This window comes from Myodes glareolus, chromosome 20 (assembly GCF_982192425.1).
Source record: "Myodes glareolus chromosome 20, mMyoGla1.1, whole genome shotgun sequence".
NCBI classification, from domain to species: domain Eukaryota; kingdom Metazoa; phylum Chordata; class Mammalia; order Rodentia; family Cricetidae; genus Myodes; species Myodes glareolus.
Window position 1 is genome coordinate 47,554,657 of NC_142045.1, and position 144,179 is coordinate 47,698,835.

Genomic DNA, 144,179 nt, shown 5'->3' on the forward strand with positions numbered 1-144,179 from the left:
ATAAAATTTTTGCGGTTCAAAACTTTGAAAGTTAGCACTGACTTGCCACTGTAGTGGCTTCTTTCCATATGTATTTGCTGGTTCCATTATTTAGTTATTATTTGCTCAAGCGTATGTGTGTGTATGTGTGTGTGTTTGCATGTGTGAGAGCACACGCGCCACAATGCATATATAGAGATAGGAAGACACATTTAAGAGTTAGTTCTTGCCAGGGGTTGGTGGCTAAGGCTTTTAATCCCAGCACTTGAGAGGCAGAGGCAGGTGAATCTCTATGAGTCTGAGGCCAACCTGGTCTACAGAGCAAGTTCCAGGACAGCCAAGGCTACACAAAGAAGCGCTGTCTCAAACAAACAACAATAACAACAGAAGAATCAATTCTCACTTTCCACTTTGTTACTGTCTCCACTAGGTTGTGCTCTCAGGTCGGAATGGCCCGAGGAAACTCTGAGTGATCTCACCTTGTCATGAGAGTTCTGGGCCTGCAGATGCTCCCTCCCACCGCATCTGCCTTTTCACACAGGGTCTGGGGATTAAACTCTACTCCCCAGACCTGTTTGATCTAAAGGAATCTGATGAGAAAATACTACAGATGTCTTTCTTAAGACATTCTGTTAGGGAACAGGAAACTAGTACCCTAGGACGCTTCTGTATTCTTTGGAAGCCTCAGTTTTGCATGGGATGTGCCATTCAAATACTGTGCTTGCTTCCAATCTGAGACTAGCCAGCGGATGACTGTGTGGGGACTCTTTCCAGTTCACAGCTTCCAGTTGTCCCACATGCTTAATAAAATTATTTCTGAAAGAAGTATGATGAGGCTCTTCCTTTCCTTACAGATTCAGAAATGCAATGGGGAATCTTTCTGAGTCTCTCTCTGTGTGTACACATGCGTGCATATGTGAATGTACATATGTGTGTGTATGTGTGTGTGTGTGTAGGACTTTCGGAAGAGTTTTTCTGACTGTCTACAAACAGCAGTCTGGCCTGAGAGACTTTAAAATCATTGCTTTAACCAGGTTTGAAATATTTACAAACAGTTCTTTAGAAGAATTTGAGGGGAATTTCTTTACGCTGAGCAGGCAGCAGTGTTGCTCAGAACATTTGTCTTCTGATCTCTCTGTTCACATATCTCCGTGTGGGGAATGTAAGTTCGCCCCAGACAGCTAGATTCAGAATGTTCAAATGAGCAATTACCTCTCAACACCAACACAAGTCATGCATACAATTTGGCAGATTGAAGATTACATATAGAAAGGACTTGAAGTTCCTTGCAAAACAAATAGAGGGGCGAGAACACTGCTGGGTAAAAGCCAATGAATTTCATCACTTTGCAAAGCTTTCTGAAAAAGCATAGAAATGAATGACTTGACGCTGAGGATATCGACAGTCCTTACAGTGTTCCCCAATGCCCTTATATCCGGAGTATTCAAGCGTTTTCTGTGACCAGAGTAGCACCTCGAACTTGCCTGTGATGTGCACGGTTGATGGGGAGGTTTGTGGCTATCTCTGAACCTTATACCTAAAGGAAGAACTGCAACAGGGAGTAGCAAGAACCCATAAGCTGCAGACTCGTCTAACAGTGATCTTCCCCAAGTCCCAAGTATGAGACGCCAGCAACGTTCTCCGAATGTACAGTGTCTTTTGTCATTGGAGTCCCTTGATTCCGAAAGGAGCAGGGGATGCTGAGGCTTTGAGCTCGTGCGCATGCTCTCTGAGTTCCTGAGCATGCTCTCTGAAGCTCCACCTGGGAATGTGGCCGATCTGGAGTGGTGGAGATCCTGGCGGGACTTGGATTTGCAGAAGTTCCTTTTATTGACAAATAAACAAGTTTGGGCTTACAGAGTCTTGATCCCCATTCACATTGGAAGTGCCTTTTAAAATCCCTTCCACTTTCTGGATCTAATTTGCTTCCCTAGAACTCAAGAGACAAGGAAGGCCACATGTTGGACAAGTTTCCACCAGCACTGAATTTGGTGCATAACGTGGCTTGGGAAATGTGTGTTCCTTCCCTGATTGACAGGCCAGGCACCTGTCTGTATCACAGCAAAAAGGAGTCCTCTTCATGGACCTTAACAGGTACAAATGAAGCTTTGCTTCTTAAACACTGCTTAATATGTAGATTATTTTAATTTTAGAAAAAATGGTCTAATGACTGAGCATTCTTTACACATGATTCTTTATTGGATATTGACTCACATCCTGCAGCATCATCCAAGGTAGGCTCCATGAATCCATCTTTGAAGATGAAGTGAGTGCTTGGGAAGATAGGCAGAAAATGAGGAAGAGTCCCACACTTGGTGGTACTATTGGAGCATCTAGATTAACTATTACTGGAAGTCTGGGCTGAGTTTTCAGCTATTCTTCTATATAATCACCATCTCTAAGGCAGATTTGGGTTCAGTTACTCAGAGTCAAAATCATTCTGATGACAAGATCTCTTATTGAGCATAATGTGAACCCATGGTTCCAATAAAGGCTTGTCACCTGTGTTGGAAGCAAAAGTTCTAGGTGATATTTTTTTCTGCTTCAAGAGTCCCATGTCAAGATTTACCAAAAAAGTGCATTATTTTCACTTGAAATAACGTATAGGAGGTTCCTTGCATGGTTTTCTTACTTAGACAACTTCTTCATTAGTTTAATATGATTCCTCTGATGTACACTCTCCAGGCACACGCCAGCTGTGTGAAGTTGGAGCACACATGTGCAGGATATCTGGGGTACCTAATACCAGGTCTGTTCTCGTTTCTGAGGGTCTGCTCGTAGGCGATGTCTCAGGTAGATGCCGGAATCCCCAAGGGTTAGCCTGAAGCTTACAGAGTCTGGGTGTCAAATAAACTAAAGGATGCGACCAGCAGCCCACACAGTTTCTGAGAGCAGTAGTGGGCTCCATGCTGACCGTTGCATGCTGGGATGGCACAGTGGCCCCCATGTGAACTCAGAACAGCCTCTGCTGGTGTGTTACTGTGTCTGTGGATAGCTCCATCAACAAGGAGCACCAACGGAAGCATTCGGATCAAACTAATTCAGAGAACACGGTAAGTAGATGGAAGTAGATGGATCAGCATTCCTAAAACAAGGACAGGCAACAGCAACAACTATAGCAGGAAAGCTTTTAGCTACCATGGTCGCCTTCTTTTGGAGACAGGGTATTAAGTAGACCAAGCTGGCCTCAAACTCACTATGTAGCTAAAGATGACCTTGAACATCTTATTTTCCTGGCTGTACCCCCTCTAATAATGGGATTGTATGTGTGTACCCGCATTCCTAATCTGTGTAGTGCTGGGGAACTGAACACAGGTCTTCTGGAATACGAGGCGAGCAGTCCCAGGTGAGCTACACAGCCCAGGCCACATTTTGAGATTAAACCAAAGACTGGTCTTCTGTTATACGATAAACACCACGACTAAGAGCGCCTTGAGGAGAAGCAGCTTTATTTTACCTTGTAGGTTATGGCTCATTATGGAGGGAAGTCAAGGCAGGAACTCAAGATAGAAGCCAGAAACAGAAACCGAGGCAGGACAGCTGCTTCTTGGCTTGCTCTAAGAGTTACTTACATTTGGCTCCATTTCTTGCCCAGCTCAGGCCCACCTGACTAGAGATGATGGCGCTCACCGTGGGCTTGGTCCTCCTGTGTTAACTGGCAATCAAGACAGTACCCCACAGACACGTCCACAGGCTGTCTGATGGTGTGTTAAACTGACAACAATGATTAGCCTTCATAGCTGGCATAAATTAAATCCCTAGAAAATACATTCCAATAGATCAATAATATAGGTTCAAATAATAATGTAGCACAGAAATTAATTTACCTCACATTTCACCTTCTTCTTTATCTTATTTTTATTTTAATCTAAAACTTTATTATTTATAAGAGTGTGCGTGTGTGTGCGTGCGCGCGCACGCACACACACATGAGGATTTGCACACACCACATGGCATACAGGTACCCGCGGCAGCCAGGTGAGGGTGTCTCATTCTGATGAAACTGGAGTTAGGGAGGTCGTAATTTATTGACTGTAGGTGATGGGACAGAACACGGTCCTCTCTGCAAGAGCAGACAGTGCTCTGAGCTACCGAGCCATCTCTCCAGCTCCCTGCTCCTCTTTCTGCACTGTCCCCTCTCTTTCTCTTGGGCCTGAGTTCAGGCTGAGTAGTTCATGCCGCAGTCCTGCCAGCTACTGAAAGGAGGGGACAGCTCTACTCCCACGACCTGTTTTCTCCTGAATGTCACAGAGGAGACTGACGCAGTTATGGGTGTGTGCAATGTGTGTGTGTGTGTGCAACTTGGTTGTTTTTGAGACAAGGTCTTTATAGTCCTGACTTTCCTGGAGCTTCCTAAGCTGGTCTTGAACTCACAGGGATAATCCTGCCTCAGCCTCCCAAGTGCAGTGCTGGGGTTAAAGGTGTGTGCCAACAGAAGCTGCAAATGTTCTAATTTGTCGTTTTCAAAAAGTATTTAAAATTTCATGGAAGAAAAGGAGAGTAAACCCACACTTTTTTTTTTTAAAGCATCACTGACTGTAAAGTTGGAAAAAGAGCTAGAAGGTTCCTGAGAACAGCCCATCCAAGGCAACTTGGATACAAGTGCAGTACTTGTATGCTTCCACAGGAGGCCGCTCTAAGTCCATCACCGAAAATGCCAGGCCGCTGTTCCAGCGACTGCTTACCCAGGGAGAGCGATGCTTCTCCACTCCTAGCAGGGATTTTGAAGTGCAATTAAAAGCACATTAGCAGGGCGCTGTGTGAACCAGGCAGAATCAGTTTAGTATCAGAGCCTACGACGCTAGCAGCCTCTTCTAAATTACTGCACGTTTACAAATATAATAGAAATGTGTTACATCTGAAAACAAATTTCACCTGGGATGTTTGCATCTCCTCTATACAAAAGACAGATTAGTTTTGGAGACAATAATCTTCATTTAAAGTTAAAATATGCTTTATCGGAAGATTATAGCAGCCTACCTCGAAATCTCACGTCTTACCTGAGTGGGTAGTATAGAAGTCAAATTACAGCGTGTGCAAACAGAGCTGTGGGCATGTCTCAATGCATTTTCAGTAATTTCCTCCATGTTTTGGGATGGAAATCCCACAATACATCCACGGTTCCTATGGCATTTCCACGTCAGCAGCAGAGTAAGCCAGGACTCTGCCTCGTGTTTGATGGGCTCAAATATATCAGTAGCCTTCAACGTTTGCTCTCCACGTAGGGACAGACGGTCTTGAAGACCCAAGCGCACAACTTGGCCAAGAGATGAGAGAGGCAGAGGGTGAAGCGCAGATAGTGAAAAGCCAGCAGAGGGCAAGGAGACCACGGAGCTCTGTGTTCCAGGCTCCAGACAATGGAAGGGGTTTATACAGTCCTCCAGCCTTCGCTTGTCCAGGGTTAAGATCGCAGGCATGAACAGCCACGCCAGCTCAAAAAGGCATATTTGTTCAATATATTTCAGTAACATACAATATAACATCTCATTTTGTCAACTTAAATGAAGAGCATATTGAAGACAGGCGTGGTATCCCACGCCTTTACCCCAGAATTTGGGAGGCAAAGGCAGGAGGATCTCTTGTGAGTTCAAGGCCAGCCTTGTCGACATATTGAGTTCAGGACAGCCAGAGCATATAGTGAGACCTTGTCTCAAAAAAAAAAAAAAACACAAAAAGAGGAGTATGTTTGAATGGGCTATTTGGCAGTTGTTAGACTACTGCACTTATTCTAGGAAGTGTAGAGTTCGTGCCCACCCACACGCCTGTGTCATGGTGTCCCTGCCTCCAACTCTTACATTGTACTTCCCACAGTCAGTCTTTGCTGTGAGAATTTTCTAATGACACTGAGTATTTTTAGAAAAAAAGCTTTCAGGGTCTGCATCAATTCATTTAACTCGTTGCCAACTATGGAACAGGAGGGTGGGCTTCTGGTTTCTGCAACGATAGCATATGGGCTTCATTGCCTGTGCAGGAATCTGGGTGCGTGCTGCTGAGGAATCTCGTCCACTGTGTTAATCATGATGTCTCTGTAACTTGGATTCGACTTAACTTGGGTTGGCATGGTGGAACATGCTTAAGACACCGTGAGGGAATGATTCCAACAAAGAGCACTGGGATTCCTGTTTTGTGAATTGCGTTTTTATGTTACTCACTATCATTGTGACAGTCGTTTCTTATGGGTTTGCAATGTGTTTTATCTAAGGATTTACCCTTCTGTTAGTGACCCTTTCTCTCCTCTCCAAAGGACAAGTATATGAGTAAGGCTGTATTTTTATGATAATCTTTACCACATTAATTGATTAGAATGGGTGTTCTAATCTGTAAATATGTTTTTTAAAACAGTTTGAAAGGTACTTTTTTTTTTATTCTCCTACTTAACAGGGTTTTCCTTGGACTTAGAGTTTGTTGCAAAATATTTGTTTACACTGTGTCTTTGTCTTCTCATTGGTTTATTAAAGAGCTGAATGGCCAATAGCTAGGCAGGACTTCTGGGGACAGAGAAGATGCTGGGAAGATGAAGGCAGAGTTTCCAGCCAGACACAGGGAGGAAAGTGGAGGTCCAAAATGGAAGAGAGGTACCACCACTGGCAGAATATGGATTAATATAAATGGGTCAATTTAAGTTATAAGAGCTAGTTGAGACAAGCCTAAGCTTAAGACCAATCAATCTTTCATAATTAAGAATAAGTTTTTGTGTCACTATTTGGGAGCTGGCTGACTGGACAGAGAAAGACTCTTAACATGGCCCCAGCAATGGAGGCTCAAATATCCAAACACAGGGCTTGAGAAAGCTAAGGAAGGTTCTGGATAAGGAGCTGGAGGTGGACTCCGCGTCCTACAGTCTCTCCAGCAGACCAGTGCTCAGCGGCATGCAGAGGGGCCGCTACCAGCTGCTGCCTTCAGACTGGAGCCCATCGCCAGCACCAAGCTCAAACACCATGTGCTAAACTGAGTCTCCTGGAGGCTGGCATGGCAGGTTAAGATTTGTTTCACCCGCTCAGAGAATACTGCAGGAGCTTAGTACATCCAGGTTCAGACACAAAACACCTCTAGAAAGGTACAGTGTGTGTAAAAATGTGCTTAGATGTTTTATAAAGAAAAGATAGTCATAGAAAAATAGCTTAAAATAATAAAATCTCTAAAGAAAGAATAAGGTAGTATAAAAAGAATAAGTCATAAAAAGAGGGAAAATACACAGGGTATCTGAATCTATATGGTACTTCATTGATTTTAAATATTTTAAATGCTAATATACAAAAAACAATATCTGCTGAGAGACACTGGTTTATGGAAATGCTAAACTAAACCAACAGATATATTTTTAAAATGTCTTAGTCAAATTGGAAGTCATAAAATATGTCCTATTGGGGAGGGGGTTTTGTCTTTGTTTCCATAGGAAACGAAAAGTTATGGTTCTCTTCACATTAACGAAGATCAGATTTGATTGGGGAGACATCCTGAAAATCTTGGCTATAGAGATGAAAAAGAAAAAAACTACAGGACTGATGACATATGTGCCGATCCCTTTACAGTGAACAGCTCTGAGACTGGAAGAGAAATGATAGATCTTGTTGGATATAGTGTCCTCATGACTTCTTATTACATGACATACTTTCACATGGCATGGATAGAGGATTGGTAATACAGTTCAAACAAACTTATAAACTTAACAGATGCCTTTTACCTGCTCAAGCGAAAAACAAAAAAAAAATCATCTATAACTGACTTGTGCACACTGCACACTCCATACTTGTATTAATGCAAGCATATATGTTGCCTGTAAAAGTTTGTGTGTTTTCAGAAAAAAGGACAAGTCACCAATAAAAACAAGTAGCCCAGGTGGGTGATCCAGCCCCTCAGAATGCCTCTGTTGCAGTTTCCTCAGAATTCTGCATCCAGAACATCTTTGAAGCTGCTGGCTGAGATGGTACAGCCTGGCAGACTGTCCACCCAAGACTTCAGATATGCTCTACACTTTCCCATCACACAGAGACTAAACAAAAAACAATACAGCTAGCTCTCCCAGGACTTGACCATTATTCAAATTTTCTCAGGGCCACCTGAAGACCCCATTGCTTCCAGACAACAGGAGGCAGTCTAGAGAACATGATGTCCACATTCCCAAAAGGTGGGGTGGGTGGTATTTGGTCATTTGGTGGGTTATGCATATTTATCACCATTTATGGGGGTTGGTTACAATTATTGGTCATGGTCAGGATAAAAGTTGAGCAAAGCAGATTCGATTAAATAATTTCTCTTTGAAGAGCAAAGGGAGGGATATAGAAATGATGGGATGGAAGGGTGGATTGTGGAGTCTATTCCTGAATAACCACTATGTTGGGGACTATGGACCCCTAGACCCTGAATTTCCTGTGACCCCTGCCTGCCATGGTAAACAACTTATTTTCCTATGTTTGCAGCTGCTTGGAACAAATAACTTGTTTTGCAGATACTCTGAGCACAAGACTCTCAGCAGCTACTGATGGCAGGGGAGTGGTTTCTGGTGGCTTGCAGCTGAGAGTCAGGGCGTGGTCATTAGTTAAGGAGACCCTATATAAGCTGCTCTGGACAACAACAAAGGGGCATTCTTTACTTTACCCATGTCTCTGTGTGTGTTTGTGTGTGTTTCAATCTCTAGCCCTTTGCCCGACTCGCGGACCATACTGTAGTGTGTAGCACATAGAACATGCACTGTGCTACACCACTACTCTCAAATATTTTACACTGGTATGGGCTTTTGTATATTAATACAAATTTAAGGTTTTTTTGTTACAACATACTGAGTATATGTTTCTAGTCTTGTTTAAGGTGTTGTACCTATGCAGCTCATTTAAAAATGTAAAGTTCTAGCCCTTAAAGCTACTTAGAATAATAAAAATACACATAGTCATCTAAAATAATCAAACTTGTAGTCATGTTAGATATGTTTTCAAGATTAAACAGGGATATATTTTAGATAAGTAGGCAGTCTTCAAATACTCCAAAGACCTACAGAATATGGCATTTGTAACATAAGGCTTTTTGTGACAGTGAGACATATCACAGCAGTTCCAATCTACTTCAAAAAAGGATGATGACCATCAAAGAACCACCATATAGAGTTTGCTTTCAGTGTGACAATGCTAGCCATTGGGATAAGAAATGGCTTTACTGCTGACTGCATTACAAAATGGACAAGCAGGATACAAAAGAAGGCAACTGCCAAACTTTGCCAAGACGGAGAAGTCCTGGCACAGAAAAGTCTGTCAGATACTCTAGGCCCGTAGGACAAAGATGGATGCCCCAACATTGCAGAGGAACCTTGGGCGACTGTCCAGGCAGCCAGATATTTCTGTCATTTCTAAGTTTGAGAAGTTACTTGCTCTGCACTTCCTGTTTATTCAGGTAATATCATATTCTTCTCAGTTCTCTGATAGAGTTGAAGATTCAATAGTTATAGTTAAGTTTTACTTGTTACCATATTCAGAAACGAAACTCAAAAAAGAGGTATAAAGTGTATAAGGCTGAGAGACATAGAAGTTTAAATTGTTTATCTAAGAAAATGTTTTGAGGGTTAAAAAGATAGTTTTGGGTTGAAAATACAGTTTAGGAAAGAAAGTAAATTGGTACAAAACTTTCAATTCACCAATATAGAATAGATCATGGCGTATTTTCTCTGAATTTGAGAAATGCAAATGGACTGGACATTGTAAACATAATTACCTGACAATTGTTCTTATTATAAACAATTTTGCTGTGTTAGAGTTAAACCTTTTCCTTTTTATGTAGACAAAAAGAGTGAAAGGTTGTAAAATATTTGGTTACACTGTGAAGATGTGTCTTTACCAAGGTGCCTTCTGAATGGTTTAGTAAAGAGCTGAATGGCCAATAGCTAGGCAGGGAGAGGTTAGGCAGGACATCTGGGGACAGAGAAGACTCTGGAAGAAGGCAGTGTCTCCAGCCAGGCACAGGGAGGAAGCAGGAGGTGTAAGACAGAAGAAAGGCAATGCCACCCACATAGCAGAAAGGAGATTAATATAAAAGGGTTAATTTAGGTCATAAGGGCTAGCTGAGACAAGCCTAAGCTAAAGGCCAAGCTTTTATACTTAAGAATAAGTTTCTGTGTCGCTATCTGGGAGCTGACTGGAGGGACAGAGAAAGACTCGGTACAGGAGTTCTTCTGGGAAAAATAAAGGGGAGAAGTGGTTCACTGTGACAAGTTCAGGTTCTCGGCAGGCCCGTGAGGAAACAGTTCATCCCTCAGCTCTCTAGTCTTGCTGCAGTTTGACATTAGGAGAGAAAGGACCTTTCTTTATTTCTAAAGGTTTTCCCTGTCTACTCCAATCCCATCGAAAACACATTGCTTGAATGATGCTTCAAGACCCTTCCTGGTCTGATTAAATGACAGTGTGGGAGCCGTGGGAGAGAACAGGGTACAATTTCGTATGTCACCTTGACTTACAGTGGGAATAAAACCACTGTAAAACCGAAAGACTGGGAATCGAGAATGCATGCACTGCATCCTGCCTGCTGAATATCATCAGTGTGCTCAGGACACAGAGCTGCTGGCTGGAAACACTGAGCCCAAGGTCTGCACACCTTAAGGTACTGAGCATCTCCTGTGATTTGTTGACCACTGAACTGAGCAATGGAAAACTGGATGATCACGTGGGTGCACTCACACACCACTGAAGCATCAAAAAATTCTTAAATCCAATCACTGCACGTCACGGATTGTCTACCACCATGTGAGATGGAATTGGGATGGATCCTCAAAGTTGCAATGACAGAATCCCAGAGACTGGGTTCCAGAATAGTCTTCACAGTTTTAGAGGTTGGAGATCCAGGATGAGGGTGCTGTTCATGGCTTCTGTGCTCGGCTTGGAAGTGGCGCCTCAGGTGCTTTGGCTCTTTGCTTACACGTGCTTGAGTTCCCTCTTCCCCTTTGTGAGGCAGTCTCCCAGGCTAGCTTTCAACTCACAATTCTCCTGCCTCAGCCTCCCCAGAAAGAATTATAGTTTCACTCCACCATGCCCAGCAAGATCTCATTTCAATCAAATCACCTATTTGAAGCACCGTCTCCAAACACTTTCATTCTCCCTACAGTAGTGGTGATTTATCTCCCTACTGTAGAAGAGCTGCTTAATGATGAGGTGACACTCTCTCACACACTTGCTACACTGGGCATTTCCTCTTCGGAACAACCCACTGCTGCACATCAGCGCACTGACTGAAAGTCTGGAGGCCTTGTGAAGTTACGTGGAAGCAGACTAGTCACTTCGGCTTGTGCGTTTTCCTCCTCTCTTCAGTAGGAATGGCTCACCCTAGACCTCTGATCGGCCCTTTCTTCTTTGCATTTCTGTTTGGTTACCTGTGAGGTGTTCATCAGAAAACAGCCTTTTTCTAGTTGGCACACCCAGTTCTTCACTTCTGTGGGACATACTAATCCATCGACCCTAACCCCGGGGATATCTGAGGGAGTTTCCTGCCACGATGTCTGCAGTCATCTGAGATGTGTGCCCAGTTTCTTGTGGATGGAGACCGCAATGAGAGAGGAAGGCGTCGCTTGGGAAGGGGAGGCAGGATTGGGGGGTGTCGGCAGCAGGCAGGAGTTGGTTTCTGCTCCTGGCTTTGACATCGTGTCTGATGTGAAGCATGAAGGAAAGAGCCTCTCGGCTCATCGGCCCACCTGACAGTGACTAAGAACACAGCCTTTGCTTTTTACCATGTGGGCAATGCCCAGTGGCAAAGCTGTGGCAGTCCTACCACATTTGTCAGAGGTGCAGAGGAAATATTAGCTCCTAGCACCTTCTTACTACAATATCTGACTTTTAATGATCATTTTAATTCTCATTTTCTTCCGTATACATAAGAACAAGGAAATAAAATTTTCTATAATCCTATCAACCAGAAATAAGCAGAGATAACCTATTCTGAATACTTTTCCCTGGAAATATTATTTCTTGAAATTTGATTTTAATTTTCCATCTAATGTTCGCATTGCATCCCACTCTAATCTTCTATAATGCGACTCTTGACTAGCAAACTGGATTCTATTGTATGGACGGACTGTACCATAGCCTATCCTGCCAGATTCCTTTTGTTTGACATTTAGGATTATGTCCAACTTTTTCTGTATTGCAGAGAGGGTTATAATAAGCATTCTTCTACAGAGATGTCTCTAATAATTTCCCTAGACTCAATTATAGAATTGGAGTTTCTGGTCCAATATCTTTGTTTGCAATATTGGTTCCTCATAGACCAGCTAGCTGCCAGAAAGATGTGAGTATTTATATTCAAATCCACGGACTGTGAGGGATCCCAGTCCATTGTTCACCCTCGGACCACAACTTGAGCCTCAGGACCAAACTTTCACCTGACAGTCCTTGGGTGCTGCTATGCTTAGGATGTTGAATGGTCTACACATGTGACCCGTCCAGCAGGCCAGGTTATTTATGGGTCTCGAGGAGGTATCACCTGAAAGTAATGGGGGGGCGAAAGGGAAAGGGAACCAAGCGCGTAAAGAAAGACAAAGTCAGTCTGAGATGCGTCAAGGCTCCGTTTATTGCAGGCACAGTTTCATTTTTATAAGGCAGTTCTTGCAGGGAGGGGGTGAGGGCAGAGGGGAATGGAAAACTACCAAGCCCCAGGTGCCCAGGTCAAAGAGGAAGTAACTGTTCTGCTTCTATAATCTATATGGCACATCTTGCGGTCACATTGCTGTGAAAACTATGCCACAGCTGTCTGCGCTTCTCTGTAGCAGAATAGTTATGTAACAAAGGTGTGAAAATATGAAGGAGGTGTGAAAAGCTGGCCAGCTCCTCTGGCTTGGGGGTCTTTTGGTCCCTCACACACATGTATGCATTAAAGGCTGGACCCTCAGGATGTCGCTGGTAAGAGATGCCGTGGGTCTGTAAAGAGTGGAGTCTGCTAAGAGGACATGTGGGGTGTGCCACGGAAGAGGACTGTGGAATCTTGGCACCTTCTTATCTATCCCCTTACTTCCTGGCTCATGAAGTGAGCACAAAACATGCCCTCACCACGATGAATGCCTCACCAGAAGTTCAAAGCTATGTTCTCCACCACTGTGGACTGAGATCTCCAAAGCTATGGACAAAAACAAACCTTTCCTCCTAATAAGATATCAGGTATCTTGTCACAGTTGCGGGAGGTTGACTAATACACCAGGACTATTCTGAGCCCAAAAAGATAGTCATGACCAAAAGAGACAAAAATCTGGTTTTGTGCAGCTAACAAAAGGTATGTTGGATGGTTATTAGAAGGTAAAGTAAGCAGGGAAGGAGGATAGGGTACTTTGGGGTGGTGCTTTCAGTCATCACTGAGGCAAGGAGGTGGATTTGTGTAAGGACCTGAGAAGGTGTGAAAGGAGACCTGAGCAACCCTGGGCATCGGTTTTCTTCCAGTGGGAAGAGACCATGCAAATGTCTTGAAATGTCACCACTCTTGGCCTGTTCCGGAAGCACCCAGAGACTGGTGAGGTTGGAATGGGATGCTGAGTAGGAATGGGAGGGGAGAAGGTCAGGCAAGGAATTTTGTACCACTGTGGACACCATGAAGGTCACTGTCCTACAGAAGGCTTTTCAGCTGAGGACATCAACTTGTCCAAGAACTGATTGAAGGGAGATGGGGGATGTGGTCAATAGGCTATGGGACAGTACTACAATACATTCATATGTTATTTAATAATTGTTTGGGTACTGGGACATCCTTCTATGTGAGTTAGCATCACAGAATATAGCCATACAAAGTTAGTTGCACCACTAGGTGACATGATTTTATGGGGCACATTATATATATGATTTGTTGTTGACCCAAAACATCATTTTTTGTGTGTGTATGTATGCCATAATTTAGAAGGTAACGGTAATAAATAGCAGTGTGTTGTAGTACAGTTAATAAAAATAGATCTTAAAGCAAGTGCAGGGAAAGTTGGGAAAGATAGAGGGACCAAGGTTCCTGACTTAAGCAGTTTGGAAGGATGGTTTTCCCACTCACTGAGGTGGTGAATGTAGCACGAGGCCAGGCTTAGAGGAAAACAAAGTGCTCAGGGTGGCCCTGCTACCCAAGATGCTTAGACATGAATGTGGAGTTGTGCACACATGTTTCTGAAATTCAGGGAGGAGGTCAGCCTGGGATTGTGTTACACATACATCTATTAATCCTAGATAGAGATCTCACAATAGGCCCAAGCACAGTTACTACCAAAGTCCTACCTGGTGAACCATGACTTTTTTTAGGGTTTACATACAGAAATATGGATAAGGGATTACTTATAAGAGCAGTAATGACTAAGACAGCTGCATCACCAAGGCCCACCCCAACATGGGTAATAACAGCTCACAAAACTGGGAACCTGGAGCACACTGCACAGCCTAGAGGTAGCTCCATGGGTTGAAGAGTGTCCTTTCCAGGTACTGCACTTGGTCTAAACCTCTTCCAGGCAGCTTTGCTGGTTTCTGATTCTTACAGGCAACTGGTCTGGTCTCAGAGTCTTCTTTGAAACTTGACTTGTTTACTCTGGGAGAGTGGGGCCTTGTGAATCTGTTCAGTTTCAGGAACTTCCTGAAGCTATTTTGTGTTGTTTACCTTCCTGGTGAGGCAGAGTTCCCTGTAGGAAGGAACATTTCTGTCTCTGAGGAAACTGTTGACAACACAGGGATAGATGACATTCAGGGAGAATTGTCCTTGTCCAGCTGCTTGTGGATGGGAGTAGCCAACAAAGAAGGAAAGCTGGAGATGCTAAGGATGCATTCCTGGAGTATTCCAGTAGGCAAGAAGAAACGGGGTCTAGAAAACAGCACTGAGTTTAGATGGAAATGTCAGTCATTCGTCCAGCATCACAGAAAGAAGAGTGGAATGGGTGTGTAGGCACACAGTCGGTGGCCATAGTGGTGCATGAGCACACAGTAGGTGACTGTAATAGTGCATGAGGACACAGCAGGTGGTTGTAGGGGCCAGCAGATCTTTGTGGAAGTTCAATTTAATTTTCTTGTTCCTTGGGGAACCAGAAAAAGGAAATATTATGCATTAAGGATGAGGAACTTAGATTAACTGAGGTGTGGCGAGCACAGAGCTCTTGTATCAATGTGAGGGGCCAAGGGGACTGAGTGACAGCTGAGTTGAGGGGAAATGCTGAGGATCAGGTCGGAGGGTGTAGACTCCAGGTTAGCTCTGCACACAGATGGGCATAAGTTGCTGGTGGATCTGTAGTAGAGGTGAGGGAGAGAGAAGGGTCAAGATCAGTCTTGTTTGGAAAAGCATCCTAAAGGAGTGTTTAACAGTATCACATAGGTACTTACCCCAAGGGGGTACTTAACAGCGTCACAGAAGTACTTACCCAAGGGGGTACTTAACAGCGTCACAAAAGTACTTACCCCAAGGGGTACCTAACAGCATCACAGAAGTATTTACCCCAAGAGGGTATTTAACAGCATCACTCTTAATAAAATGATGGTCTGAGTATTTGCATTTTGGCTTAACAATTAAAGTTTGCTATAGGATATTTCTTACCTAAAATTCCACTAGGAATATTCTGGCAATCTTAGCTTTAGCATGCTGCAGTTGAGAAGTAGCGCACATGACTCTGAGATGTTGCCGGTCTGTGTGTAAAGTACGCCCTCATTTTGCAGTGGAAAAGACAGAGACCCAGAAAGGTGGATGGGGCTAATTACAAATGTCTGGGGAGGAGAAATAAAATGAAAATTGTTTCACTCATTTGCAGCAGTTTACATTTTGAATGGCTGAAAACGAACTGCATTCGCCTTTTGCTTTATAATGTCTAGAACAGACTCTCGTGTAAGTAGGAAAGCAAAGACATTTAACAATGATTCTGCATAACACACTAATGGCTATTGATTGTCAAGACCTCTTCTAAATATGTCCAAAGCATCGTATAGTGGCGGCAGCCAGTTATGTGAGGGCTAGGGGCTTCCAGTTCCTCTAAGGAAATGGAGTAGTTCAGTGTTCTGTACGTCTGCTCTCAGTAGAAAAATAAAAAGCAAACCCTCCCTTGGAAACCCTTATTACGGGCTGGGGATGACTCAGCAAAGGGTTTGCTGCACAAGCACGAGGACCTGAGCTAGGGTCCCTGGACCCACAGGAAGGAGGCTGGTTGGTGGTGTGCACTTGTAATACCAGTGCTGGGAAGGTGGGAAAAGCACTCTCGGTCTCACTCACCAGCCAGCCTCGGTCACAGTGAGCTCCAGGCTAATGAGAGGACGCTGTCTCTCAAAATAAGGTAGGGTGTTTCTGAAAATGACACTCAAGGATGACCTCTGCCTCCACACACATGTGCATACACACAAACATGTATACACACCATACAATACACACATACATGTATATACACATACAGACACAATACATGCACATATGCATACACACATATACATGTGTACTCATACATATACATACACACGCATACAGCAAATACAAACACAGCGACATACAAAAACATATACACACACCAGTCTATGAAAGTTTCACATTGGATTCTAATGCTTCAGTCTACAACTTTGGTGTTTGATACTGGATTCATTATATTTCTAAACAGAAAATGTGCATTGTTCCAGATCACTCTTGTACCTAGAGTGTGGCAACTTTCCCTAAAAAGCCAGTAGTAGGAAAGTACTGGAGATAGCTCATATTTTCAACTCATTGCCTTCAAATTGTCTCATAACTGTTAGCTCGAAAGCTATTAGCCAGTTATTTCATGGAAGTCCAGATTGTTTGGACTTCCTAGATAAATCTAGGAAGGATTTATCATTTCCATTTGAGTATTAGGCCTTTGAGGGTGGAAAAGATCCTACACCTCTGAGATGTCTCCTACAACAGCATGTGGTGTGTACTGTTTGCTCACGGATGTTGGAGGAATGACGGCTATTGGTGTGTACCGTCTGCTCACAGATGTTGGAGGAATGAAGGATAATTCAAGTCCTTACACTTACATTTCTTTTCATTTATCAGGTGCACTTGAAGCCATGTTTTCCTCTGTGTCGAAGCCTGGGTGTGCCTGGCAGCACTGTTGTGAACTCAGTCATCCACCTCTGACAGGTCACTATCTAATTAATTAATCATTTGATAATTAAAATGACCTTCTTTTGGCTGATACCGGATCCCAAGAAAGGTTCAAAAGAAACCTGACACATTAAATTGTGTCCTATTCCACTGAGACAACCCTGCCATTCAGCACATGATGTCATATCTGATCAAGCTATGGTCAAGTTGAACAAGACGGGAACATAGTAGAAGCAGCCCAGCATACTATACTAATATAAAGTCGTTGATTATTCACTCTTCGACAATGGAAGCCCTTAGGCAAAGTTGGTGTTGTGAACCTTGAGGCGTCAGCAAATCCTCATGAGCTGCTGTCCTTCAAGTGAATTTCTGCTTCTGGAACTAGGGCTGTGACCAGTTCCCATTGTGGGATTCGGCTAGACCACAATGGAAAAAACATGCTGTGTGCTTGGGAACCTCCCCTGAACCTGGGCTTTTGTACTGAGTTCATTAGTTTAACAGTGGAGGCAAACTGGAGCACAGGCTCCTTAGCTGGATCTAGGACACAGCATTTTTTGCCCTCTATTTCCAAAAGAGCAGCCAACAGGAGTTAGCAGTGCAATAGGAATCTTCAAGAAAACCTGACCCTGGTCCGTTTCCACCGCAGCATCCGCTCATGCAGCATTATGGGATTTGTGTTTTAAAAAAGAACTACTTTGGCTGCTGAGATGGTAAACTGGCTTTCATGTTGCTACGGTACTGTGGAACATGGTGAATTGGTAGGAGCAGAATTCATGTTAAACTTTCTATGTTTAACATTTTAATACAGAATATGCATGGCCCGTGGTGCGTGATTCCATTATGAGGTGATACGGAGTTTAGGGAGAGCTCTCACCATTACCATGGCCCATGGTTGACATGCTGGATCTCAAATAAGCTACAGGTGACATGGGCGTCTCCTCAAAGGGGATATTGGCTTTCTGTATATAATTAATAACAAGAAAACTGTATCCTGACTTTAAGGTCTGCAGTAGCATCCTGGAACAAAAAGGACCATAAATTAACATCAATTATGTATTAAAACTCCAATTAACCTGGCTGACACTGATATACTTGAACAAGGCACATTTAGATAAAAGAAAAACTCTCTAATTACTTGGACCAGGACCTTCTGACCCGTTCTGCTCTCTTATCCCAAGTCCAACCTCACGAAGAATGAAATGAGGGGGAGGGAGTCTCACACAAGGTGACAATACCACACTAGAAGGTGCCCCCCCAAACACCCTTTTACCACGAGAAAATTTCCATGAGGAATGTCTTACTGCCCCTGGACTCCTAACAACAACTGCAGCCACCGAAGGTCACTTTAAAGTCAAACATGCTGGTTTTCCGTGAGACTTTCTGTTGCCACCTACTCATCAGCCCCGCTAGGAAGACACAAAGGGCATTTCTCCTCCCAACCCTCCCCTCTGCTTAGTCCCTCTTTAGGAAAATCTCCTAGGAAACCAGTTTAGGGGTCCCAGTTCTCTTTTTACTGCTTCTTGCTTCTGACGCTACCCCTACCTCCCTCCGCCTCAGGTCTTTTTACTGCTTCCTGTTTTCCATTTGATTTGGGAAGCAGACTGATCTGCACTCCCCATCTGGTCTCCAAGTGGTCCTCTGGATTTTGTTCATCTCTGAATTCTGTCCACTGCCTGGGCATCTCTCCTGGGTCTCTAGGTCCCCACATTCTGCCCATTATGGCTTGATCACCTAACTTTGGCCACAACTGCGCATGATCCGCCTGCCTCTTCTAGGCTGTACACTGCATACCCTGGAGCATTGCTCCATCTGATGATATAGAAATTCAGATGGCGATGTTCATGGTATGGAGAAAAAACCGCGGTGGGAGCCACCAGCCTGGGAAGTAAGACACGTCCTAGGAGTGAGGAGACAAAGCAGGAAAAACCAAATAAATGATGTAATTTTCCCACTGTCCTGTTGGGGGTATATCCCTACTGCAGTGATCTGTGAGTCGCTGGTTCTTTTCTTTGATCAAGATATGGAGTCTTAGATAGCCGAGGCTGGTCTTGAACTTGCCGAGCAGAATCTTGAGCTTCTGATCCTCCTAGCTCCACCCAGAGTGTCCTGGGATTGCAGGCAGATGCTACCATGCCTTGTTTATGTGGTACCGAGGCTTCATGCATGCCAGGCAAGCACTGCACAACTGAGCCACGTCCCCAGCCTCCTGGCCATTTCTTGGTATTTCTTCCAAGTCTGTTCTCTAACTCACCCTGCGTGGCCGATGGCGCCACTTATTTTATTGATGCTGCTTACCCTGTGTTCAGCCCGGTTTTTCTGCTCTTCCTTTCACACTGCGCACAAGAAGCTGTATGAGGAATAAATACTTCAGGCTCCTCTCTGTCTACATCCCAAATGAGACCGACTTTTTATAGATACAAATGAACTCAGCTTTTAGCCAAATACGAAATTTAAAAAATCAAGAAATGCTTCTAAATAAAGCAGGATTTCTACTTATACATTTGAATAAATATATCCAAGTTCTTTCGGGGCCACAGATATATGTGAATAGATGCTTCGATCTATCTAAGGACTAAGTATCTAGAACAGATGCTTATGAATAGAGATGAAAGTATATATACAGAATTTAAAATGTTGTCAACATGGGGGAGGTTAATGAAGACACCACCATGTATACACTATTATTTTGGTCAGAGGCATGAGACAGTGTGAGCACAGGGTGGGAGCTGATGCTGGGATCTAAGGGGAGTGGTTTGAGTTGAGTCTGCTAGGGGAGGCCGCAGCTCTGCAGTTGGGTGAAGCAGTTACTCTGTGGCCAGGTCCAGCAGCCCCAGGAACTTTCTTTGAAAGTTGACTTTCTGCCCTTAATCCATTTTGGACTGTGAGCTCAGGCCCAAGGCTGGTAACCGTTTTCTTGTCCCCGATTTTGTGTTTTTCTGACCTAGATTTGATAACTCGACTGTTTTCCTCTCTGTGACCTGACTTAATACGGCTCTCATCTACCTCGCTGGAAACCTCAGTTCAAGGATAAGCAGGGAAGTCCTTCAAGTTTCCAAACAGAAGAACAAGTTACATAAAGAGCAGCCTCGTGCTTTCCCTTTGAAACATGAAAGTCAGAAGACAATGGAGTACTGCGTCTACAGGAAGCTGAGATACAATTATTATAATCTGATTTATATGAGAGTGAAAAAAACCGCAACAAGCCCGTGAACCTTTGCCCCCGAACAACTGATGTAAGCCCCAGCAATCTCTCACCTGAGGGGCACCTGTAGCCTTTCACCGAAGTCTATTCTCCCACGACAGCCAGAAGACCCCTTTGAGAACAATCGTCATGTCAGGTTACTTCAGTGCTCAGAACCCCTTAGCAGTTCCCAACTCCCCTCTGACCTCTGGCCGCTTCCCCTCAGCAGGGAATGAACTTTGCCATTGCTATGCTTGGCTGTGTGGATTTGCCCGGCCTCGGGTCTTTGCTTAGCTATTATCTATTACAGAGGCCTCTCTGGCCCGCTATATTTGTATTAAATCACAGTCTTCTTGTCGGTCACTCTATCTCCCCCACCTCTTGGTTTTCCACATACGTTCGTCATTCTCTTCTTTACTGTGTACGTATTTTAAGTTTGATTTCCTGTGGTGTTTGGGGATGGAACCCTGGGCCTTGGGCATGTGGGCATTCGCTTAACTGCTTGTCCATTTTATCTTTTCTCCTGGTAGGATATTGGCACCATAAAGTCAGAGGGTTTGTTTGTTCTCCTTTCCTTCCTAGAAACCATCCTCAGGAAGCACTCACTACTCATCAAAGAAAGAGAAAGGCACCTTTGGTACAGACTCATTATATCCTCAGAGTGCCGATGCGCTCTCTTGCTATGAAGGAAAGGGGAGAGTTGGGTATATTCAAAAATTTAAGGAAAAGTAGCACCCATAAACATTAATTATGTTCTCGAGAACGACTCTTAAGTTACCTAGAATGGTTGCTAAAAATAAAGTTAAATTAGATTCTCAGATTCCTTCTCAACTCAAAGAAATCAGAATTTCCAGAAGAAAGTCTTGGAACCTAGGTATTCCAAATATTCCTCAAAGCTTCTCATATTTCCATCATAAGGAAATTCTCTGTGAATCCAGTTTCATAACAAAAGCATATGAATATACTTTAATATCAATAACCACAGAGGATTTATGTGTCTGAGTTAATATAATTTTCTATTGATTTAGCATCTATTTGTCTGTCTAGTGATCATCTAGCATCCAATTTATCACGCATCTATTTATCATGGGAATATTTATCATCTATCATCTATTTGTCACTTATCACCCAATTTATCACTAGCTATCATCTGTGCACTATCTGTCTACTATATATGTATGTATGTATCATCTACCCATACATACATCCTTATATACATTATCTATCATCTAGTTATCTATCTATCATTGGCTTATATTTATCATTTATTTTCTAATTAGAGGTTGAGAGACTTGCATACTGTGCTATATGAGAATTCTTGAACTAAGACAAGTTTTATTATCTCATCCATTTTTTAGATTACTCATTTTCATTATAATTCGATTCCAGTTGGTCCAGTCGTGCTCTCAGTATGAAGCTCATTCCATCCACAGACAGATGCAGCTGGGATGTGCAGACATAATGCTGTACTTGTTAAAATGAGCTTCTCTATTCATCCCGAAGAAGGGGGAGAGGAAGGATTAGCGTCATACTGGCAATGTTCATGTAAAACATACTAGGAGTCTGTGCCTGGCATTTAGTAGAAAGGCAAATTTCTCTTTTCACCAGTATTTTACAAGAACACCACTATGTTACAGTCTGGTACCAGAATTGATTTTTATTTTGAAAATAAATATTGGGGAAACAGTTAATGAGGCTCACAGTATTTTAAGACATCAAGGGTTGCTAAAATGGTTAAAAGTTGCTAGCATAAAATATAGTTTGATAATTAAAGCAAACAGTTATTTAAAAAATTCAATTATGATAAATTAATTCTTGAATACCAGATAAGTAAAGTCCTACTGAGTACAATAAGATCCTTAAAAACAGCATGGCTGTAATCTTGGTGGAGAGACAAAGCATGTCAAAACATGGGATCATTAAAGAGTCATGAAAGCTTGCTCTTGTACAAGCTACCTAATCGTTTTGATTCACACTGTGTCTCTCACCAGTGAAAAGGATACAATAACACAAGACTCCTGGCGAGGTTGCAGGATGAAAGGAGATGACTCCTATCTTTGATAAACGGTATAGGATGCCACTGGAGGAGCCACGGAGGCTCGGGGAAGGAGTGATGGCCGAAGCTCCGCAAAGCTGGGGAAGTCTTTGTAGAGAGAGATGGCAGCTTGTTCTTGGGCAAGTTTGGAAGCCCAGTATAATACACAAAGGTGTGGGGGTGGGGAAAGCTTGCTGACTCAAAGGAACAATAAAGGGACATCTTACTGAAGATGTGGGTCACGAAAGACAGGACTGACCAGGAGAGTGTTCATCTGGAGGGACCAGCAGAAATGAAGCATGCCAACATAGAGATAAAGACAGAACTCCAGTTACCCTACCACAGCTTCAAGATAACAGCTTCAAGCAGCATTGCTTTCGCCTGGGTGTTCTGTTCCTGACAAATATTTGCCTTTATAATTAGATAACTTCGGGTATATGGAAAGTTCGTGTGTGGTGTCACTATTCAGCATGGGTATCATGGCACATTTTTGCACACCTTTGCATATTCTATGCAAGAATGACTCTGGAGGTCACTTATGTTTAGCACCCTTGTTGTAAGTTAAATACGGTGTTATTGTAAGAACCTTGGGTTGTACCACATTTCCTCCCCTAACATATAACACCGCCACAGGAATAAATCTCCAAAAATATATATTGTTTCCTTCAGAGGAAGGGTTGCTAAAATGACTGCTGAGTCCAAAATGTGTGAATATATTTGAGATTATTATATTTGTAAATTGCTATACTGAGCTGTGCCAGTTTATATTTCCATGAGCAAAAAAAAGAAAAAAAAAAGAAAAAAACCAAAAAAACCGAGAGTATGGATTTCATCCCATTCTGGGCAGAGGAATTAGCACTGAGTGGTGTTGTGGATCCAAGGCGGCTGTGAGTGGGAGGACTTGGAGAAGAGTTAGTGAAGCAAACAAGGACAGGCCGGTGCTGTAGTGGGGCCTGAAGACCCTGATCCCACACGCAAGGGAAGGGATACAGCAGACCTTCTCCCTCTCTCTGTCCTTCCCTCTTTTTTAATAACTTGCCCCCTCCTTCTTTTTAGAAACACAAATCACCACAAAACTGCAAAATATAGAAATATAAAATCTTGGGTTTTTTTACTATTATATATAGCGCTGCTTTCTTTCTTTCCTACCCATATTGCTTTTATTTTTGATTTTCTTCTCAGAAAGGAATTTTCAGAATACATGTTATAGCTAGATGTTAGGTTTAGGGATTATTGTCAATGGAGCAGTGAATGGATTCATTACAGATGTGCATGCATGTGTGTGCACACTTACATAGAAATGGTCATTGTACTTCCCAAAGATAAAGAACTTTCTAAAGAATATTTCTAAGATGTAGGTTTTTCTTTCTGTTTTTTGAGATAGGGTCTTATTCTTACTTAGCCCAGGCTGGCCTCGAATGCGAGTAATTCTCCTGTCTCAGTCTCACAGTGCCAGGACTGCAAGTGTGAAGTACTTTACTCGGCGTCTAGTTCTAGAAGGAGGAGAGCTGGGCATAAACTAGGTAGACAGACTTGCTCCTCTGTGTGCCAGATTCCTTTATGCACAGGGGGGCAGTATTGGCTTGGTGGGAACTAACTCCTTTAATTTGTGCTTATCTTGAAACTTTTTTAATTTTCTCTCAATTTTATCTATTTTTATTTAATTTTGGTCATAGCTTTTTATTGATTCTTTGGGTGTTTCACACTATGCACCCCAATCCCATTCATTTCACAGTCCCTCCATATCTACCCTTCACCCTTAGAACATTCTCCACAAAGGAAAACTTTAAAAAAAAATAAGAATAAAAGATAAAAATATGAATAAGAATATTAAAACAATTCACAAAGGCAAACAAAGAACAAAACAACAACAAATGGGTTGGCTGTACTTCTCCGTCATTCCCCCCTCTCCATCGCCTCTTCGTTTGCCTCACTGGCACTGGGAGCTGCTGTGCATCACGCAGCAGACCCTTTGGTCCACGCAACTTTCTTTGCATTACGTCATTCCTGTGTTATTGGTCAGGTTCAAGGCCTCTGACCTCTGGTACCATCAATGCTGGACCCTTACTGACATCTCCTTTCAGATACCCTGCTGTGACAGAGTCATGGAGAGCAAGGTAGCCTTGGTTCCACAGGACCAGTCCTTTCGCATGCTCCAGCAGGTCATGGGGTAGATGCTGGGGAATGCTAACTCAAAGCCCTGGGTGTGACTTCTGAGTTGGTCAGTCCAGGCTGCTAGGACTACCCCTCACAGGTGAGGGGTGGAGTCAGCTCTCACAAGTGTGTGTGGTATGGAGAATAGCTCTTCTATGAGGGGCAGGACCAGGGAGGGGTGGGCAAGGTTGGCTCTCGGGTGAGGGGGAACTGCTTCCCCTAGCTCAGTGATGGGTGGGGCCAGCTCAGCATGGCCCTCATTCTTCAACACATGACTCGATACATTGCCCTGTGGTAATAAGGGCCATGGACATCAACACAGACCCCTGCTGCATCAGCACCACAGACCCAGATGTGGCCAACAGCAGTAGCAGCAGCTTGGGCCCATCTGTCACCATGGCCCTTGGTGGCAGCACAGACTTCTCAGATTGTGGTGTTCCCTGCAGTGGCATGACCCTCAGGCACCAATGAGGCCCATTGTGGCCCAGACCCCAGGTATCCTTAAGGTCTTCTGTGATAGCAGGAGACACAGACATCAACACAGATCATACCTGTGGCAAGGCCACAGACCCAGACATGGTCTTTAATAGAAGCCCAGGTCCAGATGTCACCATGGCCCTGGTTGGCAAGCCAGCCTTGCATATCAGCCTGCTTCTCACTACCCTCTCTTCCTCAGGTTTGCCTGTCTCCACAGGGCATACACCATTCTGCCCCTCTCTTCTGTGCCCCATCACACATGGGCTCATCATAGTGGTGCCCAACCACCCTGTGCAAGGAGACCCTGGGTGGGGCAAGTGAACCCAGGTAGGCCTGCGAGTGTCTTTTATATGCTGGGACCCTCTGTAATCTTAAATTATAGCTTTGTTGGCCACATCAATCTTGCTCAGTAGTTACTTCCTTTCAGGGAGCCTGCTTTTTGGTGCCTGATATTTTGGCTTGTCTTTGCAGGTGAGTTGCTGGTTCCCCCAACAGCTTCAATTCTGTCCTTTGTATTGTTGATATATCAACTATGCCACAGAGAGCCCTTCCTATGGTCTGTTTGAGCTTCTAACTGCATCTAGTGTTTGGATGTCTATTTCTTTAGATTGATTGTGTTTCTGCTGTAATTGTGTAGTACAGATTCTCTACACCTTTATTTTATTTTATTCTTTTAATCTTGGTTCCTATTCTGTGTGGGTTCTTGGGTTTGATCTCTTGGTTGTGCATCAGGAGCCTTGGGCAGTGTGGTCGTGATGTTTATCATTTTTATTGCTGTTTGAATGTGGTGTTTTATTTTACTCTATGGCAGCAATGTCTTTCTTATCTTGACTCCTTCACCGGGGCCACATTCTTAGGATTCCGGCACAAGTTGGGTCCTTGGCGGGTGAGGGCTGAGGATGTGAGACAAATAAGCCATGCAGACAGAGTTTGAGTTTATTGAGAGAAGGGTAAAAGGGAAGGGAGAGAGGCAGAAAGAGAGAGGAAGAAAGGTAGGGAGGGAGGGCGGAGGAGGGAAAGAGAGAGAAGCAAGAGAGATGGGGGAGGGGAGGTGGGGGCAAAGTCCTGCTTACCTCTTTAGAAGAACAGGGAGGAAGAGAGCAGAAGTGGGCGGAGCTTGTCTCTTAAAGGGACCTTTGTATCTGCATCTGCTTAGTGATGCAGCAGCCATAGGACCCTGGGCTGGCCAGGGTACTGCCTGGGTTCATCCTGCCAGTCGACGGGGACCAGGATAATGGCTGAATCCTAACACACGTGGGTGCAGCTTTTACACTATCCCGTCACTCAGAACAACACTTTTCTGTTTTATTATGTTTAACGCCGTGAGTATTTTCCTCTTTAGTGTACCCTTTGTAATTACCCCCGGATCTTCATGTGTTTATGAGTTTTGCCTTTAAAGTGACAGGATTAGCTTCCTTTTATATTTTCTAAGTATTTGAGTGTTTTGAATTTTTTTTTGCTTCAGTTTTTCTTCTCTGACCCCTAAAGAGGCTACAATTTATCTACCTTAAATATGCAAAAGAGGCCAAGGTTGCTATTTTGTCTCAAGTGTTTGCAACCAGCTTTCAACAAGACTCACCTGAGAGACTGAAAATCATTACTATCCAGGCCGCACCCTTTGGGATTCTGTTTAAAGCCTGAGCTGTGGCCTGGCCAATGGTGTATTTTAAAAGTCCCCCGGGCAATATATCATGGATATCAAGATTTTTCCATTTGTCTTCAGTGTCACCATAACTACCTCCTATACCAAGAGAAGCTGCTTCCTTATTTTTCACTGCAACAGCATTCTGGAATGGGTATTCATATCATTGCTGCCTTGTTCTCTGGGCACTGAGATATGCATTAACTGTCCCCAGACTACCTCACGCTTTTCCAAACATACCCATACTATCCACATGTTGATCACTAGGTGTTTTAGAGCTAAGCCTTGTTTAGGGATGGCCTTTTGCAGTTGAATCCTCTAATAGAGTTCAGAGTTTTAGGCTGCCCAAGTTATAGCTGTGTGTGTGTGTGGGGGGGGGGTGTGTTGCTGGAGGCTGAACCCCTGCATCTGTCATGTTGAGCATGTCCTCTGTCATTAACCTGCACCATCAAGCTTCATGTTACCTCTGTGACCCCGGTAATTTCTGTTAGTTTCCTTCTCTGTCCCACCAGAACACTGTCTAGCTTCTCGGTAGGTTTACTCTTTACTTGGCTCACGGATCTATCGCTGAAGATGCCAGTGATAACGCAATGAAACTGTCCATAGAGATTGTGGCGGTCTGGGAGGTAGAGTAATTTGTATAAGTTAAAACCACAGTCAGCAGCAATGTCCTTTTATCTGGCAGTCCTAAACTGTCATCTCTAGATCATGGCATCAGGATCAGCCAAAAGCTAGCTAGAAATGCAGATTAGAAGATGTTTTCCTAAACCAGAAATTTAAGATTAGGGCGAGGCAGGGCTCAGAAATCTATGTTTTAAATTTTTTTCCAAGTGGTTTTGATGCTCAAATATGAGAGCCACCCTCTAGTCCAAGATCTTCCCATTATTGTCACCAAGAAAATAGAACTCTCCTGTTGATGACTGGCTAAGCAATGAGGTCGAGAGTGGCACAACTACTCCATCCCCACAAAACTCAGGGGTCATCTCAGAAGATGGGGGAGAAAGAGTGGGAGAGCCAGAGTTTGGGGGGGACCTTGGCGAAACAGTCTGCATATGACAGGACCTCTGCATTCATGAACATAAAGCAAATGTGGTTGCATGCTCAAGATCTGAACAAGAGCAAGCTAGTCATGTGCGAACATGAGGTGAGGATGAGGACACATGAGCTGTCCCTAGCCGAGTAACTGCAGAATGCCCTCTGGTGGAGAGAGAGCCCTCTGGTGGAGGGTGTGATCTCTGGTGGGTAAACCATACTCCTGTAGATAACCCACACCTAGAAGTGTGTGCGTAGCACAAATAGGATTTTATTGGTTGTAAAAATAAAAGTGGCCAGGCGATAGTGGCACATGCCTTTAATTCTAGTACCTGGGAGGCAGAGACTGACAGATCTCTGTGAATTCAAGGCCATCCTGCCCCACAAAAGCTAGTTCCAAGACAGGCTTCAAAGCTATAGAGAAACTATCTCAACAAAAAAAAACCCTAAAAGCTGAAAAATAAAAACAAAGGGGTGTGGGACAGAGTTGGGAAAAGGTAAGGAAGTGAGGATGGATCTTGGCAGAGTTAGGAAAACGAATGAGAGTCTCTTGCATACATGTATGTAATTCTCAAAGAATTAATAAAAATATTGTATTAAAAATGAAGAGCCTAGTCAAATATCAAAGTGGGGATTAACTACTTAGTGTGCAGCATCAGCAGCACCTCCTTGCATATAGTGGATATTTCCAAATCCCCCAGGGATGCTTGAAGACACAGACAGTATCAAACCACAAATCATGATAGAATCTTAGCTTTTTTCCCCCCCTTTGGAAAGCACTTTGTGAATTCCCACCCACACATGCTAATGGCTGGCATCATTATTCTTGCGGTCTGAGCCATTCTTAAGGAAAATAAAAGTTACTTGAACATAAACACTGGGCTAGCAAGTACCAGATCTTTTGAGATACCCAATGAGTGTAGAATAAATGGTAAACACAGATACACTGGGCAAAGGGGAGGCTCACACCTCAGACAGACGGTGGGGCGGAGCAACATTTCCTCATGGCACTCAGAAGACCATCAATTTAAAACTTAGTGTTTACTAATGGAATTTTCCATTTAATTGTTTGGACCAAGGCTGATCCCAGGTAACTGAAGCTGGAGAGTAAAACCACAGACGGTGGGGATTATTGTGCTAAAGTCCTAGCTTGGTATGCTAATTTACTCTGATTATTACAGCTCTCCGACTAATCTTCATATTATGACGATTTTCTTAAAATTGAGATTTAGCTCATGATTCAAGCCAAATGGGAGTGTTGAAGCCAGAACTTTGAGTAGATTGCCCAAATAGCCCATGAATTTGTGCCAAATTATTCACATCCAAACCTCCTGTATATGAACCGCTACCCAACTCCTCTAAAGTGAGACTAGGAGCCAATTCTTTTGTTCCTTTCTCCACTGATTGTAATTTCTGAGGCAGAAGTAACAAACTTCTCTTAGTGGTCTTTAAATTATGCTAATCAGGTGTGTACTCCCTGAATGGTGGCACCTCAATGCTGTGGTTTACGATGTGAAGGTGTGTAGCAATCTTTCTTTCACAAATCTTCCTAAGAAAAATAAATTTCGGGCTGGAAAAAAATAATCTGACAGCTAGTTCTTTTTCTATTTGAATTGATAAAACATTCCCTTTCTGCTGCGTCCACTATTTTCCAAGCACATTTTCTCTTACTGAGTGTATGCCCTTCGGCTTTCCTGATGGGTTCCCATGCGAACCCGCTAGCAGAAGACCAAGGAGGAAGAAGACACACTTGAAGTTTCTAAACAAATGTAGTTCCATGTGTGAAATAGCTCATTATTAGATGTAATGAAAAATGAATGCTGTATTTATATGAGCATCAGTAGGGCCACTGAGGCTGTTACTCACTTGGAAGGACCTAGAACTATAGTAGGGGGTCCGGAAATGTGTGCATCCTCTTCCTATGCAGACCTCACCAAGCAGACCACAATAACAAGCGCATTGTTCTTCCCAAAAGGCTAGGCATCGTGTGGGATGGTTTGTATTATTATTAGAGAAAGCAAAAATGTCTTCAGAGACATGTTTACCATGACTTCATAAGCAAACACTAGGTTTCAGGACCAGGAGCCCCTGTGGTTGCTGCTGACCTCACTTTGGGACGTTTTTAAGGTCTACAGTTTCCTTCTGCTTCAGACTTGACAATCCTGGCCGCCTGACTTTTCTAGGCACCCAGAGTATATATCTGCATATTCTAGTTCCTTTCTCTTTCATGTGTGCGTGCGTGCGTGTGTGTGTGTGTGTGTGTGTGTGTGTGTGTGTGTGTATGTGTGTGTGTGAGTGTGTGGTCAAAACAGGCAATTGTTGCCCATACCTTACAAGTGCTCATACCCAAGTGCATATTTAGAAGAGGTACTCTTGAATCCCAGGTGATTCTACAGATAAAGTAGACACCAAGCAGGCTGCTCCTCCAGGGCCAGAGCTCACCTATTGCTACTGGATGGTGCAATTCTGTCCAAATAACCAGCTCTCTTCATCTTTCTCTGCTTGCCCGTAGCCCCAGGCCCTGTGTTTCCAAAGCTAGTCTATCCAGTAGCCTGTCAAACTCTCTCAGTCTCACGTATGTGCACTCTCTCCCACTGGTTTCCTGTTTGTTATTCCTTGCCCTCACTCAGCCGTCACTTTTGCGGATACTCCTGGTCTTCTGAAATGCTGAGCACTGTTATGATACCTGTTCGAATACACTCGCCATCATTCAGGTCTTTCAGGTTCAATGCTGTCTGCACAAACAAAGCCCATCACCTTTTTCCACTTCCTACTACTTCCCTGTCAGTATGACTGGAATTGGTGCGGATTGAGATTCTGATTTATTTGGTTCAAATTAACCCTAGGCACTCAGTCGTGATGGAATTTTTCCATCACTCCCTGCCCCTAGGATCAGGGATGTATGTGAAATAGAGTCAGAAAGATTCTAAGAACCAGAGGTCACGGATGACTCAGAGGAAGCAGTGTCTTCCAGGCACAACCAGACTGATGCACATGTGATCTCACAGGAGACCGGGAGCATGCACTGTGTTCAAACCAGACAAAGTCTTAGCACTGAGCAAGGAAGTGGACAAGCATTCCCACCCTTTATCAAGGGCCTATTTGCCGTTGATAACCTCCAGCAAAGGGAAAATCAGCTTGATGCAATGGAGTATATCAACCATTCTCCAGGGCAGGCCCTCTGCCCACAAGGAGTTAGCCAACACAAAACTCTGTAGTACTTGTTAGACTTTGCTTTTGATTTGAGGGTCTCTCTCTCTCTCTCTCTCTCTCTCTCTCTCTCTCTCTCTCTCTCTCTCTCTCTGTGTGTGTGTGTGTGTGTGTCTGTCTCTTCCCTTCTTTTTTTGTCTTTATTTTCACTTTTACGTTTTGTATTTTGTTTCTTTTTTTCTTTTTCCTGGGTGGGGGAATAGAGTTGAGTGGGTTGGGAGGTGTTAAAGGAGGAGACCTGGGAGGGGTCAAAGGAGGAGAAAGCAGGATCCAAATAAATGGAAGATAATTTTAAAAGTTGCTTAAATTGTTCTGATCGTTAAATGTGTTTCTCTGTTGACTGTGATTGATAATTCTCCCGGGTTTAGAAGTCTGGACTGGTGCGTGCGGTCTTTCAGAACTTGCACAGCATCTGTACAAGCCCTGCCTGCTTTTAGAGCCTCCTAAGAAAAGTCAGGTCTCCATCGAATGGGCCTGCCTTCGTGTGACTTGGTCCTCTTCCTTTTCAGCTTTCTGGTTCCTTGCTTTGTTATGTTCCTTTCTTGTTTTATTATGTGTTGTGGGATTTTTTTCTGGGCCTGTCTATTTAGTGTTCTATTTGTTTCTTGCACTTTGATAGGCATTTTTTCCTTTAGATTAGGAAAATTTTCTTCTATTATTTTACTAAAAATATTTTTTGTGCCCTTGACCAGGGTTTCTTCTCCTTCCCTATAACAATTATTCATAAGTTGGTCCTTTTATAGTGCCCCAGATTTTGTGGATGCTTTGTGCCTGGGTTTTCTTAGGTTTAACATTTTCTTTGACTAAGCTATCCATTTCTTACTTTGTCTTCAAGACCTGAAATTCTCTCTTTTGTGTTTCTATCTATCGGACAGGCTGCCATCTGAGGTTTAGTTTGATCTGCTTAGGTTTTCATTCCCAGTTTTATTTCAGTTTGCGTTTTCTTTTGTGATTCTATTTCCTTGTTAAATTCTACTTTCATATCTTGTATTGTTTCATTAAAACCATTTGTATTTTCATGGTCTTCATTTATTCATGAATTCTTTAAGGCCCTTGAACATGTCACTAGGGTTGCTGACTTCTGGAGGAGACGTCTTGGTTGTGGATATTGGTGTTTTGTGTTGATATCTAAGTACTTGGAGTTATTATATTTGAACGATTCTTGATGTAGATACCTGGTCTCATTTTCATTTCATGGATGTTTGGTTTTTTGGTTTCTCTTGTCCCCTCTGGGTCCTAGTCAAGTGTGGTGACTGTGAGGTGACTCCCTGGTAGTGAGTGTTTCTGTTGGGCTTCAAAGAAAGGCCGAAGGGGGTCATGTGAAAGAACTAGGGGAGCCCTGGGTCTGCATGAAGAGGCAGCATTCCTAGTAGATGAAGGTGGTGAGCTTGGAAGAGGGACTCCTGTGGACAGACTGCAGCAGGACTAACTGGAAGTCTGGAGAGATCCTGATGGAGGAAAAGAAAGATAATAAAGGTCACCTACCCATGTCCCATCATTTTGTGGCCACTGAGGTCTATGGCAGAAAGTGGTTTTGTGGGTCAGGAGGTGTCACAAAGGAATGCAAATGGGACAACAACAACAACAACAACAAAAAAACCAAAAACCAAAAAACAAACAAAAAACCAAAAAAAAAACCCACCCAAAATTAAAAGAGGCAATGGAAAAAAAACTGGAAGATTTAGGGGGACCATGGTTCTGCATCAAGAGACGGAGTGATTGAAATTATTTCTATTAATTGTTTCCATGTGTCACTAGCTGTGGTAATATAATTTTTTTGTGGCAGCCCACTGACTTACTTACTTCAACATGAGACTGTAACCTTTCTATCCTTTTCTTATGAGGCTCTTGATGTAGTAGCATCACCAAATTTCTAGGTCTATCTTGAAAAATAGAATGGACGCAAGAATCTTCAGAAGAATACTGTTGGCCCTGTGAACTATTTAATGGTCTGTATATTATCTGGAAAACCATTTTCCAGTGTACATTATCATAGAGGATGTATACTTCACATATGACAAAGATACTCAGACTACATTAGGCTGTTTAATGCAATATCCTAAAAATTACTTTCTCACCCAAAGAATCTTTAAAACATTTATACTGTTCATGGGAGTTTATTTTTATTAGGAAGGCTATTAATGGTTATTAGAGTAATAATAATTAGAGTAATTAGTATTAATAATAATAGAGCAATTAGTAATGTCTCACGGCCTGTGTCCATGTGACAGACTCTATCAATGATTATTAGAGAGTATAGTAACATCTCAGGGCTGTGTCCATGTGACAGACTCTATCAATGATTATTAGAGAGTATAGTAACATCTCAGGGATGTGTACCTGTGATAGACTCTTAGTTTTCTAACTTGTGAATCTGCAGCAATTCATAGCAGACAAAATAAATGTCATGAAAGAAGAAGTGGTTGGTGTGTGTGGCTTACCTTTGTAGCCAAATAATTTCTGGGTCCCATCCTGGGAGCCCTTTCCTCTGCCCATACTCTTGACAGAAGACAGCTCAGGGCTTTCTATTCTCATGCTAGATTTGCAACACCCCCACTCCCATTCCTGTATATATTTCAATGTCATCCCTCACCATTCTTGTCACACTGAAGACACGACATGCTACTTTCTCTGTTCCCACTACCAGTGTAGATAGGGGGCTGGCTTAAGCTGCATCTTTGCACTCATAGAGGAAAGCGAGTCAGGATTTTCAAACAGCTAGCATAAAATGAGATGGCATTCATCATCATTTCCATGGCAGACTCAAGATGGAGAACACGGGAGATGCTCCGTAATCAAGACATGCCAACGTTATAATGTTTTAATACCAAAGTGCACACCAGAGGATCCGCTGCCCACAACTCTCTGAGCTGTGTGGCTCACTTCTATGGCTGATTGTCCTGAGGAGACACACACAGAAGTCCTTGTGCATCTCCTGTACAGCTGTGGGGTGCCAGACAGCCAGGGACTGACTGGTAAGCCTCCATTTAAATGTATAGTTTTGCCTTCTGTTTCTGTTTTAGAAATGCATTTTGCTACACCAAGGCCTATTTCCGGCCAGGAAAACAGACCATATTTGAGAATGTTGAACAGTGGGCACCGAGCCCCCAATCAGAAGCAGACTAATGCATGGCCAGAGATCCTGAGGAGTTGTTCTGGAAGGCTAACTCTTTCTAGAGCTAACTAGACTCTCTTTTACCCGTCTTCTTTTTATTAGTTTGAGAATATTGTGCACTACATTCTGTTCACATATTTTCCCCCCTCAACTCCTTCCAGATCCCACCTCCCTTCTTTATCTGCTCAAATCTGTCCTCTTTGTATTTAAACTGGTCAGTGACAGACAGTGGAGCTCACACGCTCTCAGGTGTGTGGTCTCCTGCTGGGGCACTGTCAAACCACTAAGACCACGCCCTTCCCAAAAATTGACTCTCTCTGTCCCAGCAGCTATCAGTTTCCAGGAGCTCCTCAGCTGAGGGCGAGACCTCACAGCCCTGTCTCATCCCCACGGTGGGCTTTTGTCTGGCTTGGTTTGCTCATGTCCCGTGCATGCTGTCTCAACTGCTCTGAACTCACACGTAGAACTTCCCTGCTCTGCCTCGAAAATACTGCTTGCTTGTAGCCATCCATGGCCTCTAGCGCTTAAAGTCTTTCTGTCTCCTCTTCTGCTATGATCCCTGAGCCTTGGTGGAAGGGAAGCAGTCCTGTGTAGGGCTGCGATGTGCATTTCCTCAACCCTGATTAGACAAGGCTCCTCGCACAGTATGTGGTGACCGTCCTAGTTAGAGCTCCTGCTGCTATGAGGAAACACCAGGAGCAAAAGCAGCTCGAAGAGGAAAGGATTTCTTCCGCTTATGCTTCTATATCACTGTTCATCATTGAAGGAAATCAGGGCAGGAACCTGGAGGCAGAGGCTGATGCAGAGGCTATGGAGGAATGGTGCTTATTGGCTTGCTCCTTATGGCTAGCTAAGCCTGGTTTCTTATAGAACCCAGGACCACCGGTGCTGGGTCCACCCACAATGGACTGGGCCCTTCTCCATCAATTGCTAATTAAGAAAATGTCCTACAGGTATGCCCACAGCCCAATCTTTTGGGATCATTTTCTTGAGTTTCCCTTCTCTCTGATGGTGGTACCTTGTGTCGTAAAACTAGTCAGCACACTGAGTAACTCAAAGACCCAGGGATGGGTAGTCTTTCTTGGCAACGTAAGTGCACCTGGAACTAACTGAAAGCCCAAGCCTGTGATGCATCTGTGATTCACCTAATTGGATCATTTGTGGTCAGAAGACCCACCCCAAATCTGGACCACGCTTTCTCTTGACAGCCTACATCAAAGGTATGGAGGAAGGAGGCCCTTGCACTTTTGCCTGCTTGCCCGCATTCTCCCTGTCAAGTCTACTCCTTCACTGATGTTAGGTCTGACTTCTCTGGGATTCTGACTCGGTCTGAAAATCGGCTGGGACATTCAATCACATGAACTGAATAATTACAGGATTCTTGGACTTTTGGTTGGGAGACAGTCGTTGTTAAACTGTTCAGACTATAGCCTGCAAGCCATTGTAATAAATCTCATATATATTTATTCTATCAGTTCTAGGGAACTCTACTACAGACCTACAGAGAGTTAAAAGACAGCAAAATAGCTCCTTTCCTGCAGTAAGGATTTCAGCTTTACATTTCAACGCCATGGAACCTGGACATGTAGGATAGAACCTCTCCTGTATGACTGCATCCTTTACGGTCAATGATGCTTTCTACCTCCTCTGTTGTCAACACCGTTTTTTTTTTTTTATTTGAAATTTAAAGGGTGACTTTGACCCAGCTCTTGGCATCCATCAGCAACAAGCCATCACTTTGAGAGACACAGAGCTAGTTAGGCAGTGTGTGTATAGAGCCTCTTTAGAACTGCTCCGGTGCCATAGGTGTAATTTTAAGTTGGGAGCATCATCCCAGTCCATGGCCTGGGAGTTGTATTGGTCAGGACTCCAACTCCCACCTGCCAAGTGCTGGCTCTCCCTGGGGGTGGGGAAGGGTCAGGACTACTCCCACAGGGTATTTAGGCAGCTGCCCAGAGAAAGAACATGTGGTTTAGGGTTTGTGTGTGCTCTCCCTCTGTTTTCCCCCACCTCAGCCCTAGCCAGGCATCTGGCCACCCGAGAGTGCAGCATTTATTAAACATGGACATTTTTGATTTGGTCTAATTTGATTTGATTGGAGTTCTTTGAGCTGGAAGACAGACTCAGGAACTATTCCTAGCAATAGGGGTGTGGAGTAAGACTAAATCACAATTCAGGTTAAACACGGAAATTTAAAATTCATGTCTTCTATAAGAAGTAGGATCCTGGAAGAAAAAGACATGCAACTTCCTGAGCATGGAAGAGCATGCCCTTTCCCAGGAAATACTGGCAGGTTGCCTTGAAAGCGCCAGGTTGGGCTGCCAAAGGCTTATGTCTGGAAAGTCAGTTCCCTGCACCCCGTGGTCTTCAACATCTCCATCTATGAAGTGAAACTTTCTATTGTAAGAGTTTCTGAAGTTCTACCAAACTCTACTTGTTCATCAACAAACATTTAAGGACCAGATACTGGGGATGAATTGTGGAGACAGGGTCTTTGATCTCCTAGAACTGGGGCAGCAACTTTAATCTCATAGTCTTTCTGTAGAAGATTCCCAGTCACACTCAGTGAGGGCCTTAGCTTTTTTATTAGCCTTTAGATCATCCCTGTTTCATTCCCAGTTCTTCTACACATATGTTTACCTGGTTTTCCTCAATCATATCCAATTACATACAGTGTCACAGCATCCAGTCAAACATGTGCTTTGTAAAACGCGTCAAGTGCTGGTGAGCTGGCTCCAGGTGGACTGCTTGTCGCGCAGGCCTGACGAGTTAGAAGCCATGTTACAGTGGAAAGAGAGACCTGACTTCCAAAGTTGTCCTCTCACCTCCACCTGCATGGCATGTGGACACTCATGTGCACTTGTGCACTTGTGTGCACACACATACAACACACACACGAGAGAGAGAGGAGGGAGGGGAATAAAATTTAAAAACTTCAAAGTGAATGAATAAATTAAATGCAAAAAGAAATTTATTGACTATTGTGGCCACATTTACATTGGTTGCTGTGTCATTTCTATGTGACTATCTGGATGAACTTTGTTCAAAATAAAATCATTGAATATTCTTATCTTAGCCCCCCCCCACCAAAAAAAAGAAAGAGAAGAAAAAGAGAAAAAAATACTTTCCCAGGGACCCGATCTGTTAGATTTTTTCCTCCGTTTGATAGACTGTATTTAAGCAGCAGCTCTATGTTTTTGAGTGCCAGTGTGTGTTATTGTCCTACACAAACAGCCATGCTTAAAGCTTAATGAAGTAGGAAAGGCATTCAGGAAGAGCTAGAGCCAACATCTTGTGCATCTGAATCTGTCTGCTCGGTCAGTGACCCATGGAGTAAAGAGCTGTGTCAGCCGATCACCAGTGCTGACAGATAAATGCCTTGTGCTGAGCTTGAGGGAACGCCACCGACACCCAAGTCAGCGTGGTGGGACTCCATTCCTGTGGGGCCCTCTGATTTTTTTCTTTTTGCCATTACTTGGAAATGCAAAAGTGCATCTTATTGTAAAAAAAAAAAACACACCATACGTATTTTAAGACTGTAAATTATTTTGTTTTGAGATGGTGTCTTTTAAAACTACTTGGACACATATTTTCCAATGATGATAATTAGCTGATTAATAATATCACCATCATCAAAAAAGATAGCATGTTTTCAAAACCACGCGACAATAGAACACCTAATTATTGGAACACCTAATAATTATAACCCTGTAGATGCAAAGGAAGAAATGTTCTCAACCGTAAACACAAATACAGAAAACCAAGCAGAACTGTGTAGCCTTGTGTGCCTGTATGTGTGACTACGAAGCCAGAAAGCGGCTGCTCCATTTGAGGGACTGTCTGGGGGGACACAGAAGCCTTTCCTAACACTGTCATTTTCAAAAGCCCAAGATCTACCAATTTTGAGAATGCCCCCCCACCAATTGCATTTTATTGGAATTATTGCTTTTTAGCAACCAAACACAGTTATAGCTACCAGGTAACTGGTGTGACCGGATGCAAGGATGGACACTCAGCGCTAAATCGCTGTACCCTCCCCTCAAACCAAAGAAACTTCCGTAGGCATCAGAATTCATGTGGCAGGATTCTCCTCAGGATGCGTTCTCTCAGATGCTTGCTATGCTCTTGGTGTTTCCAACCTTCCAAAGTTGATGAGGAAACCTCAGCTTCATTGTGGAGCTGGTGAGATGCGAGGGTTTTAGGAAACGAATGGGGTTCATGGTCTCTTAAGAGAGGCTTGAGGGTGCGTGCTTAGCCTTTCTACCCTATGTTGTCAACGATAGAATGTGATCAGGAAAGCAGAAAGCAGCCCTCACTATGCTGGATCTCAGACCCCTCAGCCTCCTAAACTGTGAACAATGCATTCCCTTGGTATAAAAATTACTTTGTCTAAGGGTTTTATTGCAGCAGCCAGTCAGACCACGACAATACCTTTTCCTTGGACATGAAGAAAGTAATGTCTAACTTTATGATTATTGGCATGCCCTCCGCTTGTGGCTGCATCCTGGCTGCAGCTGCCTCAGCACGGAGTGCCTGATATGCCTAAACAAACCCTGGTGCTGGTATCAGAGTGGACAAAGAATGATGATTTGAACCGACATGGGATGTTTTTCTTTCTCCACATTGGTTAGTTCCAGGGCATTGTGGGATGTGGGTCGACAAGTTGGAAACTGAAGAGTAAATCTTGATTCTTGTAACTTCACTATACATCCATCTACCTCTTCGCACCCCTACTTCTGTGCTTGGTCTAGGCCTCTCACCTTTCCACATCTGATCTCGTGCAATCACTTGTTTGGTCTGCTAGGATTCATACTCTTCCTCTGTAATCTTTTGTGTGCTGCAGAGTCAAAGAGATGGTTTTTATATAACAAATCCCATCTCTCCTTCCCCTCAAAAGATTCCAGTGATTTAAACAGAAACCAAGTCCTGAATTGCCACATCCCCATTAGCTTCCATTTGTGTTGCTCTCACCCCAGGCTTCTTTGCTGCTCTAGTTATGACTTATCAAAAACAAGTCAAAATAAAACAAACACCAGTCAAAAAAAAAAAAAAAAAAACTGGACGCCAGTCACATATCAGTCACAAAATTCCCTTCTGAAGTACACAGCTCGGTTGTTTTCATTGTGCTTCCAGGGCTGTGTACACAGAACCACTGTTTAATCCAGATGCCCGTTATCCTGAAAAGGAGCCCCTAGGACTGGGACTGTAGCTGGACGGTAGAGGACTGGTCTGGCGTGTGTGAGGATCCCCAGTAAAACCAAACTGCCCAGAGAAGCCATCAGTAGCCACCTTCCATGCCTGTCTCTTACAGCCCCTGCAAGATCTAGTCTGACTTTCCTACTTCTGACATTTTGTATAAACAGAACCACTGAGCCCATGACCTTTCTGTTTGGCTTCCTGCGCTTTGCATGCTGTCTCCAAGGTTCGTCATGCTCTTGATCACATCTGCCCCATTCGTCTTTATTATTAGGTGGCATTTTACCAAGTGGACATAGCATGCTCCATAGGCTTCAGGATTTTCACCTGCTGACCGCTATACCTAGCGGGCCATGGATGTGTATGTGTAAATGCCTGTGAACATACCCTCCTGGGTATATATCTGCAAGTAGAATTGTTCTATCGAAGCTTGCTGTTTAATCTTTAATTGCTTCCCAAGCTGATGTTCAAAGGAACTGTACCAGTTCACATTCTAATCATGGTGTAAGATGGCTCTAATTTAGCCACATCTTTGCCAACAACTATTGCATCTACCTTTGGATTATAGGTGGATTTGTGGTTGTAAAGTGACATCTTGTTGTGGTTTTGATTTAAAACTTCCTAGCAACTGACTTGCTTTCCATTTCTGGAACACATCATGTCCTCTTCTCATAGGTCCCTTTCAGGTGTGGCCCTTCTTTCCCCGGTCCTGTCACCTATGGCTCGATTCTTCTGCCCTCCTAATAGAACTCTGTTGTCTTTTCCTTAAGGAAGTATCTAGTTAACTCTAGATCAAGTCCACGGATCTCATCAGTCCCTGGTTCTCACTCATAATACTCACCTCAATTATAGCTCTGATTTACATAGTTTAGAAAGGGTGCTTTTAAGTAGCACGTAAAAATTGTACAGGTCAGTGGGGAGCATTGTAATCTGTCTGTGTGTGTACTCACTGCATAGTGATGAAGCCAGGGCAGGCAACACAGCACTACCTTCAACACTGCTTCTGTTGTGATAAAACCCTAAAATCTCATTTTCTAGATTCTCTCTCTGTGTGTGATTTGTAGTTTCATTCCTTGAAGTTCAAAAGTTATATTAACTTTTTAGGTTTTAGAACAGGGAAGCAGCTGATATTTCAGTTGGTCAATGAACATTTTATGAAATAAAATAACAAATAAATTCTGTGGTGCAGAAATACCTTTAATACCTATAGACATTCAAACTATGCGTTCATGTAGGATTTCTCAAGAGACAATTAGGCTCCCAAATTCTTTTTTTTTTGTATGAATAACCCCATCATTTTATTAGAGGATAGCTTGGAGAAGACAGGGGACAAAGGTGCTGTGGAAGGCAAAGGTGGGTGCGTTACATAGGATTTTCTGGAGGACAAGTAATAGTTTGAGACATTAATAGAAATCATCCCATTTGTATCTATTTATTTTTATTATTTATTTGTTTGTTTGTTTGTTGTTTTGTGAGATGTTGTTTTGTGAGTGGCTGAGACTGATCTTGAATTCCTGACCCTCCTGCCTCTACTTCCAAAGTGCCAAGATTATAGTACTACACCCCAGGATCATTTATCCTTTATGCTCATTTTCTAACAAATTAAGTTTTCTGGAACTTAGTGTGGAAATTCAGCTTCTCTGTAGCTTCCTCCACTGGTCTTTTTGTTTGTTTGTTTGTTTATTGGCACATGGGTACTTTCTGTGAAGATTTGAGGTTCTCTAAAAGCCACATGGAGAGTTCCTACATCCCTTAACCTCTGGCACATGTCTCCCCATTGTTCATTCCTGTCTGAAACCCAAGACCCCTATCCATTCCAGCTGAAAGCATTTGCCAAGCCTCAGATGACATGTATTTATACAAACGAACGCTAGGGTTTCAGGAAAACTCAATCTGATGTCCTCCAGCATTTATCATTTGAAGTGACCCACATTGCGGGGGAGAATGCGCACCTTAACACCTTGACAGTAGGGTGTCAGCTCTCATGCGAGCCCTTTACCTAAAGGAATTGTACCCAGAGAAGGAAGGGGTGATTAGTACCCCACAAGCGTGAACACACAGTGGCATTCAGAAGCAGGATTCACCCCCTTTATCTGTAGTCAAGTGTAGCCTCGGGTAATAAAGACAAAAAATTAGCAATACTACAGATAATGTACATCTAAAGGGCTTTTGGTAAATTATTGACGGGACCAATCTCCTTTTCCTTCTCTGTGCAGAAAGTCTTCATGGTTTGAAGGCATCGAAGCCTAATGACAGGAGATGGACATGTCACAGACAGAAGTGGCCCTTGGACCCTGGGGGTCGCCATGGACAATGTGTGAAGGAATGTGCTTCCGTTTTCCATCTTTGTCCCAGGGATATGGTCCACTGGCAAGCCCTGTTGCACTAAGATCGAGGTGCAGATAACCCAGGCAGAATCCAGACATGAACATTGTCTTCCTGACATGGCATTCCGAACCCAGAGTGGACCCCTTCTCAGAAGCTCAGACTCTGGCTTCCTCCTGTGCGGGGAACTCTGTATCTGCTTCATTTTCTGTCTTTCAACTTCCAACTTTTCTAGTGAATTTTCTCTGTTTCCATGTCATTTATTTATAGGTCCATCAGCTAGATATGCTACCTATAAAAGTATATCTCCAGATCTTACAGATATTACATTATCTGTAAATATAGTTATCTATCTATCTATCTATCTATCTATCTATCTATCTATCTATCCATCCATCCATCCATCCATCCATCCATCCATCCATCCATCATCTATCTATCTATCTATCTATCTATCTATCTATCTATCTATCTATCTATCTATCTGTTATATATGTCCATCAACTAGATATGCTACCTATAAAAGTATTATATGTATATTTCCAGACCTTGATAATATATACTATCTGTAAATATAGTTATCTATCTATCTATCTATCTATCTATCTATCTATCTATCTATCTATCTATCTATCAACCATCCATCTATCTATCTATCTGTTATATATGTCCATCAACTAGATATGATGCCTATAAAAGTGTTATGTGTATATCTCTAGACCTTGATAACATACATGATCTGAAAATATAGTTAATGATAACATATATAAACATATATGTTATGTATATGTCCCAAACCCTCACAATATTCAAGGAAAAAGAAATTCAACTCCATCTGTCAATGAATGGACTCACACCAATCACTTTATCTGCCAATTGTGGGGCAGATTACAACACTAGATTAGTCAGAAATAGTGTGAAGATGACCGGGGTGTGCAGTTGCTTGCTTCCATAGACTTGGTGTTCTTAACGGGAGCAGTGACACTGTCAGAAACATGGATCCTCTGTGTCAGCCTAGAGGATTCATCTGGGTCCCACCTTGGTGGCTTTCCTGTGGCCCTGATCTTCGCTTCGCCCTGTGAGTTTTTCCTGCACTTGCACTTCTGATCTAGACCAGGCTGTTTTTAACTTCATGGTTCTCAGACCCGTCTTCCTCCAGGGTTCTCACCCCAGTGCCCTAAAGCCGTGGAGAAAAGAGGTCAGACAACTATTTACAGATACCCTAGGATTTCCTCTGGTCTCTTCCCTGCGCCCTCTTTCTCCCTGGACCGCTCAGTCCCTCAGCTGCAGAGGGTTCGGAGAAAGCTCCAGATCTTTGCTGAAGTGTTTGAGGATGGATATATTGGGCTTCATGCCCGGGTTGTCTACCAGGTTCATCTGTTCCAGGCCTCAGAACCCTCCCGTGGCCAACGAGCTCTGTGTCCCGCTGATAGGAAGGTCTTGGCTTCTTTCTTGAATGGCACTGAAGGAGAGACTGTATTTAGTGTGCGGTCTAGGACACCTGCCCCTGCTGTGTCCCCATGTCCCGTGTCCTCATGTCCTAGTAACAGAGGAGCAATTCACCTGTAATTCAAAGACTTTGGTACATTACATTCTGGAGGCACAATTATATCAGAGTTAAAGGAATGCCAGGCCTCAAATAACCTGAAATGTTTGACGATTGATGAAAATTATGGATGGAAACAAATGGAAATAGATGTTCAATTTGGCAAGACTGCTTTGGATGATTTCCTGACTCTCAGCACCCCAAGGGCCCATCTGTGTCTATGTCTCACGTAAATTGATCTCAATTCAAAACTAATGTATCCAGAAAAGGCGAAATGTATGGCTACACCATATAGATTCAGAATTGAACAATAAAGTCCTAGGGCCTAGTTTTGGAAAGATTAAAGAAAACAGTTCTGGATGGACCAGAATGAGTCTCTCTTCTTTATCACCTAATCTAGACTCCATCTGACCAGCAGACCAGCATTTCTCATCTGTCCTAACGCTGTGACCCTTTAATACAGCTCCACACATGGTGACCCCATCATAAAATCATTTTGTTGCTACTTCATAACTATAATTTTGCAACAGTTATGAATTATAATGTAAATATCTGTGTTTTTCAATGGTCTGAGGTGACCCCGGTGAAAGGGTCGTTTGACACCCCCCACCCCAAGGGTCACAGCACACAGGTTGAGAATCACTGATTTAGACGATTTTTCAAATGTGATTGTTTTTGAACAACTGTATCTATCCCTAACTTTACTAAGACATATAAGGGGAGTCGGTTTAGAGGGGGCCCAAGTTCCATTTTTCATTTTTACTCATTTTGTGTTCTCATGTCAGAGAAGGTATCAGTTGCAAACAGCTTCTTGGTTAGGGATGGGACTTTGTGCTTCCTTCCCCTTCTCAGAGGTGGGATTTTTATCTAGCATGAATTTGTAGAGGCTTTGTGCATGCTGCCCCAATCTCTGTGAGCTCATGCGTGCATCAACCCTGTTGTGTCTGGAAGACATTTTTTCCTTGGAATTATCCATCATCTCTGGCTCTTACTGACTTTCCATTTATGCATTGATCCTTGAGCCTTTAGGAGACAGGGTTGGTAAAGACATCCCATTTAGTACTGAGTGCTCCAAGGTCTTTAAGTCTGTACACTGACCATTCATGAGTCTCCATGTTAATGTCCATCTACAGCAAAAAGGTTGTCTCATGAGGGTTCAACAATGCACTGATCAAGAGATACACTGACATTTCATTAGGAGTATTTTATTGTTATGTTTCCTTAGCAGAATAGTACTTTCACCCTAGGGCCCATGATCCGTCTAGTCTCAGATTCCTGGCCTCATTACCAGTGTTAGGTATGAGCTCCATCTCGTGGAGTGGGCCTTAAATCCAATTTAAAAAGGCTTTTTAAAAAATGGTTGCTTCCATAACATCTGTGCCACTATTTTAGCAGTATATCTTACAGGTAGGTGGCTATTGTGGGTCAGAGGGTTTGTAGAGGGAAGATATTAAAGATTACTTTCCTTCTCTGGTAGCATGCAGAGTACATTCCAGTACCATGGATGCTTGTCAGTAGGGGGAAGCTTCTAGTTGGGCACTGGCTTTATTTCTCCATCTTTGAAGACAAAAGTAAGTGGATTCTTCAGCAATAGGGTCTGACTGTCAGTGTATGGATGGCAACCAATAGTCTTCTTGATAGCCTATGATATTTGAAATATTAAATGGGACTCTTTTGGCCAAAGATTCAGTAAGATTTAACCCATTTCTGGCGTTGGAAGTTTTCCTTGGTGACTTAAGATGTCTAGTTAGGGCTTTATCTCCTCATTATTTGGAGACTCCATTTCAATACCGTATATGTACGTATATATTTTAGGAGGCCTCTACAGTCATAGGTTTTCATGTGGTCTTCCAAAGGCCTTCATGTAAGCTGTGTCTTCTCATATTTTCTTCTTTACTCTGCCCTCTCAGCTGCTTACTCATCCACCTCCTATTCTTGTTTCCCCCAATGACTCCATAACAATGTATTTTGTCTTTGGATATTTAATCTTTGGAAGGTCTTCTCTCCAAAATCTCTTACTAGGTATCTAACCTCTGAAGCACACAAATGAAGAGCTTACGAGCTCACATGTCCATATAAAGCAAGCATTTAGTATCTGTCTTTTTGAGTCTGGGTTACCTCATTCAGATTAATTGTTTCTACATCCATCCGTTTACCTGACATTTTCATTTTTTTATTACCAGATGAATAATATTACATTACATAAATGTACCTCATTTTTATTTTCTCCTAATTATTAAAGGGAATCTAGGTTGTTCCCAATTTCTTGTTATTGTAGATAGAGCAGTATTGAACACTGATGTGCAAATATCTCTGGGTGTGTGGCCAAGAGTGATATAGCTGGGCTGTGAGGTAGCTGAGAAAGAGCAGAGTGGAGGAAGAGAGTGAAGGCACTTGGCAGCCTACGAGGGTCCAGTCAAGTGTGGCAGCTGTGGGTTCAAGAGCCATTCTGTAGGTTATACAAGCTGCTGGGATGTCATTTAAAAATGGAGTAGTGCTCTCAGGAGTAGCTGAAGGCAGCAGCCTGTAAGAGCTAGTGAAACCCCGAGTCCCCATCATGAGCTGAGTCACTAGTTCTGTTGGTCTTAGGAGCAATATTCCACATAAATTTTGATACAGATGTACTATAAAACCACTATCCCAATCAAATGTTGAATATCATTGTAGAAATTTTAGACCATTCCATTGATTGTGGAGCATAACTTGTAATAAATAGTCTATATTTGATTATAAAATTAATTTTAGTCAGAAATCTGATTTATTTATCCCTAGAAACTAAAGTAATATACATCATTAATACATTTACCAGCATCTTAACCAAACAACTAATTTCCTTAGATACTGGCTGGCAATTAAATATTGTCTCGTGCCCATGAGCTTATCAGTAGTACCAAAATCATTTGGGAAATTAAACTTTACTCGTGAGGTAGCAAAAGACGGCTGATTAATTTAACAGAGAACTAATTATAAATAGTTTCTTATAATTAGTCCAAGGCGAAAGGTTCTGTTTAATTTCCATCAATCATGTCCATCATTAGGTATCTTTTGGCCTCAGAAGGCAATCTCAGCTTTCCTGTTGTAAGGGACCAATGAGCCTCCACTCCCCATGAGATGTCAACTAGAGCAAGAGCTGCAAAGACTTTATCCTTTATTTATTTTTGTATTCGCTCATTCAATAGATTAAACCCTTACTATGCGCCAGGAACTGCTGAGTCCTGGCGTGACAGCAATGGTAAAACAGATGAAAAGCCATATTTTCCTCGGGAGGTGTGGCAAAACCAAACCAGAACAGAAAAAAAGAAAACTCAGCAGTCTCCCACTAAAATGGGTCCGTGAGTCAATCTCAGATAATACGAACCACATGGAACTTACAGGCAGGAAAAGAACAGTGTGGCAGGCAATGGTCAAGGCTACTGTGGGGTAGAAAAGGCCTCTGGGGAGCAATTCTAATTGAGAAGGGTACAGGAACTTATGGAGACTTTTAGGAATAGAGGATGCACAGACCTTGGTGGGCACTGTGCTAGCTGTTGCCTAGAGGTACAGTTTTGGGGAAAGGATAAGGAAGGACAAATGATGCTCAAGAGGGAAGAAGGGCACTCAACAGTCTAGGCCAGGGTGGGGACTTAGGAGGTGAGGATGTTGAGTGTTGTGTGGTCTTTTATTCAAGCTTAAGGGAATAAATGGAAGTGTAGCAGCTGCTTGGTCACATTGTAATAATAAAACTAAGAGTTCAAAAAATTATCAACAGCAATAGGGATTAAAAAATAAAAGTTACTTACAGAAATAAAAAGAAGAATTACATTTCTTAATCAGATTTTACAAAAGAAATACCATTTTAGAGTAACTTGACTGTACAGAACAGTTATAAAGATTGTTCACAATGTTTAATAGACATCCTTCACCCAGCACTTCCTACTGTGAACATTTCTTCCATTTTGTAACAGTTTCCTCACAGACCGCGACATTTTATCTCCCAGGGAAGCTCCTTAAGACAGAAAATAAACACCTCAAATTGATTTCAGGAAGTCCATGAAACTGAGCAGATTCACTAGCTCCCTTTCCTCCTAAAAGTAAACAGAAGAGAGTGTTGAGTATCACACTCCAGCAAGTCAAGCTGCAAAGAAGACTCAGAACAGACCAGCTGCCCAGGAAGAAGGAAGAGGGCCCCTGAATGGCCTGGAAAACGCTCAGACCAGCTGAGTCACTTTGAAGGGACACTTTCCTTCAGGCTGTGCACTATGCTCCAGGTTTTCAGCATCTGTGAGCTGTCACCCATGCTGGGGTGGGCTTTGGTGGTACAGCTGTCTTTGAGTCATTTCTGTGTCTCTAAGTAAACCTTTACCCACATTCATGTAAGTAACCCCAATAAAACTCATTGGTTTCACAAGTTGTGTTTTGGTGGTATCTGTACCGTGGTCTGTCATGGGATCCCTCTCTAAGATGAACAGATGTGCATGTGTGTCAGCATGTGTGTGTCCGTGTTGTCTCCCCAGGAAGAATCATGCCACACAACATTTACTACCAGTGTCTATTTGTTAATAAAAAGGCACTGGCATAGCTATTAACTAAACTGTTAGCTAAACTTCAGAACTTCATTAGATTGTGCTGGTTTCCCCATTGATGTCCTCCTATTCTGCTGCCTGATCTACGGTACCACATTGCAGGTGTTGTCATCGCCCCCCCGCCCCGTCATGCTCATCTAAGCCTTGGTCTTTGTTATTCTTCATGACCTTGACTGCTTTGAGGAATACTGGTAAGGCATTCTGTGGAGTGTTTCCAATCTGGGCACTGTGGTCGTTGATTTCAAAATTAGGCTTGGTTTTGGAGTCCTCAGAATAATTCTACAGAAGTGAGGAACACACCTTACTACATGATGACAAGGGTGTCTGAACCTCTACAACATTATTATGATGTGAATGTTTGTTCACCATTTGATTATGGTAGGCTTGCCATATATATATATATGTCATATATATATATATGACATATATATATACACACACCAAATATATATGTATATATACATATGTATACACACACACACACACACACACACACACACACACACACACACACACACACACCCCAAATAGTTTTCCCTTACACGTATTTGAAATCTAACTTACTTTGCAGAGGAGGTGGTTGGAATTACGTTTCCTTGGACTGTTTTCAAATAGATAAATAACACAATTCTATTTGTGCTTTGCAGAGTGGCTGATAGCTGAGCCTTGAACAGAGAGACTGGAAAGCTTCCAGTGAGAGGCCATAGGTTTGGCCTGGGGAGTCTGTAGACCTGGAGTCTGCTGAGGAGAGAACACCTACACGTTTTATGTTGTTTCTGCTGCTCCCTGCCCCTCCCCCAACTGGAAGGGCCCCTGGCCTTGATGGACACTGTCTCCTTTGACTAATGACCCCGTCACTACCTGGAAGGACAGTGTCAACCCATGATAATTCAATGGTTGCTGAAAGATTGTTGATTGATTTGTTTGCATTCTTAGAACAAATTTAGCTAATTCTGAGCATTGTCTCAGGCTTCAAAGGAAGAATTAGCATACAAAATTAAGATAATATAAGAGTTTTAGGACTAATGAGGCCAGTATCTTCAGCACTTTGTATGTTCTAGGCCTCATTTCAGGTACTTTAAACCTGGAATGGCATTTACTCCAAGACCCATACAAAGGAAGAATATGACTTTAATTTTTTTTCTGTGTGCACATTTGAATTCGCTTATTTTTCTTCCATAAAGTACAAAACTTAGTTAAGGATCACAAAAGGAGTGAGACAGTTTGCCTGAGCCATCCAAGAGCGAATTCACCTTACATGGAATGGGATCTACAAAGACTTCCTGGGAAGTCTCCTACCTAAATCTCAGAGCTGCCCAGAGGCTGGGGATATGGGTAATGGAGGAGGGAGTCTAACATCCCATGGGGAACCTTTTTGGAAGTAGTATTCTCCCACTTCAAAGAATGGTGAGCTGACCTTCACATGAGACAGAGACAAAGGCTGGTCCCCTACTCCTAGGTCAGCCCTCTAAGGCAATGTTTCCCAACCTGTTGGTCATCAGATATTTGCATCACATTTCATAATGGTAGCAAAATTACAGGTAGAAAGTAGCAAAGAGATAATTTTATGGCTGGGGGTCATGACAACATGGGGAGCTGTATTAAAGAGCTGCTGGTTAGGAAGGCTGAGAACCACTGATCCAAGGCAACCTGCCTGCTCTACCCATCTTCCAAACCTGTTTCTCACTGATTGCTCCTGAAGCAGCTTTGCAGGTCCACAGCCAGCTGCCCCATCCAGCCCATGGAGCTATTTCCATTGGTTCTGCCTCCTCTCTGCTCTGAACCGAGCAGCATTCATGCAGGAAAATGCCATAGGAGCAGTCAAACAGCTCAAACACACAGCAAAGGACACCATTTCTTCCTTCCCCATTCTGCAGACCCTGGGAGAAGAGAGGGGAGGATGGCTGTAGGAGGCCTTGAACAGACAGTGTTTAAACAAGAAAGGGAGCACCATGTAGGTAGCTGTTTCTGAGGGTTAGTCTTTCCACTCTGTTCTCTCCCTGTGCTAGGCTTACATCCTATACCTAAATTTCTCCCTTAGGCACTGCAGCTCCTGGACTTATTTCACTTTTCCTTAAGGTGACAGAAAATCTTCCCAATTGTCTGCATTTCTAATGGTTCCTTCCGCAGGAAAGCACAGGACACAATGCATAGCCCACGGCTGCAGGAGGGTGGCTTGGGACCAGTGGCGGATGTGGTGTGATGTGCATCCTTGGGATGAATTGCTCTGATAGAACATCTTACACCACATGCAGGCATTATGCTTCTGGGGACAATGGGGTTCCTGGGGTCTCTGGAGTATGATTCAACAGGCTACATGCTAGGCTGAGCATCACGAAGGCCAGGACCTGCTGCTGCCTCCATGGGTGTCCTGGAGCAAGTGCCTTCTGATCCCCAGCTGCCTTTGGCCAGAAGAGAAGCTTGAATGCAAGCCAGCTGCAAACACTTTGTGGCCTTCAGAATTATGGCAGTGTTTATATATGCCCTCTATTTTCTCTCTCTCTCTCTCTCTCTCTCTCTCTCTCTCTCTCTCTCTCACGCACACACACACACACACACACACACACACACACACACACACTTTCTGGAAGTTATGGTTTAAGTGGCCTCCTTAAGAAAACTGTACAGAGAAAATCAATGGGTGAAAATGTTGGTGGGGGAGGAGGGTGGGAATATTGGCCATCATGATGTACACATTTGTAGCATCTGAGAGGTGGCTTCCTTTACACACTGGATGTGACATGAGCAGATGCACACAGTTGAGAGGAGAAAGGAAGTGCAGAATCTGATGAGTGGCCTTTGTTCTCTTATTAGTCTTATTATCCTAATTTCAGGGCAAGAAAATTGAGGTGGACGTCATATAACCATCAAGAAGCTTTTAAACGGCCAAGACAAGACTTCCTGTCTAGATGAGATGACAGGAGCATCCCTAAGCCTTAGCTGTGGACCATGACCTTGAGATGTGGCTCTGACCTTCCATCCTCATGCTCTTGACTGCCACTATTCTTAGAGTCTAAGTCTTGAGTAATCTTGTCTTCTGGCTTTACAGGTTTTCTGTGACAACCGATAACTGTGAAAGTACTTGCTAAGTGACCCTGGGAAGGGTTGGGACCTCAGTCATGGAGGGAGGAATAAATGCTGATGAATTACTGAACTATTTGGTGAAGGCCTTGCTACCAAATGAAGCCTCTGGTACACACTGCCTTAAGGGATTGTCTGCTCTGCACCGCAGACTCATCCTATGGCAGGGATTAGTGTCATTAAGACAATGTGGTTCACAATTTTCTGCTTTTACCCCTCCCCTGTTTTGCGAATTTGGACACAGTACTGAACCTCTTTCTCTAGGTCCATTCTGAGATCACTGAAATGGAGAATAGACTCTATTTCCTAAGATCATGGTGCCGTTTAAGTGAACAGACTCATGCATGGCTCTTGGCATCAAAACTATAGACTGGAAACTATGATAAATATGCTGATTTGTGCTAGCTGGATTTGAGCAGCCGTGCTAATATATGAAGAAGTCATGTGCTAGGGTGAAGGGGAGCTCCATGGTATGGAATCTTGATGCAGAATCCTGGAACAACAACGTTCCCTGCAGATAGCATTCTGTGGTTTACAATTCGTTTCTATGACCACCCTATCCTATTTGCATTATGTAGGCCTAATGAGGGGCTTGGAGCATCCTGCTCTTTTGGCTTAACCTCCATCCTCCTCTTACAGTGTTGTGCTGAAGGTCCACAAACACCACACCAAATCATTTGAATTAAATAATGACAGAAATCAAATGGACCTAGCAGACATCAATAGAGCAACCACCAAACACTAAAGAGTATGCTTTCTTCTCAGCAGCTCATGGAACTTCCTCCAAAGCTGACAACATAGTAAGACACAAAGAGAGTCCCAACCAATAGAGGAAAATCAGGGTAACACCCTGTATCCTATCTGACCACCAGGGGTTAAAGCTGGATATGAAGAACAGCAGAAAACACAGAAAGTATACAAACTCATGGAAATCAAATAGTTTCCTACTGAATGAAAATTGGTCAGGACAGAAATCAAGAAGGCAGTTAAAAATTCATCGAGGCAGTAGTGTGTAGCATCCAGATGTGCTTCACTCACCTCATATCCAGGTGTGCTTCACTCCTCTCACACCCAGGTGTACTTCACTCCTCTCACACCCAGGTGTGCTTCACTCCTCTCACACCCAGGTGTGCTTCACTCCTCTCACACCCAGGTGTGCTTCACTCCTCTCACACCCAGGTGTGCTTCACTCCTCTCACACCCAGGTGTGCTTCACTCCTCTCACACCCAGGTGTGCTTCACTCCTCTCACACCCAGGTGTGCTTCACTCCTCTCACACCCAGGTGTGCTTCACTCCTCTCACATCCAGGTGCGCTTCATTCCTCTCACATCCAGGTGCGCTTCACTCCTCTCACACCCAGGTGCGCTTCACTCCTCTCACACCGAGGTGTGCTTCACTCCTCTCACACCCAGGTGTGCTTCACTCCTCTCACACCCAGGTGTGCTTCACTCCTCTCATATCCAGGTGTGCTTCACTCTTCTCACACCAGGTGTGCTTCACTCCTCTCATATCCAGGTGTGCTTCATTCCTCTCACACCAGGTGTACTTCACTCCTCTCATATCCAGGTGTACTTCACTCCTCTCACATCCAGGTGTGCTTCACTCCTCTCACATCCAGGTGTGCTTCACTCCTCTCACATCCAGGTGTGCTTCACTCCTCTCACACCCAGGTGTGCTTCACTCCTCTCATATCCAGGTGTGTTCACTCCTCTCACACCCAGGTGTGCTTCACTCCTCTCATATCCAGGTGTGCTTCACTCTCCTCACACCCAGGTGTGCTTCATTCCTCTCACACCCAGGTGTGCTTCACTCCTCTCACACCCAGGTGTGATTCACTCCTCTCACACCCAGGTGTGCTTCATTCCTCTCATATCCAGGTGTGCTTCACTCTCCTCACATCTAGATGCTTCACTCGCCTCACATTCAGGTGTGCTTCACTCCTCTCACACCCAGGTGTGCTTCACTCCTCTCATATTCAGGTGTGGTTCACTCATTTCAGCCCTTATTCTAACTATACTTTTAAATATTTTAAACTTCATTATTTAGAATGTTTGTGGTAGTAGACATCAGTTGTACAAAATAATGGAATTTTGTGGTGTTTTCATATTGTGTATAATATTGTTTTTTTCCACAATCATCCTCCATTGGCTTCTTTTATCCCATTTTTCTCCCTCTTCCTAAGTAGTCTAGTTTCTGTTTTTAATTCTTAAAGATTTATGTTTTTATTTTTATGTGTATAAATGTTTTACCTGCATGTTTATCTGTATACTACATTCATGCAAATTTTTCTCTGTCCTTTTCTTGTAGAAGTATAGCGGAGAAACAATCTTTTAAATCAGTAACTATGAGAGGACATCCCTTTGGTAATAGAGAAGGCAGAGGAATTCCAGATTGTAGAGGGCCCATAGATTGAGTTACCTTGTTGATAGATCTTAGATTTGTCACCATTCTCCACTTACCAGGTTTCTTTTTAGCAACAGATACAGGAGAGTTCCAAGGGCTGGTTGATTCTTCAATATGGTGAGTATCTAGTTGCTCCTATATCAGCTGTTCTAAAGCCTGCAGTTTGTCTTCTGTTAGCAGCCACTGTTTAACCCACACTGGTTTCTCAGTTTACCATTTTAAAGATAGGGCTATTGGTACCTCTACAGGTTTACTAGTTGTTTTATGTTCTTGTACAGCCTGAATGACTGGTGACCTTTGCGTATAGTACCTTATAATATCCTTCCCAGAAATATGAATTTCTGGGACTACAGAAATGTTAATCTGGGTATTCCATTGTTGCAACAGGTCACGACTCCATAAATACACTGCATTATTAGCCACATATGGCCTCAGCCTTCCTCTTTGTCCTCTTGGCCCTATGTATTCAATCCATCTCGTGTTTGTTTCACTTGAGATAGGATTCCAATTCCTAGGAAATGAACATCTGCCTCTTGAAGAGGCCAGTTTGGATGCCAAGATTCTGGAGTAATGATACTCATGTCCGCATCTGTGTCTATCAAACACACAATTACAGTGCCATTTATATGTACTCTTAGCTTTGGTCTTTGAATATTTATATAAGTCTGCCAGAATATATGTTTTCTATTTCTTATTGAAATTTTTGATTCATTCTCTATGTTTATTCCATCATCCAGAACAGTATTTTTTTTTTCAGAAGGCTCTGGATTTTTAAATTTTCCTGGGGAGACATGTCCTCCACGGTGACTGGGAATAACTGGACCACTTTTGACTTGGGGGCCTGTGAGACCCACCAAGGAGTTTCCCAATGGTATCAGGTTGGCTTGTCTGTCTTTTGTTAATCTGCATTCATTGACCCAATGCTGGTCTTTGCCACATCTTCTATGTAATCCAGAAGGTTTATACCTTTTTTTGCCATTCCTAGAAGAGACATTATTTCTAGGAATTTCTTGTCTACAATCCCTTCTCAGATGTCCTATTCTACCACAATTAAAACATTTGGCATTTTGATGTCTCCTCATACCTTTGGAAAATGCTTCTCCTACCCAAGATTTAGTATTATAGTCAAATGTCTCAATGTTCATTGTATGCAGGATCCATTCATACATCCATGCTGATCTTACTTTTAAAGGCCCAAGTACCTTTTGCATTCTAAGTTGGCATTTTCAAAAGTCAGAGATTCGATAAGTATTTGTCTAGCTTCTGAGTCTGTTACTATGTTTGTACAGCCTTTGTTCATCTTTGTAAAATTCACTAAAGGGTTCTCTCTGGCCCTACTTAACTCTGGTATATAATTCAATTAGTTTTCTTGGTTCTTAAATCCTGTCCCAAGTGTTTAAGGCTGCTTTGTGGCATAGGGAAAAGATTTGTTCATCGTAAAGAGCTTGAGCCTGTGGGTGAGCATAAGTGCTCTCACCAAGAATTTGATCTTGTAAAGTCTCAAGGCCTTTTGCTTTTCTCTGTTGTTCTAAAATTTTTTGCCTCTTCTTGCAAATAACATTTCCAAAGCAGCTGGGGCCTATCATCCAGGACTGCTGAAACTGATTGAGGCCAGTCATGTAAGGTAGCCTTATTGGTAGAAGCTCATGTCTTTACTATCTCAAACAAATGCTGAATGCAAGCCATAAGATACTACTGCTTGCTTAATTATTATTATTTTTTTTTAGATCATTCATTCCTTTAGGTATCCATCTACCTCCTGTGGATCATTTCGGGCATTTAGCACTTGATGCTTTGTCAGAGTAGATTACAGGGTAGGAAGCAAAAACCCTGGGTAGGTCATCTCTGACAGTTCCTGGCAATGTTAAATTCTGCCCTTGTACCTTCTTTCCCTGCTCATCAGCTCCAATAATTTCCTCAATCATTTCAAATCTTTTTACTCCTGTCTTTTGTAAAACCTGAGTCTCTTGGCCAGTATATATTTCTAGTGATTTCACTGAGGCACATAGCCTCTGGTTCTCATTCTGCACATGTGATTCCAAGGTCTAAAGTCTTTCTTTTAAAGATAACATCACATCCTTGCACATTCTTTGGAAAGCGTACTCTATCTGCTAACCTATCATAACTTTATAACAGATTTTGATTGGCAAATTCTTCAGTATGAATTCTTCAGATAATTTCTCAGTACCCTTTGACATGGATTGAATTTTGTCTGTCAAATTAATGTTAACCTTTTCAATAGTATTAAGTTTTTCAGGTAACTTTTGATTTTCAAAGGTATTAATCCTGTCAGCTAGCTGTTCATTATTAGTCTGTAAAGGATGTATCATTTCTAAAAGTGTCTCTGTTGTCAAATCATTTTCTGAAGGATATAATATGAAGAATAAAACTAAATCCCAATATCCAATAAATAGATGTATCATAATAACCATATAAGACTTGCAGAATACAATCCATAGTATTAGCAAAAAGGTTATTGAAATTTTGCCTAGTACTGTTGTCTGCAATTGTATAAGCTTCAAGTTTATTGATTTATCTATTAATCAAATAGTTACCTGTGTTATGTTTTAGGTGTAATAATCTTTATTGTCCAGCAAGTGTCATGGTTTCAGAGTCATGACCAGTGGCAGCAAAAGCCTTTGGTTTTCTGCTTTGTTGCTGGTTAAATACTGACAAATATTCAGAACAATTAAATCAATTCTATACACGGAGCAGGAGCCTGGAACTCACGAGCAAGGAGCACAAACCGGAAGCTGCGCAAGTTGCCATGCAGCAGGGAATGCAGCTGTGGTGGTGGGGGAATGTGCACAAGCTTGGGAAATTTCCAAGTTGCTGCAAAATTAGCTCTTCAGTGATGGTGGTGGTGGTGGTGTTTACAAAAACACTGTTTAGTAGGTGAAAGTAAGCCAGGTGGGCAGGGATGGGAGACCTTCTGGGCCATGAACCATTTGTGCCTTTTAGACAGGTCCACCCAGTAGGTGTGCAGTTGGGATCCATGTGGGGTGCCAGATGAAGTCAGATGTTAAAAAAAAATCCCAGACTAGCTCTGAATTGAGTACAATAAAGGGTTATTTGTTTAGGGATAGACTCACAGATCACAGTTCCTCTACTTGAATGAGAAAACAGCAACCAAATCCAGCAGCTGGAAGAGAGACCAAGTGCTTGCTTTATGTTGGCATTTATAGTATAAGAGGCCATGCCCAAGTGGGCAGGTAACTTAAAGACTACTTGCTGAAGGATTTCCTACAGCACCTCTCTATTTTGCTTTTTAAGTCTATATTTCATGTATGTGTGAAAACATAATATTTGTCTTTTTTACTCTGATTTCACTTAACGTAATGATATCTAATTCTGTCAGTTCTTTGTAAAGATTTTGTTGTTCTGTTATGGAAACAGAACAGTGTGTGTGTGTGTGTGTGTGTGTGTGTGTGTGTATCACATTTTCTCTATCTAGTCATATGTTGACAAATATCTCTGCTAGCTCTGTAACTTGGTTTTGTAATGAGTACTGCAATGAGCATGTTTATATAGATATCTGTGTTTTGTGCTGTCTTGTGCACAGGCCTGGAATAGCTGAATCATGCCTATTAGACCATAACTCTACCTTTAGTTTTCTGAGGATCCTTCTATTAGTGATTTTCATGGTGACATTACTAACTCGCATTCCCACCACCTGTGTACACAGTTCCTCTTCTGCTACACCCTGCACCTCTTGCTGGTTTTTTTTTTTCTTGATGGTAGCCATTCTAAATAGGTGGGATAGAATCTTGGAGTGCTGTTGATGTACACTACTCTGATGACTAAGGATGCTGAACATTATTTCACACACTTACTGGCTATTTGTATTTCCTTTGTTTAATTTACTTGCCCACTCAGTGATTGGATTGGGCTTGGGTGTTTAAATTTTGAATTATTTATGTATTCTAGATATGAATCCCCTTTCAGACGAATAGTTGGCAAAATTGCTCTCACTGTCTCTTGTCTGTCTCTCTACTCTGTTGATTGTTTCTCTGCTGTGACTTCGTGAAATCCTGTCAGTCAATTTTTACTTTTCCTTCTGGGGCCACTCAGAAAGTCTTCTCTCTTGCCTGTATTTCACAGTGTTTTCCCTTTGGTTACTCTCATTGTTTCAAGATTTTTGGTCTTACATTAAAGCCTTTGGTCTGTTCTGAACTGATAATATTTTACTCAAATACGTTTTGATAGTTATTAGTAAAAATAGTCAGGTAAAGATGGAGTCAAAATTACAAAGTGTTAAGAGTTAAAAATTGTCAAAATTACAACGTGTTAAGAGTTAAAAATTGGCTTTCATTTTAGCTGTACGAAATCTTGCAGACTTTAAGCAGGCTAGGGATTGTTCTGATCACCAGAAAATGGAAAACTTTATGACTTTGCAAGTTAGCCTTGCTAGGGCCATGCTGAGGTCTTGACAGGGCCATGCTGAGTCATAAGTGCTGCAGAAGTGAACACTCAATGAATTTTTCTATAGGAAAGGAGAGAGGGATCCCAGGTTTGTTCCTGTCCATGTGGCTCTCCAGCTTTCTCGGCAGCATTTATTGAAGAAGTTATCTTGTCTCTAACATATATTTTTGATATTTTGTCAAAAATCAGGTGGATTTTGTCACTGAGCATAGTGGCTCAGTGGTTCAGAGCACTGGCTGCTCTTCCAGGGGACCCAGGTTCAGTTTGTGGCTCACAGCCTGACACTCTCTTCTGGTGCCACTTTCTTGTAAGGTGCACATACATCCAGGCAGAATACCATACTTATAAAAGAAAAAACCTATTACATTTTAAAAATCTAACCATAGAAAGCACAGTTTTAGAGATCACAAATATGAGATGGCCATAGCTATAAAGTTTCATTTTTGGTTTCTTGATGCTGTGACATTGTCCATGTGCCTGCTTCTATGGTTAGATTTTTGAGCAGGTGGGCCTGAGCTATGTATGAATGATACCTGAACAAGCCATGGGGAGTGAGCAGTAAGCAGTGTTCCCTTGTGGTTTATGCTTCAAGCCTCTGCCTTGAATTTCTGCCCTGGCTTCTCTCAATGATTAAACTACAAGCTGAAATAAATCCTTTCCTTACCAAGTTTGCTGTTGGTCAAGGTGTTCATCAGGCAATAGAAAACCAAGCTAGAGCAATATTCCGGCAGCAGACGGTGTGGCAGAGAGAATGGACAGCCTTGTTTTGGTTCCTACTTTACAGGAAAACTTTTCCGGTTTTGCCTGTTTAGTATAATGATAGCTTGGAATTTGTTGTAGATGGCATCTATTGTGTTGAGATACATTCCATCTAGACAGTTTTTTGGAGCTTTTATCATGAAGAGATGTTGACCTTTGCAAAGGCCTCTGAATCTATTGAGATAAAAGCATGATTTCTCTCCCTGATTCTATTTATGTCTCATATTGCATTTATCTTTTGCATCCCTAGATTGGAACCAATGTGATCAGGGCGCATGGTGTTTTATGTATTGCTGAATCTGGTTTGTAGGAGTTTCTGAATCTCTCTATGACTATAGGGGAGTCTCTCTATGAAGATTCTCTACAACTGTTTTCTGGGGGAAATTGTGCAACTTTTTCTTTTTGTTGCAATTATCAGTTTTGACTCAGAGTAATGCTAGGTAGGATTTATTCCTTTTCTGTTTTCTGGAATAGTTTGAGAGGCATTGCTGGTAGTAGAATTCAACACTGTCTCTACCCTCTCCTGGTATTTCTTTATTTGCATCTGCAGCAGTTACTTTTCTGTGGCTGTGACCCAAGTCCCCGATATAGAACTTAGGGAAGGGAGAGTCTGTTCATCATCTATCGTAGTAGGGTAGGAATCGTGGCAGGAGGACTGGTAGTCTGTGGCAAAGGAAAGTAAAATTTCTGATTATATCTGATTTTGTCTGTGACCCACTATTCAGTCAAGAGCACGCTGTTCACTCTGCACATTCAGCTCCTCTTGGTGCCGCTTTATGGCTTTGTTCTTTTATGATTTGTAAAATTGTTGTTGTTGTTAGGACTTGCTTTGTGACCTATAATGTCATCTCTTTTATAGCAAGGTCCAAGATTCTTGTATTCCAAGAAAACTGTGTTCTACTATGGTTAGACGGGATGTTTTGTACATTTGTATGATGCCTATTTGATCTATGGGTCTACATTTGATGTTTCTTTAGTGACTGTTTTGCCTCAGTAATCTCTTTTATTTATGATTGTAGGGTATCAAAGTCATTCACTGTTACTAGACCTGGGCTTCTAGAAATCTTTATATCCAGTAGTGAAGTTTCTTTATGTTTTCTGCTTAATAAAATTTGTGCTTCAATGTTCAATATATATGATATATAGTTAATACATATTATATATAATATATAATCATTACATATATACAAAATCATCATTTCTTATTGATTAATTGTTTCACTTGCAAATGTGTGGAGACTTTTATGTCTGGCTAATCTTTGTAAGGGGCGTATTTTTGCAAACCTCTTTAGAGGTTTTCTTAGAGATATTCTTGCTTAGTTTTCAGATTAGTGTATATTTTTCAGATTAGTATATGTTTTTTATCCTTTTTATTTCGGTCTTTCTCTGTATATTCTTGATATGAAAGTATATTTCTTGCAAGAAACAAACAGAGATTGTATTTTGATCCAACCAGCTAGTTGGTATTTTTATTATAACCAAATTTTTAAAAAGATTTATTTTATTGTTTTAGATATGTATGTACATGTGTGTCTTATGTAAATGAGTGTGGGTGTCTTCTGTGGTCAGAGGTATCAGATCCTCCCGGAGTTACAGACAATTGTGAACTGACTGATCTGGCTTCTGAGAACCAAACTTGGGTTCTCTGCAAGAGCAGAAAATACTTTTAATTACTGAGCCTTCTCTCTAGCTGCTGCTCTGCATCTTTTAATTGAAGAATTAAGATAATTCATACTTAGGGTCATTATTAAAGCAGGTGGGTAAATCTTGTGATTTTGTTTGATGTTTTCTTAGTCGGATCAAATAGAGTTTGCTCTCTTCTTTCTCCCTTATTCACATTAGGAGTTTGCTGATTCTGAGTTGGCCATGATTGATTATTTTCTAATTCTTACTTGGTGTTCAAATCTATTCCTCTCATACATTTTTTTCTTTCCTGGACTCTAGTGTTTGTCACCATCTTTCTTCTGTCAGTAGAATTCCTTTAAGTATCTTCTGCAGTTCTGGTTTAGTGGTCATGAATTGCTTTAGATTGTGCTTATTCTAAAAGGTCTTCATTTCTGCACTGATTAAAAAAATACTTTTCTTTATGTTTTGATTGACAGTTATTTCCTTTCAGGGCTTGAATTTTATTATTCCATGATTTTTCTGGCAACTAGGCTTTCTGCTGAGAAGTTCATGTTATTCTGATGAATTTGCATTTATGAATGTGTTGGCAGTTTTCTCTTGAAGCTTTTAATATTCTTTCTTTGTTCTTAGTCCTAGCATTTTAAATATATAATGTGACATGGAGAGGTTCTTTCCTTGTCACGTCAGTTGGGGGCTTTAAATGTTTCCTGCATTTGAATATGGAGATGCTGAGTAGCAATTGTCAACGTTGTCGAATCTAGAATCAACAACAGGCACACCTCTGGGTACAGCTGGGAGGGGTCACCTAGATTAGTGCTGGCCTCTGAGACTGTCTGTGGGGTGTGTCTTGATTATATTAATTGAGGTGAAGTGGGATGGTCCTCCCAATGGGGATGGCACCATTTCCTAAGCAGGGAATCTGGTACTGTCCGAGGCTGGAAGAAATATCCAGAAAACAAGCGGAATATATCACTCATCTCCTTCCGCTGTTTTGACCTCACCTCAAGGATTAAGCCTTTCTTCTGTAAGTTGTTTTTGTTGGGGGCATTTTATCATATCAATTGGAAAAGGAACTAAGATATCCATGTTTCTCTAATCTTGGGAAAAGTTCAACTGCAGTTTCATGAGATAGATTGTCTGTGCCTCTAGTTCGTATCTTCTATGCATGGATGCTTAAGTTGGCTCTCTGGTCATGTCCCAGAGATCCTGAAAGTTGTGGTTAGGCTTGCTTATTTCTTTTTTCTTGATTTGTATCTTTACCTTGATCCAGTCTTCAGTTTCTGCTATTGTTTTTGTTACCTGAGCTCGTGTATTGGTGTAGCTGTCTAATGTGTTTTTATTTGCTTCATTTGAGTTTTCATTTGTTTCTACAAACTCTTAATTTCCTTACTAACTTTCTGTAGTTGTGTTGCTGGTTTTCTTGTCCAGATATTGAATGAACATCTTTACTTTTTTCACCTGTTCTCTTGAATACTCTTTGGTGTCAGCTGTGTTTTGTGTAGCTGCATCTCTTTATCTTTGGACTCAGACACTGAGGAGTTATCTTTTAGGGGAAATCTATTGCCTTGACTTTTCATGTTTCTTCCTTTTCTGTGTTGAGATTTGTGCTTCTGTTGAGGTAGGGCCTCTTCCCGTTTTATTTGGTAATCTTATCAAGTAGCCTTGGGGGCTCAATTCCAAGCACCATTCAAGGGGGAGGAAACAAAAAGTGGCAACATCAACAAAACCAGATCAAACCAGATACACAAATATAAATCAAAGCTATTAAAGCCAATCACTATACAACTAATAACCACAGGAATATGACTAAATGAATGAAATCAAGGAAGGGTGAAGGAAAAAATAAAGAATAAACGAAGTTAAATTTAAAAAGATGAAAGGGAAAAGGAGAGGAATGTGAAAAACAAGAAGAAAAGGAAAAAGCAATAGATAATCTCTTTATCTAATGAAGAAAACTGAATAGAACAGGAATAAAGAGATGAAGCAGTTTAGAATGTAAGTCAGTAAAACATCAATAAGGAGAAGAAAAAGAAAACTCCTTTATAAGATGGCCAAGAATTGGCCTGTAACTTTGGAATCTCCCAGATGGAGGGAATAGTGGGCTTCTTTTCTTGTTTTGAGACAGGGTCTCACAGCATAGCCCTGGCTGTACAGGAGCTCACTGTGTAGACCAGGTTCCCTTCATACTCAAAGGATACATGCCTGTCTTACCTCCCATGTACTATGATTAAAGGTGTATGTCGACAGGGATGACCTGATGGTGGTTTTATCTCAGGGTCTTAATGCCCTTTTGATTTAGTCTGGTGTTTACTGCTGAAGGATGTGCCAGTGTCGAGGGTCAGTGGACCATTTTAGTGCCACATTCACTTTGAAGCTTCCTCTCTCTCTCTCTCTCTCTCTCTCTCTCTCTCTCTCTCTCTCTCTCTCTCTCTCTCTGTGTGTGTGTGTGTGTGTGTGTTGAGGTTCTGGGAGCCACTGCGACCTGTATTGAGCTTCATGACTTGTAGACTTCTCAGATTCTCACCTGTTCGACAGACGCTCCCTAGCTTGTGTACCGAGATACCGCTAACATCCAAAGAAATAATTGTATTAAAAAGTAACAGAGCCTGGAAATCGGCACTGAACGGGAGAACCGAGGGAACTCAAGCCTTTGCCTGGCAGCCTTGGTGCTTTCCCAAGTCTCCTAGCAGTAAACTTCCAGCAAGGGGGAGGAGGCTGTGGGAACCAAGAGGTTCTCTGCACTTGTGCTTAGGGAGACAGGCAAGCTCAATCCCGCCTCTCAGCAGACCACATTCGGAGGAAGGCAGCTCTTGAGGTCAAGCAGGGCTAGCTTTTGGGCTCCATTAGAATCCAAACGTGATGGAGCTTGTACCTCAGCCCAGGGGATAGTGGTGACTAAGTCACTCACAGCCTGAGACCCCACTGTTAAAACTTCTCGGCTGTCTGAGTTTGACACCCCCCCCCCCCCATCTCCTCTCCACAACCTCTTCTAGATGTCTCCCACTCAAACACTGGTCTCCAACTCCTTGAGCTGTGATTGCCCCTTGTAATTCAGTTTCACACAACAGGGGCTTCCTTTCAAAATGATGGCTAGAGCATTCCGAGACATGGGAGAGGGGTGGGGAGCAACAAAGGGCATTGTTTGTCTGCTGTTGGCCTCACATACAGGCAGCCTCAGGATTATGCCAAATCCCCACCAGTCTGAGGGCTAGGGAACAGGGTGTGTCTGTCTGTTTTCACTGCTGTTACAGCTTCAGCTTGCCATCCTCCCTGGAGGGGGATGAAGCTGTGGCAGTTTGTCCATTGTCTCCGCACAGCTTCCCCAGTTCTCAATGACTTTCTGCTGTCCATCAATCTTTCATGATTGTCCATGTCCTTCCCTCCTTTCTTCTGAATGAAGACTGTTCTCAGTTACCCTGTCTGTTCTCATTCATGGTGTCACATGAGAAAAGCTTCTAAACCACTTTCTAATCTGTGAACACCATTCGTGCTCTGTAAATTCAAGCCTAATCGGTAGCATCACATACTTGAGGATAGGTGGCAAAGAGGAGCATTCAGGAGTTGAAATCATCTTCTGCCCTTAAAGAGATGTCTGCTAGGGTGTCTAGCAGGTCCATACAGGAATTCTCTGACCACCGCTCTTAATTTTCTTCTTCCTTCCAGCTCTCTTAACTGAACAGTGTTCTTTTCTTTCCAGATCCTTCTCCTTCCTTTCTGTTTCTTCCTTTCCTTTCCTTTCCTTTCCTTTCCTTTCCTTTCCTTTCCTTTCCTTTCCTTTCCTTTCCTTTCCTTTCCTTTCCTTTCCTTTCTTTTCCTCCTCCTCCTCCTCCTCTTCCTGCTCCTCCTCCTCCTCCTCCTTCTTCTTCTTCTCTCTCTCTCTCTCTCTCTCTCTCTCTCTCTCTCTTCTCCCTTTCTATCTCTATTTCTCTTTTTTTCTTTTTTCTACTTTGCCCATGGTCTTGTTCACTATAGTCTAGGTATGTCTCTGCAGCAAAGACAATACTTTCTCTCCCCATCTTCCTCGTCATAAACGTTTTTGCTAATCTTTCACTCAGTTATTCCTGACTTTTTTTTCATTGCTTTCTAAAGTAAAATCTGGAAGAGTTTTCCTTCCCTGTCTGCCCCAGAGAAGGTCTAGAACATGCTGCTGGGTAAGCTGCATTTTTTTCCAGTCTCACTCAAAAAGGAATCCAGATCTGTTTGAATGTTTGTTAATGAAAGTAGAAATCAGAGAAGCCAGAAATACACACTGGAAAAAAGACAGCACCGTCAACAAATAGTTATGGGCAAATGGATGGCTGCATGGAAAAACACAAATACATTCATACTTATCACCCTGCACAGAACTCATTTCCAAATGGATCAAAGATCCCAAGATAAAGCCAGATACACTGAACCTTATAAAAGAGACCATGGGGAATAGTCTTGAGCCTGTTAATACAGAAGAGTTTCCGAGAAGAACAACAATCAATAAATGGCCCTCAGGAAACTGAGAGGCTTCTGCACAGCTTAGGACACCTTCAATCAGACAAAGAAGCCTACAAAACTAAACATTTACCGACTACTCATCTGATAGAGGACCAACATCCAAAATTTATAAAGAACTCAAACTAGATATCAAGAAAACAACCTAAGTTTAACATGGGGTGCAGATTTAAACAGAATTCTAAATAGAGGAATCACAAATGGTTGAGAAAGACTTAAAGAAATGTTCACTATCCTTAGCCATCAGGAAAATGTGAATTAAACTACTTTAAGGTTTCATCATACACCTGTCAGAATGGCTAAGATCAAAAACACAACTGACAGCTCATGCTGAAAGAGGTGTAGAGCAAGGGGAACATTCCTTCATTGCTGGTAAGAATGCAAAATTGTACAGCCACTATGGAAATCCAAGTGGCCATTTCTCAGGAAGATAGGAATCAATCTACCTTGAGATCTAGCTACACCATTTGTACTGGGTGGTTTTGTGTGTCAACCTGACACAAGCTAGAATCATCATGGGAAGGAGCCTCAGCTGAGGAAAATCCTCCTTGAGGTCTCATTTAGTGATCAATGGAGGAGGGCCAGTCTGTGATGGGTGATACCGTCCCTGGGCTGTTGGTCCTGAGCTCTGTAAGAAAGCAGGATGAGCAAGCCATGGGAAGCAAGGCAGTGAGCTGCATCCCTCCATGGCCTCTGCATCAGCTCCTGCTTTCTGGGATCCTGCCCTGTTTGAGTTCCTGTCCTGAATTCCTTCAGTGATGGACAACAATACTTAAGTGTAAGCCTAATAATTCTTTCCTCCCCAACTTACCTTTTGGTCATGGTGTTTCCTTGCAGCAATAGAAATCCTGACTGACACACCAGTCTTAGGCATATACCCAAAGGACATTTGGTCCTACCGCTCAACCGTGTTCACTGTTGCTCTATTCGTAATATCCAGAGACTGGAAACAACCTAGATGTCCCTCAATAGATGAATGGTTAAAAAAAAGAGAGAGAGATGAAGAAATATGGTAATTTACACAATAGCCTCTTACTCAGCCATTTAAAAATTGAAATTATGAAATTCACAAGTAAACAGATGGAACTAGGAAAAAAAAATCATACAGAGTGAAGCAACTGAGACCCAAAAAGATAAATGTGGCATGTATTCACTTGCATGTGGATATTAGTTGTTAAGTCAATACAACCAGGTTACAATCCACAGAACCACAGATGTCAGATATAGATAGAGTACGGGAATAAAGGGGGCACAGGTGTAACCCCCTAGAAATGGAAAATAGAATAGATAGTTATAGATAGATGGGGAGGCTGGAATAGGAGTGGAAAGTGAAGAGGGGAAGGGAGGAGAGGGCAAGGGAGGCAATCCAAGGAGAGACAGCTAAAATCAAGGGCCTTTGAGGGGTAGCGTGGAAATATACTGTAGTGGAGCTTTCATACATACACACACATATATATATGTTCATATACATACATATGTGTATATACCATTATATATATAGTATATATCATATATATAAAGGTAATCTAAATGAAATACCCAAATAATGGAGGAGACAGAGCCCCTATCGACCATCCCTTGTCACCAAATGAAGCTTTGTGTACTGGGATTTAGGTACATCAAATTGAGTTACTGGCCAAAGAGGCCCAATGGGATCTCCCAAACAACCCAGGTTGTTGCCAAGACAATAGGTTGCTTTCCAAAAATGGCAAGCCCCTATTACTAAAGACCATACCTACCAACCATACCTACCAACTCACTGAACTTGGAGAAGTTGATACCTACATAAAGCTGTTATTCCTATATCCTAGTGTCTTTGGCACAGGCTACCAAAGGAGAAATGTAAGCACCATCCTGCCCACAAACCCTTTGATCTACAATGGTGTCCTGCCTGCATGATACACTAGCGCAATAGTGGCACACAGCTTGGGGTGTAACTAACCAATATCTGATTTGACTTAAGACCCAGTCTATGAGATGGACTCTAAGCCTGACACTGGTTGACTAAGAACCTAAGACTAGATAGTCCGGGAACCTACATTAAAACTAAATACTACTGTTCTTAAAAACAAAACAAATGAACAAAAAAAAACATAGCAATAAAATGATTTCTGATGACATTCTGCTATACTCAGAGGTCAGTGCATCATCAGAGAAGCCTCCTCCTTCAGCATATGGGAACAAATACAGAGACCTACAGCCAGACATTGTGCAGAAAGTGAGAGACCTTGGAACACTCAGTCCTAAACAGAATGTTTCCATCAAATTCTTCTCCTCAGGACTCGGGGAACCCTGTGGAAGAGGAGGCGGAAAGAGTGTAAAGTCAGAGAGGATGGTGGACACCAAGGAAACAAGACCCTCTAAATCAACATGATCAACGCACATATGAACTCACAAGGGCTGAAGTAGCATGCACAGGACTTCAACATGACTGTAACAGATGTTGTCCTAGAGCTGAAAGGAGAAGTAGACTTATGTCCCCATCCCTAACACAAAAGAAACCTCTAACTGATAACCACTTGCAAATGAAAATTTAGTTTTGTCTAAGGGAGTATCACTGGGGAAATAAACTACTCTTAAGGGTGAGATACATGCCCAGCAGTAGATGGTGAACAGAAAATGAGCCCATTGGAATTGGAGTTTGTTTGTTTGTGTCTCATAATGTCATGTCAGGGATTTCCCTTTTCCTTTTTATTTTTTTTCTTTTTTTGAAAAGAGATTTATTAATTTATAAGTTATATAATGTTTTGCCTCCAGGTATGCTTGCACGCCAGAAGAGGGCACCAGATCTCATTACAGATGGTTGTGAGTCACCATGTGGTTGCTGGGAATTGAACTCAGGACCCCTGGAAGATCAGCCAGTGCTCTCAACATCTAAGCCATCTCTCCAGCCTTTACTTTTTTCTTATTTATTATTTTTGTATGTATTTTCTTCTCTCTTTGTACCTCACGAACCCTTTGCATATATGTTGTGGCTTCCGGTTTGGTGGTTTTATAGGATTCCTGAGTGTGCAAAGGACTGGGTCTCTGCATCTTTATCTGTTTCTCCAGACTTTTCTTGGACTACTTTCCTTCTGTTCGTTTGTTGTGTACTAGTCCGATGTGTTAGTTTTTGCTTTATATTTTATTTTAGTTTTGGCTATAGCAGCATAGAGATGGTTTATTATATTATACATTTATATGTATGTATATATATATACACACACACGCACACACACACATATAGTATTATAGACCATGCAACATTATGATAGTATAGATAGAATCGCAATGATTAAGGACGCAGAGTATCAAAGAAAACACAATCCAACAAACTGTGGGCGGGTGGAATGTGTGGTTTGTGAGCAGCTCCCATCCTCCTCCTCAGTGGTACCTCCTGCTAGTGTATAGGTTCACGGCCGGTGTGATACACAGGGAGAGAATGGCTTCCTTCGAGAGCCTGCTCTGGAGAATTTGCTGGGGAAACATGAAGTTCAGCGAGATGGACAGACTTCTGGAGGATCCCGTGACGGTGGGTGGTTCAGGCTGTGTGAGCTTTCTGAAGTCCCTAGCACTAAAGACACCTCCAGCTAGTCTGTTTCCTCCTCTTCCTCCCCTCTTCTCTCTTTCCCTTTCTTCTCTCTTTATTTTACTCCCCCCATCCTTTTAAATTCATTATGTTTGAAGGGTCCATTTAAGGACCAGTTCTTCTTAACTCCTCATAGTTGGTTCACTCCTCAAAGAGTGGGTAGCCAGACGGTGGTGGCGCCTGTCTTTAATCCCAGCACTCGGGAGGCAGAGGCAGGCGGATCTCTGTGAGTTTGAGGCCAACCTGGAACAGAGCGAGTTCCAGGACAGTCTCTGAAACTACACAGAGAAACCCTGTCTCAAAAAGCAAAACAAAACCCAAAAAGCCAAAGCTGTTTACTTCACAAATGCACCCAGAGCCAACTGGAGTATGTCTTTCTCAAGCTTCAGGGAACCCACAGGTTACAGAGTCTCCTGGCATCGAGCTGGGCTGGGGTGGAACTTAAGGGTCTTTTTCTTTTTTCTTTTTCTTTTTCTTTCTTTTTTTTTTGAGGAAGAAAGGGTTTATTTTGCTTATACTTTCACATCACAGTTCATCATATAAGGAAGTCAGGAAGAAACTCAAACACGGCAGGAACCTGGAGTCAGGAACTAAAGAAGAGACTATGAAGGAAGATTGTTGACTGGGTTGTTTTCCGTGGCTTGCTCATCCTGCTCGCTGATAGTATCCAGGACCAACAGCACTTGGGTGTGGCACCGCCTACAGAATGCTGGACCCTCCCAAATTACTCATTAATCAAGACAGTGTGCCACAGAAGAGTACAAGCCACTTCGATAGGGACATTCTCTTTTTTCTTATTACTGTCACTTTCTAAGCCGATTTGTCTTCTTATGAGAGGCAGAAAGAGGATGGTTCTGAATGGCAGGGGAAGCAGGGAGGAACTGGGAAGAGAGAAGGAGAGGGATTAGTAATCAAGATAGGTTATATGAGAAAAAAAATCCTGTTTTCCATAAAAGGGAAAAAATGAAGAAGAAAATGGGAAAAAAGTAGAAACCAGAATTTTAGGTGTACAAGTCAACAAGTATTGTCTCAACTGGGATTTTTTTGATGGCTTTTCCATATATTTTGTTTGTCATTTACATATCTTATTTTGAATTCCATTGCTCATTGTCTCCACATTATTGCTTTATGAACTACAAATATATTAAGGCACGATCCTTCAGTCTCATGTATTTCAAATATTAATGTCTAGTATTTGTTAGTTTTTGTCTTCAATGCTTATTTGACCACATAAAAATTATAAATGCATATTATCTATGTTCTTCATGGCTGTGATCATATCCCCGACAAAAAGCAGTCTCCAGGAGAAAGGGTTTGTTTTTCTTCACGGTTTGAGGGTGCAGTCCATCACTGTGGGAGCCGTGGTGTGGTGGGGGTGGCTTTGGACAGTGATGACCAGGTCTGAGGTTGCCGGCTCACATCTGGAAGGATCGGGAAGCAGGGAAAGGGGGATGCTGTTGCTTCAGTGACCTTCTCTTCTACCTTAGGGAGCCTTATGGGAGGGTGACATGCACACTTGATGAGTCTTCCGTCCGCCACTTTCACAGGCGTGCCCAGTGGTGTATGTCTGGGCTGATTCTCAGTCAGTCATGTTGTCAAGGAAGATTAACCGTGACAACATTCATCCAACTCAGTCTTTCAATCTTGAGATTTATTTATTTATTTATTAGATTTTTTTTTAAAAAAAAAATACCAATCCAAGTTCCCACTCCCTCTCCTCCTCCCATTCCTTCCATACACCTTCCTACCCCACCCCCATTCACTCTTCAGAGAGGGTAAGGTACATTGCTTTGTGGAAGGTCCAAGGCCCTCCCTACTATATCTAGGCTGAGCAAGGTATACATCCAAAGAGAATGGGTTCCCAAAAAAGCCAGTGCATGCAGTAGAAATAAATCCCTGTGCCACTGCCAGTGGTCTCTCAGTCTGCCCCAGTCTTGCAACTGTCAACTACGTTTAGAGGAATTAGTTTGGTCCTATGTTTGTTCCTTCTCAGTTTGACTGGAGTTGGTGAGTTCCTATTAGCTCAAGTAGACTGATTCAGTGGGTGAACCCATCATGGTCTTGACCTCTTTACTCATATTCCTCCCACTGTTAAACTGGACCTTGGGAGCTCTGTCCAGCACTCTGATGCAGGTCTCTGCCTCTGTTTCCATCAGTTGCTAGATGAAGGTTCTATGGTGATATTTAAGATATTCATCAGTCCGATTAGAGGGCAAGTCAAGATCGGGCCTCCTCTCCTTTATTGCTTAAGGTCTTAGCTGGGGTCATCCTTGTGAATTCCTGGGAATTTCTCTAGAGCCAGGTTTTTGCTAACCCTATAATGGCTCCCTCAATCAAGTTATCTCTCTTCTTGTTCTCATTTCTGTCCTTCCTCCATCTCAACTCTCCCATTCCCTCAAGTTGTCCTCAACCCTCCCCTTCTCCCCTGCTCTTCCTCTTCCACCCTCTCTTCTCCCTTCCACCCCCATGCTCCCAGTTTTGTCAGGCAATCTTGTCTGTTTCCAATTTCCAGGTGGATCTATATATGCTTTTCTTTGGGTTCACCTTATTACTTAGCTTCTCTAGGATCATGAACTATAGGCTCAATGTCTATTGTTTATAGCTAGTATCCACTTAGGAGTGAGTACATCCATATTCATCTTTTTGGGTCTGGGTTATCTCACTCAGGATAGTGTTTTCTATTTCCATCCATTTGCATGCAAAATTCAAGATGTCAATTGTTTTTTACTGCTGAGTAGTACTCTAATGTGTAAATGTGCCAAATTTCTTTATCCATTCTTCAGTTGAGGGGAGGTCTAGAACAGCATCTGTCGTGGGGTGAAGAGATGAGTCCACTGTTACAAATGCTTTCTGCTCTTGCAGAGGACTCAGGTTCAGTTCCTAGCGCCCATGTCAGGTAGCTCCCAGTTGCCTGTAATTCTAGTTCCAGTAGAATCTGTCATCTCTGGGCTCTGGCAGCACCTGCGCTTGCATGCACGCCCATCACACACACACACACACACACACACACACACACACACACACGCACACACTTAACTAAAAACAATACAAACAAATCTTTTTCAAAAGTTAAATATGCTTCTATCAAGTTTTATTTTCTGTGTTGAACACACAGGAATGACTGGAGCAGGGGAGAGATTTATAATCCAGGATTTCCGAGTTAATCAGCTTTGGAAGGTGTTACTGAATATGGTGATCGGAAACAGTGATATTCCATTTCCTGACGTAGAAAACTCCTCTAGGTGGTCAGAGGACAGGAGGACACAGGTCGTGATCAAGTGGAGCCTAAACATCAAAGACCATCAACCACCTTACCCAATGCAGAAATGCTGCCAATAATGGTTCTACATTCCCTAGATACATGACATGAGGGCTTATTCCTCCTGCTGGGGTCTCGCCTGGAATGTCCATGCTAAGTCTGGCCTTGTCCTTGGGAGCCATGTAGGCCGGATGGGTCCATCAGGGACAGTGGCAACTGTGAGTCACACTGAGACTCATGGAGTGCTAGGAAGAGTACCTCAATGCATCTCTCTCCCTCCTTCCATGATGCTGAGACCTATTAGTCACCTGGTCTTCTGTACCTCTTCTTTCTTCTTTTTCAGGTTTCAAAAACAGGGTTCTGCATTAAAGTGAGAGGAACAGACTCTGTTAAAGTCCTTTCCTTGCCTGCACAACAGGTGCTCCTCCATCTTCTGCCATGTTTTACCTTCTTAGCCACTACCTCAGCTTCATGAAATCTCTCAGGCTAATAGCTGGAGACCCTTTCTTTCCTTCATTCTCCTTCATGCTGCGTGCGCTGGCTGGTTCTTCCTACAGGAGCTTCACCACTCTCATTCCTTGGAGTTTGGAAGGTTTTACTTCCAATGCTAACAGCTTTCAATATGGATTTTGGGGGGAGAAGTTTTGGTTTTGGACCATGACCGCGTTACCTATGATATTTGTACTTAGACCTGGCTAGTCTCGAGCCTGCCAGTGAAACTCATCAGGGTAGCTGGGGGCAATAAGATAGGATGAGAGTGAAGTGGGCTGAGTAGAACGGGGTAGGGCTGATCTGTCTGGGAAGGAGACTCTTCTCCTTCTGGTTCTGATGATGGTAGAGCCAGGACGTAGAATTAATTGGCAATGGAAAAGTTCATCTTGACCTGAGTCAAGACAATCGAAAATGGAAAACGTTGGAAAAGATCTGAGTTGGTCTTGTCTAACAGACTTCAAGGCTCTGAGTTAGCCATATGCACCCTGTAGGAAGATGGACGGGGGAGAAATGTCAAGTTTGACTAGTGTGTGTAGCCCAGAGTGTTGGTGGCATTCCGTCATTTCATTACAGCATTGGTGTCATGAAGAAGATCCTATTATTGTGTTCATTTGATAGGGGAAAAACAGCAACTTAGGTGAAATAATTTTTACCATTGTTTGAAACTGTCCTTGTAAAGGGCTAACCACAAACTCTTGACCGTTAGCATTTTAGTCCTACAGGAAGGTGGTGGAACCTTTAGGAGGCGGGGCCTAATTGAAGGCACTTGTATTACTGAGAGCGTGCCTGGAGGAGGATGCTGTACTCCCTGCCTCTTACTTTCTCCCTTTGCTTTTGACAACCATGACATGAGTAGGTCCACACCTGTGATGATGAAGGTATGGTTCATGTGATGTAGGTCCGGACCTACTAGACCAATACAAGTCTAGGCCCAAGGCAACAGAACCAATAGCTAGAGGCTGAAGCCTTCTATAGCACAAGCCATGTAAATGTTTCCTCAAAGTCATCTCAAAAGCTTTGTGAGTGACTCTGTAAGGCAGGAACCGCTCGCTGGCCACAGAATTCATAGGCCACTGAACTGGGTGGGAATTTGAATCCCAGGAGTCTGAATGCCTTTCTCCTAAGCTCAGTGTGATCTCCTGAGGCCCAGTTCCTCCCCAGTCTATAGCGTGACAGTGCTCAGCACAGTGCAACTATCTGGGGGGCCTCATGGGGCAGCAGCTTCCTGGAGACCCGTGCTATGTTCCTCAATTCGCTCCAGCACTCTGCTAGCCTGTTTAAACTGCACCTAAAATATTTCGTCTGCATGAAGAGCAAATTCCTTCCAGAAACAGGTTTCTGTCAGGTTTGGTGTTGCTATCTTCAAACTCAGGAATTTAAAATCCAGAAGCAAAGCCAGGCCTGAGCCCCTTCTTGGCGATCCCTCTCAAAAGCACCCTGATTGTGTATTCATGTTGGTCCAGGTGGTTCGCCTGGGATAATTATTCTTCTTGTAGAAATAAGAGAAATTAATCACTCTGGCTGCTTCTCTTTGATTCTCTGGTGTCCTGGCATGCCAATGCTTGAGCAAACATAACCCACACACCGAGGAACACTTGGTGGAGGAATGCTATTTCCACTGCTCAGGGTTGGGGAAACACTACTGAGACCTAAGAGCTAGCCCTCTGTAAATGAGTACGTAAATACTCAATCAATCAATGAGGCAGCCTTCCTCTTCCCCAAAATCTCGATGCTCCGCTTCAAGGGCTAATTGTCCCTCTTTCCGTGGGTACAGGTGCTGTGGTTAGATTTGTGTCTATAAGACCCCGTGATTCTCAGGCTTTTGCTGTGCTTTTCTGATAGCAGCAGATTTTTCGTTACTCTTCTCATGATCTATTGCGATGTGAGCGTGATTGACAGACAGGTGATGGATAGGTAGGCAGATGCATGATAGAAATATAGATGATAGATATGTAGGTAGATGATAGGTACATAGATGATAGATATTCAGGCATACACATACATAGATTAGGAACATCAGGACTGGGAGACGTTTTCATATTTAAAGACAGCCTGAGGTATCAGGAACTGTCACTGATCTGGTGAAGGTAGGTACTAGCCCTGTTTTGGTGTATGTAGGGGTGGGGAAATGTGGGGGTGTGTGTGGGTGTAGCGCATGAATGTGTGGTACATGTATGTGATGTGTGTGCATGTATGTGTACAGGTGTGCCTTTTTATATACATGTGCAGAGGCCAGAGTTTGACATTGGTGTCCAACTCATTGGACCTTATTCCTTTGAGACAGAATCTCTCACTGAACCTGGAGCTAGGTTGGCAGCCAGCCAGCTCCCGGAATGCTTCTGTCTCTGTCTTCCACAGTGCTGAGGTTGCAGGCACACAGCCATATGCGGCGTTTTACACTGGGTTCTGGGAACTAAACTCATACATGTGTATCAAGTGCTTTCACCCACTGATCAGACTGCCCAGGACTCAGAACCCTATTGTTAAAGACTCATGTATTCTGTGTCTTGGAGACAAAGTGTGACCTTCCAAGAAAAATAGTAGAAGTCATTGTATAAACACTAAATAGCAGACAATTGTTGCATAGAGTTCATGTCAGGTCCATTTTCCCCTCTGATACTAAAATCATATTTATACCGTGTCCATTGCTCTAATAGCTAAAATTACTTCACAGTCTGATAGAAAGTCAGAATTGTTTTTATACAGTTGTTTATCTTAAAATTGATTTTTGTCTCAAATGCACATCAAGGAACTCTCTGGAAGCATGTGTCTAAATAGAGTCAAAGACTGAAGACATTGCTTGCATGTATAGTTTGTGGAAATGTGGGTCTGCTGCATTGGCTTTTCTGCAGGACATATGTTCACTACACATCAAAACATATGATGTTCATATTCTTTGTTAAGGTTATTCCTGTTTCAGAAATTTTCAGAAGAAAACCAGAAAGACAATGTGTTTCTCAGTTTCTTCACACAAACTTTATTAATGAAAATGGAAAGTGGGAAATGAAATACATGTCCACTAATAAGCTAATAAGAAAGTATTTGAATTAATTATGGTGTTCTTTCAGATGTGGTAAGTGCTAAAGAACTATTCTAAAGGAGTCCATATATCCATATTTATTGACATGGAAAGGCATTTATATGAGAGTGCTAAGTGAAAAGAAAATGACAGACCTGTATATTAAGTGTTCCACTTAGATGTTGTATATATATACACACACACAAAAGATGTATTTATGTATGATGGTCTGTGGACACAGGCCTCAAAGAAGGATGTCTTCTTTACAATGGATTGATTTGCTTAAACATTTTTTGTAGTGAATGATGTTGTGTTTTATAATCAATCCAAACAATGACAACAAGCCGGGGAGTGGTGGCACACACCTTTAATCCCAGGACTCGGGAGGCAGAGGCAGGCAGAGCTCTGTGAGTTCGAGGCCAGCCTGGTCTACAGAGCAAGTTACAGGACAGGCTCCAAAGCTACAGAAAAACCTTGTCTTGAAAAACCAAAACCCAGAGGGTCACCCTGCTCTGCTGGCTCTACCCTGCTAGCGCCCCCGCCAGCCATCCCAGCTTCCATCCAGAGGGCCATCGGAGGGGTGAGTTTGCTTCAGGCCTGCGGCAGGGGCTCAGCGAGGAGGAGCTCTGACTTTTCCCGACCCCATAGACTCCCAGGTCAACCTGCAGTGCTGGTTCCACCCTGCTAAGCTCTCCCGCCTGCCACCCCAGCTTCCATCCAGGTACAAATTTCTATATTTCTCCCTTCCCACTGGGGCCATAAAATTTCCCCAGCTCAGCTGCCTTGCACGCTGGGCCTGCTCTGTAGGCGCATTCCGGAAAGAGGGAGTGCCTGTGCTTCAATAGCCTACCTGAGGAAAGGTAGGCATTCTATCAGTGAACTCCCTGCCCAACAAGGGAACCTGACCCGGTACCAGAAGTTCCAATAGAGAGCATTTGAACGAAGAGATGGGCAGACGCCAAGGCAAAACCTCCTCCAACAATCTGAAAAACAACATGAAAACACCAGATCCCAACGACCCTACAACAGAAGGACTTGATCACTCTAACCCAGAAGAAGTGGAAAAAAGTGCCATTATGAAAGCAATAGAGTCCCTTAAACAGGATATGAATAACTCCCATAAAGAATTGGACGAGACGTATAACAAAAAGTTTGAAGAAATGAGTATAGAAATGGATGAGAAATATAACAAAAAGTTTGAAGAAATAAGTAAATCGGTGAATGAGACCCTGAGAAACCAAGAAAAACAATCAAACAAGTAAAGGAAACAGTCCAAGAATTGAAAACTGAAATGGAGGCAATGAAGAAAACACAAAACGAGAACCTGCTGGATATGGAAAACCTAGGTAAACGAACGGAGACTACAGAATCAAGCATAACCAATAGAATACAAGAGATAGAAGAACGAATCTCAGATTCTGAAGATACCATAGAGAAAATAAATGCTCTGGTCAAAGAAAACGGCAAACCCAACAAATTCTCTTCACAAAACATTCAGGAAATCTGGGACACAATAAAAAAACCAAATCTAAGAATAATAGGGATTGAAGAAGGAGAAGAACTGCAGATCAAAGGCCCAGAAAATATATTCAACAAAATTATAGAAGAAAACTTTCCCAATCTAAAGAACGATATTCCTATGAAGGTTCAAGAAGCATACAGAACGCCGAATAGACTGGATCAAAAAAAAAAAAGTCCCCTCACCATATAATAATCAAAACACAAAACATTCAGATTAAAGAAAGAATATTAAGAGCTGCAAAGGAAAAAGGTCAAGTGACTTATAAAGGTAAACCTATCAGGCTTACACCAGACTTCTCTATGGAAACCATGAAAGCCAGAAGATCCTGGATAGAGGTACTGCAGAAACTAAGAGACCATGGATGCAAACCCAGACTACTATACCCAGCCAAGCTATCGTTCACTATCAACAGAGAAAACAAAATATTCCAGGATAAAAATAAATTTAAACAATTCGTAGCCACAAATCCAGCCCTACAGAAAGTAACAGAAGGAAAATCGCAACCCAAGGAATCCAACATTGCCATCACTGCCTACAATAACCCAGACATCTAGCGACCCTTCACAACCACAACTCAAAGAAGAGAAACACACAAACTCTACTACACACACACACACACACACACACACACACACACACACATACAAATAATAAATGGAATCAACAACCACTGGTCATTAATATCACTTAATATTAATGGACTCAACTTACCTATAAAAAGGCACAGACTTAGAGACTGGATAAGAAAACAGGATCCAACATTCTGCTGTTTACAAGAAACACACCTCAACCAAAGAGATAGACATCTACTCAGAGTAAAGGGTTGGGAAAAGGTTTTCCAAGCAAATGGACCTAAGAAACAAGCTGGTGTGGCCATTCTAATATCTAACAAAATTGACTTCAAACTAAAATCAATCAGAAGAGATGGAGATGGACATTTCATACTCATAGCAGGAACAATTAATCAGGAGAAAGTCTCAATCCTGAATATCTATGCCCCTAATATAAAAGCACCCACTTATATAAAAGAAAAACTTTTAGAACTCAAGGCAGTCATCAAACCACACACACTAATAGTAGGAGACTTCAACACACCTCTCTCACCAATGGACAGATCAATCAAACAGAAACTCAACAGAGAAATAAGAGAATTGCTAGAGGTAATGAATCAAATGGACTTAACAGATATCTATAGAACATTCTACCCAAAAAGGAAAGAATATACCTTCTTCTCTGCAGCTCATGGAACCTTCTCAAAAATTGACCACATACTCGGTAACAAATCAAACTTTCACAGATACAAAAAAATATTAGTAATCACCTGTGTCTTGTCGGATCACCATGGAATAAAGTTAGAATTCAATAACAATTCGAATTCCAGAAAGCCTACAAATGCGTGGAAGTTGAACAGTCAACTACTGAATCATCCTTGGGTCAAGGAAGAAATAAAGAAAGAAATTAAAGTCTTCCTTGAATTTAATGAAAATAAAGACACAACATACTCAAACCTATGGGACACAATGAAAGCAGTTCTAAGAGGAAAGTTCATAGCACTAAGTGCCCAATTAAAGAAAACGGAGAAAGCATATATTGGAGACTTAACAGCACACCTAAAAGCTCTGGAAAAAAAAAGAAGCAGACTCTCCCAGGAGGAGTAGAAGATTGGAAATAATCAAACTGAGGGCTGAAATCAACAAAATAGAAACACAGAAAACAATCCAAAAAATCAACGAAACAAAAAGTTGGTTCTTGGAGAAAATCAACAAGATTGACAAACCCCTAGCCAAACTAATCAAACGGCACAGAGAGAACACTCAAATTAATAAGATCAGAAATGAAAAGGGGGACATAACAACAGACACAGTGGAAATTCAGAGAATCATTAGATTTTACTACGAGAGTTTATATGCCACAACGTTGGAAAATGTACAAGAAATGGATTGGTTTTTAGATAAATACCATTTACCAAAGTTAAATCAAGAGCAATTGAACAATCTAAATAGACCTGTTAGTCGCGAAGAATTAGAAGCTGTTATCAAAAACCTCCCCACCAAAAAAGGCCCAGGACCAGATGGTTTCAATGCAGAATTCTACCAGAACTTCCAGATAGAGCTAATACCTATACTCCTTAATGTATTTCACAATATAGAAACAGAAGAGTCATTGCCAAACTCTTTTTATGAAGCTACAGTTACCCTGATACCAAAACCACACAAAGACACAACCAAGAAAGAGAATTACAGTCCAATCTCATTCATGAACATTGACGCTAAAATACTCAATAAAATACTGGCAAACCGAATCCAAGAATACATTAGAAAAAGTATCCATTATGATCAAGTGGGCTTCATCCCAGAGATGCAGAGCTGGTTCAACATACGCAAATCTATCAATGTAATCCATCATATAAATAAACTGAAAGAAAAAAACCATATGATCATTTCATTGGATGCTGAAAAAGCATTTGACAAAATTCAACACCCCTTTATGATAAAGGTGTTGGAGAGATTGGGTATACGAGGATCATACCTAAATATAATAAAAGCAATATATAGTAAGCCGACAGCTAACATCAAATTGAACAGAGAGAAACTCAAAGCCATTCCACTAAAATCAGGAACACGACAAGGCTGTCCACTCTCTCCATACCTCTTCAATATAGTGCTTGAAGTTCTAGCAATAGCAATACGACAACATAAGGGGATCAAGGGGATTCAAGTTGGAAAGGATGAAGTTAAACTTTCGTTATTTGCAGACGATATGATAGTGTACATAAGCGACCCCAAAAACTCTACCAAAGAACTTCTACAATTGATCAACACCTTTAGTAATGTGGCAGGATACAAGATCAACTCCAAAAAATCGGTTGCCCTCCTATACACAAAGGATAAAGAAGCAGAGAGGGAAATCAGAGAAACATCACCTTTCATGATAGCCACAAATAGCATAAAATATCTTGGGGTAACTCTAACCAAGGAAGTGAAAGACCTATTTGACAAGAACTTTAAGTCCTTGAAGAAAGAAATTGAGGAGGATACCAGAAAATGGAAAGACCTCCCCTGTTCTTGGATTGGGAGAATCAACATAGTAAAAATGGCAATTCTACCAAAAGCAATCTATAGATTCAATGCAATTCCCATCAAAATTCCATCAAACTTCTTCACAGACCTTGAGAGAACAATAATCAAGTTTATATGGCAAAACAAAAAACCCAGGATAGCCAAAACAATCTTATACAATAAAGGAACTTCTGGAGGCATTACCATGCCTGACTTCAAACTCTATTACAGAGCAACAGTATTGAAAACAGCTTGGTATTGGCATAAGAACAGAGAAGTCGACCTATGGAATCGAATAGAAGACCCGGGTATTAACCCACAAACGTATGAACACCTGTAATTTGACAAGGGAGCTAAAGGCATACAATGGAAGAAGGAAAGCATCTTTAACAAATGGTGCTGGCATAACTGGATGTCAACCTGTAGAAGAATGAAAATAGATCCATATCTATCACCATGCACAAGACTCAGATCCAAATGGATTAAAGACATCAACATTAATCTGTCCACTTTGAACCTGATAGAAGAGAAAGTGGGAAGTAGTCTACAAGATATAGGCACAGGAGACCAGTTCCTAAGCAGAACCCCAGGAGCGCAGACAATAAGAGAAGCAATGAATAAATGGGACCTACTGAAACTGAGAAGCTTTTGTAAAGCAAAGGACACTGTCAGTAAGACCAAAAGGCTACCTTCCGACTGGGAGAAGATCTTCACAAATCCCTCATCAGACAAAGGTCTGATCTCCAAAATATACAAAGAACTCAAGAAACTAGACACTAAAACTCTAATTAACCCAATTAAAAAATGGGGTACTGAACTGAACAGAGAATTCACAACAGATGAATTCCGAATGGCCAAAAGGCACTTAAGGTCATGCTCAACCTCCTTAGTGATCAGGGAAATGCAAATCAAAACAACTTTGAGATACCATCTTACACCTGTCAGAATAGCCAAACTCTCAAACACCAATGATAGCCTATGCTGGAGAGGATGTGGAATGAGGGGAACACTCATCCATTGTCGGTGGGAATGTAAACTTGTGCAGCCACTGTGGAAATCAGTATGGTGGTTTCTCAGGAAACTGGGAGTCAACCTCCCTCAGGACCCAGCAATTCCACTCTTGGGAATATACCCAAGAGATGCCCTATCATACTATAAAAGCATTTGTTCAACTATGTTCATAGCAGCACTATTTGTAATAGCCATAACCTGGAAACAACCTAGGTGCCCCTCAATAGAAGAATGATTAATAAAGGTGTGGAACATATACACATTAGAGTTCTACTCAGCGGTAAAAAACAATGACATCTTGAATTTTGCATGCAAATGGATGGAAATAGAAAACGCTTTACTGAGTGAGGTAAGCCAGACCCAAAAAGAGGAATATGGTATGTATTCACTCATATGTGGATTATAACCATAATTAAAGGTCTTTGAGCCTATTATTCGTGATCCTAGAGAAGCTAAATAAGAAGGTGAACCTGAAGAAAATCATGTAGCTATCTGCCTGGAGATTGGAAATAGACAAGAGTCCCAGGTAACCTTGGGTGCATGGGGTGGTGGGATGGTTGTTGGAAGGGGAGAGGGTTAGAGAGAAGGGAGTAGGGGAGTAATGGGGAAAGCTAGGTGGACTGGGATGGGGGGAGGGCGGAAGGATGGATATGAGATCAGGGAAGAATATATTTCAACTAAGGGAGTCATCTTAGGGTTTACAGGAGACTTGATTATAAATGGGATCACAGGTCCAAGGAGATCCCCAGATTGTTCTCTGGACAGAAGAGAGGGTGCCTGAAACGGCCTAGGCCCATAACCATACTGATGAATATTTTGCTTATCACCATAGAACCTTCATCTGGCGATAGATGGAGATAGAGACAGAGACCCACATCGGAACACTGGACTTAACTCCCTAGGTCCAAATGAGAAGCAGAAGGAAAGAGAACGTGAGCAAAGAAGGCAAGATCAGAGAGAACCTTCATCCCACGGTGGATGGCGATACAGATGGAGACCCACATTGGAGCACCGGACTGAGCCGCCCAAGGTCCAAATGAGGAGCAGAAGGAGGAAGAAAATGAAAAAGGAAATAAGGACTGTGAGGGATGCGATCACCCACTGATACAAGGGGACGGATCTAATGAGAGTTTACCAAGGCCAGTTGGACTGGGACTGAACGAGGACGCAATCCAACCAGATTCTCTGAATGTGGCCGGATTCTCTGAATGTGGCTGGCCGGAGTCTTTCTGAAAAGCCATTGACAATGGCACTGGGACTTGTTTCCTCTGCATATACTGGATTTTGCGGATCCAGTCCGTCTGGACAGTCACCTTCCTGGACCTGGAGGGAGGTGGGAGGAACTTGAACTTCCCACTGGACAGGAAACCCTGACTGCTCTTAGGGATGGAGAGGGAGGAGGAGAGGGAATGGGGGGAGTGGGAGGGTGGTGGGAGGAGGGGCGGAAATGGAAACTTTTATAATTTAATAAAAGTACAAAAAAAAAAAAAGAAAAACCAAAACCCAAACAAACAAGTAAACAAAAACAATAACAACAAAAAAGAAATAAAGGACATAGACAGCATGCGAACAAAACTCTTTAATTTTCTTACTTCTACTAATTTCTCTGATTTGTAGCAAGACCATTAGAGACTCTCAACTTCTGATAGGCCTGGGTTATTACAGATGACTAAAGAAAAATGGATGATAAACAGACTTGAGATAAGCAGAGTGGTAATATAATATATTGGTGCTCCCACCATATATGACACACTAATCTCTGTACTGACAAGGAGATGCCAGCTCTTGATGGTCTCTCTGAATGCAGTGTCGTGGAAACAAAGCCACCCATGTTGTGGGAGGTATAGGGTGGCCTGGGGTGGTAAGCACTGCCTCCCTACTGTGTGGGGGGTGAGTCTGTCCTACCTCTTTTCTTTATGAAGGACGCAGAGGTGTGCACATAGACTTCCAGTCTAGTCTGTCCCTGGTTTGGACTGATATTTAGAAGCTCTCACGTAGGAATACCCCTGCTGACAGATATTAGGATGTGATATGCTTCCTTTTTTGTTTTGTATGCCTTTGTATCATTAGCCTGAAAGGAAAGAAAAATGAAAGCACCCATATCCTGGTATGTAACTGAAATCCCCCCGTGGGATTTGCTTGGTGTGAGAGAGTGATTAGTAATTTTTAGCAAGAGGTAATTTTCTCCATCAGGTGGTTTTTCTGCATTCCTGTAGAGCTCATGTACACAGCAAAGCTACCAAGAGAGAAGAAAAGACATGGACTGAAAATACCATACTTCGGGAACAGTGTGTGCAGGTGAGCTAGCCTGAGTGTGTGTAGCACATGATGTATGTGCATGTGGTATGTGCATGTATATGCGACATGTGTGTGCACATAGTGTAGCATGTATGTTTGTGTACATGTGGTACACATGTATGAGTGTATGTGTGTGCACGCGGTATTGTGTATGTGCACATGGTATGTAGTGTTTGTGTGTGCATGTGTAATGCATGTGTATGTGTGGTGTGTGTGGTATATGAGTGTGCATGTGTGCTGTGGTATGCATGTATGCACATGTGACATGTATTCATATGTATGGTATATGTGCACATGGTATGTGTGTATTGTGGTATGTACATGCCTATGGTGTGCATGTGGTGTCTGTGTACATGATATGAATACATATGTGTATATTGTATGTGTGCATTTTGTGTATATAGTGTGTATGTGTGTGGTGTGTGTTTAGTATGTGGTATATATGTGGTAAGTATATATGCATGTGTGCATATAGTATATGCATGTAGTATATGTGTGTGCATGTATATATATATGCATGTATGTACATGCATATATAAGTATATATGCATGTAGTATATGTGTGTGCACACATGGCATGTGTATATATGTGTGATGTGTTATATGTGTGCATGTGTATACTGTGTGTGTGCGCATGGTATATGTATGTGTGTGGTGTGGTTTGTGTGTGTGCACATGGTATGTGTGTGTGTAGTATGTCTTCATGCATACACATGTTATATACATATGTAGGTGTGGTATATGTGAGTAGTATGTGTGTACATAGTATATGTGTGTTTATGTGTGGTGTGGTATGCATCTGTGAGCATAGTATGTATATGCATATGTGTGGTGTGTGTGTGTCCATGTGGAATGTGTGTGTGCATGAATGTGTGATGGGTATATGTGTGCATATGGTATGTGTTTGTGGGGGTAGTGTATATTTTTGTGCATAGTATGTATGTATGGTGAGTGTGTGCATGTGCAATGTATGTATATGTATGTGGTGTGTTTGTTGTATGATGTGTGTAAGGAGTGTGTGTATGAGTGTATGTGTTGAGTATGTGTATATATGTGCAGGTGTATTGTGATATGTATATATGTATGGTGCATGTATTTGTGTGATGTGTGTGTGGAGTGTGTGTGTATGTAGTGAGTGTGTGTATATATGTGTGTGGGAGTGTGCATTGTATGTTTATGTGTGGTGTGTATGTGGTGTGATGTGTGGTGTGTATGTGGTGTGATATGTGTGGTGTAGTGTGTATATGTGCTTTAGACAACTATTTCAGTGACTGACAAAGTGGTTTGATTTAGAATCATTCTTTTACATCGCATACAATTTCTGGTCTTGCTGGAAGTCTATTATATAATCATTTTATTCTAGGGAATTGTAGCTGTCATCCATCCACTCAGAATTGAGTCTCTCTCCTCGTATCTTTTTAGTCGCTGCACTGGCTTGGGGAGCTGCGAGCCAATCTAAAAATTGTACTTGAAGGGGACCTCTGGATTTTATGTACAGTTTTTAGGGCCTATTATGGAAATTATAGGGTCGAAGTAAGAAAAGTCTAGATTTTTAAACTGGGAAAACAAAAGACAGCAGGTGTCTATAATGAAACACCCATGAAGAAGGACTAATTTTTTGTGTCCCGTGAAGTCATAAGATTCCACTTCCTGGTAAGGCTGGCATTTATGTGCTGGGAAACACACCCAGCTATGCCCTAGGAAGGCCTGCTTGTTTTGTGTCTTACCACTCCCTGGGGACAGAAGCTATTTAGTACAAAAGCTCGGCAACCTGGGTGGCCTGGGGATTCTCCCATTAGACGCTTTCATAATTCTATTTTTGCATATCTATGGGCACACATTCTGCCCCTGGTGACCTCATTAGTGACTGCCAGCTCCTCAAAATGTCACTTTCTGAACTGAAAGAAGGGTTTTATTGTATTTGGAGTTCCCCTCCCCTAACAGGATCTCGCTGTGTACTCCTGGCTGGGTTTGAACTCACAGTCCTCCTAGCTCGGGCTCTCTCTACCGTTGGAATCACAGCTATAAACCACCTTGCCTAGCTTCCCCTTGTTGTCTACTACCGGACCGATACGGAACAGTCGGTGATATAAGCTTCAAGATTAAGAGGAAGGTACGCACAGAGACAAAACTGCGTCATTTGCTGGCTGATATTAACTGAGCCAAACGCTTTGCTGCGTGACACAGTTGGTGGCCTGGACTCACTTCCGTCATTCCTGGCGTCTTGCTTGGATCTGTTACACTGGGCATGCCCAAACTTTTATGTGCATTTACATTGTTTGTTTTATTTTAATGGATTCCTTTTGTCATTAACGCTTAAAAAAATCTCTGTGTGAGACTTTACCTCAGTTTCTCTCTCTCTCTCTCTCTCTCTCTCTCTCTCTTTCTCTCTCTCTCTCATAAGAGGCAATAAGCTGGAAGCACTCAGTCCAGACTCTATCCCCTGACAACAGTTTTCATTCGGTCTCCAGACTGCACAGGGAGAACTCGTCTTCCCCAGGCATGAGCCTCCTGAATGGTTTTCCAATATCAAGTGGTCAGTCCTGAAATCATATACATACAACCAACACTACACTCAGCAGGCTGTGCATGTATGAATATTCAAAGAGAAGAGACCATGAATTGGGGAAAGCATTGGGAGGGGGAGTCAGGGAGGGGAGGAAGGAGGAAAGGGAAAGGGGATAATGTAATTATAGTTTAATTAAATTCAAGCTTTACTGGTTTACGGTTCTAGAGACTGAACCTCTAGCCTCAAGCGTAGCTGCCAAGTGCTGTACCCCATCCTTTCTACCATCCTTGATGGGAGTTTGGTGAAGTTCAAAGGGCTGTTGATCATCTTTGAATTTCAGATGCAGTCTCTGAAAACACACAGCAACAAAGAGACCACAGGCTTCCTGATTCCTGGATCTCCTTGTTTCCGAAGAGCCACAGGCGGAGAGCCCCTGGAACCAAGGGATGCCTGCCTGTTGTCAACACCGATCTTGAGTGTAACCCAATATTACTCCTGCAATACAGAGGTGGCTTTGAGTGGGTGGATCTGTCATTCTTTAAGTTCATTTAATGATCTAAGAAAATGCTCCCTCCTTTGTGACTCTGCCGTGTGATGGTATGGGGAGGTGTTGTGACAGGCTTGAGGTTCCACCTTGTGAGGTCTGCTCAGAGACTGCCGCAGGTGACCTGCCGGCATAGTAAGCGAACCCATCCCTTCAGCTGCAGAGTGTTCCCCAGAGACAAGCACAGAATTCGCTTTTTTCAAGTCTTGAAACTTCAGTGTGAGTGGCGATTCCAAACTGGGTGTCCTAATCCAGTCTGTGCCACAGACAACTCGTAAAAGTCCAACCTGTGAAATGAACAAAAAAATCAGAGTAAATGAGACCGGCTCAAGACCGGAGAAGGGGCAAAAGTGGGCAACTTCCTGTCAGGCTAGGTGGCTAGAGATCCCCAAAGGGGCTGAGGGGACCTTCGGTTTACTTCTCCATCATGAAGGCCTTGGACACTGTGAAGAGGATGAGAGGAAGGCGCGAAGGGTGCGTCAAACAAAAGCTGGAATTGCGGAGAAGGCGGGAGGGTACAGAACAAGAGAGAGGGAAGGCTTCCTCCCTGAGTGCCCCCATCTCTCAGGGTCAGGATTAGTAAGCTCCCTGAGTAGCTCAGCTTTTCTCAAGCATGGAGGTGTCGGGTACACAGTGGATGCTTAGTGAATTTCATTGATGACTGCGCTGGCGGGTGTGGAGCAGCCATAATGTTACCTGCTCTGTCTGCTGTCCACCACACCACCCCGGGGCTAAGCTACAGGCCCTGCCTGATGGTTGCCACTAAATGGCCATTCTGATCTTGCTTTCACTGGGGACCTCAAGCTTGCCTGTTTTTATAGGACTCTTTGCCCCCCATCCCTGACCTTCTATCACAGCTACCTCTCATGAGACTCCAATGGTACTCACTGGGTTTTGTTTGTTTGTTTGTTTGTTTTTATCATTTCTAAGCCTTCTACTTATTTAAAAACCTCCAAATTGTTTCTGGAAGAAAAAAAATCGTTCCTTATAGGAAGCTGTGAAGCTTGATCTTGTAATAATTTGGGACTCCCCATGAATAATGATAGCATCACCAAGAGTTTAGGTCTCATAAGTACTCCCTAAAGAATGAAGCGTTTCCTACCAAAGTAAAGAAAACCATTAACACTTTGAGCTTTTAATTGCAGCTCTAGAAAGCAAACTCAAAAAAGTACATAGTGTGCCTGGGTCTGATTTCAGCGAGAGCTGGGGCTGGGGTCAAGCTCGGCAGCAGACCGTGTGCTTCGCATGTGCAAGGACCTGAGTTTCCATTCCCAGAGGCCACACAAAGGATAAAAACCTATTTGCAGTTGTCAAAAGAGAAGTCATTTTTAAGTTCCTCAGTAAAGAAGTGACTAAAAATTAAAGTATATTCATGCAATAGAATATTGCTAATTAAGGTAAATCCAGGCTGCAATTTCATATTTAATAGTCAAGGATGGATGTGTATGATGTCAGTGCATTACTGTTGTCATGGTTATTAAATATCATCTACAAAGCAAATAGCAGCACACGCTGGCTGGCATGTAGACAAAGGGGAATAGTCACATAATGCTGGCAGCAACATAGACTAGTCCAGGCACCATAGGAATCAACGTGAGAGTTAACAAAGGGCAAAAATAGATCAACCATGTGACCCGGATACACTACTCCTGGGAGTGTACTCAAAGGACAGCGTGTCACGGAGATACTTGCTCATCAATATCCATGGCAGCGCTGTTCACAGTAGCTGAGCTATGGGATCCACCGAGGTGCCCAACAGCAGAGGAATGGGTACAAGAATTGTGCTAAATAATGTACAGTGGATGTTTTCAGCCCTGTATAGCAATGCGGTTATTTTGCTTGCAGGGAAATGAATGCAACTGGAGATGATAAGATAGTAAATTAAGTCAGTCTCAGAAAGACAAATATTGCGACTTTTCCTTCATTTGTGGTTCCTAGATTTTTTTTATAAATGAATGGAATCATGTATGTATGTATAACATGGAAGTGAAACTGGGTAATCAAAGGGGACTAACAGAAGGGAGGGACTTTAAGGGAAGGTTGGGGACATAGGTAGACATGTTCATTGTACATTATATGCTTGCATGAAATAGCCTTATGCCATACTCCCCACCACACAAGACTACATACCAATGAAAGCTTAAAAGGTATGAACAATGTACATAGAAGAGCCAGCATGTGAGTGGAAGAATATGGTGGAAACTCACGGAGCGAGTCCATGGAAGAGGGTGATCACATGGTCAGCTGACCACGCCCAGCTCATGCATCTGTTGTCTGGCACTTCAGAGGAACCTTTGGCCTCTCTTAGACTTTGAACCTTTGCTTCTTACTCTTCAGGAGCCTCTATGTGTATACAGTGTGTATTTGCCGTGTTTATAGTGTGTATATGAGAGAGAGATATACATGTATGTGATGTGAAGTGTTAGATGTGTGTGTTATGATGTGTGATGTGTGTGTGTGGTATATGTGTGTGATGTGTGTATGTGATGTGAGGTGTTTTTTGTGTGATGTGTGTACATGGTGTGTGTGTATGTGTGTGTGCATGCACCTTATTTCTATTGTAGGTTAAAATTACTGGGAAACTATTGTTGAATTGGAGATTTTGGGTTCTTGGATTTGTATTTTATTCTTTTATTTCTTCTTTATCACAGTTCACAGATAATAGCAGGTGATCTGTATGACCAGAATAGATGAGTGATCATCTATGAGTGTGATTAGGACATAATTCCCAGGGTTTTGTTAGTATCAAAAAGCAATGACTCTCCTTGGCTTCAGAGACCTGGATGAAGTATGAGCAGGTGAAGGGTGTGGACTGTTGGTGCCTGCCTTCACTTGCCTGAGAGCTGCAGATTTGAAGCAGACCCAGGCAGGAGCTCCTTCAGTTACCAAAGTCAACATGGCTACTTAGCCTTCCCAACTTTAGTGTTCATCTGAGTAATTTACTAATATCTGTCCACCAGGGTTTCGTGGGGATTCAATGAAGGCTCATGGGGAAGTTCTGGGCTTCACATTCCTGTTTAGAAATCCTCTTCAAAACAGCCTGCGTCTTATTCTCAGACGTCTGTGCAGTGAAGTTTCTTTTCCTGCTCTCTGTCCCCTGACCTGCCTGTCCCCTGTCTTATATCCTGCCTTTTGTCCCCTGTCCTGCCCCTGTCCCCTGTCCTGCCCCTGTCCCCTGTCCTGCCCCTGTCCCCTGTCTTATATCCTGCCTTTTGTCCCCTGTCCTGCTCTCTGTCCCCTGACCTGCCTGTCCCCTGTCTTATATCCTGCCTTTTGTCCCCTGTCCTGCTCTCTGTCCCCTGACCTACCTGTCCCCTGTCTTATATCCTGCCTTTTGTCCCCTGTCCTGCCCCTGTCCCCTGTCCTGTCCCTGTCCCCTGTCCTGCCTTTTGTCCCCTGTCCTGCCCCTGTCCCCTGTCCTGCCCCTGTCCCCCTTCTGTGTTCCCTCTCTTCTCCATTTTTTTCTGCTCATTTTCTTATTTTCTTCTCTCCCAAATTCTGTTTCCAGTGTTTGTTTGTTTGTTTTTTCTTTTTTAATTTCCACTCCTCCCACATCTATCTCTGAAGACTCCTAGGGGATTGAGATGTGGTTCACAGAGAAGAAAAGAGACACACAAACTGTGGTAAGAAAACAACTCTTCCCTCTGCGAGCTTAGACCGCTGAGTCATCCCTGTCTTCCCTGGGCAGCTGCGCATGCTGCTCCTTCATTACCTGCAGGATTCTGACCTGGTTCATCTCCTTGAGCCCTCTTCTCCAAGGCTCCAAGTCGCTGGAGCAGATTCTCCCCTCACTATGCCCACAGAGCTCCACATCCTGACAGTCCACCTCACAAAACTGCAGCCATCCCTCAGGAATGCATTCTGTCCTTGGCCTCACCCCATATCTCCAGAGTCTGGCTGGGTCAGTGCCTCACACTCAGGAGGTGCTTTGAATGATACTGTAACTATATGTCACTGTCAAGATATCTGGGGGGAAGGTAACCTGTTTCCACAAAGTGAAATTTTATTCTGTGACATCTGCATGTTGCTTCCCTAAGGATTCAGTTCACGGAGCAGTGGAAGTGACTCATTGGGTGCAGTTCTTGCTCTGCAAGCAAGAGGACCTGATTCTGGATCCCCAGAACCCACATACAAACCCAGACACGATGGTGCACATCTATGACACCAGAATTGGAGACAGAAATGGGAGGATCCCAAGAGCTTGAAAGAGCAAGTTTCTGCCTAACAGAGAGACCCTGTCTCAAGGCAGTAAGGTGGCAGTCATAGTAAAGTGGAGAGCCATAGTAAGGTGGAGAGCCATAGTAAGGTGGAGAGCCATAGGAGATACATAACATCTTGTTCCATTTTCAACATTCACACGCATGGGCACATGGGTGTGTATGCCTGAACATTTGTGTGAATGCACTATATGCACACACACACACACACACACACACACACACACACACACACACAAAGATTTAATTCACAGATTTTTCAATGCGTCCAATAAAAGGAGGACATAATAAACTTACTTATATCTATTTATTGTTCTAAATTTTCATACCCCTGAGCTTCGTGGCCAAGGTTCCAGATAGTTTGTCTGCCCATCTTCCTACACAAGCCTCGTGGAGGTCACACCCAACTGCAGCGTCTTCACCTCTTGTTTTTGCTCATGCTATTTTCCTCTTTTCCCTCATCCTTTGTGGAAATTTTATTTCTCAAGCTCCAGTTCAAATGATGATTTTTTTTTCTTCGTGGGATTTCTTGTACAAATAAACTGTGAATTGCATTAAGTATACGAGGAAGGAGTCACCGTAACATCAATTTACCTAAGCATCCAAGGAATGGCTGTACACAGTAGGTGCTCAATAATTGGCTGTTGAGTAAGTGAAGAATGACTTGGTCATAATGACCATCCAATAGGTCATCCTAAGCAATGAGTATGGAGAACAATTTTAATTTATCAGGGTGTGGGGATTATGTACACACAATTAAAAATGATTCCAGTTGTTTAGATTCCTAGAATGATCTACAATGTTTTTTGAGAATCACCAGAAAATAATTGGTATATATATATATAATATATATATATAGAGATTCTTAGCTAAAGGTCCCATCTGAATGTGGAAAATGTTAGTGTAGCAGTAATCAAAAGAGATTTTGTGTTTCATTTGTCCTGAGTTACCAGAAACTTATTTGCCTTAATGGTATACACAGTTACTCTTTCTCTGGAGGGGCTTAGATTTCAGGCTTAGGTGGCACTGGTCTTCCAGTATGCTGGGTTGGCCCTCTACCCACCACCCACCATGCTACAGCCCAGTCCAGCACCAGTTAGCCCTTTCTCTTGGGAGACTAAATGATCTGAAATCCATAGGCTTCATAAACAGAAGCATAGAACATTTCATTCAGAATGGCCAGGCATTTCTGAAAGGTAGCTTTCATTTTAAAGATTTTGAACTCGGAAGCTTATCACAGTGGCACAGCAAACCATGGCCTGAATGTGTGTTCTAAAGCATATGTGTTGGGAACTTGATCCTCTCTGAAACAGTGCTGGGAAGCAGGGCCTTGTGGGAAGCATTGAGGCCACAAGGGTTATACCTTCAGAGACGGAGTGATGGGATCATAAACAGGCCTGGCAGTGGTCAGCACTCTCCCTCCCCTTTCCCCTCCCCTGCCCCTCTCTTCCGCTTGTCTTTCTTCTGTTCTGTGAGGATACCAGCCACTGATATTATGATCTTGGATGGCCTAAAATCCAAAATTGTAAGCTAATAAGCTGCTGTTTATAAAGGACCCAGTCCCTGATATTCTGGAAGAACAGCAGAAAACGGGCTAGGACAACAAGACAACAACAAACAGTGGATAAGAAGCACTCTACGTCCTCAGAAAGCAAATGGTGTGTGCGGTACCCAGCAGGCAGGAATCCTCATGACATCACCAGATGCCAGGCATTTATCACTTTGCTCAGCACCAAGAACTGATGAGAAGTAACAAGGAGAAGGATTTATTCTGGCTCATGGGTTGAGGCTCTAATCTAATCATGGCAGAGAAGGCAGGGGAGGAGGAGACACTGGCAACCCATCTTGCCTTTTCCTTTGTTCTTTATCTTCAATCACAGGCTCAAGCCCATGGGATGGTACCACTCCCTCCCCAGTCAGTCCTCAGAATCAGCCTCACAGACTCCTCCAGGGATGTGCCTCAGTCATGCCACAGACATTTCTTAGTTCAGTCAAACTGCTAATAAAGAGGAATCCTCACACTCCCCCACACCAGGAGAGTCAGCCTCTGGGTCCACTGTGCCGGACTCATCCTGACAGTATTTTGGAAATAGCTCTGGTTGTCTTAAGGAAGTCCTGTTTTTTGAGAGACTGTGGATAATGTTTGAATACTTTGTGTTTGGAGGTTATCTACATTCTTCTCAAGTTGTCATTAGGTCAACAAAAAAGTGTGAACTATGTGTGAATATTCACAAAATGTTATGGCTGGCATTTTGTGCTTGGAGGGCCAAGGACTTGCTTTATTGTTTCTTTCTTTTTTTTTTTTTTAGGTGTCTCTACCAAAATAATTCTTCCCTACAGAGTTAGGCTCCTGATTGGTAGGAATACTTGAGGCCATTTCTTCTCCCTTAAAAAAACTATCAGAATTTCTCAAAAACAGTTACTTTCTTCTTTCTTTCCTTCCTTCCTTCCTTCCTTCCTTCCTTCCTTCCTTCCTTCCTTCCAATTAACTAACATTTGGTCAATGGCTTCATCTAGCTGCAAGAGAGGCTAGCTGAGAAATACGTTTTTATTTCACATGTTATTTTTCTACTAAAAATGTCATATTCTCCTTAACAAATAGGAAGATGATGAATGTTTGGTCAGATAACTAACAGTCTCTAGTAAGGGTTTATTCAATATTTCTTTGACCATCACTCTTTATACACCTTGTGTGGAAGAAATATCCTCTGTTCACTGGTCTGAATTTGGTATAAAATGTCTTACTTCTGTGGCTTCTCTCATCATTTTCTTCTGATTAAAATGTCTCTGGACTCCTTGTCTATGAATTCCCACCCTTCAGGACTCAGATCGGAGCTTTGCTTCAACACAAAGCATGGTGATTATACTCTCTTCCAGATTCTAGAAATGTGTACTTTTTAATATATACAGTGTTTTCCTTGTCAGCCTATGAATACAAAAGCATTAAGTTTCTGAAGCAGAGAAGCTAGCATATTGCTTTACTTGGAAGTAGTGTATATACCTTATTTACTTTTGCTATTGCTTATAGATTAGGGTAAAGCTGAAAAGGAATTATGGAGGTTCAGAACAGCCTGAGCAAACTCAAGTCTAGTAAACATGCTGTCGCGATGCTTGACTTTTGCAGAAGAAAATCACTACTGGGGACATTAGATCATCACGGGGGATGAGGAATGAGACAAAGATTTTCAAAATTATTTCACAACAATTACAATGTCTTTTTGAATGACATCAATTTGAGGGCGGCCGTGGTATCTTTAGTCTTTATTTTTATAATGCCTTAAACTGATAACACATTCACATGTTTCAAACGCACAACATAAAACGTCAATTCACTAAAAGTCAGTAAATGTTCACCTTTGCCACCTAATCACCCCCATCTTCCTGACAGATATTAATTTTCCTTAACTTTTTGTTCCATGAAAGATTTTTTTAAATGCGTATAGAAATTCGTACAAATTTGTTTTCTCTTTCCAAAAAAGCAAATTTCTGCACTTAATTTATTTTTATTGCAAAATGTATAGCTATTTATCTATCAATAAATCAATAGCTTTATCCTCTTCTCTCTTCTTCTTTTCTGCTTCTTTCTTCTTGTATTGTTTTGAGGAAGGGTCTTACTATCTATCATAAGCTTACATAGAACTTGCTGTAGCCTAGGAAAGCCTCATGTTACGATTGTCTGCCTCAGTCTCTTGAGCACTGAGATTTTTACGGGAGAGTGGTTTCTTCTCTTCATATGATTGTATATTATTCTACTGTTCCATAATTCATTTAGTCAGTTTTCTCTTAATGAACATTGTTGACTTTTTTTTATTATACTAATGTTACAGGCAATAGCTTTGTATTGATTCATGTATTTGTACATCTGTAGCATTTAGCAAGAGTAGAATTTTCAGGTCAATGGTAATCCATATATAACTAGTGTGTTTGTTCCCAGCCTTTGGTAAGATCATACTCATAACTTATAGTGACTTACAATTCCCTGGATGTGCCATTGGTATAGACATAAAAAGAGACACCCGGTTGTCATCCCCTTGGGGCCAGGTACCCTTTCTACCATAAGCTTGTCTCAGACAGGAAGGTGTATTTCAAAGCTTTGATAGATACAGACAGGTAAACCTTCATAAAATTCTACTAGTTCGTGATATTACCAATGACTTACAAAAGTGTTATTTTGGGACAATCTTGCTAATATACTTTATCAAACTTCTGAAAATTTTCCCACTTGAGTCTGGGGGGAAATTAATTTTCATATTTACATATAATTGTGCTTTTTGTCTGCTCCACGTAGGAGCCATATTTTGTCCCTTTCCTGTGGATGCTGTCTGTCTTTGTGAAATTTTCAGTTGAATGAATAAACATTTTCTTAAAAATTATTTTTGATATGTAATATGCAGTTTGGGATATTTTCCATATGTTGGAGATTAGCACTTTGTATTTCAAGACAGAAAAAATTTTGAGACAGAGTCGCAAATTGTGGCTCAAGCTGACGTCATACTTGACAGGTCTCTTGCTTCAGCTTCCCGGGTAAGACTGCTGGTCTCTACTGCCACAGCCGTCTGCTGTTGTAAGCAGTTCTTGCCTAGTTATTTGGTTTTTTACTTTTTCCCCCTTAAAAAAGTTAAGAAAAAATTATAGAGCCTATTTTATAACTTTCCTGCAGTTCCTCTCAATTACATATCCATTAGAAAGACTTTTAAAACTCAAGGACTAGGAGAATTCTCAAATTTTTCTTTGTTTTATATTTAAATATTGAATCTACTTGAAATTTCAAAGTGCTGTTTAAATGATTTCAGGCAAATATGTCCTTGGTATAATATTGATAAGATGTAGTAAATTTATTTTAGATAAACAACAGATACATTTTAAAGATATTACGACCTATGCAATATTTAGAGTGTTTGGAACATTTATATTTGTATGAGATGATTATTCATTGTGTACTGGAGTTCATATTTAAACAGCCTCCTGTGTTTTATCTGATGACTCTAGATCTGGGGTCACTGGCCCACTCCCTTATACACGTCAGCTGGAACAGACACTCAGTACAGGCTACACCAGGTCCTTGTACTAATGAGCATTCGCGATTTCAAAGTTGACTGATATTCTGCGATATCCGCACTCTACTCTACAGGTTCTGAAGCTTCTATGCACTATAGGTTGTGTACAGATTAAAATATATTCACTCACTTATGAATAACTGAATGAATGAGTGGATGGATGAATGGGTAGATGACCAATTCCCTTCTGAGATTCTGTCCAAAATTGCTATGAGAAATCATATACTTCTAGGACCAAGAGGAGCCCCGGGCTGCCCTGGATAGGCAATTCCTGATGGTTTTGCTCTGATAATGATCAAAATAATTATCACAATTATTATTTCAAAGTGTTAGAAGCCTAGAGTCCTAGAGTTATAAAACAGGGCTATTTTTTTCTTAACAGGAACTTGAGTAATAATATTTAGAAACTAAAAGTATTTTGCTTCACTAAATTGGACAAAAATAGATATAACATTTCTTTCTGCTTTTGAAAACACACATACGAAACAGTCTTATCTTCTCTACTCCCATTAGCGTTGACAATGTGCAATGCGCACTGTGCTGACAGCCCTTCCTCCCACAGAAAAGTGACACAAGCCATGTCACCAAGATGGATTAAGACTGTGACGTCAGCTGGGGGGGGGCGTGGCACACACCTTTAATCCCAGCACTCACAAGGCAGATACAGGTGGATCTCTGTGAGTCTGAGGCCAGTCTGGTCTACAGAGTGAGTTCCAGGACAGGCTCCAAAGCTAGAGAGAGACCTTAACTTGAAAGACTCTGATGTCACTGCAGCAGCAGTCTGGTTATGCTACAAAGGGTGACAGTAGACTTGTCTCTGTCTAGTTTAATGCACATTATTAATACAGCATTCAGCAAACATTTCTTTAATGCCTATTGATGCTAGACACTGTGCTGGATGTGAGGGTCAAGTAGTCATAGACTCTGGTCCTCAGGAGACTTTGTAGAAGCCAAAGCTAGCTTCTACTGGCTAGTTGAAAGCTCACTGCTAAATTTCCAGGAACTCTGTGAGCCTCACAATCAACCACCATAAAAGCTTACACATGGAAATTGGCCAACAGTACAATAGGTCTTTTTGTTTCTTTTCTCTCCGCCCTTTACTTAACTGGAGTGCTAGCTAATAAACTCGAACTTGTCTGTCTGCTCCATACTAGGACCCTACACTACCAAAGCATGTTGCTGTCCCAAACAGACGCTTCTGCAAATGTTGAAGGAATAGATTCTAAAATTGTCCTTGGCACTTGATGTAAGTAATCATCTTTAGATGATTGGTCATCTAAAGAAAATCAATGTGAAAAATTTTAAGGTTTTCATGGGGAAGAATTTGATCAGTTTATGTTTTAAGTTTTTGTTAATGTTTTAAGAAATTTATTGGGTTATGTTTTAACACAAATCAGGAATAAAAGATCATCTTCTTCACAGAGCCACTGATAGTATGCGCATATGCACAGTGCTTCGGCAGGGACCCGGGCAACTCAGCAGGCAGCACCCAAATTAAGGTCCAAGCTGTCTCCATGCTCCATAGTTTGTGCGTGTGAGGTTTCTCTACGGGGTGAATTGTGTGGAAGGTGACCAGGAGACTTTAAATTCACCTGTGCTCCATTCGATAAACTAAAATTATCTCTTTAATTAAAAATAAAGAAATGATTTAAGACACAGGAGCCCAAGAAAAGGACAGGACACACAGCATTCTGTGGGAGTGGGCGACATTCCACGATGCTGCTTCTTGGTTTGGTTTTGATGATGCTGGGAACTAAAGTTCGAGTCTCTGTCTTAGTTTCTTTCCCCTTGCTGTGAAGAGACACCACGACAAGGACACTATAACAGGATCATTTGGCTGGGAAGTCAGAGGGTGAGCTTCTGGCCATCACTGCAGGGAGCATGGCAGCAGGCAGAGGTGGGGCTGAAGCTGCAACTGAGAGCTTGGTGTTGAGGCAAGAATGGGGGTGGGAGGAGAAGGCTAACTGGGAACCCGGTAGGCTTTTGGAACTTTGACCTCCCCACTCCACCCCCCACCCCGCCACCATGACATAACCTCCAACAAGGTCACACCTCTTAATCCTTCCCAAACAGTTCCACCAGCTGGGCACCAAGCATTCACACACACAAGTCAGTGGAAGCCATTCTTATTCACACCGCTGTAGGCCTCATGCATCCTACTAATCATTGTGTGCTCAGGGCCCAGTCCATGCTTCTTCATGGCACCTGACAGAAAGCCCTTAGTAAAAATAAGTTTACAAACCCCAACTCACTGTTCTCCCCTTTGTGCTCATCTTCCATTTCCTAAGGGAAAACCCCATCCTCCGTTCTAGAAGACTACAGAAGGGAGGGGCCAGACAGTCTCCCGCAGGCTGCTGGTTCCAGTGTCTCTAAGGAGAACAATTACACTTCACCTTTGGTTCTCTTGACTTATTTTTATTTACTAGAAAGCTTTCTTTTCCCCTTTCCTAAAAAACATAATTTTCTTATGGAGAGCCTATATGTGCTTTGTAGATTGTGCCTTCATTGTTACTGTTTTTGGAGGAATTATAAATTATCAATGGTGTTGTTTCTTAATTTTAAATTCTAGTTTCTTTTTGTTGGCAGCTAAGCAAGCGATGACTTTTATCTTCTGACTTATGCTCTGCCCCCTTGTCAAGCTTATTTATTAGAGTTTATTTTAAAATTCCGTGGCATTTTCTACTTTAACAATCATTGCTACCAAAATAAAAAAAGAGAGGTTTGTTTCTTCTTTTCTAGGATGTAGGTACTTCCTTTTCTTGTCTTATCACACTAGCTATGACCTTAAGCAGGGGAAAAGTGCGATGCTATCTTTGCCCTGTTACAGTTGTTAAGGAAAACACAGCCTCTCACCACTTATGTAGGTGTGTGTGTGTGTGTGTGTGTGTGTGTGTGTGTGTGTGTGTGTATGTGATAGATCCCTTTAGGGTAAGGGATCTATCTCTTTTACAGTTCTTAATTTTGAAAATTCACAGGCTGGAGCTGATTTCTTTTCACATGGTCTATTGACACGTTTGGTTTGTAGCCTTCTTCCTTGACTTGGGAGAAAGGGAAGGCCAAGAAGGACTCTCTGCTCTTGAACCTTACAGCTGCCTTCTTCAAGGCAGCTCTCTGCTTCTCGAGTATTCCACCCCCCAGTCTCCATTATAAGCCCAGGAATCTCTATCAACTGTCTCGGAAGAGAGGCAACTTGTGGTGGAGTGATGAGCTCCAGTCTGGACAGCTGCCTCTTCTTATCTGCGTGACCTTGGAGAAATCACAAAACCGCAATTTCTAAAATCAGTACCGTAATTACCTTATCAGACTGTGGGGATACTTTCAAATGGTAATCGCTCTGAAGGACTCTACAAATTTAAATTATCTTAGAGGATACATTCTTGGAGGACAGGATTCTTGTCAGTTCATTTCTGTATCCCTAAGTAAATGCTTAATGCGCATCTAATTATTGCGCGGCTACACATACTCATCCTTCTGGGTGGTACTGGAAGACTGAGCAGGAGCCTCACTGCGCGGCCGGCCATCAGAATCCAGTTCTGTGATCTAAGACTGAAGAGCTGGCTCAACACTCTAAAAAAAAAAAAAAAAAAAAAAAAAAAATCAGACCACTTGGATGGTTAAATGTCACGAGCTACAGAAAGCTTTTAACAAAACATTGGCTCAGGTCATTGGTAGCTAGCTGGTTGTTTTTTTTTTTTTTAATTTTTATTTAGAAAATACCCTCATTGCAGGGACTAGTGATCTAAGTAAGTGAAGAGAGGCTGTGCGGTTTGGGTTTCTCTGCTTTGGGTTGGTCTTTGGCTATCTCCTAGAGGAAACTTCTTATTTACCATGCTTGATAGCAGGGAATGAGGAGAGGGGACATGTAGCCCCCAACCCGCAGTTGGTCTTGCATTTCCTTTTTTCGGAGCATCATGGAGACCACTAGGTGACACTCTTTACCCACCTATGCTTCTCTGCTGGGCCCTCGGCAGGGACCTTCCTTCCAAACCAGTGCATTTTGTTAGGAGGGGGAAGCTGGCAAAGGAAATACAAACGAAGCCCTAGAATCAATGCGGAGGGCTGATTAGGGTCAGCTTTCAGCCGTGGCTCAGCCAGACTTTATAGGCTTGTGTCCAACTATTTTTAAAACTGATTCTAAGAGCAACATGCAATTATTATTCATTTTCTTAAACCTTTAACAAACGACAAGATAAAATGAGATGGCTGGGGTGTGGGACTGAGGAGGTGCCCTCGGATGCTCATGGCCCTCCCTCACTTTCCTGAAGCCATTAATGAGGTCACGGACCACCGAGAACCTTGAAACCACTTCTCCAAGAAGTTGAGAAGGGACTTGGGCTCGCCTCAGAATCGGCTACCATTTAGGAGAAGCCGAGGATATGGCATTTGGAGAAACCTCTCTGGTCTCCAGGATAGCTATGGTCTGCGACTGACTTGCCATGCATGACACACTCACAGAAGTCTGCCATTTATCTGGAGACCACGCACAAGAAACCTGCCAGGATTCCCAAATGGCCCATGCAATTTTTTGGTTGAGAGAAATTAAAGAGAACTTCCTTTCTTACATCCCCAGGTTGCAGCCCCCAGAAAGCCCACAAATCAGCCCCAACAAAAGGACCCAGAAATCAAAGATTTCGCCCATTTCATTCCGGAGCCAGGGAATCTGTCATTTTCTTTTTAATGTCTGTTATACCTTTAATATTAACTTGCACTGTTTCTGTCCATTATTGGACAGAAACATTTTGGTCACTATACATTCATTTATTTATTTCAACTTAGAAACGACACAACTGGAATCATAGCTATTTCCCTGTACTGAATCTTCCTAAAGCATCCTACCCCCTCCCCACTCACGAGTTCTGATTTTCTTTGATTTGCTGCGTGTCTACCAGCACACACCACCTCGATCTGTGTAATAAACAGCTAAATATAGTCATAGTTTTGGCAGCTCACTTTTGGAACTTGTTACAGGGCCCTGAAATGGGAATTAAGCAGGTTTAAGACACAGAAGCAACCTCTGCTCTGTTTGGGAAGAGAGGACGGTTCCTCTGGCGTGAGTAAGTGCTTCTGTTGTACCTTCCTGCCCTGCTTTGTTTGAGTAACAACTTTAATGGTGTTAGCAGACACTCCGTTAAATACTCAAAACCCCTTTCAGCAGGAACCCAGTCCAGAAAACTCTGTATGTGAATCCAACACTGTGTAACCGTTCCTGGGAGGAAGCTGGGTGCCGCCTAGGTGACAGCCACCTCTACTTGAGAGACCCCCTAACGGTGCTTGAAATGGGCATTCTGCTGATTCTGTGCAGAGAACCCATGACATCTGGAATAGGCTCACCCAGGCCTTCAGTCTGCATGGTCCTCAAGAAAGAAATGAAAGAGCAGGAGGGGAGGGATGGGGTGGTGGGAGGGAGGGGGCGAGGGAGGAAAAGGAGACAAAGGTGGGTTGGTTGCAGTACATGGGAATCTCGACTTTCTGGAGCATTCTCCCCGGTAGTGAATGCTAACTTTACTGAATGTGTCAAGCCTTCACTAATCAAGCAAGTATTCCTAGGAGGTAGATTGGCCACCAAACCCACTCCGGATGTAACCTGAGTTTAAAACCAGGGCTCTCAGAGGGAGAGGCAATTGAGTTTATTAACTCTTAGGGCACGAACCAGCCCTTTCACTACTACTTTGACCTAAGAGGTGTGCAAATATAACACTTCCATTTAAACAGCAATGAATTACTAAGGGTGGCTGTGATGCTTTCTGGAGACCCCGAGAATGAAGACATTGTTTCGAGGGACACAAAGTTTGCAGGGGTTTTTCTCAGGGGAGAGAAGTCAGCTGTGCTCCCTGAAGCACTGCTTTCGGAGACTCTCTGGGTGGACTGTAAACAAACATCAGCCAGAGGACTGAGTTCCACCTGTGCTGAACTGCAGCCCTGAAGACCCTGCACACTGCAGCTGCGCCTTCTGGAGCCTTGCGATCTCGTTGGCTATGTTAGGGGAAAGACAAGTTTTTCCTTTGGATGCCACATGGATTGTCCCTTCCCTGTCCAGATCTTTCTTGAGTTGCCTTTGTGGAAAGAGGCCCAAAGTCAGTGGAGGCCAAGCCTTATGACCTGGGGCTTAGTTTGATCTGTGAACTGTCTGGTCCCCAGCATCTTTCAAAATCACCAGATGGGACTCTACAATGACTCCTGAATCCAAATTGGGCTCTTCCAGATGTTGCTGAGGCCTGCTATTCCTACTTTCTAGAAGATCCCAATATCTATTCTTATCTCTGGAGCCCTGTCATGGCTACAGACTAAAGGAGTTCCTTGCTGCTTGTCCATCTCCAGCCAGAAGCAACCCCCCTTTGCTTTACTTTATACCTTTTTCACAGTACTTGGATGGCACTTTGGTTGATGGATTCTTCTGCACGCCCTTTCTTATAAATACACATGGAGACCAGCTACTTGCATCTACCTCACACATAGCACCATGTGCAAAATGCTGGTCAGAGGTATATTTCTGAGCCATTAAATGACATAAAGATGCCACAGATTCTTGCTGGCTTTTCAGGAGTTTTACCTAAGGTCTGACACTATAAAATGACAGGGTCAAAACTAATTAGCTACGTATGTGTTTGTTCAAGTTTTGCTTCCATGGTCTTTTTTCAAGTATTTGAATTAGGGAATATATTCAACACATAGTGCATGCACAGGTGGCCTGCCACTCAGGGATACTTTGACAACATCACAAGGAGCACTCCATAGCAAGGAGAGTTTTTAATCAGACTTTCTGGGTTAGAGAGTCGTTTTCCCACACTTGTGTGGGAACTGGAGTTGCTTACCCAGGAATGATCCATCATTTCTACTCCTAGTGCCGCGCACGTGTGGGCCTCTGACAGCGAAGGACAGGAGGTGTCTACATGTCTTATCGACTGACATTTTTGAACATTTACTGAATGCCTGGCATTCTGCTTTTAGTTTACATGCATCAGTTCATTATCATTTCTGTTTATAAATATAAACGACAAAGACAAACAAATAAAAAAAAACCCAGTCTTAGTGAAATCCAGGTACCAGAAACTGGATTAGAATTCATATCTGAACCCAGACTAAGTGCAGCACCCTGCCACACTGCTTGTTTGTGACAAAGATATGTCTATCCAGGGGAGGACATAAGACAGAACCCCTGAACAGTGACAGAAATGAAAGCTCTAGTCAGCCCATCTTCTCAGTGCCCCATCTTACAGATGCTGAAGGAGCTGCGGTCTGGGCTGAGGTGAAGTGACGTGTCTGAGATTACAAACCTAATGACGCTTGTGACAGGACAGCCTCTCCAGTAAACCAGAAGGAGGTGAGACAATAGCAGTTTACCACATTGGTTTGGACACACACAAATCTAGCCAGTTTTCCCTAAATACGAGGCCTACGTAGGCGCACTGGAAGGCAGAAGCAGCACAGCTGATCTGGGGATGCTGTGCTTTCTGTCTGTGTTATGTAGGGTCTTAGCGCCTGTCTTTCCATTTGCTGCCCAAACCAGTATGACTAAGCATGGGAACTGTGCAACCTATTTACTTTGCTCTTTCTGAATGTCTAACCAAGCCAGTCAAGGTTGCTGAAGTCAGCCTTTTCTGCATGAGACGTGGAGACAGTCTCTCTTCGCTGGTCACCTTTGACTTCTCTCAGCCGGTGAGGGGCTGGCTGGGTGTCAGTGAGCATGAGGTTCTCTGTGATATACCCCCTGAAGGCTTGTATTCCGAGCACACAGGTGTCTGAGAGAATCCCAGTGAAGGACCTCTCAGGGTTACCGAAGGCTTCCTCAGCTAAGGGTGTCAGACAATGGAGGCAAAAGAGGAATGACAACCATAATTACAGCAAAGGATTTGAGTCGGAAATGAGGAGGGCTGGCAGCAAAGGGCCAGATCTGGAGCAGTGGTGCCACCTTTTCCATGGGGGCAGAGGTGGCCTGTTCCACAGGCAGAGGGCCATTTGGTTGCAAATGTTAAGGCAGGATGTGAAGTTAGAAATGACTCTTGCTTGTTTGCGCTGGGTGCTCATGCAGAAGCTCCCAGCTTCTCCTGTTGGATTGATTTTTAGCATTTCAGTGAGTTCCATATAGAGGATGACTCAAGAAGGGTGAGCGTTGGTGGTGGCACCCTTCAGTTAGGACGCTGGGAGACAGAATGAATTCAGGAGGTTCTCCGCAGACAACTTAAGGCCAAGGCTGCAGATTGGGTGGGGAGAGGGCCTAGGAGCAGAATAAGAATGAGAATGGGAGGATTTGGGTAAAACATTTCTCAGACCAGTTTGGCCAAAGGCGGATTCCTGTGCAGGTGTTGAATGTAGGTGGTCTCTCTCAGCTGCCAAGCTTCCAAACTATGGCCACCAAAAGTGCTGTGATCTAGTAATTTACAGATATTATGGTTATCAGATAATAGAGCCTGGTGACCCTATAGTAGAAGCATTGCAAGGAAGATGATTGGACGGACTTCTGTCCAGAGAGGTGAGGTTGTGTTTTACACTTTTCATTTGAGAGAGAAGTGCATGCAAGGCATCTATTCTGAGGTTAAGGTTTTATTGCTAAGGAGCAAACCCAGGATGATGAAGTCTTGAGGTGTAAAGGGAACAAAACATTTTCTAGCCTCTGTACATATTTAGATCATTCTAACCAAGCGTGGAGTTCTGTCCCTGAAGGGAGATGACCAGTGTCCCTCGGAAATCGGCCTCAGTCTTTAGCATGATGCTCGATGTCCTCCCGACTTGGGATGAGTCTTCCCCAGCTGAAAATAAAGCCCGGTTGGGATGCCTCCTAGGGGTGGCTCTTTACATCCTGCTGGCCTTTGCATTTCCATTGCCTCCTAAGGCAGAGGGGATTCAGGTAGGTTTTGTTGAATGAGTGAAAGATAACACTAAAATTTGAATGAGTTTTCTCAGCTGATGTATCTCCTTTTAAATAATTATTCTGTCTCTTTAATGCTTCATGACAAATCTGCTTTCTGTTTCAGCACGGGAAACTCTCAACTGGCTTTTACTCGCTGCTCCTCAACCTTTTGTGTTTCTCCTTGGTTTGAATAAAGACCTGGAGACCAACGGAGTCTTTCAGTAAAAATTCTCATATTAATCCTCGATTATAGGCCCAAGTAAAATGTTCAGTTTTCAAAGTGTGTGGCTGGGTTCCTGATGCTCTGGTGGGTGGGAGGCACTGGGCCCTGGGATGTTAGATTTGAAAGGGACAGAAGGAATTATTGCTCTGTGGTTTTGTTCTTTGATTTTGGTCCTGTCAGTTGGTTTGTTTTGACGCAGTGACGCACGATGTAGCTAAGGCAGAAGTCTTTATCTCTAAGAAAGGCTTGAACATTCGCAGATGAAATGTTGTGATGTGTCGGGACTGCTCAACAAACACCAGCAGGAAAGGAGGGAGGATGTTCAAGTCGAAAAGATGAAACAAGATATAACAATAATTATTGAAGTTAATTATTCTAGTTTCTCTTCTTTGGAAATTATTTTTTCATAATAGAAAGAAGGCAAGGAAAAGTGTGTTCGGACAAACTTCGTCATCCTAATACATTTTTAGTTTCCTTTGGGGAGCACGTGTGTCGCAGAACACACGCCGAGCTCAGGGGACAGCTTGTCTATTTTCCCCTTTCATCATGTAAGTCCTGGGGATGCAACTCGGGCCATGGGCCTTGACGTTGAACACCAGTACCCACTGAGCATTTTGGTGAGCCCAACTTACTCATTTCAGATGAGATAAATAAGCAAACAAACAAACAAAACCAGAACCCAGAGGGACAAGGCCTCAAACCTCACATCACAATGCCAAATAATGGAGAGCTCAGACTGGAAGTTTCTTCGTGCTAACCTGGATGCTTTTTATTCTGCTTCCATGGGCTCTTCAGGCCACCGACGTCAGCTCCACCCTGCAAGGCCATTTATGCTTCTAGGTTTTTTCCAACCTCACCTAGCTTACTCTCCTGTGACTTTAATTAGCAAAGGGATTCCCCTGCTCTAAGTGGCCACCAGACCAGAAGCCAATGCCAATATAACTCTTTGTTCTACTACATTCTTAAAGATTTAAAAGAACAACACTAGGCAGGCATGGGGACAAGGAATTTCAACTAACTACCAGTTGCTAACCATATCTAAACTTCAAAACAAGAAATTACACACTACCGAAGTGTCCAAATAATGTCCCAGAAGTAATTACTAATTTAAGTGTGTAATAAAATGATAAAATGCTTTGATAAGACTCTGGTCTCCGAGTCTCTGGGATACTTCCAGCATCCTGGCAGGCAGCCAAACTCCTTGTTTAAAAGTGTTTCACCAGAATTCACCTGTGCCCAGAATACATGTGTGCTCATCTCATGAGGACGGGGTTGATCTGCGAGGTTGGAACTGAGAAATGTATGTGTGTGTGGCGGGGGGCGGGGGGGATAAGGGTGTGCCTGGGTGTGGATGATTGTGTATGGGTGCGCATGGGTGGAAGCTGGGAGTTAACTCACTCAGGTGAAACCCTGAGGTAACTGCCAGGAAGTGTTGAACAGCGAACTGTCCGAGGACTGGCTGGGTGTGCAGGTGATCGGGAGGAAGCTGTAAGTCAGGTCGCTGACTCAGGAGGAGAGGTGTTTCTGACACAGCCCAACAAGGAAATCCCCTCTGGAGTCATAACCTGAGAGGCCAGGGATGGGGATGGCTCCACACACCAGAAAGGCTGTAGAGAAGGAATTCCTAAACCAATGTGGAATTCAAATGGCATTCACTTCCTTAAGATAGATATGAGGTATTTTTAGATTAGGTTTAAGATACATTGTCTGAGCGATTTGTACTTTGTGAGCAAGAGGTAAGCATTTAATCCTCTTTTCCCCCAAACAGACCATAATTAATTCTATTCCTAAGATGTGTCTCATCGTCATAAAGTTATTCCTCATTTTCCCTTTCTTTTTCCATTGTATGCTCTAGTTCTTGGGGGATTTGAAACTTTTATTGGCTACTAACTGTAGAACTTCAGTTTTAAACAAGCTTCTCGGTGAGAAACAGACGTGAAATCATGCTTCCAAGAGAATTGCGTATTCGTTTAAAGTTCAGGAAAATAAAAACAAAACAAAAAGCCCCGCCCACTCCCACCCAGCATGTAACTCCCGGGTCACCACCCGGAATGCTGTGCTTTTGAGCTTTTGACTGGGTTTGCTTCTGGGGTTAAGAGAAGTGTGCGGCAGATGTTGGGAGGCAGTTGGGGGTGAGGGTGGGGTGGAGGATGAAGAGGCTGCCAGATGTTGAGCAGGAGGGTGGGCGTGGGGATGAAAGGCTGCCAGATGTCTGTGGTGCAGCCTGCCGGGCACCTGCTTTTCAGGATCCCAGGAAGATGATTTCTGTCACATCGTGGACCCTCATCCTCCTCTCCCTGGAAACACAGAATCCAGGGCTCCAGTAACGATTTTCCTGCATGGTTTCTTGCCTAGGATTTTATCTTCTTAAAAAATTCAGGTTGAAGGTTATGTGAATAAAAATACACAATCAACCAATATAATCATTTGTAAATAAAAGACGGTGTGGGGGATTTACATTTAAATCTGTTGTTCTAAATTATAAAGACAATCACCTTTTATTTTCTATTTATTTTCTCTTTGCAACGTGGAAGGGTTTGCTCTTCTCTCTCCCTACAATGGATTTAATAGATTTATTCATCAAGTTTTCTAAAATTAGACACCAAACTGATGTTTTTCTCCCACTGGTTAATTTTATTCTTAGCAGCACTTACATAAAGCCAGGCAGTGAAAGATATGGCAAAATTACTAACTTGCCGTGACCTGGAATGCACTGGGAATAAAATAACAATCACGAAGATTGATATACCCTAGAGACTTAAGACTAAGTGGCCTTAGGGAGACCTGTTTGCTCTTGGGGCCACACACTTCCTGTGGTTTTTAGGAGTCTAGGTTGTCCTGGGCTATCTGAACCAGACTCTGCTCTTGGGATAACTGAAGAGCCACACAAAAGAAAATATGTGGTTCTTATAATTTGCTTGGATTTTAGGCAACTGTTGTGTTTTCTAGGACATGATTTGATTACAGCAAGTAACATTCCTCTCTCAGATTTTACTCGAGGCTTAGAATTAAATGTTCTTGGAGGTTGTGGAGGTGACCCAAGAAACTGGGAAGGTGGAGCAAGCGGCTTGTGCCAGGGATGGGGTGTGGTGGGGGCTGGAAGTGAGAACCCCACTTTCACAATGTCCAAGTGTCCAAGTGTGTCACTCTCCCAGGCCCACACGGGGCAGGGGCACTCATTGCTCCTGGAGATGCATTCTCGTGTTCAGCAAACAGCTGCCAAGCACCTAGTAAGCATCTCTCTTAAAGCTCTGGAAATTCAGACATATTTCTTCTTCTAGGAACTCCCAATGTCCTGGGGTGGGGGAGGGGACGGACACTCGAAAGACAATTGTTGAAAAGTTACAGAAGGAGAAAATTTTACAGACGGAGAACAGCAGAGTGTGTGTGTGCTGGGACACCAGTAGAGTATGGAATTGGAGCTGTCATTAGACAAGACGTAAAATCATCTTGGAGACAAATCTCTGAGCGTGCCCGTGAGGAAGTTTCTAGATCGTGTTTATTGAGATGGGAGGAACCACCCTAGGTGTGGGCAGCACCATCCCCTGGGCAGGAGTGCCGGACTGAATAAAAAGGAGAATGTGAGCTGAGCACCAGCAATATCTCATTTTGCTTCGGCGGCAGACGCACGGACCTCCCGCCACCATGGCTTCTCCGCTGTGATGGGCTGTCCCCACCAGCCTGAGCCAGAGCAAACGCCTCCTTCCCAAGTTGTCTTTGTCAGGTATTCTGTTGCAGTATCAAGGAAAGTAACTAATACGGATGCTATTGCTGCTTGCATTTCTAGGTGCATGGAAATGAACAGGAAACAGTGTTGCAACTCACACGTCGACTTCATTTCCTTTGAACAGGCACCCAGGAGTGAACTCTCTGGACTATCTAGTTCTTCTGTGTTTTATTCGCTAAGGACCTATCTATTGTTTGCCACGCTGTTTCTGTTCATCCGTGCTCTCCCTACTTTCTTTGTGAGTACTCCCTTCCCTCCAGCCTCTCACCAGCGCTGTCTCTCTGTTTCCAGTTTCTTGTCTTTAGTTTGGTGCTGGGGGCGGGGGGGGGGGGGGGGGGGCGGGGGGGGGGCGGCTGTACGACATCCGCAGCCAAAGTATGCTATCATTGATCTGTTTTAGAGACAGGTCAGTAACTGGAGCCTATGGCGAATGCAAATTTTGATTTGCATTTCCCTAATTGGTGCCTGTTGGTGTTTGTATGCTTCTTTATATGTCCCAGTCTCTGTGTTTGTTAAGAATGTTTAATTTTAGATATATTGGATTTGTTGAAAGACGGACTGTGGAGAGTTCCCAGTTTATTTCTAGTTTTCCCTGTTATTGAATTAATCATACATTTGTCAAAATTAATAAACTACTATTTCTGTTAGTTATACTATTACTCATTTTCCTATTAATTAATTATAATAATAGGCATTGCTATTAAGTATAATTCAAACTGTAGCTATTTTCTTTTTAAAGATTTTTCTTCTCAGAGCCCCTTCAGGGCATCTCATAGCATTTGTCCTGTGTCTTTGGGCTCCATGGCTCAGGCTCCTTTTGCTTTTGGTGACCTTGATGATTTGGGGGAGCATTTTGTAGCATCCCCAGTCACAGAAATCATCTACGATTGCCTTTATGATTCCCTTGAGATTACAGGCTTGCAGAATAGAGGAGTCGGAAGCCGTCATTCTTAGGACACGATGTCAAGAATCTGTATGTCCAAGTCTACACTGCTTCTGGTATGGACTCTAATCTCCTGACTGAAGTGGTCCTTGTTAGGTTTCTCTGCTCTCAAGTTGTTCTTTCCCTCATTTCCACCCTATGTTCTACAGAAGGAAGCATCTATGCAATCTGTGCTTAGCTGTGGTTCAGTTCCTCAAAGTGGAATATCCACCACAGTTGGTCAGTTTTCTGAAAGACACTTTCTGGATTGTTCTCCATTTCTCTCTTCTTTGTAAGATAAAAAAAAAAATCTTACGAGCTGTTACAGACTGACTTTGAATTTGTGAACCATTGCCCTTGGCCTTTGGAGTGTTGTTATTATCAGCACACTCCTCCACGCCTGGCTTGTGTGTTTGTTTGCTTGCTTCCTTCCTTCCTTTCTTTAGTCATTGTATCAGGAAAGGCTTACAGATATTTATTTATTTTTTTTCCGAACTATCACCCCACACTACCTAGTGAGGTGTTTCTGTTGTCCTGTTGTCCTTAGGCCATCGACAGCTCTTTAGTTGGATCTTGCAGTCTTTAGGCACAAGTGCACTGCTGTGTTTATGTTTTCTCATTAAATGCGTTCTTCCTTTTTATTCTTTCTTTTGCTTCTAGCTGAAGGTTCAGCTCAGAAAGAGAGCATTTGCCTGGCATGTACAATCCTGGTTTGATTGCTAGAGACATAGACAGAGACGAAAGGATGAAGAGTGAAAGAAAGGAAGGAGTGCACATCCGGGCGGGGCTTCCTTCTTTCTAGTACCACAGGCTAGCCCCGGTCCTCCCTGCGCACTTCCTGCATTAGCCCTAGAATCAGTTTTTGCCCAGGAGCCTCACTGACTGCATCTGTCTAGCCGCCTCTGGCTAGTTTTCCCTTACTACAAATCGCCTGACAAACTGGTGACTGAGCAAGAATGTGGGTGGAGAAGGAAGCCAGACTTCAGAGGCAGGGTGAGGGGCTCTAGCTGCTCTTATTTCCTGACTGTGGGGCTCTGCCCACTCATGCAGCTGCTCAGATCCTCACCTCTGTCATCTAAACGGTCACACTGGTCCCTACTCTGCAGAATTCCTGTGAGAATTAGAATAAAGTGTTTCTAATGAGCCTGACAGACAGCTTCTGTCCCAACAGCCATTTCTGTGGAGCAGGGTGGGTCCATGTGGGTGTCACCACCCCAGTGTTGGCGGGACACCAAGGAAAATAAGTGTTCAAATTTTGAAAAATTGAATAAGCAAAACCATATTATTCGTGGAGGAAATAAAGAAAAGGATGTTTGAGTTAGCATCTTGCTACTCTACACATGCTCCTGGTTTACTCCCTGCCATTATGGACTCACTTAAAATATTTTCATTACACTGTACATAATAACAGAAATAACACTTTACCATACTGAGCAGAGCAACAATAGAACAGCAGCATTGACGGAGCGCTCCTCGTTTGTTCTTCACTTACATGGACTGTGACAGTCAAGGAAACTGAGGCACGGATCAGTTCAAAACCTTCCCAGAGGGAACTCAGCCAGAATTTGACTGAGATCTGTCTAATGTCAGAACTTGGAGCCATTAATTATTATGTTACAGTTACTCTTTCTGCATGAAATCTTCCTGTAGATGTAGGCACACACACACACACACACACACACACACACACACACACACACACGTCTTATCGACACAACACCAAGTGTCTCCCATGCTTCAGGTGCTGGGGGGAGTTACTCATAAGGACCGCCATGTTCCTGTCTCTCAGGAGCTTAGACGTCATGGTTTCATACGAAATATCACGCCCGGACGAGTGAGCCTACTGCAGTCTGCTGGTTTTGTACAAAGAACCTTGGATGACTACGTTTGCCTCACGGCAGAGGGTTAGAGAGAGGGAGAGCGATGGGGAAGGGGGGGTGAAGAGAAGGAGAGCAGGAGAAGGAGGAGGTGGTAACATTTGGCTTAGGATACGGTAGCTTTACACAGGCTCCTGTGTCAGTACATCCAAATGGATATGAAGAAGCAAAGTTGTAGAGGTCTGTGGAAGATTAAGTCATAAACTGCAAATAACATTAATTTAATCTTCAACCCATCTTGAATCCGCCATATTTCCTAATCCACTGAGTGTGGGCTTCTTCTAATGACTTTCTTGGACCAATGGAGTGTGAATGGAAGTGACATCATGATATGAATCTAGGCCTTAAACTAGGAGTGATAAGTTTCTACTGGCCCTTTAGAAGTATCTGCCTCTAAACCTAACATTTTCCCAGGCAGCTTCTGTTAACTCCCCCTGGGCTCTGGAAGTAGGACAAGGAGGTAACCTGTAGGGGACTTGGCCTAAATTCCGCCTGGCTCAGTGAGCTCACTTGAAATCAGAGTATATGATAACTGCTAGATTTGAGGAGGAGAACTATTTGTTATGCAGCATAATTTCAGCAAAATTCTGACTGATACAGGAAGGAAAGACCAAATTAATTGTCTAGACTGGCCAAAGAGTCTATGTGAAGCCTGCATTTGTACACAGAAAACTTAAGACATAGAGATAACAGATAAAGCCATTGACTTTCTTGGATTCTGGTCACAAAACAGCCAAGATTATCTTTAGAGATAAGATTTACATGACATTCACAGAAGTAAGGACCCAGGATAAAACCACAGAGTCTATCACTGTATTTACTTTCATCAGGTCTAGCATGTGCTAATCAAAGGAAAATGTTACAGACACGGTACTTCCTTAAAAGATTTTTATAATTAGCTTAGTCACTAAAATATATTTGTACATAAGACATAGAAAAGTAGTGCTTTTAATCAAGAAAGAGGCAATTGTTGAAATAAAGAAGCAAACAGACAGCTTTTATTAGTTTAATGACGGGGCATACATTTGCAGGAGCTTAATTTCGGTGGTTGAAATTGATTTATAGTTGCCTTGCTCTCAGGCCAGGTGGTTTGTGGTCCTGTGCTCTCTTTTCAGTTTCCAGAGTCTGGGAGTAGAGATGTATATTCTAGCAACTGATAATCATCGGGGTCTTGGCCCAAGGTGGAGCCCTGCTGGGAGAGTTACGATGTGTTCAAAGCAAACGTGTTAGGGAAGAAAGATTGAGAGACTCTGAGGAAAAGAACCACAAGGGAGAAACTTTTGGGAGGAACATTCTAGAATAAAGAACTAAAACACTATGCTAGCTGAAGGGAGCCCAGGATAAGGGAAGAACAGAGAGCCCTTTCTTTGGTGGTTGCCCTGACAGGCTCCGGTTGGATGGCATCACTCTGATTCACAATGAGGATGTCTCCCCTTGGATTTCCATTATGGGCTTCACCTGTGGTTGTTTGGCTATGGGCTACGCCATCCTTATATCTTGTTTGCCAGTCTTCTATGTGTCGAAGTGCTCCAGGGTTTGTCGCTCTGCCTTCAATGCCATATATCCTTTATGTGGCTCTTAGGGGAGGAATACTTGTCCCATCAGTGACTAGAGAAGACTCAGCAGTGTTTCTGTGGCTTCAAGCCCAGAACATTTGGACCTTGGTGATTGTGAGCTGTTGTCACCTCCCCCTTGGTCTTCAATGACTTGATCCACGAGAACTGATTCTTTCCAGCTCGGACAGCAGCAAAGGTTCCTCCAGCTGAGTTTTGAGTGTGCGTTGCCCTGCTATCCCTGTTCACGTAACCACAGGGCTCCTGATTGCAGCCATGAGACAGCTCAATAGGAAGCCTTACCACTTAAAGAATCACAAAACATATTTCACCAACATATGTTGAACACTTGCTCGTGACAGGCACTGTGGTTGGTGGTGTAGGAAGGGGCACAAACACAAATAACGTCTGGTTCTCTCCCTCGTGGGGATTTGCAGTTTAGCAGAATAGATAGGTAAGGATAGAAACCCCCATGTGTGGGAGATGGGGAGGAATTGAACTTTGGCCAAATGAAGAGCCACCCAGCCTTCAGGTTCCAGATTGGAACACAGTGTAACGGAAATCCTACCCTGGCCACATACAAAGCCAGAAGCGTGCCGGATGGAGGGGCTGATTTAAAACATTATCCTAGCAGGGTGGTCAAAGCGGAAGCCCCTCTTTTGCTGTAGGGAGAGATCAGACTCAAAAAGATGAAAGAGCCCCTTGCTAAAGCCACATTTGCAGCATCTTTTTTTCTTAACCTCCTGGGGACATTGCACAGGAGGCTCTGGGGACAGGCTCGTCCATGAGATGAAGACAGTGAGATTCTAACCTTCCTTGGGTCAGAATCTAGCGGGTTTATACTTCTGGCATTAAAACAACGGCAACGACCATGAGTTGATTTCTCTTCAGATGGCATTATGAAAATTAGAAACCTCTCATGAAGACCAGTCCAGAGATCTGGTAGCAAAAGTATCATTTGCTAATAGTTCATTTGCTTGTTTTTTTTTTTTTCTTAGCTGTAGCAGTCTTGGAAGACATGCCTGGGAACCAGGTTCTTAGGCTGGCGGGGGTGGGGGAAGGGGGGCAGGGGGAGGCAGGGAATTGAGCAACAGCTGTTTTTAATGTGTGAAGAGGCTACATATGTAATATGTAGAGAACACATTGCATCCAGGAAGATCATCAAATATGTATATGAGTATGGTCAGAACTCGGCAGTAAGACCCGAGTTACCGCACAGTGGAAACGCTTTATTATGCTGTCTGAACTGTGGGGCTTCATTCAGGTCACAGTGTCCTGGCCAGGATGCTTTCTTGAGAGAGGTTCCCAGTATTCTAAAGTTGTCATCCCCTGTTATTCCCAACAAGGTTAGTTTGTTTACCTTTGGGCTACAATCATCTAACTAGCTACCCTGGGGAGAACTCCTGCCTGGATCTGGGGTGTAATTTAAAGGGGAATGGAAGCCAGCGGACATGGAGTTCTCAAGGGAAGGAGACTTTGAAAGGGAGAGGGGGTTGTCATGAAGAAAGAAAGCAGTTTTCTAAGCTCTCAAGCAGAGCCAACCAACACCACTCTCTGTGCTAATATTAAACAATATTATATTAAAACAATAACAACAACAACCCAAACACCTTTAGATTCACACAAAACTTTCCCAATAGAGTTCTCTTTTGCCTGTCTATCATGACTTCTGCTTTTTGGTACCCTTGGACAATACTACCAGTGTAATTAATGCTAGGCCTTCTATGGATTTCCCTAGTTTTTTCAACACTATTTCTTTGCTGTCATTCCAAGATCCAACACGGGGTACCAGATTCCATTTGTTTGTCACATTTTTGGTCGCTTCTTGTCTCGCAGAGACAAGAAATGGAGGAAGAGACTGAGGAGGACCCTAACTCTCACCTTCCACAGAGACCTGAGGATCAAGGGTGGTTCCAAGTTTCTTGCTTCCAACAGTCTACCTCAAGGACACATGAGAAGTTTCGGGGGAGCTTCAAACCCAGAACCCAGTCCAGAAAAATGAAATTGGATTTCTGGGGATATAATTGCATATAAGTGTAGCTTCATAGAACACCAGGTGAGTATATTATAATGGCTTCGCTGGGAATGAAGACTGATTTGCCCCTCTGTCCTAGAAATGGCAGGGAGAGCCAGGTAGTGGTGGCGCACACCTTTAATCCCAGCACTCGGGAGGCAGAGGCAGGCAGATCTCTGTGAGTTCGAGACCAACCTGGGCTACAAGAGCTAGTTCCAGGACATGCTCCAAAGCTACAGAGAAACCTTGTCTCGAAAATAAATAAATAAGTAAATAAATAAAGAAAAAGAAAAAGAAAGAAAGAAAGATAGAAAGAAAAAGCAAAAAGAAAGAAAGAAAGAAATGGCAGGGAGAAGGAAGTCCCAGAAAGGCAGCTGGCTAAGGATTTGGCAATCAGAAAGCTACACACATTTCTCTGGCATTGAGTTAATGCTGACTGTTATTCTGTTTGCTTCGTTTTCATACCTAGCTGGGAAACAGGGTTAAGTGGTGACTGTTTTACTTAATGGGTCCGTTCTGGGGTTGCTGATCCACAGATCCCTCTTGTTCATTGTTACCCTAATCTCTGCTGACTAGTGGGTACAGTCGATAATGGGAGTCTAGTCTTTCCCTCAGAGCAAACCATAGCCTCATTTCTAGAGCTTCAGATGCTGTTTGGCCCCGGGCCAACTGAGGCACTTAACCTCTCTGAAATCAAGGCTCTCACCAGAAAATAAAGGGTTTGAATTAGGTCACTTGGCCTTCTAGTTTGTTATTTATTAAATGTTCCACTTTGAATGAGCTTCATGACTTTCCGGGGCTTATTTTCCCATCATCGAATAAGGACTGGGCTAGCAACAGGGAGGGTTATCTCAGATACCCTTGCTGGGCTCTCACGATGTTTTATGAGAAGTTCCTCCTTCTGGTCGGTAGTATTGTTACCCACCATGAATCATCTCAAACCATGGAAGTGCTTCTCAAGAACTCGTTACATATGTGTGGATCGAGTAAATGGACTGATTGAAAACCCTAGTCAATAAAACAGGAAGTCCCAGTCCCAGGCTCTCAGAAGACTGACCCGAGGAGCCTTGGAAGCCGCGGCCTTCACAGAATGTCCAACATTTGTGACACTGGATGACATTCTCTTGAACACAAGTATGGTATCACCTCATTATATGTGGAATCTAAACCAGTCAAACTTAGAACTATGATTAGCAGAGGTTACCCAAGGCCAGGGGTGGAGAGAGGGTTGGGGAGCTGCTGGTCGAAGGATATGAAGTCTAATTAGTCAGGATGTGCTCTATGACCCGGCAAGATGACTGTAGCTAATAATAACGTACGACATATTTCAAAATAACCAAGAGAGCACATTTCAAATGTCTTCCCCAAAAGATGACATCAGGTGATGAATATGTTAATCAGCTTGATTTAATAATTCTACACTGCATACATATATCAAAACATCATCACACTTTACCCCACAACGGTATACAATTATGATTTGTTAACTAGAAAAATAATGTTAATAAAATAAAATAGTTCAAAAGAAACCTGTGACTTTCACAGACAAATAAGAATCTCTAGGGGGGAGGAATCCAAGTTTTTTCTTTTTTCTTTTTTTCTTTTCTGATGTCAAGTGACAGCAATGTGCACTTGAAGCTAAGAACCACAGCCTTGGGAGGGCCAGTTTTTCTTGCTTAGCAAAGTTGAAAAACAGGAGTGATTCGGTATGGAAGTTTTATTTTACCTTCATTTCTCGCCCCATCTGCCAGAACCCTTGACTCAACTGAGTTCAGGGCACGTGTCTGTCGAAAGGGATGGAGTGAGAAACTAAGACCCTACAGCTGGCTGGCTCTGCACTCTGCTGCTTCCCTGGTTGTCTGAAATTCGTGAAGAGCAGGCAAACTTAAGGGCTCTAACCCACACATCCTCCGCAAGCAACACCCCTGCATGCCGAGGGGAGGCTCTTAAGATGTACACAACTTGAGATTGAGACCAATCTGGAAAAGAACCACTTTCTTCCTTGCCACATCCTTTCGCTTGTCTGCTCCAACCTGGCAGGTGATGGCGCCTTAACCAAAGAGCCGGGTCTAGTGCTTTAGCATGAAGTGACGGCATCTTTAAGAGTTGGCATTGCTGTGATGAGACTTTCGCATGCCACCACGTCCACGGGCACCTGCCTCAGTCTCATTCTCCCTCAGCTTCCACGCTTTATTCAGCCTCATATTAAACTGTATTTTTCAAAAGGCTCTGAGATGCTCATCTTATTATTAATACAGGTGCTTACTTAGTTGCTGATAAATGCAGAGCCCCCACTCTCTGAATGTGTCGTAGCTTTATATGAAGCTAATGGAGCAAGGCAATGCTCAAACGTCAAATTAAACTGCACAGCTCTGTAATCACTCAGACTGACATGGCATAAAAGGATAATTAGTAGTTCATTACATGAAACATTGTTTGTTCAGCTAAATTGATTTCTCAGCTGCCCATGTTTTCTGTTTACTTAGTAAGCGCTCCACTGCACAGTTTTATTTGAGAGCTAGGAAATCCCTTCCCCTGGACTTTCTCATTCTCCCTTTCTTTTTGATCAGTGCAGTTTTAAAATATAATTTGCTGGAGCTGGGCAAATCAACGAATGACATACAGGTGTATAGTAACAATCATGAGTGTGGATTGACGCTCAGAGCCTAAGACCGGTTGTGGTTAGAGATGCCGCCCAAAGGCTGGGATGTACCCTGTGGCTCTCTACCTGGAAGTACCTTTGTGGCTATTTGCTTTTCAATTTAAGGGTGAACTCCTCGTTCTGAAAGAAAGGGGGAGGTGAGAGAGAAAGAGGAATAGACACCTAATCCCTGGCTCTTCAAAGTGGAAAAATTTCAACCAAGATTTCTTAAACCCTTCATGTTGTCCACTAACACCAACATAAAGAAAACAGTGGCTGTTTTAGGGTTTCTTGGTACCCTGCTTCCCACCAGCAGGGTTTAGACAAAAAACTAAATGCCAACTTCAAACCTTCTTGAACTTGTCACAGTGAAGATAATGTGAACTTTCTGGGTTGGAGCAGCACAGCTGTCCATAACAGACCCGCCTTGTCGGCTTCCCGATTCTTTGTCCCTGTCTCCCGGAGGAGCACAGCATCCATGGAGAATTTGCGGAAGTAGGGCTCTTTGACACTACCACCATCTGCCTTACGGCTTATTTTATCCTTGCCATTGGCTTGCTCAGCTCTGCTTGGCTGAGAGGTCAATGCTTTGCACTAAGGGACACCTTATAGTTGTGACTGTCACAAAGGGGAGAGAGAAGCCAGTTCTGCAGCACGTTCAACCTGTGGGCACGTGGTGAAATGCAAGCGCAGGCGCACAACAGGCCGGAAGCTCACCTAGATGTTAGTGGCAGCTAGGGATGGCTGTCCTTAAGGGAGCCATCTGCTGCTGGACACAAAATCTTCCCTCTTGTTTTTAGGGAGAAGATCGAAAATGGAGAAGGTGGTTCAGTCTGAAGAAAAAGTTCAGGGGCTCCTAAATATTGGGAATTCTTTACAATTCATATGTGCAGCTGGGGTGCATGTTGGTGAAACTAGAGATTGTATTAAATTCCACCACAGTCAGTTTTCTCTCCTAGGCCCATTAGAACATTAGGAGGCTCAGATAACGTAAACACAGCGTATTGAGCAGGCATCTCTCCCTTGCCAGTATTAGTGGGAGGAAATAGAGCCTGCGCAAATGGAAGCGGTAGATAATCCCCAAGGCTCACCAGGGCCTTTCTTTAATCTTTTTCCCTAGCAACATTGTCAGGTGCCGGACTCAGACGAAGAGAATCCTGACCTCTGAAGAGAATGTGGACATACTTTATTTGTGTTTGCAGCACACAAGGACCCAGTAGCAACTTTGAAATTCCATTTCAAAGTTTATTCACGGATGAAAGTAATTTTCAGGTCAAAATTCAGGGCAGGCTGTTGTCTTGTCGACTTTAAGCCTGGAAACCAGACAGTGTGTGGATCTGTGATTGCTCTGAGTCCAGGAAGACTCATGCTAAAGTAAGAATGAGAATTTGGTGACGGCCACTGAAGCCCTACAGCACACCTGGAGTGATGCCTCTGCTCTCGCGAGACTTTTTCTGGGGAGCTATGAATGAACATCTATGCACCCCAGATAAAGTACTGATGAGAGACCAAAGAGTCTGCTCACATCTACCTTGGTGAGCCAGCGAATTGGGGGGGGGGCATTTATATGAGTGTGAAGGAAGGATCCCTTATAGGAGTGTGGGCGCCTCATAGGCAGCCATATCGCTGAGAAGTCCCTTCCACAGGGGTGAAGCCTCTTGATGCTGCCCCCTGGGAGCTCTGACAAGACTTGCAGGCACCTCTCGCCAGCAATTGTTACTGTTTATACAACTTTGGGAGCTTTGTAAGTTCTAGGAATTCTTAGAGTTGCAAATTCCTTTTACTTCCATATGAAAGAAGTTTTCCTTTCTGGACTTTTAGGACTCCAGGACTCACTCTCCCCTCCCCCCTGCAATTTTTCCTTTGGAGAAGATATGCACATAGACCAGTCTACTATCTCAGTCCTTCCATGCACCAATTACAGCCTTCCTCTCCCTTCTCAGACTCTTGCCACTGGTTAGTGTTCTGAGATATTTTGATCTTATTCTGACAATAAAGCTTGCTTTGAATCAGAGGGCAGAGCTAGCCACTAACTGACCAAAATTAACCATAGAGGTTTTGGAGGACTGAGGACAGATAGACAGGAAGTAGTAAGGCAGGGTTTAGAGAGGATCTGTCTTTTAGGATGGTTTCTCTGTCCCTTTTCTGATCATTCAGGTTCTCAACCTGATATCTGACTCCCAATTTTTTATTGATAAAGAATAATTAAATGAACAAACACATCAAGTTAAGGTCCCTGTGTGGTTGTCAGGATCATTATCCTTTCTTAGCCTGTGGTTCTCAAGCTCCCTAATGCGGCAACCCTTTAATACAATCCTCATGTTGTGCTGACCCCCAACCAGAAAATTATTTTGGTACCACTTCATAGCTATAATTTTCTACGGTTATGAATTGTAATGTAAATATATGATATGTGACCCCTATGGTGTCATGACCCACAGGTTGAGAACTACTGTTCACGTGACAAGACTTTTCACGGGAGGTGCTACACCCAGTCCATTCACCCCAGATAGGGAGCCCACCACAGACCAAAGTATGGATACCACCAACGTTCAACTAGGAAAACCAATGAGCTTTAGTGAGCTTACTTACAGGAGTGTGGGTGAGGGGTTACTTATAAGAGCAGATGTTACTCAAAGACAGCTGCATCACCAGTGCCCACCCAGCATGAGTGACAGATCACAAAAGCTGGAAACCTGGTGCACACTACAAATGCTGCAGACAGCTTACCAGGTCATGGAGTGCCCCTTCCAAGTGACTCGGATGTTCTGAATCTCTTCCAGGTAGCCTGGCAGCTGCTCTTGTCTAAGGGGTTTGGCAGCTCAGCTTGTCTGAGAGTGACTCTCAACAGTCTTCCATACTTCCTCTGAGAAGGAGAGGCCTAGCGAATGTGCTCAGTTTCAGGGACTTTCTGAAGTTATTTTGAGTTGTCTACATCCTGTTTTCAGGAGGAGCTTAAACCTTGTGGGAAATTGCTACACAACATAATCATTTTTAGGACCCTAGTAGTTGAGGATGCAGGCCTACCTGCCTATCTGCCTCCTGTTCACACCTGCCCTCCTGCCTCCTGTTCACACCTACCTGCCCACCTTCCTCCTGTTCACAGCTGCCCTCCTGCCTCCTTTCATACCTGCCTACCTGCCTTCTGTTCACACCTGCCCTTCTGCCTCCTATTCACACTTGCCCACCTGTCTCCTATTCAAGCTATGGACTTTCTGTCCCCCTTTGTCAACTTTCATCTCAGTTGTCTTGTTGTTTATCCTAAGTTTTTGGTGCTCAGATTGTCTACAGCTGCTCCTGCATTCGATTTCCACCATTACTAGGTCTTGAACACAGCCATATTCGAAAACTAGTGCTCACAGAGGCACAACATAGGCTTCCACGGAGATTTTATGAAGTTTCTGTCAGAACTAAGTTACTGAGTCATGTGTTACAATTCTCAAGTGGCTGTTTCAACTCTTTCCTTGCCTGCCAAGAGACATGTAAACTGTGTCTCTTAAGGCAATCCTCACACTCAATGATCTCTGTTCTCACAATCACAGAGGCCCTCAGCCTCCTTGTGATAGCCAGGTCACCAGATTAGGATTATGTGCAGATGGCTCTTCCTTGTTAGCTTCCTTGGTACCAAAATTTTCCTATTACATGGCTGTATCTTCTCCACTCTTTTCCACTTTTAAAGGTTGGGGGTATTGAGCCCTGGGCTAGTCTCTTATTCTCTTTCTTTTTTGCTCTTTTTGGTACTATTCTTTTTCTCGCCATGAGTTCAAGTTCCATCAGCGCCAGCACTCACTGGCTTCTCTCGGTGTAGCACTCTCAGTTTCCAACTCTCTACTGGGATTCAGACTAATAACCAAGTGCCTAACCATTGTCGTGGGTTATAACTGACATCCTAACAGAGCTTAACTTTCTCTTGGATATTTTCCTGTCTTTTTCATATAAATTGCACTGCTGCTGTTTAGATGTGAGTCTCCAGCAAGTGTCTCGTCTTTGGAGACATGGAACCTTGGTGAGAGTGAGTGGGTGGAGTCAGAAGAGGTGGTTGGGTAGTGGCAGATGTCTAAGGATTACAGCCAATCCTGACTTTTGGAAACACAAAGAGTGACGAACTCTTACAGTCATAGCCCGAGTTCAAAAGCCCTGGCGGACTTCACCCTATTAACTCTGAGCCAAAATAACTCTGTTTCCATTAAGTCACTTTAGCTTCTGAACTCTTCAGCATAGCCCTCTGGTCCCATGGAACCGCTCGATACCATTTCATGGTTTCCTCCCCCACTATCTCTTAAATTGCTAGGTTTCTCTCCAGCGTGTCTCTTAAATTTTGTCACCCCTGGCCCGGAATGTTCATTTGCACTTCATGGTTGTCTTACCCTCATAATGGAGTTTCCTATGCAGACATATTCTAGAAAGGCCATGCCTGAATTTTTCCAGTAGTCACCCCAAATCCTTTGCTATTTTCTCTCCTTGAATGTATAATCACCTGACTTCCTAAATATATTTTGAGTTGTTTGGTCTTGCACGTAAAGAAAGTGCTATTGGGGCATAGCCTTTTGGTTGCTCATAACTAGAAGAAAGCCTGACCTAGAAGAGACACTCTCTGAATACTTGTTGGATCAGTCAGGTCCAGGATGCATGTCTACACAAAAGTGTACAACTAGGTACTGGAACCACTCTTTTCTCTGCTAAAGAGGATGGTGCAGAGACTGTTTTACAGCATGAGGCCATCCAGATGGTCATCTTACCTTTGGAGCTGGTTTTCTTGGGCCTGTTTGTCATCAGCCTGGCCTGGCCTGTGAGGCAAGAGAGCTCTACCGTCTCACTCCTTAGCCTATAGTACCTTTGTCATCTGACTTGGTTTTTATCTGTGCTCAAACTTCTGGTACACTGGACACTATTATTTTAAGGTGTGTCATTTGTTTATGCTGTGGAATATTTGTTTAGTGGTGCAAAGAAGTGTTGCATTCCTTTATGTTGCATTTGTTTAAGTCAGTGAGGCTGTGTTACTTTGCCTGTCTAAAACACCTGATTGGTCCAATAAAGAACTGAATGGCCAATAGCAAGGCAGGAGAAAGAAGCAGGGTTGGCAGACAGAGAGAATAAACAAAAGGAGAAAAAGAAAGCAAGAGAAGAGAAAGAGTGATAAAAGAAGGGGCTAGGCACCCAGCCACAGAGGCAGACACAGAATAAGAAGGAAAGAAAAGTATACAGAAATAGAGAAAGGTAAAAGCCCAGAGGCCAAAGGTAAATGGGATAATTTAAGAACAGCTGACTAGAAATAAGACAAGCTAAGGCCAGGCGTTCATAAGAAAAAATAAGACTCCATGTGATTTATTTGGGAGTTGGGTGGCAGCACCCCAAGGAACAAAGACTAAAGAGTAAGGAGTCAGAGTATAAAATCCCAACAAGGGGACACTGCTGTTGTTGTTTCTCAGCGGTGAAGACATTGTTGCCAAGACTTCCTTCTCTTCCTGGTGGCAGCCTTGCTCTGCATCCTCCAGGGCCAGCTGCTGTTGACTCATTAGAGAAGCGAGATTCTCTGCAGCAGTATGAAGCTGGACTCCCACAGGACCTAGAAGGTTCATCATCACAAGTAGAGTTCCTGCTGCAGTCAGGTTCATCCGCGCCCCTCTTCCCCAAGGTTATTCGGAAGCAGGCTGGTTCCCTTCGACCCTTTTAGGAAAGAGCAAGCATATAATATATATGAATCCCCATTGAACCTCAAAGTCTGGTTGTGGTACAAACAAGGGGAAAACGAAGTTTACAATATCCAACTTGAGGCGTAGTGTAGAAAAATGGGTGTGGCAAAATAAGTATAATAGAAACCTTAGAACTGAAAAGGAAATCCCACACAAATGTCCTAGCCATTGTTTAACTTTTTGACAGTAGGTGTGAGAATGGAGGTTTAAGTAATTTACATATCTCTGTACGCCAATTACAGGTTTATATGTGATGCATATAAAATACAGTGATGTTTAATTTTACCTTAATGAAAAGTGATAAAATGAGTAACATTTATTGAAGCATCTGGAATAACTCCTTTAGGTTTACTTTTTTCTTGGATGATTAACCCAGAAGTACTTTTAGAGAAAAAAAATACATACACACACACACACACACACACACACACACACACACACACACACATATATATTCCTGAAAGAACAAAGTGTTAGTTCCAAAGCATTTCAACCTGTCAGGAAAATATATATGTACATGTTTTTCTTTTGAAAGGCATATTATTATGTGCCCAGTGAATGAGCTCTTCTGAGAACTCACATCTGTCAGAAACATGAAAATTTTCATTTATGTATATCACCTGTTGGCTAAGATCTAATGCAGTTATTCAATGTCTGTAAAAATAAAATAGATATTTATGTAGTAAGATAAAATATAACATTAAAATTGTATTTCGTGATCTTTGTAATATAACTGATTCAACTATTCTGCTATTGATAGACATTTGAATGATCTATTATGAGACTACAAACAGTATTTATATTTATTTTCAAGTGGAAACATTTAAGATTTAATTGTAAGCTGGGTTGAGAGAATGAACATTTTAATTGGTAGACGCTGTGAGAATTGAGTTCTGGCCAACACTGCGGGAGCCTCTACTATCATACGCTCATCCACAACGAGATGCTTAGTTTGTTCATGCTAGGTGTGAACACAGTTTCCTATGGTTTTATCTGATTGGTTTTATAACTGTACTGAAATATAATTGACAATTAATGTGTATCTATATATGCATGTCTCTGTGGATCTATATTGTGTATCTATATATGTATTCCTCTGTCACAATGGAAGAGGCAGCCATTGCTGGGAGTTGTAAAAGTTGCTTTCTGCCGTTGTAATTCCTCTCTACTTCTCTCAGCACTGGGTAATTTGTTTGGTGACACTGTCCATTATTTCTAACTTCTTTCAATTCCTTTAAGCAGCACACTTTAACCTGGCTTCTTCCCATTGGCATGTTTTGAAACCCATCCATGTTGCTGTGTGTTAATAATAGATCATAGATCATAGCGTTTTATGTGCCCTTTATTGAATGGTATGCCTAGGTTCCCAGTTGTCTTCTATTCGCATGCACATGGACATCCGGCTGACATTCAAATGTTGTGGCTCCTAGAATTTCTGCCCGTTAACCTTATTTCTCTGGGCTGCCTAGCGGTGAAGTAGCTGTAATACATAGTAGAGCAATGTTGAACTTTTAAAAGGTTGTTTAATGGCCTCTGGAGTGGTTGTTGAATGGCTTCTGAGTCCTCCAGTGGAGTCACGCCTTTGCTAAGTTCCAGCCTTCCAAATTTTGGTTATTCTAAAGAATATACAGTGATAACACATTTTAATTTGAATTTCTTGATTGACAGATGATGTTGAGCATCTTCTTTGCCATGCACAAATCTTCTTTGATTGTATATGTGTTTAAATCTTTTGCTACTGTTTTATTTAGTTGTTTGCCATATTATTATTAAAGTTATTCAATTAGTGTAAAATTCTTTATATATTCTAAAAATATTGGTTAGATGTGTGTTTTGTAAATATTTTCTTTCAAATCTGTTGAGGGAAGTAGCTGAAGTAGGCTTTCCTCTAGGGGCTACGTCCTCACCAGCCACAGGCAGTTGGCTAGGTTTATTGTATGGCATGAATTCTCTGCAATCCATGGGCCTTAAGTCTAGTTTGATAGTTGTTGGATAATCCCAAGATAAAAATGCCATGATTGTACCCTGTGGAATATCTTGCTATTCTAGTCATTGTTGCTGTTCGTGGGCTTTTTAAGTTGGGTAAGACAATTAATTGCTTTTCTTCCTTGGCAGCATGCGCTGTATCTTCTTATACTGTAAGAGTTAGTCCTCAGGGAGGAGGCTTCCAGGTCAGTTGTACATCTGCTCATGCAAGTCCTGTGTCCAAAGTGTATGATATTTTCAACAATGAGACTTTACCGTCAAGTTCTGGGAGCTACCAAGAACAGTGGCAATAACCTAGATTATTTGGGGAGTCTCTTCATCTCTCCTGACCAATGGCTTGAGGGGAAGTTTTGTATGCCTGGCACTGGGGCCTGTTAGATAGTCCATGACTCTTGAAGGACAATATCACCTCACGTGGTGTGACTGCATTCAAATTTTGTATATATGTATATACATACTTTTACATATTATTAATGTGTTTTAAGTAGACATAAAATAATGTTTCCCTGTGGCTTTTTCGAATAACTCTAGTGTTATTTATTTCTCCTCCCTTGCTGTCCTTCTGCATTGCTCTCCTTTCTCCTTTCCAGTTAAAGTCTCTCCCACCTCAGGCTCTCCCATTGCCTCCAGTATAACACTTGGGTTTCACTGTACTCCTATCTCTATCCGCCCCCCCCCCAGTTCTTTCTTACTTTCCTGGTATCTGCAGTGACTCCAGATTATATACTCATAACTATAGATGAAGAGCTAAGATTCTCAAATGAGAGCGTGTGACGTTTGTCTTTCTAGGCCTAGGTTGCCTCACTAGGATATTTTCTAGTCCGACCCTGCTAATTTAATAATTCCACTTTAAAGCAGAATAAAATTCCAGTGTGTGTATGGACCACATTTCTGCTATCCACCCATTAGTTAAAGACCATTTAGGTTGTTTCATTTCCTAGCTCTTATGAATAGAGAAGCCATGAACATGGATGAGCAATTTTCTCTGGAATAAGATGTCAAGTCATTTTGGCATGTGCCAAGGAGTACTATAACAGGGTCATACAGTTGATTTGTTTTAACTTTTTGAACATTCTCCATAAATAATTTTCATAATTGCTGTGCTAGTCTGTGATCCTACCAGCAGTGAAAGAGCTTCCCCTTTCCTCCTCATCCTCATCTTTGCTAGCATTTATTGTCACTTGTTTTCCTGGTCTTAGCCATTCTGACTGGGGTAAGATGAAATCTCAAAGTACTTTTAATTTTCATTTCCCTAATTCCTAAGTTTGTTGCAGATTTTTTAGGTTGTTTCTTGGTGATTTTTATTTCTTCTTTTGTGAAATCTCCGTTCAGATCCATAGCCCATTTTAAAATGGAATCTGTTGTTGCCTTGAGTTTTTTATTTTTGAGTTCTTTCTGTGTTCTGGATGTAAATCCTCCAACAAATGTCTAGCCAGCAAAGGGTCTCTTCCTCTCTGTAGGTTTCATCTTCCCTCCTTCAATGATTTTCTTTGATACACAGAAACTCTTTGTTTCATGAGGTCCCATTTGTCTATTGTCCTTTCCCACACCTGTATCCTATAGGATACTGCCTATGTTTTCTTTTAGTAGTTTCAGCATTTGGGGTTTTACTTTGATCCAGTTGTGGTTGAATTTTGTGCAGGATGATGGATGCAGGTCTAATTTAACTCTTCTACGAGTGACTATGCAGTTTCCCCAGCATTACTTGTTAAAGATGCTTTTTTTTTCCTCCAGCATATTTTCTCGGCATCTCTGTCAAATATTAAGTAGCTAATGTTGCATGACTCATGTTTGATAGTATTTAGTTTTGCTTTGTTGGTCTCCATTTCTGTTTCTGTGCCAGTACCATATTGTTTTTATTAATATGACTCTATATCTCAAGATCTGGACTGCTCATCCTTCTAGCATTGTTATTTTTAGCTAGCCAGGGTCTTTTATGGTTCTATATGAATTTTAGGAATTTTTTTCTATTTCTATGAGGAAGGTTATGGGAAATTTGCCTGGGAATATATTAAATCTATAAATTACTTTTTGTAGGATGATGCTTTTAGCAATATTAATTTTACCAATCTAAGAACATGAAAAGTCTTTCCATCTTTTGATGTCTTTCTCAGTCTCTTTTTTTGGAGATTTAAATTTTTCATTGTAAGTTCTTTCATCTTCTTGGGTAGGTTTTCTCCCAGCCACTTTAGTTTTTAGAGACCACTGTAAAGTGAATGAGTATTTTTCCTTCATCTCTTTCTCTGCATGCTTCTCATGAGTACATTAAAAAGCTCTTGGTTTTTATAAGCTTGTTTTGTTACCATCACTTTGATGAAAATGTTGATTGATTTTAAAAGTTTTCTGGTGGAATTTTTGTGTTTTATGTATAATATATCATCTTCAAATAGGGATGCCTTGACTTCTTACTTTTCTATTTGTAGCCTTTTAATTTCCTTTTCTTGCCTTATTGCTCCAGCTAGTGTTTCAAGCTATATCAAAACTGAGTAAGAATAATAAATAGCCTCATTCCTAGTTTTAGTGGGATTGTTTTGAGGTTTTCTCTAAGATGATATTGTCTGGGGTTAATATACTCAGGGAGACTCCATTGGAGAGAACTAATTATGACCCTGAAGGAGGATGTCAATTGGAGACAATTGAGGCTCCATCAGACTTGAGCCTGTGCAGGCTCCATACATGCTGCCCAGACTCTGAATTCATATGAGGAGGATTGGTTCTGTTGTGTATATAAGACAGTGGGACTTCCTGTTTACCCCTCTGGATCTTATGATCTTTCTGTCTCCTCGTCCACATAGCTCCCTGAGCCTGGAGGGGAGAGGGTTGATGAAGGCATCTCACTTATGATTGAGTGCTACAAAATCTCTCACTTTTTCCACATTATCCAGTTGTGGGTCTCAGTATTAGCTCTCATTTACTATAAGAAGTATCTCTGATGATGGTGAATGAGGCACTGATCTATGGGGAGAGCAGAATGTCATTAGGGATCATTTTATTGCTATGTTCCTTTAGCAGAGCAGTAGCATTTGGGTTTTCCCTTAGTCTCAGGTTCTTGGCCACCCAAGCAGTGTCAGGCATTGGCTCCATCTTATGGAAAGGGCCTTAAACCTAATCAAGAGTGGTTGGGTATTCCCATATCCTTTGTGCCACAATTATACCAGCATGTCATGCAGGAAGGTCACTGCTGTAGATCTAAGGATTTGTAGATAGGTTGGTGGTTACCTTTCTCTGGCAGCGTGCAGATGCCTTTCAGAACTGTGGGTAAGTCAGTAGAGGCGGAGGTTCTGTTTAGGCACCTGCTTGACTTCCCTGTCTTCAATGAGATATACAAGTGTTGTCCTCAGCAATAGGGCCATACCAACAGTTTATAGACAGTAAACAATAGGTTGGCAATAACCTGGGGGGTTTTGGAGCTTCCATGGGGTCCTTTTTGCCTATGACTCAGCTAGATGTATCCCAGTCCTTCCGCTCAGGTGTTACAATACAGTCCGAGAATGGAGTCATTCAAGAAGACTTCTAAGGGCTGTGAGAAAATGCCAAGGAAGCAAGACAAAAGCTTCCTCAAACCGCAGAATTGTTCTAGCGTGTGTTTTCATGCTTCTTCCAGGTGTAGTGGATAGGAGCGAGTTCAATTCAGATTATTCATTACAACTGACTATTGTGGTTTGTTTATAAGCCTCTAGGGAAAAACAAGTCCACTGTGTTCAGCTTATCTGCCACGTGTGGCTTTTTCTTGTGACTGTATTTTACTCTTGTGACTCCTCTTAACCCCCAAACTATAAATTGTCTGATGCTCTGAATAAGGTTGGCCCATGAGTTTTTAATTTGCCTCATCTATTGTCTCCATTCTCCCAGGTCCCACCATCTTTAGAGTGGTGACATTGGAGATTCCACTTGGTGGTGAAAGATGTCTACTTGAAGCATTTTCTCCCCCGTTGTTTGGTTACTCCATGTAGACTTCTTTCATTCATGCATATATTTAAGAAGTTTCTACTATAGTTGGTTTCCATATGACTCTGTGCTAGATGTCCCTCCCCATACTCCTTCCCTTATACCTCTCTTTCATGCGCTCTCTGTTTAATCGTTCCTCTGTAATCTGCTTCCTGTCTAGCAGGCCTATCAAATGCTTAAATGCTAACATTGACACATAAAAAATTACAATATTTGACTTTGGGGGTCAGAGTTATCTCACTAAGGATCATTTTTCCTAGCTTTATCCATTTACTTGGAATTTTCATAATTTATTTTTTTCTTAATGAATGAATAATATTCCATTGAAGAAATGTAACACATTTTCATTATCCATTCTCTATTGATGAACATCTAGGCTCCTTCCAGTTTTTGTCCACTCTGAATAGGGAGGGAAACAATGAACCTAAATGAGCAAGTGTCTCTGTGTCTCAGTGATGGAATGTGGAGTCCTGTGCACATACCCAAGGGTGGGGAGCTGGATCTTGACATATTTCTATTTCCAGCTTCCTAAATGACTAACACCCTGGTTTCCACAGTGATTATATAAATTTGTATTCCCACCAGCAGCGAATGAGCATTCCCCCTGCTCCACAATCTTGTCAACCTGAGCTGTCACTTGTTTTATTGATCTTGGCTATTCCTCCTGTTGGTGAGACCCAGGCCTCCTGCCAGGGCATCCAAGAGGGCACCAGAGTAAGCTGGATATGGAGGCTTCCATCTGACCCAACTGCACACCAAGTACAAACTGGGACCTGCACCCCACAATGGCTCCCAGTCTACCCCCTAGGTGACCATGTGAGCACAAGTAGAAGCACAATGCTATGGCGTACAGGTGACCCAAAGACAAGCAAGTCACAGGGGCTCTGCTTGACCATGGAACAGATGGTGGTTTGACACCTTTTCTCCTGTCCTGCTCCCACAGGGCAGCAGGTGATCTGATGGAATAGCATTCAGGCCATTTACTGTAAAACCTATACTCGGCATAGTCTCCGTTCTGTGTATTCAAGTGTTCCTGTCTTGTATTTTGAACTGTTTTCTTTTTAATGTGCTAAGTTTGGGTTGAAAACTGACCACCAAATGGACATACCCTAATGACTCTCAGAGGCCAGGTGGCCCTCTAGCCAAATCCCTTCTCAGTATGGTCAGTGAACTGATTCTCTTTTTTTCAGTAAAAAAGCTAAGTGATTTTGGCCACATTCATGACATCAGGAAGGTCCTACTGGTTGACAAACACCAAGAGAAGAGCACCCCGGAACTCGTCTCCAGCTCGTGTCCTCACGAGCTCTTCACCAGCCTCGTTCACATGCTCCCTGTCATTGCTGTCCACTACAAAGATCAAACCTTGGGCGTTCTGGGAGTAGTGGCACCACAAAGACCAGATCTTGTCCTGGCTGCCCACATCCCACATGGTGAAGCTGATATTTGTGTACTCAGCCATCTCCATATTGAGATCAATGGTGGTCACAATTTCACCTCACTTCAGTTTGTGTAGAATTGCTGTCTTCCATGCAGCATCTGAGACCACCATGAGAATGTCCATTTCTTTTTGCCAAAAGGGCCCTTGAAGTGGTCTGCAAAGGTAATCCCCATGCTTGTGGACAGCCGGAAGGGATACTGGCCAGAGACCTCCGCCATGGCTGATCAATGTCAGGCTTTGGTTTCACTCTCATCTTTTGGCTGTCATTTGTTTTTGTTTTATATATGAACTTAGTGCTATGAACTTGCCTCTTCGAATTGCCTTTGTCATATGCTATAGGTTTGGGTATGCTGTGGTTTCATTTCCAGTAAATCCTAAATCATTTCTTTCTCCATTTCTGTATTGAATTTTCATCCAGGATTGAGGTGTTCCTTTTCTCTGAGTTGTGTAGTTATCGTTGCTGCTGACGTCCAGCTGTAATACATGGTGGTCAGATAGAAAGCAAGCTGCTATTTCAGATTTCCTTCTGTCTGTTGAGACTTGTGTTCAAGAATGTGCTTAATTTTTGAGAAGGTTCCATGAGGTGCTGAGAAGAAGGAATATTCTTTTGTGTTTGGGTGAAATGTTCTGTAAATATCTGTTAGGTTCATTTGATTTATGATGTTATTTAACTTCAGGATTTCTGTTTAGTTTTTGTCTGGATGACCTGTCTATTCACTAGAGTGGAGTTTTGAAGTCACAATCACTGTATGAGTGTCAATATGTGATTTTAGATCTAATAGTGCTTCTTTTATGAAATTGAGTGCCCTCTCTGGTGCAGAGACGGTAAGAATTGAAGTGTTCTCTTGGTGTATTTTCCTTTGATGAGTATGTCATGTTCTTCACTATCTTTACTGATTACTGTAGGTGTGAAGCTCATTCCATATGTTTGGAATACCTTTTTCCATCCTTTAGTCCTGAGGTCTTATCTACAGTTTTTGGCAAGGTGTGTGTCTTGTGAGCAGGAGAAAGAAGGATCTTGTCTTTTAATTCACTCTATTAGTCTGTGTCTTTTAGTTGTGAAACTGAAGCTATCAATATTTAGAGTTATCAATGAGCAGTAGTTATGGATTTCTGTTATTTTGTTGTTGTGATGTGGATCCTACCCTTCTTTTGATTTAATGTTCTGGGGTTATTTATTTCTTATTCTTTTTCTTGGGTGTGGTTCATCTCCTTGGGCTAAAGTTTTCCTTCTAGCACCTTTTGTGGGGCTAGATTTGTGGATAGATACTGCTTAAATGTGATTTAGCACAGAACATTTTTCTTTCTCCATCTATTGTGATTAATAGTTTTGCTGGATACAGTCTAGATGGTAGTAATCTGGGCTGATATCTCAGAGTTTGTAGAGCATTTATCCAGGCCTGTAAGACCCCGCACTTTTCAGTGGACATCCACACCCGACCCAGGCGCGTGCTTTCCCGAACTCGGGCCCACGAGAATGGGCGATTGTCCTGAGGGTTAAAAGAGACACACACAAAAAGAGACCTTTGCTCATTTACCAGAGTAAATGACCACTTTATTAAACTCAAGTCGGGTATATATACCAGTGGGCTAGAGGGATCGAAAATGCAAGGCCTCCTCCCATCCAGGAGCAGGAGGAGAAGATTAAAGTCTCCCGGCGCCTCAGGCAGGATCAGCTGGGGGAGGCAGGCTATGGGCCCACTGCTAAAACCTTGAATACAAGTGGAATCACCATAACAAAGAGAACCAGGTTCTTGCTAAGTTATCCCCTCAAGCCAGAGCTAGTGCAGAATCTCCAGGGAGCCGGAGGTCACAGGGCCCTGCAAATCGCCAGGAGAAGGGAAAAAACCTTGGTAGCTACACAGGCCCTCTGACTTTTAGGGTCTCCACTGAGAAGTCAAGTGCTACTCTGATTTGTGTGCCTTTATATTTCATTTCATATTTCCTCCCGAAGCTTTTAATTTTCTTTTTTTGTTCTGTATGTTTAGTGTTGTGATGCTTTATAGCTTCTTGAACCTTAATAGATACTACCTTCTTTAGGTTGGGGACATTTCTTTTATTATTTTGTTGAAAATATTTTCTGAAGTGTCTCTGACTCTTCTGCCTGCTCTTGGGACCCTTTTCCTCCTACTGGTTTACTTCCTCCAGCCTTGATTTGAGGGTTTGTACCTAGTCTATTTATAAACATATGCCATGTTTAGTTGCTATCTCTGTGAGGTCTGCTCTTTTAGGAAGGGAAACAGAGGAGTGCAACTGTGGGAGAAGGGAGTTGTGTGTGGTGGGGGCAACAGGCAATTAGGAAATTTAAAAAGAGAGGAGGCTGCAGTTGGGATATTTTTGTACGAGAGAAAAATAAATAAAAAGAAAATATCTTCTGTGCTTTTGACCTGGATTTCTTCTCCTTCCTCTATTCTTAATATTCACAGATGTGGTCTTTTCATGCTCTTCTAGATTTTCTATATGCTTTGTGTCTAGAATTTTTTTCAGATTTAACATTTTCTTAGACTGAGCTATCCACTTCTTCCATATCCTGCACTCTGGTTGAGGCTTGGGTCTGATGTGGGTTTGTTTTTTGGGGGGTGTTATTTTGTTTTGTTTTGTTTTTTTACTTTCTAAATTTTTCATTTATAGTTTACCTCAATTTTCATTTTCTTTAGTGATTCTTTTTCTTTGTTAAATCCTGTCGTCATGTTGTGAATTTTTTTCATTATTCCATTTGACTGTTTGTTTCCATAGACATCATCATAGGATTTATCCGTATTGTCTTTAAAGCCCTTGAACATAGTTATACTTGCTGTTTTGAACTCCTTGTCTTGTGTTTCAGCAGTGTTACATTTCTCAGGGTCTTCTGTACTAGGGTTCCTGGGTTCTGGTGGAAGCATATTATTTTGGCCACCAATATTTATGTTTTTTGTGCTGATGTTTAGGAATCTGAAGTTCTGACAATTGAGAAGATTCTAGGTGTTGATGTCTAGCCTTGTCTTCTTTGGGTGGACGTTTCATTCAGTGGTTTCTTTGGCCTTGGTGGCTCTTAGGAAAGTGTGATGTCTGTGAATTCCTTGGGAGAAAGTGCTTGTGGAGATTGGTGGGTAGCAGAGAGGAGTGGAGATAGGCTAGGAGAAAAGTCTGAGAAGAGCAGTGGGCAGAGTGAAGTGATCCTGTCCATACAGAGAGGAAGGTTCTCCAGGAAGTAAAAGGTATGGTCGGAGAAGGGATTCCTGCAAGTAGGTTGCAGTAAGACAGAACAATCTGGATGACAGGTAAAAAGGCCAGGGGGACCCTTGATCTGGACCAAGAGTTGGAGTCTCCAGTGCATGGATTTGAAGTGGGAGAAGGACCATCTGTAAGCAGATGGGTGAATAATGGAGAACAGCACAGATGGAGAAAATTGCCTACCCAAGTCCCATCCTGGTCTGGTCACTGGAGGTCCCAGGTAGAAAGTGTTTGTAGGTATCAGTGGCTGATACAAAGGAATGGGGGCAGGCTAAAAGGGAGGGCTAAAAGGGTCCATGGGAAGGACCAAAGATTGGTCTACACCAAGGTTGTGGTGGAGTCCCCAGAGAATGGCTGGTTTTTCCTTTTTTCCATATTCTTAGGTTGCATTCTTAAGTCATTTATGTGTACTCTTTCTGATATTTTTTAAATGCAGGTTTAAATTTATAAAGCTTAGTTTTAGAAATTATTACCTCTTAGGAATGTTTTTAATGCATCTCAGAGGGTTTTTTTGTGTGTGTGTGGTGTTTTCCATTCTCATTTAGTTCAAAGAATTTTCAAAAATTTTTCTTGGTTTCTTCTTTGACCCATTCATCATGCAGTAATGTGTTGTTTAATCTCAATGAATTTATGTACTTGCTTTTTCCTCTGTTGATTTTAAGCATTATTGTGGTCAGGTAATAGATGCAGAGTTATTTCAATTTGTCTGAATTTGTTAGGATGTGTTTTGTGTCCTAGTATATGATCTGTTTTAGAAAAGCTTTCATGGTTGCCAAGTAGATTGCATATTCTTTGGTGCTTGTGTGGAATGTTGTCTAGATGTGTGTCAAGCCCATTTGGTGTATAACATCATTTAATTGCAGTTTTTCTGTGTGCATTTTTGTCACATTGACTGTCTATTGGAGAAGGTAGGGAATTGGAATCACCTACTGCTACTGGGCAGGATTTTATCTGTGAAAGCTTAGTAGTGTCCTTGTTATGAAATCAGGCACCAAGAGTTCAGTGTGTGTATGTTTAGAGTTATGATGTCTTCTTGGTTAATTGCTCCCTTGGTTAGAATGAAGTGTCCTATGTCCCTTCTGATTGATTTTACTTCAAATTCCATTTTTGTCAGATATTAGTGATTTTGTCAGATATGGTGATACTTGCATGTTTCCTGGTCCCATCCGCTTGAAACTCCTTCCTCCATCCTTTCCCTATCTTTGAAGTTAAGATGAATTTCTTGTAAATAACAGAAAGATGGGTTTTTTTTTTTTCTTAACCCACTCAGCTAACCTGTATCTTCTGAATGGGGAGTTGAGGCCATTAATATTTTGGTTATTATTGAAAGATGTGTGTTGATTGTTTTAACTTTTCCTATTTGCATTCTTAGTCTTACTTTGTGCTTTAGTAATTATTGTAGTGGAATTTTATTTGTATTTTAATAAACAAAGCTTGCCTGAAGATCAGAAAAGTAAAACAGCCACACTGGCCAGCCTTCCAGACCAGGCAGTGGTGACACACATCTTTAATCCCAGTAGCCACACTAGCTTGTCATAGAAACCAAGCGGTAGTGGTACACACCATTAATCCCAGAACTAGAGAGGATTATTAGACTGGAGAAAAAGCTCTCGAAGACACAGTCTCATTCTGAGATTCCTGGAGGCAGGGTCGCCATTTCGGACTTAGGTAGAGGTAAGAGCCAGTGGCTGGCTGCTTTGTTTTTCTGACCTTTAGATTGAACCTCAGTTTCTGTCTCTGAGTTTTTATTATCCATGCTGCAAATTATAACTTAATTTATTTTCTTCCTATAGTCTCTTTGCCCTTCTCTCCTTAGTCTGAACTATTGCTTTCATTTTCTTCTGTAGGCCTAGTTTTGTGAACATAAATTCTTTCAGCCTGTTCTTATTTGGAAACTTTTTCTTTCCCCTTCAACTGTAACAGATAGTTGTGCTGGGCATACCAGTTAGCATCCATGATTGTTTAGAACATGGGGTGCGTTGCTCTAGGCTCTTCTGACTTTTCGATTTTCCATTGAGAAATTAACTATTATTTGGATGGGTTCTCCTTTTTATGTGACCCGTTTTGTTTTCTTGCAGCTTTCAATATTGTCTCTTTGCTTTTTTTAGTCTTGTCCTAATTATAATATGTTATAGGAGATTTCTTCTCTGGTCCTGTCTGTTTGGTGATTTGTGGACTTGGTGTACTTCTTTCCTTAACTTGGGGGGAGTCTTATTCCATGATCCTGTTGAAGATCCAATCTATTCCACCAACCTGGAGTTCTTCTTCATCTCGGCCTATAATTAGACGATTTAGTCTTTTCATTGTGTCCCACAATTTCTGCATGTTTCTTGTGTGTCTTTTTAATTCACATCTTTGTTTGACTATTACAAGTCCTCCATTTTTATGTTCCAGTCATGGTTTTCCGTCTTCTCCGCGAGCCACCCTACTTGTAAGGCTGTCACCAGAGTTTCCTAGTCGAGTCATTGAGCTTTTCAAATTCATCTTCATCGCAGGCTGAGCTCTCTCCAGTGTTTCCGTCCCTCTACTAAATCCAGTCTGTTTTCTTCCTCCGGTTTTTCAAGACATGGTTCTTCTGTGGAGCTCTGGCTGTGCTGAAAGTTGCTCTGTACCAGGCTGGCTTCACACTCAGAGATCTACCTATCTCTTCCTCTCGAGTGCTGAGACTAAAGGTGTGCCCCTTCACTGCCTGGCCTGAAATCAGTTTTTAAATGCCAGTTCGTCCTTGACCCTCCACTCAGCAGCGCGTTTGTCCCTTTGCGTGTCATCCAGAAGTTCATGCTCTCCTCTTTAAGATTCTTCCTTTAGCTCCTTCCGATCTTGGCTAAAGTTCACGATCGTTAGTTTAAATTCTGTGTGCTAGGCTTCATCTAGGTTAATTCTTATTAGAAAACATTTTTATAGGACTAGGGAGTTTGGAGGGTGACTTACTGTCTTGGGATTTCATATTGTCTGTGCTTTCTGGTGTGACCTACCCATACAGACTTCTTCCTTGGTTGTGTATTTGATGTGGAGTTCTACCCTCCCTCAGGTTAGGCGATTATAAACCAGAGCTGGGTCTGGGAGTGTGGGGTAGTGGTTGGTTTTCTTACTTCTTTCAGGTTGCCTACTGGTTTTGAATTAAGAAACAAATTTGTGATGTAATAAGCAATACGTAATATTTTTGGTATTAGGTTATAATAACCATGGAAAAGGAATATGACATGGAGTTTTTTCTTTAGCTCCTGATTTTCTTGTGTATTTTTGTTCTGATCTTAAATCCTTCAACCATGCTAAATTGACTTGTTGGTTCTTGTAGTTTTTTTCGAAAGCCCATTGCAGTGAGGATGCCTGTTTTTCTCTTTCTTACTGACTATGCTGTCCTCTCTGGTTCAGAGTTGCCTGGGGATAGATAGCAAGCATCTTTATCTTGTTCCTGATCTTTGGGGGGGAAGTGTTCCACCTCTCAGCATTACACTAGAAACTGCGTTCTCAGATTGCTGTTTTCCTGAGTATCGAACCTTCAGTGAGTTCTCTACCCCTGACCTGGATTGCCAGCTCATCTTTTTTGTAGATTCTTCTTATCAATTTGGAATTTCTTTGTTATTTTCAGTTTTCTGAGAGGTTTATTTTCCATCAATAACAGATGCTGAATTGCTTTTAAATTAATTTTTGGGAAGGCATTAATGTGATAAATTATACTAATTGGCTTTGAATGGTTAAACAATCCCATATTGATAGACAAAGCCTACCCCATTTTCTACGATATGTTATCCCTTCTGCTTATATTTTTTTCAATGTGTAAAATGTATGAATAGTTAATTTATCATTAAATACGGGAAAACTGATCTGCCATTTCCTTATCTTGCAATGATTTTGTTAGATTTCAACAGCAGGCCAAGACTAGCCTCAGAGAATTAGCGCACAAATGTTAACTTCACTTCAGTTTTGTCAAGGAGTTTGGATAGAATTGAGGCCACATTTTACCTACATGACTGGTAGAGCTCAGCAGTAGAGCCTTCTGTGCCTGAAGATGTCAATGCAACATGATTTCAAACAATAAATTTAATCTCTTTACTAGAGTAGAACTACTTAGGTTGTCTGTTTCTTAATGTATGAATTTTGACTATGTTCACTAGGATTTTTTTATTTCAAGAAATTAATTGAATTCCTCGACATAAAGTTGTTTATAACATTCTCTGCCTATCTTTTTATTGTCCATAATATCACTCATTATATCATATTTCACACAATTTTGAATCAGAATGTAACTACTATGTATCTCAGGCTAGTCTCAAATACATGATCATTTTGTCTCTGCTTTACCATGCAGGGATTAAAAGTATGTCCAATACAAGAGGCTCTTACTCCCTGTATTGGTCATTTAATTCTTGTTTTACTTCCCAGTCACTGCAGTGTTCTTAATCTCAACAATCTTCTAAAAACAGACACATTTTTATTTCTTTTAGTTTTTTTCTATTTTTAAATATTCTCAATTAATTTATTTCTGTTACCTTCTTTATTATTTCTCTTATTCTGACCACTTGGGTCTTTAAACCTATTGTTTTAATTGTGTATGTTTATGGAACAAAGAGTAATAATTTGATGTGTTCAGCATATAATCATCAAATTATACTGGTTACTTTTCCACCTCTTTAAGCATTTGCCTACTTAAATTGGTTCCTTTTTTCTTTTCTTTTTATACATGGTGGTCTCAGTTCCTCTTTGACACATTTCCTTTTTTAATTTTTGAGATTATAATATAATTACATTTCTCCTTGCCCTTCTTGCCTCCAAACCCTCCCACAGACCTTCTTTACTCTCTTTCAAATTCATGGCCTCTTTTTTCATTAGTAGTTATCATATACATACATGTATATACATATATATTCCTAAGTTATAACGTGTTCAGTCTGTATAATGTTACTCTTAAATATGTTTTCAGCGCTGACCATTTGGTTTTGAAAACCAGTTGGTGTGTTCTTCCCGAGAGGACTGTCTCTCCTTCTCTCGGCATTCCTGAGTTACCTGCAGCTCGTTCTGTGAGGTTGAGACCTTATGGGCTTTTTCCAGTGCACTTTGGCATTTCTCTTGGTGCCATCCTTGTTCAGCTCATGTTTAGGCAGTCATGCTGGTGAGACTTCATGGGTGTGACTTCTGATGTTACTAGGAGACACAATCTCACAGCAGGCTCCCTAGCCTCTGGCTCTTACAGTTTTTCCAGTCTCTGTTAGGCAATATGCCCTGAGCCTTAGATGCAGAAGTCTTTTGTAAATGTATTCACTGGGACTAAGCTCCACCACTCTGCGAGTTTATTGGCTGTGATTTTCTGTAGAAGTCTCTGTCTGTTGCAAAAGGATGTTTCCTTGATGAGATTTGAAGATGCACTTATCTCCAGGTCAAGGACAGCTGTTTTGATTGTTAGCGGTGATGCTGGTTTAGTAAGTAGTGGCCGTAGGTTCTCCCCCAAAAGCCATGACTTCACAGGCATTAGATAGTTAGATAGGTTTCCAGTACTAAGCTTAGCTTCCGTCCTCTCTTGCAGGGTTGAAGTCCAATTAGAGCACTGTTGGTTACACCAAGGTATGTGTGCCACTACTGAGCTCCCAGGGCTATTGCGCCATGCTAATCCATGATGTGGTTCATAGACATCACAGCTGACTAGGACTGCTGGTCTCCTTCCTCCTTTCGGGAGCTCACATGACACCTTCTGGTACCATGAAAGCCAGTCCTCAGGGAGGAGGCTTTCAGGTCAGTTCCAGCTCAGGGGCCTCTGAGCCCTTTCCGTTGTGAAGTGCATGGGTCTTCAGCAGTAGGGACTTACCTTTCACTTCCAAGGACAGCAGCAACAAGCTGGGTGTTTGGGGAGTCTCTTGGACAGCCATGATCAACAACTCAAAAGAAGGCTTCTCTTGTCTGCTGTTGGGGTTTTGTTAGGTGGTCTTTGACTCTTGGAGGGAGCATTGGCAGCCTAGTTTATTTAGAGTATATATGGATATTTATATAGAGAATTACATGTGTGATAGGTTTTTAAAAAATAAATAATTAACAGCATGATTCCTCGTAACATTTTCAGACACCTTTATTATTATTTTACCCTCTTTCTTCTGTATGTACTTTCTTTTCCCTTCCATAAAGAGTCCTCCTTTTCCCATTACCCTGATGGGATCATTTTAACCCCGCGTTTCCCCTTTACACATTTTCTTTTTAATATGATGCTCAGCACTGAGACGTCTCTCCACTTTTCTAGAAACATCTCAGGACATCCTGACACAGCACAGATGTTTTCTCTCAGTATAAAGTTCATTCAAACTTTGCTTTTGATTTTTCTAGCACATGGAATGTTTACAACTGTTTTGTTCTTAGATAGTTGGGGTTTTGCCAGTCCCTTCTATATTATTATTATTTTTTTAAATTTAATGCAGTTTTAGTCTGAGAACAGACTCACACTTGTATGATTAGAAAATTTAAGGTGTCCTAAAGCCTGGTTTATGACTCAGAATATGGCTTGAAAATTGTGTTTTACTTGAAAAAAATCCCTTCTGTTGTCATTGGTTAGAATGTTATACAAATGTTATTTATTTTAAATCCCTTGAAAAAGTGTGTGTGTGTAGGCCAAAGGAGAACTTGTGGGGGTTGGTTCTTTTCTGCCACTATGTATGTCCCAGGGATCAAACTTAGGTCATCAGGCTTGTTGGCAAGTATCTTTGCCCATTTAATGTCTCACCAGTGCCTGCAAATGTTATTTAAATCAAGTTAATCATTAGCTTATATGAATTGAGAAAATCATACCTACAGCCTACACATTTTCATACAGTCTTGTAAACCTGTGCAAACTATAGCTTTCCTCTTTTCTTCTTATGTCATTTAAGATAATTATTTAAATTTCAACTATTCATTGTGGAATTATTTAAATAACTAAATTAGTTTTACAATTTATTTAGCTTTTTATTTTTAGTTCTCTCAGTTTGTCTTCACTTGCTTTGAAGGTGTATTAGCTGAAGAAACATTTAAGGTTTTTATGTCTGCATAGTACATGAACTTGAGGTTGAAGCAATGACTCCTGGCCTCTTCCTGCGTATGTTAGCATGAGACATCGTTTTATCTTTACCTTATTTGTGTGTTTTAAGTTAGTTTACAGTAGGTAACATATTTGAGTTTTATTCTCCCCCACACACATTTAGTGGGTAGGGACAGGAGCCGTTCATGACTTTGTGGGACTTCTTAGACTGATTCTCTGCAGTTCTTTGGGTGTTTATGTCATTACCTCGAGATTTTCCCATGAGCATGTGATAAGCAGTTCTTGGCTGAAAACTCAATGGGACCTCTGGAATGCTCCACTGACCCTTCTTTCTTTGGTTCTCTGTAAAACATGACCACCTCAACCTCACAAACTGTCAGCCCTAGGTCCTCAGTCTCTTGGGCTCTGAACACTGCAAGACAGTGCTTTGTTTTCCTTGCAGTGGAATCTGGATTCTTCCTCTGGACCATAAGCCGCTTTGGGGCTTATCTGTTTATTCCCCCTGTATTGCACTACTTGCGTCCTGTGTCTAACATGTCGCTTAACTTAACACATTTCATGTTGGTTTTCAGTTGTTTCTTCCAGAGGCTTACTGTAGTCGCTGCTACTTCGCCTTCATTGAAAGGGACGTTTCAAGGGTCACTATTTCAGTTTTTCTTATTTTTAATGTCATTAGCATTTAAAAAACATATTTATTGGCTGGCAAGATGGCTCAGCTGGTTGTAGGAGTCAGCCATGATAAACTAAATAGAAACAGACCACCCAAAGGAAGTTCTTTACTTCCAACCATTATCACCTGCCAGAGTAGGACTCACCCATCCTACTCTGTTTAATGGAGGCCTGAGTCTCAGTAGTTTACCCTGAAGCAATACCTGGTTGCAGGAAGAACAACAAACTGAGATTACCTGAGCACCACCCAAGACCAGACCATCCAAAGGAAGTGCCTAACATTCCAACTGTTGTAGATAGGACCACCTGCCAGCACACATTCACCTGGACACCCCTAGACAAATGTCAGCCAATCAGTGGTCCTGAACCTCAGAAACCTCTCACCCCTACCTTTACTACTATAAAAATCCAACTCTAACTGAGCTCAGGGCTCTCTGCGTATTCCAATACGTTGGACATGCGCAAAGACTGAGTTTGCAAACTTGTATAAAATAAAGTTCTTTGCTTTTACATACGGGACTCCGTCTCCTTGTTGGTTTTGGGGGGGGGGCTTTGCGGATCTGGGTATAACACTGGTAAAAGCACTTGCTACCAATGCTTTACAACTTGAATTTGAGCCCAGAACGCAGAAGAAGAGAGGAGAGAATAGACATCCTGCAAATTGTCTTCTGGCCAGCACACGAACACTGTGCTGTGTACACCGTCCCATCCCTGTGCACATGCAAACACACACACACACAATAAATAAATGCTAAGAAAATATACATTCAGGCTTTTAAATATAAGTTATCTTTTATGATCTTCTAGTTTTTTATAATAGTGTGTAGGAGCACTCGGGAGGCAGAAACAGATGGATCAGAATCCCAGGACAGTGAGGGCTATACAGAACCCCCTGTCTCCAAAACCCCCCAAAACAAATAAACAACGACAAAACCAGAGGGGAACATTAATTAGAAACTGAGAGTTAGCTCCCACAGCACATTCAGAAAGACTGGGGGGATCCAACCATGGTGGAAGGTCAGTGGGGTCCTAATGGGTATGCCAGCAGGAGACGCTGTAAGGCGTGTCATAAGGGATGGCTAGCTTAGCATCCAGGGATAAATCTGAGCCAAGAGCTGCAGAATAAAATGACCATCTTCATAGTCAGTATTGACTGCCAAAGACGAATACCATATATGCTGGTTTTGGGGTTTGTTTTGCTAGAGTTTCCCACACGCTAGGACCTAATAGCGCTGATGTCCAGGTAAACTGACTACAAACTTCCTCTGTGAGACTCATTAAGGAGAAGGATTAGGTGAGAACAGCCTATTTCACATCAAGAGGAAATACACAAAGAGGTGAAGAGCTGCTGAGACGAACTGAGGAGATGAATGTCGTAGGCCATGAAAGCCAAACTGAACGCACCTGCACGCTGACGCTTCCGGCATAGGAGGGGGATGCGGAAGCCTCAACCCTAAGGTAGGCTTGGTGGGTTTGGTGAAAACGGACTGACAATCCTACCCTCAGGACAAGCGCACAGCCTCAAATCCAGCTGCAGGTTTTGGTGAGACAGTAATTTCTCCAAGAACAGCCAGCTGCTGGAAAGGAGTCCCGTGTGTGTCTCAGAGAGAGGTGGCTGCTTATCCGACTGAGAATGATCCTATTTTTAAAAACTGAACTATTCTGATGATCCAAGAACAGGGAAAACTCACAACTCAAAGAGCCCGAATTTAACCAGCCGTTGCCCATGGATATGAGATAGTCTTGGAAGACAACTGTGGGGATCAGGAAGGCTGCTGGCTGAAAGGGCCGGCTGCAGGAGGTCCAGATGAGGAAGTAGAGGACACAATCTCACCGTTGGAGGTAGGATTACTCTGGAGTTTGATAGCTCTAAACCTGATGTCAATAGATGGATCTATTTATAGAGCCACCTATGTGTTAGGAAGCCCCACTCGTTCTATTCCATACTCCACCCCGAGAAAGACCACCATTGGTGGCTCCTCCCCCCTGAGATGCTCAAGACCACGCCTAGAGTTTATGTAAGACCCGCCCATAGAGCGTCCATGCCCTTGTTTCCTCCCTCCTCCCTCCCTGAGAGTCACCAGGAAGTGCTCTGCTTTCCTTTGCTCTGTTTATTAAATCTGGATTTATTAATTTGATTTGATTTGGCTTATTACATCGGCGGAGGAACCCGATAACTGGGGACCCAGTAGTTATCACTGTACGGAGTGTTGCTGTAGAGCCCGAGAACTCTGAAGTGTGTCCCACAGGCAGGGTGATTAATGTAGAAGATCCGGAAAGTACGGGCAGACAGTCCTTCGCCTAAGCGCATCAGTGCTGTAGCTGCTCCCCACACTCTGAACACTTTGGGGAAGCAGCCATCAATGAGAAGGTGGTTATGACGTGAGAAAACTCTGGAACTGAGAGAAACTGCCCACCGCATACACCAAGAAGCTAAATGTGGTCAACACAGACTTGTGGTATGGGAAGAAGGAAAGTCACAAAAGTGAAGACAGCTCTCGTGAACATTAAACACATATCCAGTGCATTCGACAGCAACATAAACCACAGGAAAGGCAAGAGTCCACAAGTTCAGATGGCCCCACGAGTACATACAAGTGCCAAAGTCCCCAAAAGAAACAAGTCCAATGTTTCAGCCTCCTCCTTCACCTTCTTCTTCCTTTTAAGTTACACCTTTTCAATATTTTTACTTTTTGCATTTAAACTTTTACGATACTATTTTATTTTATTTATGATTCTGGAGATTGAACCCAGGGCCTGAAAGGCAGAATACTACACACGCAGCAATTTAAAAATGGCAGTATTAATCTTTGTGAATTTCCTGCCATGCATTTTGATCAAATTCACACCTACCCCCCAGCTCTTCCCAGCTCCTCCCACCTCCCTATTTACCTACCTTCAAGTTTATTCATTTTGTGTGAACTAGTCAATCCAATTTGTGTTGCCCAAATTCTCCTGGATGAGGAGCCTGACCTTGATCATGTTCACCTATCGCGGGTCATACTGTGCCTCTTTTCCAGCAGCTCCCCAAAACAGTTCCTCCACAGCTCCCCACTGTGGGGACGAGGCCTCAGCTGAACTCCCGGTTCTCTGATACGACTTTGTCTGACCTGAGCAGTGCGGGTCTTGTACCTGCTCTCACAATTGCTCTAAGTTCTTACGTGCAACTTCCCTGTGTGTCCAGAAAACACTGTTTTTCTATTTTGCAGTTAGCTAGTACCTCTGCTTCTCACAGTTCTGTGCCTTCCTTCATGAAGATCCCCAAACCGTTGGAGGAGTGGTCTGAACAAATGTCCCATTTAGGAATGAGCAGGTCATGGTCTTTATTCTCTATGTGTCAAGCCCTTGTGGGTCTGCAAGAAGCTTCTCTGCTGAGGGTTAGGAATAACCCATTAGGCTGTATCTTTTAGCAGAGTAATAGTGGTCGGTTCACTTACAGTGCCTGTGACCCTATGTAGGCTCAGGTCCTTGTACCAATAATGGGTATGAGTTCCATTTTCTGGAGTGTACTGTGGAATATTGATCATTTGAACATTTAATCCTTGGTAGATTGCACTGTTTTTGTGGATTAGGACATATGACTTTCTGGAGGAAATATGTTAAAAGATATAAGGGGCTTTCAAAG